The following is a 115,000-nucleotide window of genomic DNA, read 5'->3' on the forward strand; positions in this document are numbered from 1 at the left end:
GGCCCAGGAGCAGCGTCTATAGGCCCAGGAGCCGCGTCTATAGGCTGAAGGTGGGGAGGTGTTGCTTGAAGCCTCACGGTTCGAATCTCTGGTTGGGGAGGTGGGATCATGACCTTGGTCCTTGGGGCTTGGCGTGGAAGTCGAAGTCGTGGGTCCTCCCTTCGAGGACCTGGGGTTTCCTGGACCAAGGATCGAACTCGAACTGAGGCGAGCTTCTGTTGAAATATGGACGTCTGTGGCGGAGGACCAGCGCCATCTTCTCTACCTGAGGGAAGAGCAACGAATTAGTGACCTGTGGTGTATAAATGTTGCATATTTTGTGGATTGGTTTGATGAAAAAGGAGAGGATCCATATTTGCTGTGTATGAGGAAGGAGGGAAGGAGTTCGTGTGACTGGGAGGTGTACAAGAGAAAATGCCAAAGGTTCAGAGAAGTGGGCACTAAGGACAGGTATAAAATATTGCATATTTTGAGGATTGGTTTGATAAAAAAGGAAAGGGTTTATATTTGCTGTGTATGAGCCTTACCTGCAGGGAAGGAGTGTGTGTGACTGGGAGGTGTACAAGAGAAAATGCCAAAGTTTAAGAGAAGGAGGCACTAAGGACAGGTATAAATATTGCCTATTTTGAGGATTGGTTTGATGAAAAAGGAGAGGGTTTATACTGGCTGTGTATGAGGAAGGAGGGAAGGAGTTCGTGTGACTCGGAGGTGTACAAGAGAAAATGCCAAAGTTTAAGAGAAGGAGGCACTAAGGACAGGTATAAATATTGCCTATTTTGAGGATTGGTTTGATAAAAAAGGAAAGGGTTTATATTTGCTGTGTATGAGCCTTACCTGCAGGGAAGGAGTGCGTGTGACTGGGAAGTGTACAAGAGAAAATGCCAAAGGTTCAGAGCAGGGGGGCACTAAGGTAGTTTGGACCATCACTGTATGTGGAAACATATCAGGACAAGTGTTGTTTTTTTAAGACTACGAAGCAACTGGCCCTCACAACAGACCACAACCCCGTCTGTGAGGGAGGTAATGACTGGCCCTCACAACAGACCATAACCCTGTCTGTGTGGGAGGTAATTACTGGCCCTCACAACAGACCACAACCCCGTCTGTGTGGGAGGTAATGACTGGCCCTCACAACAGACCATAACCCTGTCTGTGTGGGAGGTAATGACTGGCCCTCACAGCAGACCACAACCCCTGTCTGTGTGGGAGGTAATGACTGGCCCTCACAACAGACCACAACCCTGTCTGTGTGGGAGGTAATGACTGGCCCTCCACAACAGACCATAACCCTGTCTGTGTGGGAGGTAATGACTGGCCCTCCACAACAGACCACAACCCTGTCTGTGTGGGAGGTAATGACTGGCCCTCACAACAGACCACAACCCTGTCTGTGTGGGAGGTAATTACAGGCCCTCACAACAGACCATAACCCTGTCTGTGTGGGAGGTAATTACTGGCCCTCACAACAGACCACAACCCTGTCTGTGTGGGATGTAATTACTGGCCCTCCACAACAGACCACAACCCCGTCTGTGTGGGAGGTAATGACTGGCTCTCACAACAGACCATAACCCTGTCTGTGTGGGAGGTAATTACTGGCCCTCACAACAGACCATAACCCTGTCTGTGTGGGAGGTAATGACTGGCCCTCACAACAGACCACAACCCCGTCTGTGTGGGAGGTAATGCCTGGCCCTCACAACAGACCACAACCCTGTCTGTGTGGGAGGTAATTACTGGCCCTCACAGCAGACCATAACCCTGTCTGTGTGGGAGGTAATTACTGGCCCTCACAACAGACCACAACCCCTGTCTGTGTGGGAGGTAATGACTGGCCCTCACAACAGACCACAACCCTGTCTGTGTGGGAGGTAATTACTGGCCCTCACAACAGACCACAACCCTGTCTGTGTGGGAGGTAATTACAGGCCCTCACAACAGACCACAACCCTGTCTGTGTGGGAGGTAATTACTGGCCCTCACAACAGACCACAACCCCTGTCTGTGTGGGAGGTAATGACTGGCCCTCACAACAGACCACAACCCTGTCTGTGTGGGAGGTAATTACAGGCCCTCACAACAGACCACAACCCTGTCTGTGTGGGAGGTAATTACTGGCCCTCACAACAGACCACAACCCTGTCTGTGTGGGAGGTAATTACTGGCCCTCCACAACAGACCACAACCTGTCTCTTGGGTGTTCCAGGGCCGGTCTGTCGAGTGTTCCAGGGCCGGTCTATCGAGTGTTCCAGGCCCGGTCTATCGAGTGTTCCAGGGCCGGTCTATTGAGTGTTCCAGGCCCGGTCTATCGAGTGTTCCAGGGCCGGTCTATCGAGTGTTCCAGGGCCGGTCTATCGAGTGTTCCAGGCCCGGTCTATCGAGTGTTCCAGGGCCGGTCTATCGAGTGTTCCAGGCCCGGTCTATCGAGTGTTCCAGGCCCGGTCTATCGAGTGTTCCAGGGCCGGTCTATCGAGTGTTCCAGGGCCGGTCTATCGAGTGTTCCAGGGCCGGTCTATCGAGTGTTCCAGGGCCGGTCTATCGAGTGTTCCAGGGCCGGTCTATCGAGTGTTCCAGGGCCGGTCTATCGAGTGTTCCAGGGCCGGTCTATCGAGTGTTCCAGGGCCGGTCTATCGAGTGTTCCAGGGCCGGTCTATCGAGTGTTCCAGGGCCGGTCTATCGAGTGTTCCAGGGCCGGTCTATCGAGTGTTCCAGGGCCGGTCTATCGAGTGTTCCAGGGCCGGTCTATCGAGTGTTCCAGGGCCGGTCTATCGAGTGTTCCAGGGCCGGTCTATCGAGTGTTCCAGGGCCGGTCTATCGAGTGTTCCAGGGCCGGTCTATCGAGTGTTCCAGGGCCGGTCTATCGAGTGTTCCAGGGCCGGTCTATCGAGTGTTCCAGGGCCGGTCTATCGAGTGTTCCAGGGCCGGTCTATCGAGTGTTCCAGGGCCGGTCTATCGAGTGTTCCAGGGCCGGTCTATCGAGTGTTCCAGGGCCGGTCTATCGAGTGTTCCAGGTCCAGTTTCCCAAAGCAAAAGAGGCCCTTAATATATCTATCTGGACCAGTGTGTTCCATTGTCTGTGTTGCAGCTGACCACATCAAGCCGCTGCTTAGCCTCTGACACCGTCCTACCAACACTTGACACAGTCCTGCCAACACTTGACACAGTCCTGCCAACACTTTACATAGTCTGGCCAACGTCTGACCACAATCCTGCTCACCTGACTACAGTCCTGCCACCACCCGACCCAACCTGGCCATGACCACAGCCCTGCCAACCCATGACCACAGCTCTGCCAACCCATGACCACAGCCCTGCCAACCCATGACCACAGCCCTGCCAACCCATGACCACAGCTCTGCCAACCCATGACCACAGCCCTGCCAACCCATGACCACAGCCCTGCCAACCCATGACCACAGCTCTGCCAACCCATGACCACAGCCCTGCCAACCCATGACCACAGCCCTGCCAACCCATGACCACAGCTCTGCCAACCCATGACCACAGCCCTGCCAACCCATGACCACAGCCCTGCCAACCCATGACCACAGCCCTGCCAACCCATGATCACAGCTCTGCCAACCCATGACCACAGCCCTGTCAACCCATGACCACAGCCCTGCCAAACCATGACCACAGCCCTGCCAACCCATGACCACAGCCCTGCCACCCCATGACCACAGCCCTGCCAACCCATGACCACAGCCCTGCCAATCCATGATCACAGCCCTGCCAACCCATGACCACAGCCCTGCCAACCCATGACCACAGCCCTGCCAACCCATGACCACAGCCCTGCCACCCCATGACCACAGCCCTGCCAACCCATGACCACAGCCCTGCCAATCTATGATCACAGCCCTGCCAACCCATGACCACAGCCCTGCCAACCCATGACCACAGCCCTGCCAACCCATGACCACAGCCTTGCCAACCCATGATCACAGCCCTGCCAACCCATGACCACTGCCCTGCCAACCCATGACTACAGCCCTGCCAACCCATGACCACAGCCCTGCCAACCCATGACCACAGCCCTACCAACTCTCACCACAGCCCTGCCAACACTGACTCACCACAGCCCTACCATCACTGACTACACCCATACCAACACTGACCACACCCGTACAAATACTGTCCACACCCCTACCAACACTAACCACACCCTTACCAACACTGACTCACCACAGCCCTACCAACATTGACAACACCCATACCAACACTGACCACACCTCTACCAACACTGACCACACCCGTACCAACATTGACTCACCACAGCTCTGCCAACATTGATCACAAGGCACAGATAACACTTGTTATCATGTCTGATAAAACAATTCCGAAGATAAAATGGAGAGTGACATCAGTAGGCCACGACATCCCTAAAATGGAGAGTGACATCAATAGGCCACGACATCCCTAAAATGGAGAGTGACATCAGTAGGCGACGACATCCCTAAAATGGAGAGTGACATCAGTAGGCCACGACATCCCTAAAATGGAGAGTGACATCAATAGGCCACGACATCCCTAAAATGGAAAGTGACATCAATAGGCCACGACATCCCTAAAATGGAGAGTGACATCAATAGGCCACGACATCCCTAAAATGGAGAGTGACATCAATAGGCCACGACATCCCTAAAATGGAAAGTGACATCAATAGGCCACGACATCCCTAAAATGGAGAGTGACATCAATAGGCCACGACATCCCTAAAATGGAGAGTGACATCAGTAGGCGACGACATCCCTAAAATGGAGAGTGACATCAATAGGCCACGACATCCCTAAAATGGAGAGTGACATCAATAGGCCACGACATCCCTAAAATGGAAAGTGACATCAATAGGCCACGACATCCCTAAAATGGAGAGTGACATCAATAGGCCACGACATCCCTAAAATGGAGAGTGACATCAATAGGCTAAGACATTCCTAAAATAGTCTACGATGTCCTTGAAATAGGCAATGGTGTCCATAGGATAGTCAACGACATCCCTTGAATAGTCACCGACATCCCTAAAATAGTCAACGACATCCCTAAAATGGGCAACGACATCCCTAAAATAAGCAACGACATCCCTAAAATAAGCAACGACATCCCTAAAATAGGCAATGACACGATGAAATACGCAGTGACGTCCCTAAAACAGGCAATAACGTCCCTAAAATAGGCAGTGACCCCTAAAATAGGCAATGACGTCCCCTAAAATAAGTAATGGTATCCTAAAATAGGCAATAACATCCCTAAAATATGCAATGAAGCCATAGGATGCTTAATTAGTCGTTTATCATGTCAAATGGGTCGTACTGTCGTGCATGAGGGTCGTACTGTCGTGCATGAGGGTCGTACTGTCGTGCATGAGGGTCGTACTGTCGTGCATGAGGGTCGTACTGTCGTGCATGAGGGTCGTACTATCGTGCATGAGGGTCGTACTATCGTGCATGAGGGTCGTACTGTCGTGCATGAGGGTCGTACTATCGTGCATGAGGGTCGTACTGTCGTGCATGAGGGTCGTACTATCGTGCATGAGGGTCGTACTGTCGTGCATGAGGGTCGTACTATCGTGCATGAGGGTCGTACTGTCGTGCATGAGGGTCGTACTATCGTGCATGAGGGTCGTACTGTCGTGCATGAGGGTCGTACTGTCGTGCATGAGGGTCGTATTGTCGTGCATGAGGGTCGTACTCTCGTGCATGAGGGTCGTACTGTCGTGCATGAGGGTCGTACTATCGTGCATGAGGGTCGTACTGTCGTGCATGAGGGTCGTACTATCGTGCATGAGGGTCGTACTGTCGTGCATGAGGGTCGTATTATCGTGCATGAGGGTCGTACTGTCGTGCATGAGGGTCGTACTGTCGTGCATGAGGGTCGTACTATCGTGCATGAGGGTCGTACTGTCGTGCATGAGGGTCGTACTGTCGTGCATGAGGGTCGTACTGTCGTGTATGAGGGTCGTACTCTCGTGCATGAGGGTCGTACTGTCGTGCATGAGGGTCGTACTGTCGTGCATGAGGGTCGTATTATCGTGCATGAGGGTCGTACTGTCGTGCATGAGGGTCGTACTCTCGTGCATGAGGGTCGTACTGTCGTGCATGAGGGTCGTACTGTCGTGTATGAGGGTCGTACTGTCGTGTATGAGGGTCGTACTGTCGTGCATTAGGGTCGTAATGTCGTGCATGAGGGTCGTAATGTCGTGCATGAGGGTCGTACTGCCGTGCTAAAGGGTCGTACCATCGAGCTAGAGGGTCGTTTATCATGTCAGAAGGGTCGTACTGTCGTGCTTGGGGTCGTACTCTCTTAGGAAAAAGGGTCGTTCTGTCGTGCCCACGGGCCGTTCTCTCATGGCCGAGGGGTCGTTCGGTCAAGGGTCGTACCATCGCGTGGAAAGCAGTCGTCCACAGTGTCTGGTCCGGGACCCCGTTTCTAAGAACAAACCCCCACCCCCCCCGGGGTTGTGTACACACGACCCTGCTCCTGTACGGAGAGCACAGGCGACACCACGCCACTTGGCCTTTGACCTCGAAGGGGGAGGAGGTCAGCCTCGGTGATGGGTCATGCTGACGTCATAAGGTCAGATGTCGAATTCGTGACCTAAATACCATGTGGAAATGTCTCTCTCTCTCTCTCTCTCTCTCTCTCTCTCTCTCTCTCTCTCTCTCTCTCTCTCTCTCTCTCTCTCTATGTCTCTCTCTCTCTCTCTCTCTCATTCTCTCTCTCTCTCATTCTCTCTCTCTCTCTCTCATCTCTCTCTCTCTCTCTCTCTCTCTCTCTCTCTCTCTCTCTCTCTCTCTCTCTCTCTCTCTCTCTCTCTCTCTCTCTCTCTCTCTCTCCTCTCTCTCTCTCTCTCTCTCTCTCTCTCTCTCTCTCTCTCTCTCTCTCTCTCTCTCTCTCTCTCTCTCTCTCTCTCTCTCTCTCTCTCTCTCTCTCTCTCTCTCTCTCTCTCTCTCTCTCTCTCTCTCTCTCTCTCTCTCTCTCTCTCTCTCTCTCTCATTCTCTATGTCTCTCTCTCTCTCTCTCTCTCTCTCTCTCTCTCTCTCTCTCTCTCTCTCTCTCTCTCTCTCTCTCTCTCTCTCTCTCTCTCTCTCTCTCTCTCTCTCTCTCTCTCTCTCTCTCTCTCTCTCTCTCTCTCTCTCTCTCTCTCATTCTCTATGTCTCTCTCTCTCTCTCTCTCATCTCTCTCTCTCTCTCTCTCTCTCTCTCTCTCTCTCTCTCTCTCTCTCTCTCTCTCTCTCTCTCTCTCTCTCTCTATGTCTCTCTCTCTCTCTCTCTCTCTCTCTCTCTCTCTCTCTCTCTCTCTCTCTCTCTCTCTCTCTCTCTCTCTCTCTCTCTCTCTCTCTCTCATTCTCTCTCTCTCTCTCTCTCTCTCTCTCTCTCTCTCTCTCTCTCTCTCTCTCTCTATGTCTCTCTCTCTCTCTCTCTCTCTCTCTCTCTCTCTCTCTCTCTCTCTCTCTCTCTCTCTCTCTCTCTCTCTCTCTCTCTCTCTCTCTCTCTCTCTCTCTCTCTCTCTCTCTCTCTCTCTCTCTCTCTCTCTCTCTCTCTCTCTCTCTCTCTCTCTCTCTCTCTATGTCTCTCTCTCTCTCTCTCTCTCTCTATGTCTCTCTCTCTCTCTCTCTGTCTCTCTCTCTCTCTCTCTCTCTCTCTCTCTCTCTCTCTCTCTCTCTCTCTCTCTCTCTCTCTCTCTCTCTCTCTCTCTCTCTCTCTCTCTCTCTCTCTCTCTCTCTCTCTCTCTCTCTCTCTCTCTCTCTCTCTCTCTCTCTCTCTCTCTCTCTCTCTCTCTCTCTCTCTCTCTCTCTCTCTCTCTCTCTCTCTCTCTCTCTCTCTCTCTCTCTCTCTCTCTCTCTCTCTCTCTCTCTCTCATTCTCTATGTCTCTCTCTCTCTCTCTCTCTCTCTCTCTCTCTCTCTCTCTCTCTCTCTCATTCTCTATGTCTCTCTCTCTCTCTCTCTCTCTCTCTCTCTCTCTCTCTCTCTCTCTCTCTATGTCTCTCTCTCTCTCTCTCTCTCTCTATGTCTCTCTCTCTCTCTGTCTCTGTCTCTCTCTCTCTCTCTCTCTCTCTCTCTCTCTCTCTCTCTCTCTCTCTCTCTCCCTGCGCCTGCGCCCTGGTGGTAAGGTTAACCTGCGCCAGCTTGGTAAGGTTAGCGAAGGAAAGCTTTGACAATGAACTCACCTGCGCCATGCACTGGCCCTAGCCCTAGACACAGGGCTGTGCATGAGAAGACCACTAGGGTCGCATGGTTCCTCATGGCTTCTCCTACGTGGCCTATGCGACAGGCCAGCCCTACACACACACACACACACAGACCTCACACTAGACTGCCTGGTCTTCCCTCACCGCCCCCTTATCTCTGGCTGATCCAGCTGATAAGCTGATAAAGACACGATGGTCTTCATTTCATGCAGTCAAAGCTTAATGCATGACGTGGTTATTACGTGGTTAGGGTCATTAGGGCCCCCCTGGTCATGTGGTTGTAATTGGCTGGTGCCAATGGTCGTTAAGGTAGCAATTCAACTATAGACCACCGTGGTCATCTTCCTGTTTTCTTTCTCTCTTATCTGATAAGCATTTGGTCATCATGGTCTCTGGTTGTGGTGGCCTGTGTGGTCCTCCAACGACGCAATACCTGTTGTAGGAGGACCACCCCCTTCCCCCCCCCTGTTGTGGCCAGTTTTAATGGGGTTGTTAGGGGTTCTAGATCCCCCCACAGGGGGGTCTGTCCCTCCCATACACAGACCCCACAGGGGGCCTGTGCCTCCCATACAGACGCCACAGGGGGCCTGTGCCTCCCATACAGACCCCACAGGTGGCCTGTGTCTCCCATACAGACCCCACAGGTGGCCTGTGTCTCCCATACAGACCCCACAGGGGGCCTATATCTCCCATACAGACCCCACAGGGGGGGCGAGTGGGTGGGTATCAGGGGGCACTGTGACCCCCGGAGTGAGCCCCGAGCGACCTACCCCGACGGATGTGGATCGTCCATGAGAGAGGAGAAGCGCGTCGCGCTCACCGCCGTCGGAGACGCCCTACACCCGCCTTCAGCCCCGTCGGGAGGCAAGACTCCTGCAGGAGGAGAGGTCCTACACCTGACCCCGTGTTGCCCCTTCACCTGACCTCGTGTTGCTCCTCTCCTTCACCTGACCCCGTGTTGCCCTCCTTCACATCATCCATGTCTTGAAAACATTTAATTTGATGTTGTTATTGAAGGAGACAGACAAACATCGCTTCTTAAGCCCAAGTCAAAACGTGAGCAATCGAACGCGCCTCCTGGAAATACCCAGCTGAACAAGTGACGTGATATTAGCATCAAATTACTCAGCGAGGCTGCGTAGTTTCGCCCTTATGAGTCCTGGCCACAAAGCAGGCGGCAGGCACGCTCAAACGACCAATTATAGGTTGTTAAGCACACGTCCGTACACGCCAGAATACCCATCGCGTCTTGAACGACCCTCAACTTACGTCTATAAATAAACTTAACGAGCAATTACGCACAGAGGAAAACACACTATAATGACCCTAATCATCATAGCAGTCTTGCTTAACGCAAGACTTCTACGCTTACGCATCCTTGCCGGGGTACATATTTGTTTACGCTTTTTGGTATGGTTGCCCGCTGGTGGGTGTGTGTGTGTGTGTGTGTGTCTGTGTGTGTGGGAGGGAGGGGGGGGGTTGTTACGGGCCGCAGGCACTGGTGAACGCCGCTTGCGGGACCGCTTGCGGAAATCCTTCCCCTCTCGTTTTTTTTTTTTTTTCATCATGTTCGAAAAGAAGGGAATAGAGAAGGGGGCCAAGTGAGGATATATTCCCCCTCAATGGCTCAGTCCTCTGTTCTTAACGCTGCCTCGCTAACGCGGGAAATGGCGAATAGTATGAAAAGAAGAAAAAAAGAAAAAAAAAAAAAATATATATATATATATATATATATATATATATATAGATAGATAGATAGATAGAGAGAGAGAGAGAGAGAGAGAGAGAGAGAGAGAGAGAGAGAGAGAGAGAGAGAGAGAGAAGTCCATTTTCTAAATTAGACACCAGCTTAGCTGGGTATTTTTAACCTTGAATGTATCCAGTAATATTTTTAGTTCTGACTTCTATTTTCTTTTTTTCTTTTTCTTTAAGATAATGTGGTCATAGAGAAATAATTTACGAATGGTTTCAACACGACCAAAAGTGTTCTGCCATGGTTAGCAAAGTTATTTCCCTAGTTAAGTATATAAAACTTATTTCCCCTCAATTATCTACTTTCAGTTATGATAAATGTGACTGTGGGTTAATGATTTAGTTAACTTTAGAACTTAGATGATAAAGAAAACATTAAAAGTAACGAAAATGAATAACTGAGCAACATTGCCAGTGTGTGTGTGTGTGTGTGTGTGTCTGCCAAAGCGTTGCTTGTTTGAATTTCATGAAGACATCATATTTTGATTTACGCTGGTCTAGTGAGTGTATTTCATCTGTCCTTGGACTTTGGACGCTGTTTTTGGTCTCCAGGTTTATTTACTGTACCTTCTTCACTTGTTTATCTACCATGGAAGACGTAGTTTGAGGTGGGTGTATGAATAGCATGTGTTTGGATCGTGTACGAGTGTATGATGTTGGATGGAATGGCTGTCGACCATTGTGGGGTCATACAACGAATCCTGGTTCATTATGATGCTTCGGTATGCCCTGACGTCACTAGTTTCATCAGTCCTCATTCTTTCAGAAAACTGAAGTTTATAGAACCTCTGTCTCACTTGTCTTCAGCTATAATGAATATTAAGATACTTCGTATATATTCCGTGGATTATATATCAAATATAAGAAATATATAGACGTCTGTGTTTGGATGTGGCAGAGAGCGATTATGCCAACACTGTTTCGTTAGATTGGTGATAAAAACGCTGCTAATATGTGAAGTTAAGACAACTAAATTTTTATAAAAACTTTAGAACATCTTTTCAATGATAGAAAAGTAACTTTTGTCTAAAAAACAATAGAAAAAATCTACCTTATGTGTGTCAGGCTTCAAAAAAAAAATGTGGTTCACTGTGTTCGACTCACTGAAGCGCTTCATTGGTTTGAGTCGATCGTGGAACTTTGTGTGTGTGTGTGTGTGTATGGGTCGGCTTCAGTTACCTGAAGGAGCCACGTCTGTGTTGGATGTGGCTACGTGCATAGGCTAAGTGGATAGGCGGCAACCACGACCACAACCATCAAAGAAAACTTGAAATGTCTTTTGTAGCGACTCCCATTGGTGGAGAGGAGAGGTAAAGTGACATAAACTGAGTTAATTATTACCTACACGACGCCATTGGAACTGGTTGAATCTATAAGTCTCGAGGCTTTTAAAAAGAATGGAAGGTTTTTTTTTGTCAATTTGTGTTGAAAATGGAGGGTTTTTTTTTATGTCAATTTGAGTTGTGATGAAACTGTCAATGTCTGTGTATATGTGATTTACGTATACAAGCCTGGAATTAATTTCAAAACCTCTTTTGATTTAATATATGATTCAATATAGTGCCACCATGAGTGTTAGGCTCAGGTATGAAGTAATGGTTGAAGACATTAATGATCATATGTGTTCAGGTTTAGGTTAGAAAAACGGAAAACCGTACACCATCTTTTAAACCAACGAATTCCTTTAATGACCAACGCATTCAGTGATGTTTTAATAAAACTTGACTGGTTTAAGTTAGCTTAATAACAAGGGCTGTTTTGTTAGCTGGTATACAAATTGTTGTGCTGATGACTTGAATAGTTGTACAGTTTATATACCAGAAACAACTCGTAACTACCCTATTAAGCAGTTCGTTCGCTCGCTGAGCAGAGTGGAATGGCTATCTCTGTGCCCAGACTTGCTCAATATATACACATCTCTTAATCATTCACAAAAACAGGAATAGCATTTCGTGAGAAAGATGTATTTTGAACGTAATTGGCCAATCTTGCGCGAATTCGTCACTTAAACAGACCTTTACGAAGTGAATGAAGATTTATATATTAGGTTTTAGCATGATTAGGATTGTACTATCGTTAGCTAGTCCATGGAATACATGACACGAATGTATATAGTGCAGAGCGAGTCTGTTCCAACATTATTATGAACTGCTCTAATTACCCAATTCATCGCCTAAGTAGGTAAACAAAGCAGGAGAGAATGGGCTGGGCATTCTGTAGGTCAAGGTGAACAACTGCTTGTTAGCGCTTGTTTGGACCCGGTTTTGACCTCGACGTACACCGTTAGGTTTGTATGTAAGGCATCTAACATTGACCGTTTTTGGGAATGGAAAATATGTATCACTTCTCATCAACCTTGATATGATTGTATTTTTGTGAACCAGTAGTTGACATGCACATTTTAGCTACTAATAGAAAGTATCTATAGATACTGAGTGATTGGTTCTACAAAGATAGTTTGATAATGAAACACGGTAAGTGTCCAAGTGCACTTTCATGTAATGATCACATCATATATATATATATATATATATATATATATATATATATATATGATATATAATGTGTGTGTGTGTGTGTGTGTGTGTGTGTGTGTGTGATGTGTTAGAAGCAGTGAAAAGTTTTTATCGAGGATGTAAGTCATGTGTACGTGTAGGAAGAGAGGAAAGTGATTGGTTCTCAGTGGATGTAGGTTTGCGGCAGGGGTGTGTGATGTCTCCATGGTTGTTTAATTTGTTTATGGATGGGGTTGTTAGGGAGGTGAATTCAAGAGTTTTGGAAAGAGGGGCAAGTATGCAGTCTGTTGTGGATGAGAGAGCTTGGGAAGTGAGTCAGTTGTTGTTCGCTGATGACACAGTGCTGGTGGCTGATTCGGGTGAGAAACTGCAGAAGCTGGTGACTGAGTTTGGTAAAGTGTGTGAAAGTGTGAAAGAAGAAAATTGAGAGTAAATGTGAATAAGAGCAAGGTTATTAGGTACAGTAGGGCTGAGGGACAAGTCAACTGGGAGGTAAGTTTGAATGGAGAAAAACTGGAGAAAGTGAAGTGTTTTAGATATCTGGGAGTGGATTTGGCAGCGGATGGAACCATGGAAGCGGAAGTGAATCACAGGGTGGGGTAGGGGTCGAAAGTTCTGGGAGCGTTGAAGAATGTGTGGAAGTCGAGAACGTTATCTTGGAAAGCAAAACTGGGTATGTTTGAAGGAATAGTGGTTCCAACAATGTTGTATGGTTGCGAAGCGTGGGCTATAGATAGGGTTGTGCGCAGGAGGGTGGATGTGTTGGAAATGAGATGTTTGAGGACAATATGTGGTGTGAGGTGGTTTGATCGAGTAAGTCATGAAAGGGTAAGAGAGATGTGTGGTAATAAAAAGTGTGGTTGAGAGAGCAGAAGAGGGTGTTTTGAAATGGTTTGGTCACATGGAGAGAATGAGTGAGGAAAGATTGACCAAGAGGATATATGTGTCAGAGGTGGAGGGAACGAGGAGAAGTGGGAGACCAAATTGGAGGTGGAAAGATGGAGTGAAAAAGATTTTGAGTGATCGGGGCCTGAACATGCAGGAGGGTGAAAGGCGTGCAAGGAATAGTGAATTGGAACGATGTGGTATACTGGGGTCGACGTGCTTTCAATGGATTGAACCAGGGCATGTGAAGCGTCTAGGGTAAACCATGGAAAGTTGTGTGGGGCTTGGATGTGAAAAGGGAGCAGTGGTTTCGGTGCATCATTACATGACAGCTAGAGACTGAGTGTGAACGAATGGGGCCTTTGTTGTCTTTTCCTAGCGCTACCTCGCACACATGAGCGGGGAGGGGGTTGTCATTCCATGTGTGGCGAGGTGGCGATGGGAATGAATAAAGGCAGAGAGTATGAATTATGTACATGTGTATATATGTATGTCTCTGTGTGTATATATATGTATACGTTGAGATGTATAGGTATGTATATTTGCGTGTGTGGACGTGTATGTATATACATGTGTATGTGGGTGGGTTGGGCCATTCTTTCGTCTGTTTCCTTGCGCTACCTCGCTGACGCGGGAGACAGCGACAAAGTATACTAGATAAAAATAAATATCATGTATTTATTTTGCAGAAATGGTATCCTTGTGCCAGGCTCCACGGAAGTTTCTAGAAGCACAGACCGGCGTTACAGTGAGGTAAGGCACTACATAACAGCCATGTATTCGTGGGTTGGAATCCCCCTTCCCCTGGCCTGTCCACTGTGGGGCATCTTGCCCAACTGCAGATGACGTTACCAAGTTCGTGTTGCCGGTCGGAAATTCAGGAATGGTAGAACTCGTCTATATTGGTGACTTGGAGAGTTTCATTAAGTTTTGATTTAGTTGCAAAAGGACTTATTAGCCTCTTGTGAGAATAAACATATTATTTGTAAATAAATTTTTGAAATTATCAAGTTAGAGGTAAGATGATGTGTCGCTTTCTTTTTACTTTTTTTCCCCCAACGTTTTTCCCGAAATCCGACTTTGGCGACGGTCAACCCGCCATCTTGGCGTCCCTCTTAAGATTTCGATCGAGAAAGCAGATGTCTTTAAGGAAAACTGAGATTATCGATGTGTGTATGTGACCTGCGGGTGGGAAAGATAATGTTATCGGGACATTTTTTCCTGGTTCGCAGGTGGTCAACGAGTACATGAAGAGGCAGAACCGGGTTGGGCCACAGAACAGCAATACGATCCAACCCTCACAGGTCCTCACCCACCAGGCTGACGAGGCAGGACTCACAGGCGCATCCTACGTCAGGTAGGATGCAGTAGCCTTCTCACAGGCGCATCCTACGTCAGGTAGGATGCAGTAGCCTTCGGGATGGTCCGAACTTGTGGGACCCGCTCGTTTCTTGGTGGCAAAACTGGCAATCTCTATTTCGGCTCCGCCATCCTATGTTAGGCATTATCCCATCTTGGGCTTGTCCCTTTGCTTGGCCCAACTTCCCCATCCCAACATTTGTGTTTGATAGAATATAATGCGCTTGTTTATCACCAAATTTCAAATTCTGTCAGAAATAAAAGTTGAAATGGGCCGCATTCACTTGTATATATATCTAATGTAGCATCATCCACACTGATGTTTAATAGGATATCAGAAGTAGTGTTTAAATGGGTAGAACAGATTCGCAAGTGACAAAGTTATCATAACTTGGTAAGTTCACCGAGATGTCGTAATGTCTTTAATAATAAGGAAATCGTAGCAATGTTTAATAAGGAATCGTAGCAATGTTTAATAGGTAAGTGTAGACGTATAGAAATGTGTATAATATAGAATGTTCTAAGTTGGGTCACGAACCCGTGTCGCGTTGCAGTTGGGATCACCCGGACACGCCATCTAGCCAGAGGGCGTGGAGTGCCCACGGCTCCGACAGGGAGGAGCCAAGCCCTCCCCAGCGGTCCCCTGGAACTCCCTCGGCAGGTAAGGAGAGCGAGGCCAGGGCTCAGCAGCTGCTGAACCCCGAGGGTCGGTCGGGGGTGGTTCGTGGCGGGTCTTCCTCCTCCACGGCCTCCTACAGGACGGGGAACGAGTCCTACGCCACAGCCAAGACGCACCACTCCCCCACCATGGAGACGTTTCACTCCCCCGCTTCACCCACGTCTCCCCCGTCCCCCAGGAGCAGGACTGTGCCCTCTCCCGCCTCGCCCAAGATGGGGGTTCGAGTGTGTAAGACCCCACCCCAGCCGCTGGCCAAGGGAACCACAGAGCGTAGGGCGTCTCCAACCCCGTCCCCCAGGTGTGAGAGGGAGGGCCCTCGGGCCCCGAAAGACGCGGGCCCTCTGGCTTCGGGGCCCGCGAACCCCTGCCATGGGGACACACAGGTGAGCTGTCAGCCATTTCAAGACGCGCTTCGGGTACAGCAATAGTTTGGGAGGTCTGTGTCATCCCCTCCTCCACCATCTCTCTGTATCCGTCTCTGTATTCTTCTTGTAATCTCTAACAACCTAGTTATCACCCCCTTCGTGCCCGTGGCCAATCAGCGTGTAGCGTGACGCGCCTATGTGTTCTGAAATGTCCATTTCAGTGTGTTTGTGGCAACGGCTTCAGAGAGGCATGGCTGAAGAATAAGTTTGTGGGCGAGAATGGGAGGCACAGACAATCCCTTTTAGCTCGTTAATTGGGTCATTAAAGACGTAACGAGGGGATGATAAAGACGGAAGTAATGAGGGAATAGAATATATAGTCATGTTTACCGGATTAACTTCATTATAACACTTGTACTTAGGTTGTAGATGACTGGCCATACAGAACCATATGTTTGATATTAGAAATGTATGATTAAATAACTTTTAAGATAATATATTCTGTGGACTACATTATCAACATTTAAAGTGGATTTAATGATTATTGTTAATTTAGATCTAACGTTTAATTGTATTTATGTATGCTTAATGTCAATTTTGTTGTGGTCAATAAACTATTTATCTATCTTTGAGGTCTTGCTATTTTATGTAAGTTGAATTAGAGGATATATGACCAAGAGTTGATCATAATAGACTGCATGGCTAATTAGATTAATTAGCTTCATTAAGCATGACGGTATGAGTGAGTCGTAAAGGCATTGATGACAGATGGGGTAATTAATCACCAGCAAGTCTGGATTACTCGAGAGGTTGTTAAGTAGCTGTAGTTAGAGAGGAAGACTTAATTAGCTTGGCGTCTGTCTGTCTGTCTGTGTGTGTAACGTGCCAGTCTGGGGCCTGGGATGTGTGGGTGAGTAGACACATGACTATATTACGAGTGAGGGAGGGTTAAAAACACACTTGGGTCATGGTTTCCATTATAGAGTTCAATTGCCATAGATTCTTGCTTGATATAGATTCGCCTCTCAGATATAGAAATGGCCCAGACCAAAGTAGTTTTCAAGGCCAGCAGCCATAGATGAAACTATAAAAAAAAGGGGGGAATATATGGAGAAATGAGGAAAGGAAGAGATGTCTGTCTCTGAGGAACTGGAAAAAGGAAAAGAAACCTTCCTTTTAACAAGCATTTAGGTGGTAGGTGCAGGGAGGGGTAGAAAAGGGGGTGGTGTTGAGCGAGTTCCAAAGCTTATCGGTGTAGGGAAAGAAGCAGACGTAGCAACAGCTTCTCCAGCAGTGAGCAAGGGCGCCACACACATCCCCCAAAGGATAGAAGTCCCAAATGGTAATTCATGTCACACATTTGATCGCATTCTTCCACAAAGCTTGCATCGCAAATGGAGCTGAGGGAGAAAGCTTTCTACCCCCCTTGAAGCTTTCTGGACAGCTTGAGCGTAATGGAGAGGCCCTTTTCTTCTCCTCAGAGCCCCGCCCTGGAGCAAGGTGCCCCTAGTGGCTCGGGCCGCGGAGGTAGGAGCCCTGTGGCGAAGCCCCCAGCCATCAATGTGATCTCCGTGGGTGGGTCGCCACGTCGCATCCTACGTGAGTACCAGACCTCCTGCAGGAGGTAACCAGGGGCGTCAGGTAATGGAATGGTTACCACAGTTACCACAGTTACCACGTTTTCTATGAGGGTCCTGGTGTTACCCCGGAACCTTCTTGAAACTTCTGCAGGTCCAAGGCTGCGTGCGCTACACTCAGTTGCAGGGAAATGTGGACTGCCCAAGAGTGAGACATTCCTGAACCAGATCGTGGTTGTTGTGTTACAGCCTCGCCAAAAGGTGTGACCTCATGCAGGGGGAGTCCGGTAACACCTGGGAAGACGGATGTATCCAGTGTTACCGGACTCTGCTCATGTGCATCAGGTGTTACCGGACTCCTCCTGCTTGTGGTTGACTGTAGTGTCGTCCATGTGGCATCTTGTCAAAGGACATCACTCCAAAGGAATCCACCCTTTTCCTGCGACTGATTGGTGCGCACTCTTAGAACTGCACTGTGTACTGTACAGGACCACTGTGTACTGTACAGTACATGGATGACGTCAGAAGAGCGTGTACGAAGTTGATGATCGACGTTAAAGTTCGTGTGTGAGGAAGTGGGTTGTATATAATGGTCAGACGAAGGGCTGGGTTGAGGGCAGAATGTATGTATAGCATGTAACGAGGTTCCTCATTCTCCTTCTTCAGGAGAACAGCCGGGGGAGGAGTTCACCTCTGCGCCTTCCTTGCCTTACAAGGGCAAGCCTCTGTCACCTACGGACCTCAGCCATTGGTGAGTCTTGCCTGCCTTGACCCACACACACCCACACACACACCTGAGAATCGCTGGTGCTCAAGTCTGGTTCACCCCAGATGTGTACTTCGATGTCCAGAAACATTTTGATATTGTTTGCATATGTTTTCATTATGGCCTGAATTAATTCCTATAAGCTTTCAGTAATATGTAAATATGATTGTCATAGGTTTGCAGTTGTATCTGTCTATAGTGACCCTCTTTGTCACAGTCGTATGTCCGGGTTAGTCATATGTTTACCCCTTAATGCTCTTGGCCCTACATGTGTGCACCAGCTCTTGGGATGTGTGTGTGGTGTGTGTGTGTGTATGTATGTGTGTGTGTGTGTGTGTAGTTCCTTTCCACTTGCCCCATATATTCGTAACACCTCCCTCAAGGCATCTCTGTCAACCCAGCCCCACACTTTCTTCAGATCCTTAAATGTCCCATACAATTCATCAGTTTTCTCCCAGTGTTTCCCTCACACAATTCCACTCAGCAGACACCTGATCCACACACTACTCCTCTCGAGTCTCATGTCCAGTGTTTACCATCACACACACCTCACCACTCGCACCATACCTATACATGACTGACTTCCGCAATTTGCTTTTTTACCCCTCCTTGTCTCTATATAAGAGCACTCTACATCTAATTTTCCAATCCACCGTCACCATCTTGGGTTTTACAATCGACAGATAACGTAACATAATCATCTAACAATAGTATCACTCCATATCTTTGAGAAACTCCTGGAATCCTATCCATTCTAGCTGCTTTGCCACGCTTCGCCTTACGTGAGGTTTTCACCATCTCATCTCTTTTCACGCAGCCATTCACCAGGACTTGCATGCCACTTCCTCCCAAACACATCCCTTACGCCATCTAACATTTTCGACAGCCTTTTAGATTAATGACAAAGACAGAAGTAAAGTTACAAGATCTGTACATCAATGATTTGACAACAACGGTGTTATAGAAACATGGGGCTTCAGAGAAAATTGGAAATGTAGACTGTGGGAATACGTTTAAAAGACTGGACTTTGGACAGAAAGTTTGGGAGCTGAAACCCCGTGAATGTGTAAGTTCATCCCTTGTGTAATTAGGTGATTATGAAAACAGACAGACACAATGACAGAACGACAAAGACAATGCAAAAGACACAGACAGACTGACCCAAATACAACCCCCCACCTCTGCGCCACCTCTTTGAACCTCACGGTATCATGTCGCCTCAGGCTCAGGACTGGGGTTGAGCCTCAAGATGATGGACGTGAGAGGAAGGGCAGCGGTGGCGCTGGGGAGCCCCTGGGAACCACGCCCTTGGGGCCGGCGAGTGCAGACCCCCAGGATCCCTACAAGACTCACCTGGTGCCCCAGGGCAGGACCAGGGATGGCCAGAAAGGGCAAGACGAACCCACGACACTGAAGACCATCACCCCAGGGGACCTGGGATCTGCTGACAGAAGGAGGTTGGTGCTGGGGTGACCTGATGGAGGGTCAGTTGATGGTATCTTACATTCTATATAGATGGAGACGGGAGTGGAGGAGGGAGGGGGACATTTTGGAGGGAAGGAGGGAGGGAATGGACGGGGACATTTAGAAGGAGGGAGGGAGGGAGTGAAGGGGAACATTGGAACATTTAGGAGGGAGGGAGTGTAGGGAAACATTTAGGAGGGAGGGAGGGAGTGGAGGGGGACATATAGAAGGAGGGAGGGAGGGAGTGAAGGGGAACATTGGAACATTTAGGAGGGAGGGAGTGTAGGGAAACATTTAGGAGGGAGGGACTGGAGGGGAACATTTAGGAGGGAGGGAGGGAGTGCAGGGGGACATTTTGGAGGAGGGAGGGAGTGGAGGGGGACATTTTGGAGGAGGGAGGGAGTGGAGGGGGACATTTTGGAGGGAGGGATGGAGTGGAGGGGAACATTTTAGAGGGAATGGAGGGCGACATTTTGGAGGGAGGGATGGAGTGGAGGGGAACATTTTAGAGGAAGTGGATGGCGACATTTTGGAGGGAGAGGAGGAGGAGCCTGCAAATATAGCACGAGGGTGGAGGGTCTGGTGGTCAGTAGGGAGGGCTGGTGTGTCCTGGGTTCGTGGTGCTTAGTCGTGTTTTGTGTACGTTTGTATGTTGTTAGTCAGGTGTGGGCAGGGCTACAGGTGTGGGTGGAAGGTGTGGGCAGGGCTACAGGTGTGGGTGGAAGGTGTGGGCAGGGCTACAGGTGTGGCTTACGAGTGAGTGTGGTTGATGAGGGAGTGTGGTAGACGGGCTGTTTGATTGTAAGTGTGGATGTTAGTGTGGTTGTAAGTGTCTGTTAAAGTGGATGTAAGTGTGGTTGTTAGTGTGGATGTAAGTGTGGTTGTAAGTGTGGCCCACAGAGTGTCATGCAGTTGTTTGGTCCACAGATATTCCGGTGTAACCAGCGTACACTGTACCCCGCTGGGTGAAGGTCAACCATGCAACCCACTCACCCTTAACTTTGAGAACGTGTCGGCACGTGGCTCTGAGGTCAGGTCAGTACAGGTCACGGTGAGGGTCAAGCTCTGAGGTCAGGTTAGTACAGGTCACGATGATGGTCAAGCTCTGAGGTCAGTAGAGGTCATCATGGTGAGGGTCAAGCTCTGAGGTCAGGTCAGTAGAGGTCATCATGGTGAGGGTCAAGCTCTGAGGTCAGGTCAGTAGAGGTCATCATGGGAGGGTCAAGCTCTGAGGTCAGTAGAGGTCATCATGGTGAGGGTCAAGCTCTGAGGTCAGGTCAGTAGAGGTGGTCAGGATGAGGGTCAAGCTCTGAGGTCAGGTCAGTAGAGGTCATCATGGTGAGGGTCAAGCTCTGAGGTCAGGTCAGTAGAGGTCATCATGGGAGGGTCAAGCTCTGAGGTCAGGTCAGTACAGGTCACGGTGAGGGTCAAGCTCTGAGGTCAGTAGAGGTCATCATGGTGAGGAGTCAAGCTCTGAGGTCAGGTCAGTAGAGGTCATCATGGTGAGGGTCAAGCTCTGAGGTCAGGTCAGTAGAGGTCATCATGGGAGGGTCAAGCTCTGAGGTCAGGTCAGTAGAGGTCATCATGGGAGGGTCAAGCTCTGAGGTCAGGTCAGTAGAGGTCACGGTAAGGGGCAAGCTCTGAGGTCAGGTCAGTACAGGTCACGGTGATGGTCAAGCTCTGAGGTCAGGTCAGTGGAGGTCACGGTGAGGGTCAAGCTCTGAGGTCAGGTCAGTAGAGGTCACGGTGATGGTCAAGCTCTGAGGTCAGGTCAGTAGAGGTCACGGTGAGGGTCAAGCTCTGAGGTCAGGTCAGTAGAGGTCACGGTGATGGTCAAGCTCTGAGGTCAGGTCAGTAGAGGTCACGGTGAGGGTCAAGCTCTGAGGTCAGGTCAGTAGAGGTCACGGTGAGGGTCAAGCTATGAGGTCAGGTCAGTACAGGTCACGGTGAGGGTCATGCTCTGAGGTCAGGTCAGTACAGGTCACGGTGAGGGTCAGGTCAGTAGAGGTCATGGTGATGGTCAAGCTCTGAGGTCAGGTCAGTAGAGGTCATCATGGTGAGGGTCAAGCTCTGAGGTCAGGTCAGTAGAGGTCATCATGGTGAGGGTCAAGCTCTGAGGTCAGGTCAGTAGAGGTCACGATGAGGGTCAAGCTCTGAGGTCAGGTCAGTAGAGGTCACGGTGAGGGTCAAGCTCTGAGGTCAGGTCAGTAGAGGTCACGGTGAGGGTCAAGCTCTGAGGTCAGGTCAGTAGAGGTGGTCAGGATGAGGGTCAAGCTCTGAGGTCAGGTCAGTAGAGGTCATGATGAGGGTCAAGCTCTGAGGTCAGGTCAGTAGAGGTCATCATGGGAGGGTCAAGCTCTGAGGTCAGGTCAGTAGAGGTCACGGTGAGGGTCAAGCTCTGAGGTCAGGTCAGTAGAGGTCATCATGGTGAGGGTCAGGCTCTGAGGTCAGGTCATGCCAGGTCATCAACAGATAATACAAGTACTGTTGGTCATAGAAAATGATTTTGATATTAGTGTAGTTGAAGAAGGAATATTACAATGATATAATGAGAGCCAGGCATGATGTATGATTAATGATAATCATTCTTCCTTCTCCCCAGGGATGATGTATGATTAATGATAATCATTCTTCCTTCTCCCCAGGGATGATGTATGATTAATGATAATCATTCTTCCTTCTCCCCAGGGATGATGTATGATTAATGATAATCATTCTTCCTTCTCCCCAGGCATGATGTATGATAAATGATAATCATTCTTCCTTCTCCCCAGGGATGATGTATGATTAATGATAATCATTCTTCCTTCTCCCCAGGGATGATGTATGATTAATGATAATCATTCTTCCCTCTCCCCAGGGGTGATGTATGATTAATGATAATCATTCTTCCTTCTCCCCAGGGATGATGTATGATTAATGATAATCATTCTTCCCTCTCCCCAGGGGTGATGTATGATTAATGATAATCATTCTTCCCTCTCCCCAGGGGTGATGTATGATTAATGATAATCATTCTTCCTTCTCCCCAGGGATGATGTATGATTAATGATAATCATTCTTCCTTCTCCCCAGGGATGATGTATGATTAATGATAATCATTCTTCCCTCTCCCCAGGGATGATGTATGATTAATGATAATCATTCTTCCTTCTCCCCAGGGATGATGTATGATTAATGATAATCATTCTTCCTTCTCCCCAGGCATGATGTATGATTAATGATAATCATTCTTCCCTCTCCCCAGGGGTGATGTATGATTAATGATAATCATTCTTCCTTCTCCCCAGGGATGATGTATGATTAATGATAATCATTCTTCCCTCTCCCCAGGGGTGATGTATGATTAATGATAATCATTCTTCCCTCTCCCCAGGGGTGATGTATGATTAATGATAATCATTCTTCCTCTCCCCAGGGATGATGTATGATTAATGATAATCATTCTTCCCTCTCCCCAGGCATGATGTATGATTAATGATAATCATTCTTCCCTTCTCCCCAGGGATGATGTATGATTAATGATAATCATTCTTCCTTCTCCCCAGGCATGATGTATGATTAATGATAATCATTCTTCCTTCTCCCCAGGCATGATGTATGATAATGATAATCATTCTTCCCTCTCCCAGGGATGATGTATGATTAATGATAATCATTCTTCCTTCTCCCCCAGGGGTGATGTATGATTAATGATAATCATTCTTCCCTCTCCCCAGGCATGATGTATGATTAATGATAATCATTCTTCCTCTCCCAGGCATGATGTATGATTAATGATAATCATCTTCCCTCTCCCAGGGGTGATGTATGATTAATGATAATCATTCTCCCTCTCCCCAGGGATGATGTATGATTAATGATAATCATTCTTCCCTCTCCCCAGGGATGATGTATGATTAATGATAATCATTCTTCCCTCTCCCCAGGCATGATGTATGATTAATGATAATCATTCTTCCCTCTCCCCAGGCATGATGTATGATTAATGATAATCATTCTTCCCTCTCCCCAGGGATGATGTATGATTAATGATAATCATTCTTCCTTCTCCCCAGGGCATGATGTATGATTAATGATAATCATTCTTCCCTCTCCCCAGGGATGATGTATGATTAATGATAATCATTCTTCCCTCTCCCCAGGGATGATGTATGATTAATGATAATCATTCTTCCTTCTCCCCAGGCATGATGTATGATTAATGATAATCATTCTTCCTTCTCCCCAGGCATGATGTATGATTAATGATAATCATTCTTCCCTCTCCCCAGGGGTGATGTATGATTAATGATAATCATTCTTCCTTCTCCCCAGGCATGATGTATGATTAATGATAATCATTCTTCCTTCTCCCCAGGCATGATGTATGATTAATGATAATCATTCTTCCCTCTCCCCAGGGATGATGTATGATTAATGATAATCATTCTTCCTTCTCCCCAGGGGTGATGTATGATTAATGATAATCATTCTTCCTTCTCCCCAGGGGTGATGTATGATTAATGGTAATCATTCTTCCCTCTCCCCAGGGGTGATGTATGGTTAATGATAATCATTCTTCCCTCTCCCCAGGGATGATGTATGATTAATGATAATCATTCTTTTCCCCAGGGATGATGTATGATTAATGATAATCATTCTTCCCTCTCCCCAGGGATGATGTATGATTAATGATAATCATTCTTCCCTCTCCCCAGGGGTGATGTATGGTTAATGATAATCATTCTTCCCTCTCCCCAGGGGTGATGTATGATTAATGGTAATCATTCTTCCCTCTCCCCAGGCATGATGTATGGTTAATGATAATCATTCTTCCCTCTCCCCAGGGGTGATGTATGATTAATGATAATTATTCTTTTCCCCAGGGATGATGTATGATTAATGATAATCATTCTTTCCTCTCCCCAAGGATGATGTATGATTAATGATAATCATTCTTCCCTCCCCAGGCATGATGTATGATTAATGATAATCATTCTTTCCTCTCCCCAGGGGTGATGTATGATTAATGATAATCATTCTTCCTTCTCCCCAGGCATGATGTATGATTAATAACACTGTATAACTTTTCATGGGGGCGTGGTGTTGCTGTGGGCGTGGTGGCGCTGCTGTGGGCGTGGTGGTGGTGGTGCTGTGGGCGTGGTGCTGATGCTGTGGGCGTGGTGATGGTGCTGGGGGCGTGGTGGTGGTGATGGTGCTGTGGGCGTGGTGCTGGTGCTGTGGGCGTGGTGATGGTGCTGGGGGCGTGGTGCTGTGGGCGTGGTGGTGGTGCTGTGGGCGTGGTGGTGGTGGTGCTGGGGGCGTGGTGGTGGTGCTGTGGGCGTGGTGGTGGTTGTGCTGTGGGCGTGGTGGTGGTGGTGCTGGGGGCGTGGTGCTGGGGTGTTGACCCCCAGTAGCCAGATATTTCGTGAGGCCCTGGGCAGTACAACCTACCCCCCAGATGAGACAGGCGCCACCCGTTACAAGCTAAACACCCCAACACTCTCCCCATCCCCAGGTATGCTCCCCAACCTTCCCCAGGTATGCTCCCCAACCTTCCCCAGGTATGCTCCCCAACCTTCCCCAGGTATGCTCCCCAACCTTCCCCAGGTATGCTCCCCAACCTTCCCCAGGTATGCTCCCCAGCCTTCCCCAGGTATGCTCCCCAACCTTCCCCAGGTATGCTCCCCAACCTTCCCCAGGTATGCTCCCCAACCTTCCCCAGGTATGCTCCCCAACCTTCCCCAGGTATGCTCCCCAACCTTCCCCAGGTATGCTCCCCAGCCTTCCCCAGGTATGCTCCCCAACCTTCCCCAGGTATGCTCCCCAACCTTCCCCAGGTATGCTCCCCAGCCTTCCCCAGGTATGCTCCCCAGCCTTCCCCAGGTATGCTCCCCAGCCTTCCCCAGGTATGCTCCCCAACCTTCCCCAGGTATGCTCCCCAGCCTTCCCCAGGTATGCTCCCCAGCCTTCCCCAGGTATGCTCCCCAGCCTTCCCCAGGTATGCTCCCCAACCTTCCCCAGGTATGCTCCCCAGCCTTCCCCAGGTATGCTCCCCAGCCTTCCCCAGGTATGCTCCCCAGCCTTCCCCAGGTATGCTCCCCAGCCTTCCCCAGGTATGCTCCCCAACCTTCCCCAGGTATGCTCCCAACCTTCCCCAGGTATGCTCCCCAGCCTTCCCCAGGTATGCTCCCCAACCTTCCCCAGGTATGCTCCCCAACCTTCCCCAGGTATGCTCCCCAGCCTTCCCCAGGTATGCTCCCCAGCCTTCCCCAGGTATGCTCCCCAGCCTTCCCCAGGTATGCTCCCCAACCTTCCCCAGGTATGCTCCCCAGCCTTCCCCAGGTATGCTCCCCAGCCTTCCCCAGGTATGCTCCCCAGCCTTCCCCAGGTATGCTCCCCAGCCTTCCCCAGGTATGCTCCCCAGCCTTCCCCAGGTATGCTCCCCAGCCTTCCCCAGGTATGCTCCCCAGCCTTCCCCAGGTATGCTCCCCAGCCTTCCCCAGGTATGCTCCCCAGCCTTCCCCAGGTATGCTCCCCAACCTTCCCCAGGTATGCTCCCAACCTTCCCCAGGTATGCTCCCCAACCTTCCCCAGGTATGCTCCCTACCTTCCCCAGGTATGCTCCCCAACCTTCCCCAGGTATGCTCCCAACCTTCCCCAGGTATGCTCCCCAGCCTTCCCCAGGTATGCTCCCCAACCTTCCCCAGGTATGGTCCTCAACCTTCCCCAGGTATGCTCCCCAGCCTTCCCCAGGTATGCTCCCCAACCTTCCCCAGGTATGCTCCCCAACCTTCCCCAGGTATGCTCCCCAGCCTTCCCCAGGTATGCTCCCCAGCCTTCCCCAGGTATGGTCCTCAACCTTCCCCAGGTATGCTCCCCAACCTTCCCCAGGTATGCTCCCCAACCTTCCCCAGGTATGCTCCCCAACCTTCCCCAGGTATGCTCCCCAACCTTCCCCAGGTATGCTCCCCAACCTTCCCCAGGTATGGTCCCCAACCTTCCCCAGGTATGCTCCCCAACCTTCCCCAGGTATGCTCCCCAACCTTCCCCAGGTATGCTCCCCAACCTTCCCCAGGTATGCTCCCCAACCTTCCCCAGGTATGCTCCCCAACCTTCCCCAGGTATGGTCCTCAACCTTCCCCAGGTATGCTCCCCAGCCTTCCCCAGGTATGCTCCCCAGCCTTCCCCAGGTATGCTCCCCAGCCTTCCCCAGGTATGGTCCTCAACCTTCCCCAGGTATGCTCCCCAGCCTTCCCCAGGTATGGTCCTCAACCTTCCCCAGGTATGCTCCCCAGCCTTCCCCAGGTATGCTCCCCAGCCTTCCCCAGGTATGGTCCTCAACCTTCCCCAGGTATGCTCCCCAGCCTTCCCCAGGTATGGTCCTCAACCTTCCCCAGGTATGCTCCCCAACCTTCCCCAGGTATGCTCCCCAGCCTTCCCCAGGTATGGTCCTCAACCTTCCCCAGGTATGCTCCCCAGCCTTCCCCAGGTATGCTCCCCAACCTTCCCCAGGTATGCTCCCCAACCTTCCCCAGGTATGCTCCCCAACCTTCCCCAGGTATGGTCCCCAACCTTCCCCAGGTATGCTCCCCAGCCTTCCCCAGGTATGCTCCCCAGCCTTCCCCAGGTATGCTCCCCAACCTTCCCCAGGTATGCTCCCCAGCCTTCCCCAGGTATGGTCCTCAACCTTCCCCAGGTATGCTCCCCAGCCTTCCCCAGGTATGCTCCCCAACCTTCCCCAGGTATGCTCCCCAGCCTTCCCCAGGTATGCTCCCCAGCCTTCCCCAGGTATGCTCCCCAGCCTTCCCCAGGTATGGTCCTCAACCTTCCCCAGGTATGCTCCCCAGCCTTCCCCAGGTATGGTCCTCAACCTTCCCCAGGTATGCTCCCCAACCTTCCCCAGGTATGGTCCTCAACCTTCCCCAGGTATGCTCCCCAGCCTTCCCCAGGTATGGTCCTCAACCTTCCCCAGGTATGCTCCCCAACCTTCCCCAGGTATGCTCCCCAGCCTTCCCCAGGTATGCTCCCCAGCCTTCCCCAGGTATGCTCCCCAGCCTTCCCCAGGTATGGTCCTCAACCTTCCCCAGGTATGCTCCCCAGCCTTCCCCAGGTATGGTCCTCAACCTTCCCCAGGTATGCTCCCCAGCCTTCCCCAGGTATGCTCCCCAACCTTCCCCAGGTATGCTCCCCAGCCTTCCCCAGGTATGGTCCTCAACCTTCCCCAGGTATGCTCCCCAGCCTTCCCCAGGTATGCTCCCCAACCTTCCCCAGGTATGCTCCCCAGCCTTCCCCAGGTATGGTCCTCAACCTTCCCCAGGTATGCTCCCCAGCCTTCCCCAGGTATGCTCCCCAACCTTCCCCAGGTATGCTCCCCAACCTTCCCCAGGTATGGTCCTCAACCTTCCCCAGGTATGCTCCCCAGCCTTCCCCAGGTATGCTCCCCAGCCTTCCCCAGGTATGCTCCCCAGCCTTCCCCAGGTATGGTCCTCAACCTTCCCCAGGTATGCTCCCCAGCCTTCCCCAGGTATGGTCCTCAACCTTCCCCAGGTATGCTCCCCAGCCTTCCCCAGGTATGGTCCTCAACCTTCCCCAGGTATGCTCCCCAGCCTTCCCCAGGTATGCTCCCCAACCTTCCCCAGGTATGCTCCCCAGCCTTCCCCAGGTATGGTCCTCAACCTTCCCCAGGTATGCTCCCCAGCCTTCCCCAGGTATGGTCCCCAACCTTCCCCAGGTATGCTCCCCAGCCTTCCCCAGGTATGCTCCCCAGCCTTCCCCAGGTATGCTCCCCAGCCTTCCCCAGGTATGGTCCTCAACCTTCCCCAGGTATGCTCCCCAGCCTTCCCCAGGTATGGTCCTCAACCTTCCCCAGGTATGCTCCCCAACCTTCTCTCTCTCTCTCTCTCTCTCTCTCTCTCTCTCTCTCTCTCTCTGGGGGGAGATCACTTTATCTTCACTATGCTGTAGTGAAGATACATCATAGTTAAGATCCAGCATAGTTAAGATACATTATAGTTAAGATACAACTTAGTTAAGATACAGCATAGTTAAGATACAGCATAGTTAAGATACAGCATAGTTGAAGATACAGCATAGTGAAGATACGTTGGACCTGACCCGTGACAGTGTATAGGTCATTCATGTGTTGACCAAATAGTTAAGATACTGTGTGTGTGTGTGTGTGTGTGTGTGTGTGGGGCAAGCCTTGGGATGTGTTTGGGACGGTGTGTGTGTGTGTGTGTGTGTGTGTGGGGCAAGCCTTGGGATGTGTTTGGGACGGTGTGTGTGTGTGTGTGTGTGTGTGTGTGACAAGCCTTGGGATGTGTTTGGGACGATGTGTGTGTGTGTGTGTGTGTGTGTGTGTGTGTGTGGGACAAGCCTTGGGATGTGTTTGGGACGGTGTGTGTGTGTGTGTGTGTGTGTGTGTGTGTGGGGCAAGCCTTGGGATGTGTTTGGGACTGTGTGTGTGTGTGTGTGTGTGTGTGTGTGTGTGTGTGTGTGTGTGACAAGCCTTGGGATGTGTTTGGGACGGTGTGTGTGTGTGTGTGTGTGTGTGTGTGTGACAAGCCTTGGGATGTGTTTGGGACGGTGTGTGTGTGTGTGTGTGTGTGTGTGTGTGTGGGGCAAGCCTTGGGATGTGTTTGGGACGGTGTGTGTGTGTGTGTGTGTGTGTGTGTGTGTGACAAGCCTTGGGATGTGTTTGGGACGGTGTGTGTGTGTGTGTGTGTGTGTGTGTGTGTGTGTGTGTGTGTGTGTGTGTGTGTGGGACAAGCCTTGGGATGTGTTTGGGACGGTGTGTGTGTGTGTGTGTGTGTGTGTGTGTGTGTGTGTGTGTGTGTGGGGCAAGCCTTGGGATGTGTTTGGGACGGTGTGTGTGTGTGTGTGTGTGTGTGTGTGTGTGTGACAAGCCTTGGGATGTGTTTGGGACGATGTGTGTGTGTGTGTGTGTGTGTGTGTGTGTGTGTGTGTGTGGGACAAGCCTTGGGATGTGTTTGGGACGGTGTGTGTGTGTGTGTGTGTGTGTGTGTGTGTGTGTGTGGGGCAAGCCTTGGGATGTGTTTGGGACGGTGTGTGTGTGTGTGTGTGTGTGTGTGTGTGTGTGTGACAAGCCTTGGGATGTGTTTGGGACGGTGTGTGTGTGTGTGTGTGTGTGTGTGTGTGTGTGTGTGTGTGTGTGTGTGTGTGACAAGCCTTGGGATGTGTTTGGGACGGTGTGTGTGTGTGTGTGTGTGTGTGTGTGTGTGTGTGTGTGTGTGTGTGTGTGACAAGCCTTGGGATGTGTTTGGGACGGTGTGTGTGTGTGTGTGTGTGTGTGTGGGACAAGCCTTGGGATGTGTTTGGGACGGTGTGTGTGTGTGTGTGTGGGGCAAGCCTTAGGATGAGGTTATACACCATGGTTGTAACCATAGATGTATGCCATGCAAAAACTCGTGGTTGTAGGTGCCAATGCTCGTGGTTGTAGGTGCGAATGCTCGTGGTTGTGGGTGCGAATGCTCGTGGTTGTAGGTGCCATTGCTCGTGGTTGTAGGTGCGAATGCTCGTGGTTGTAGGTGCCAATGCTCGTGGTTGTAAGTGCTAGTGCTCGTGGTTGAAAGTGCTAGTGCTCGTGGTTGTAAGTGCCAATGCTCGTGGTTGTAAGTGCCAATGCTCGTGGTTGTAAGTGCCAATGCTCGTGGTTGTAAGTGCTAGTGCTCGTGGTTGTAAGTGCCAATGCTCGTGGTTGTAAGTGCCAATGCTCGTGGTTGTAAGTGCCAATGCTCGTGGTTGTAGGTGCCAATGCTCGTGGTTGTAAGTGCCAATGCTCGTGGTTGTAGGTGCCAATGCTCGTGGTTGTAGGTGCCAATGCTCGTGGTTGTAAGTACCAATGCTCGTGGTTGTAAGTGCCAATGCTCGTGGTTGTAAGTGCCAATGCTCGTGGTTGTAGGTGCCAATGCTCGTGGTTGTAGGTGCCAATGCTCGTGGTTGTAGGTGCCACTGCTCGTGGTTGTAAGTGCCAATGCTCGTGGTTGTAAGTGCTAGTGCTCGTGGTTGTAAGTGCTAGTGCTCGTGGTTGTAAGTGCCAATGCTCGTGGTTGTAGGTGCCAATGCTCGTGGTTGTAAGTGCCAATGCTCGTGGTTGTAAGTGCCAGTGCTCGTGGTTGTAAGTGCCAATGCTCGTGGTTGTAGGTGCCAGTGCTCGTGGTTGTAGGTGCCAATGCTCGTGGTTGTAGGTGCCAGTGCTCGTGGTTGTAGGTGCCAATGCTCGTGGTTGTAAGTGCCAATGCTCGTGGTTGTAAGTGCCAATGCTCGTGGTTGTAAGTGCCAATGCTCGTGGTTGTAAGTGCTAGTGCTCGTGGTTGTAGGTACCAATGCTCGTGGTTGTAAGTGCTAGTGCTCATGGTTGTAAGTGCCAATGCTCGTGGTTGTAGGTGCCAGTGCTCGTGGTTGTAAGTGCCAATGCTCGTGGTTGTAAGTGCTAGTGCTCGTGGTTGTAGGTACCAATGCTCGTGGTTGTAAGTGCTAGTGCTCGTGGTTGTAAGTGCCAATGCTCGTGGTTGTAAGTGCTAGTGCTCGTGGTTGTAGGTACCAATGCTCATGGTTGTAAGTGCTAGTGCTCGTGGTTGTAAGTGCCAATGCTCGTGGTTGTAGGTGCCAGTGCTCGTGGTTGTAAGTGCCAATGCTCGTGGTTGTAAGTGCTAGTGCTCGTGGTTGTAGGTACCAATGCTCGTGGTTGTAAGTGCTAGTGCTCGTGGTTGTAAGTGCCAATGCTCGTGGTTGTAGGTGCCAGTGCTCGTGGTTGTAAGTGCCAATGCTCGTGGTTGTAAGTGCTAGTGCTCGTGGTTGTAGGTACCAATGCTCGTGGTTGTAAGTGCTAGTGCTCGTGGTTGTAGGTGCCAATGCTCGTGGTTGTAGGGGCCAGTGCTCGTGGTTGTAGGTGCCAATGCTCGTGGTTGTAAGTGCCAGTGCTCGTGGTTGTAGGTGCCAGTGCTCGTGGTTGTAGAGGCTTTGCCTTGCAGGTGGGGGGGGTGTGTCGTCCCCCCAGGTGTTCTGGGGTCGTAGGCCTACCGTCTCCGGCAGCAAGACGCTCTACGAAAAGTCGCTGGATAAGCAGGGACGCCTGGGATGGTGCCTGGTGGTGACTGGGGTCCTTCTCATCATCACCTCAGCCATCACCATACTGGTTGTTGAAGGTTCGTAACACTTGGCCAGTGTAGTAGAGTGTTGTGGGTGTAGTGTGTTGTGGGTGTAGAGTGTTGTGGGTGTAGTGTGTTGTGGGTGTAGTGTGTTGTGGGTGTAGTGTGTTGTGGGTGTAGAGTGTTGTGGGTGTAGAGTGTTGTGGGTGTAGTGTTGTGGGTGTAGAGTGTTGTGGGTGTAGTGTGTTGTGGGTGTAGTGTGTTGTGGGTGTAGTGTGTTGTGGGTGTAGTGTGTTGTGGGTGTAGAGTGTTGTGGGTGTAAAGTGTTGTGGGTGTAGTGTGTTGTGGGTGTAGTGTGTTGTGGGTGTAGTGTGTTGTGGGTGTAGTGTGTTGTGGGTGTAGTGTGTTGTGGGTGTAGAGTGTTGTGGGTGTAGTGTGTTGTGTTGTGGGTGTAGAGTGTTGTGGGTGTAGTGTGTTGTGGGTGTAGAGTGTTGTGGGTGTAGTGTGTTGTGGGTGTAGAGTGTTGTGGGTGTAGAGTGTTGTGGGTGTAGTGTTGTGGGTGTAGAGTGTTGTGGGTGTAGTGTGTTGTGGGTGTAGTGTGTTGTGGGTGTAGTGTGTTGTGGGTGTAGTGTGTTGTGGGTGTAGAGTGTTGTGGGTGTAAAGTGTTGTGGGTGTAGTGTTGTGGGTGTAGTGTGTTGTGGGTGTAGTGTGTTGTGGGTGTAGTGTGTTGTGGGTGTAGTGTGTTGTGGGTGTAGAGTGTTGTGGGTGTAGTGTGTTGTGTTGTGGGTGTAGAGTGTTGTGGGTGTAGTGTGTTGTGAGTGTAGAGTGTTGTGAGTGTAGAGTGTTGTGGGTGTAGTGTGTTGTGGGTGTAGAGTGTTGTGGGTGTAGTGTGTTGTGGGTGTAGTGTGTTGTGGGTGTAGAGTGTTGTGGGTGTAGTGTGTTGTGGGTGTAGTGTGTTGTGGGTGTAGTGTGTTGTGGGTGTAGAGTGTTGTGGGTGTAGTGTGTTGTGGGTGTAGTGTGTTGTGGGTGTAGTGTGTTGTGGGTGTAGAGTGTTGTGGGTGTAGTGTGTTGTGGGTGTAGTGTGTTGTGGGTGTAGAGTGTTGTGGGTGTAGAGTGTTGTGGGTGTAGTGTGTTGTGGGTGTAGTGTGTTGTGGGTGTAGAGTGTTGTGGGTGTAGTGTGTTGTGGGGGGTGTAGTGTTGTGGGTATGATTACGAATATCGAGTTGTATTGAGAATGAGTTGAGAATATTATGATGAGGGTTTATGAGAATATTATAATGAAGGCTTGAGAATATTACAATGAAGCCTTGTGAGAATATTTTGATTAAGGCTTGTGAGAATATTATAATGAAGGCTTGTGAGAATATTATAATGAAGGCTTGTGAGAATATTATAATGAAGGCTTGTGAGAATATTATAATGAAGGCTTGTGAGAATATTATAATGAAGGCTTGTGAGAATATTATAATGAAGGCTTGTGAGAATATTATAATGAAGGCTTGTGAGAATATTATAATGAAGGCTTGTGAGAATATTATAATGAAGGCTTGTGAGAATATTATAATGAAGGCTTGTGAGAATATCACAAATCTTGATGAGAATATCTTAAATCTTCATACGAATATCACAACTCTTGTTACGAATATGGCAAATCTAAGACGAGGTGTTTAGAGTGGAGATCCTCTCCTTAGAATACTGCTATACCAAGGACTTGACTGTTGCACGGACAGGGTCCTACCCTGGCGAAGGGCCTGTCGAAGGGCCTGACGAAGGGCCTGACTGTTGCAAGGACAGGGTCCTACCCTGGCGAAGGGCCTGGCGAAGGGCCTGGCGAAGGGCCTGTCGAAGGGCCTGACGAAGGGCCTGACGAAGGGCCTGTCGAAGGGCCTGGCGAAGGGCCTGACTTGCAAGGACAGGGTCCTACCCTGGCGAAGGGCCTGACTGTTGCAAGGACAGGGTCCTACCCTGGCGAAGGGCCTGGCGAAGGGCCTGTCGAAGGGCCTGGCGAAGGGCATGTCGAAGGGTCTGGCGAAGGGCCTGTCGAATCCAGGAGTAAAAAACCTTTTTCATTTTTTCCCTCCTGCAGTACCAGCACACAGGGGCGGCCTCTTGCTGGACGACCCCGTCAGCCAACCTCTCCAAGGGCTCTTCCAGGACGACCTTACAAGTATGTGAAACATTTCCTTTTTCCTTTTTCATAACTGGAGAAACAAAAATGTCGTTCATCTGCTTTTTAATCGTAAAACATTTCACATGCCATTCGCTTTAGATTTTGATCTTCGTTGTTCTATTATTGAAGAACAAGAACGGGTGGCTTTGGGAGAACATAATGTTGTTCTTTTACGTTTTCTTTCACGACCCACAGAATTTATTTTGATTCCCAGCGAAGCGCCAGACACGACAGCTGTGCCAGACACCCAGGGTTCGACCCTTAGTAGAAGCGACTTCGTCAGCAGTACTGATGGAGAAGTCCTCATATCCGAACCATCCCGCTTTGAAGCTGCTTCGGTTCCTGTTTCGGTGGCTTCGGACCTCGTCATGGGGGGTTCGGCTTCGAGTTCTGAAGATTTGACCACCACAGAATCGTCCATTCCACATCCAGAGGGTTCACCACTCACTGTCCACGAACCATCAGGGTTCGATGCCTCGCTCATAACCACGAAAGGTTCAGTCTCGAACCCCGAGTCTTCGCATGCTCCAAGGAGTTCGACTCGTGAACAGGAGGGTTCGACCCCTGAGCCTGGAATACGAGCTATTGGTGTGCATGACTCGATCACTGATGCCAAGAACAATCTATCCACAGAACTCGACGTTGTGGTCCCTCCCTCCGCGGGTTCGAACCCCGGCCCCGTGCCCTCGACTGAAGCCTCCATGGCTGGCTCCGAAGCCTCGTTCACCACCACTGAGGCTTCGAATGGCCATGTTGGTTTCGGTCAGATGTTACAAGCCATGATTTATGACATCATGAAGCCCAGTGAAGTCACCTCCAGTCCAAGGCCTTCGAATCCCGTTCCCTCGACGGTGACCCCCGGTATGGAGTCCGTGACCCCAGCGTCCGTGGACACCGCGAGTCCTACGACGCCCCTGGTGGAAGATGACCCCGAAGCTTCGACTCTTGTGGCTCCCGAAGCACCTGGTGACGTCGCCAGGGAAGGAGGGTTCACTGAAGAACTGCTTCGAAGCTTCGATCGCTTCAGTGATGCTTCGTCTCGAGTGCCACACACTGTTCCTCATGCGCCTCTCTTGATGGAGTCGTCTGCTGCCTCTCCGACGGATTCTGTTGCCTCTCCGACGGAGTCTGCTGCCTCTCAGAAGGGTTCTGTTGCCTCTCAGAAGGATTCTGTTGCCCTTGTGATAGATTCTGTTGCCTCCACGACGGATTCTGTTGCCTCCACGACGGATTCTGTTACCTCCACGACGGATTCTGCTGCTCTCCTTTCCACTGATTCTGCTGCCCCTGTGAGGGATTCTGCTGCCTCTCCGACCGATTCTGCTGCCCCTGTGACGGATTCAGGTCTTCCATCGGTCGAATCTGTTGCCCCAAGGGAACCTGACGGCCTCACAGGAGAGTCTGTTGCTCACGCCACGTCTCTTTCCTCAACAGAATTCTTTACCCGACCAATACCATCTGATTCTTCGCTCCTTCGGGATAAGCTTACGTCTGTGTCGCACCCCGGTGGCCACACTGCTGACCTGTCTGTGTCGCACCCCGGTGGCCACACTGCTGACCTTACGTCTGTGTCGCACCCCGGTGGCCACACTGCTGACCTGACGTCTGTGTCGCACCCCGATGGCCACATTGCTGACCTTACGTCTGTGTCGCACCCCGGTGGCCACACTGCTGACCTCACGTCTGTGTCGCACCCCGGTGGCCACACTGCCTCTCCTGCTGGCCTTACGTCTGTGTCGCACCCCGGTGGCCACACTGCTGACCTGACGTCTGTGTCGCACCCCGGTGGCCACACTGCTGACCTCACGTCTGTGTCGCACCCCGGTGGCCACACTGCTGACCTTACGTCTGCACGTAAGGTCAAGTATGGTGACCTACTCGCGGCTTTCATGAACATGACGAGTGTTGACACAACGACGACACACGACCCACCACCTCCACCTGCTGCTGGATCACTGGGTCAGTCGTCACCTGGTGAGGACCCAGGGTCGTCCTCGTCTTCCTCGTCAGATAACAAGGACCCAGGGTCGTCCTCGTCAGCACACACGTCAGATAACAAGGACCCAGGGTCTTCCTCGTCAGATAACAAGGCCCCAGGGTCGTCCTCGTCAGCACACACGTCAGATAACAAGGACCCAGGGTCTTCCTCGTCAGATAACAAGGCCCCAGGGTCGTCCTCGTCAGCACACACGTCAGATAACAAGGACCCAGGGTCTTCGTCGTCATCAGCACACACGTCAGATAACAAGGACCCAGGGTCTTCGTCGTCGTCACCATCCACGTCAGATAACAAGGAACCAGGGTCGTCCTCGTCGTCCTCGTCAGATAACAAGGACCCAGGGTCTTCGTCGTCGTCAGCACCACACACGTCAGATAACAAGGACCCAGGGTCTTCGTCGTCGTCAGCACCACACACGTCAGATAACAAGGACCCAGGGTCTTCGTCGTCGTCAGCACCACACACGTCAGATAACAAGGACCCAGGGTCTTCGTCGTCGTCAGCACACACGTCAGATAACAAGGACCCAGGGTCTTCCTCGTCAGCACCCACGTCAGATAACAAGGACCCAGGGTCTTCGTCGTCGTCAGCACCACACACGTCAGATAACAAGGCCCCAGGGTCTTCGTCGTCGTCAGCACCACACACGTCAGAGAAACACATAGAGATGATGCTCTCTCGTCCCGACTATCTTAAACCAAGACGAAGGTAGAGTGAATAATGAAAGGACATTATTCACCTGAGTGAAGGAATAATAAACATTTATTACCTTTACACTTTAATCTACTTTAGATATAACTCACTTAGAAAGTAGGGAGATGCGGTAGATATTCACTTAATGTTTACTTAGATTAATGTTAGCTTCATAAGCAAAACATTAATGTTAATTTGTGGTTAGAGAAAACACGTTCGTGGGGTATAAGGCCTTTTACTGGCCATGGACATTTAATGCCTTTTATTTTATCCATTTTTGATTGTAAATAGATAATGTAAATGATATGGTGTTGTTTAATGCATATAATAATCTTTTTTTAAGTAATTAAAGATGACTGTAAGAGTAATTAAGTAATTAAAGATGACTGTAAGAGTAATTAAGTAATTAAAGATGACTGTAAGAGTAATTAAGTAATTAAAGATGACTGTAAGAGTAATTAAGTAATTAAAGATGACTGTAAGAGTAATTAAGTAATTAAAGATGACTGTAAGAGTTGGTATCTATGTAATATAAACTTTCTCAGATCAAAGAATTATTTAATTTTTTTTTTGTCTGTAGCCTTCATCAGGAGCCCAGCTGCACGTGGCAGTATAGACCAGCTGCACGTGGCAGTAGACCCCCTCAGGTGCACGTGGCAGTAGACCCCCCCAGCTGCACGTGGCAGTAGATCCCCCCAGATGCACGTGGCAGTAGACCCCCCAGCTGCACGTAGCAGTAGATCCCCCAGCTGCACGTGGCAGTAGACCCCCCAGCTGCACGTGGCAGTAGACCCGCCAGCTGCACGTGGCAGTAGATCCCCCAGCTGCACGTGGCAGTAGACCCGCCAGCTGCACGTGGCAGTAGATCCCCCAGCTGCACGTGGCAGTAGATCCCCCAGATGCACGTGGCAGTAGACCCCCCCAGCTGCACGTGGCAGTATAGACCAGCTGCACGTGGCAGTAGACCCCCCCAGCTACACGTGGCAGTATAGACCAGCTGCACGTGGCAGTAGACCCCCCCAGCTTGCAATATACAGAACCATCTGTCGTAGCTGTGTGTGTGTGTGTGTGTGTGTGGCCTTATGAATTCTACATCAAAGTCCTACCAAGTGTGAAGGTCAGCTGACTTTGCACTCGATTACTTTGAAGAAAAAAGTAATTTTCAAGAAAAAGTAATTCTCAAGTTTCCAGTCGATTACTTTAGACAAAAGTAATTGTTTCAAATTTCAGAAGCAAATTCTCCAAAATCAAATCCTCAAATGTGGAAACTTAGTGACATTTTAAACATGGCAAAATGACATAGTCGGTTAATAATGGATAAAGTGTCATAATTTGGAGTCGATATACATTGTATATATATATATATATATATATATATATATATATATATATATATATATATATATATATATTGCTATGAGTCCACGGGGAAAATGAAACACGATAAGTTGCCAAGTGCACTTTCGTGTCATAATCACATCATCAGGGGAGACACAAGAGAGAAATATAACAGTCAGTTGATATACAACGAAGAGACGAAGCTACAACGCCATTTGGTATATATATATATATATATATATATATATATATATATATATGGAGTTTTCTTCCTTAACAGCAGACGAAGAACAAAATGTTCTTCAAAAATGTTCTTACAATGAACATGAGGGTCAACACAAGACTTTATAACTTCATAATGCATCTAAGATTAGGTTATGATAATGACCTCGCTTATTACGCCCACAACCACCCACTACCCCGCCCACAAACGCCCACGCCCACTCCGAAAATAGAAGAGTTTTGAGCAATTTGATCCTAAAAAGAGAGAGACTTTTGAGTTCGCTTCCATGGGAACATGGCGGCGGCGGTGACGTCACTGCAGGAGGCTGGTGACGCAGCGGTGACGTCACTACCGGGTGCTGGAGGCCGTGACGTCATGGCAGGTTGCTATGGCAACGGCGGTGTGACGTCAGAGAACCCCATCGATGACGTCAGCGCTCCGGTACGTGGAGTGTTTCTGGCCCAAGTCTAGACCTCCCCCAGGGCTGAGGGGAGAGTAGATAAGAGTAGATGTAGATGGTAGATAAGGAGACAGAAGTAGTATATATACAACACTCTACCAGCACTACCCATGTATGTAGGGGGGGCGAAACGCCCCCCCCCCCACAGCGAACCATGACTTCAGTGGCTGTCGAGTTCCACTCCATGGGACAACAGGGTTCTCACCCGCACTTGAGGTAGCAGCACGCCCCCAGCAGGATGAGGAGGACGCCCCCCAGTAGGCCAATACACACGCCCAGGGACACCACCAGCAGGAGTCGACCCCACTGGCTCCCGTGGATCTGTCGGCAAAATAACACCCTCAGTAGAACCTACGTACAACCTTAACAGAACGTCTAGTATATATATATATATATATATATATATATATATATATATATATATATATATATATATATATATATATATACACACTAGCCTGAGCCAGGTACCCATTTCATCGACCAACCCACTTTGGTGTGGATGAACAGCTGGATTGACTGTGGGCCTGACTGCCTCAACTAGGATTCGAACCCATGCGCTCGACCCTGCGCAGTGGTGGTCGGCGAATGCGTCACGGTCAACAACACTTAACCAGGTCAATAAATGATTAAATTTACGTCCCAGTTATGTCAGTGATGTGTGTCTCTAAATTGATATCTAAATTTCTAAGTCAATTTAGATGGAAAATTCATCATAATAGAAAGTTGCAATGCCAGGTTGGAGTACCTGATAAATATAATGGTTAAATAAACACGAAATAAATGAATTTAATAAATTTAAAGTTAGTATAATACATGAGATCATGTTTATGTAAACAAAAATATACAAACATGTCTTTCTAAAGATAAATTTATCAGTAAAATGAAATTATCATGACATGAAGGACCTTCCCAGATAATTTATCTAATACGTAATAAGATTATCAGAGACGCCATAAGACCAATTATCAATTTATAAAGAAATAAACGATAAAGAAATAACTTATTTACTAGAATTTCGAAATAATTTGCCTCAAAATACCCATTAAAGTGAAGATAAACCCTCATAACGAAACTCACAATAGGTCTATTTATTCATGTCTAATTATCAAATATAATTTTTATATAATCGTAACTACTTAACGAGTAATTCAGTCATTTGTGTTGCTTACCACAAACATGTCCTTCATGTGGAGTGCTGTTGCCTGGTCGCCATGACCAGCTGCTGGTCTACCGCCCTCCGGGGGCGTCTCCCTCTTCATCCTCTCCAACACGCTCCTCTCCCTCACCAACACCTTCTCCACCACCACCAACACCACCTCCAGCAGTGGTGCTTCCTCCACCTCCTCCTCCAGCAGTGGTGCTTCCATCTCCTCCTCCTCCAGCAGTGGTGCTTCCTCCACCTCCTCCTCCAGCAGTGGTGCTTCCATCTCCTCCTCCTCCAGCAGTGGTGCTTCCTCCACCTCCTCCTCCAGCAGTGGTGCTTCCATCTCCTCCTCCTCCAGCAGTGGTGCTTCCTCCACCTCCTCCTCCAGCAGTGGTCCTTCCTCCACCTCCTCCTCCAGCAGTGGTCCTTCCTCCACCTCCTCCTCCAGCAGTGCTCCTTCCTCCACCTCGTCCTCCAGCAGTGCTCCTTCCTCCACCTCCTCCTCCAGCAGTGGTGCTTCCTCCACCTCCTCCTCCTTCGTCAGCGCCTTCGTCAGGAGGCCCAAAGTGGACGTGGTGTGAGGAGGCGCCGCCAGGTGGGTGTAGTGTGGCGGGGCGCCTGTGAGACCAGACTCAACTCAGTCCCTGGCGTCATTTTGAGGTGAAATATATATATATATATATAATATATATATATATATATATATATATATATATATATATATATATATATATATATATATATATATATATATATTCCTATGAGTCCACTGGGAAAATGAAACACGAAAAGTTCCCAAGTGCACTTTCGTGTCATAATCACATCATCAGGGGAGACACAAGAGAGAAATATAACAGTCAGTTGATATACATCGAAGAGACGATGTATATCAACTGACACCTCTCTGACACCTCTATGACACCTTATGACACCTCTATGACACCTCTATGACACCTCTATGACACCTCTCTGACACGACGTGGCAACGACACAGCTTACCTGCGTCTGCGACGCCCAGCATCATGAACACGACGACGGAGGTCGTCCACCCAACCCACAACACCTGCGGCAGATGCATCCTCCTCTTCCTCACATGTCGTGTTAGGTCCTGTCGTGCAGCCGCCCACCAACACGACATATGCTGGGATGTGTCGTCGTCGTCGTGGTCAACACCACCAGGACGACGACCAGTGTCTATCACACACTTGGGCGTTTGATAAGACGACCTTCCTTATCTTGGCTAAGATAAACATGGCCATGGCGATCCCACTGATCACGAAGGGCGAGGAGGGAGGAACTGGTTATCTATGTGATAACTTCATGTGTTATCTATGTGATACCTTCATGTGTTATCTATGTGATACCTTCATGTGTTATCTATGTGATGCCTTCATGTGTTATCTATGTGATACCTTCATGTGTTATCTATGTGATGCCTTCATGTGTTATCTATGTGATGCCTTCATGTGTTATCTATGTGATGCCTTCATGTGTTATCTATGTGATACCTTCATGTGTTATCTATGTGATACCCTCATGTGTTATCTGTGTGATGCCTTCATGTGTTATCTATGTGATGCCTTCATGTGTTATCTATGTGATACCATCATGTGTTATCTATGTGATACCATCATGTGTTATCTATGTGATGCCTTCATGTGTTATCTATGTGATAGCTTCATGTGTTATCTATGTGATGCCTTCATGTGTTATCTATGTGATGCCTTCATGTGTTATCTATGTGATAGCTTCATGTGTTATCTATGTGATGCCTTCATGTGTTATCTATGTGATACCTTCATGTGTTATCTATGTGATGCCTTCATGTGTTATCTATGTGATGCCTTCATGTGTTATCTATGTGATACCATCATGTGTTATCTATGTGATACCATCATGTGTTATCTATGTGATGCCTTCATGTGTTATCTATGTGATACCATCATGTGTTATCTATGTGATGCCTTCATGTGTTATCTATGTGATGCCTTCATGTGTTATCTATGTGATACCATCATGTGTTATCTATGTGATACCATCATGTGTTATCTATGTGATACCATCATGTGTTATCACACCGTATGTCATCACCATAGAGAGAAAGACAATCATGGATCTTGTAGCAATAATTACTATAGTATTAATAATGTTATTGTATATTTATATCTTCTGATAGATTTATTTTGTTGTATGGCCTGGGTGTTGGTGTATGGCCTGGGTGTTGGTGTATGGCCCAGGTGTTGGTGTATGGCCTGGGTGTTGGTGTATGGCCCGGGTGTTGGTGTATGGCCTGGGTGTTGGTGTATGACCTGGGTGTTGGTGTATGGCCTGGGTGTTGGTGTATGGCCTGGGTGTTGGTGTATGGCCTGGGTGTTGGTGTATGGCCCAGGTGTTGGTGTATGGCCTGGGTGTTGGTGTATGGCCTGGGTGTTGGTGTATGGCCTGGGTGTTGGTGTATGGCCTGGGTGTTGGTGTATGGCCTGGGTGTTGGTGTATGGCCCGGGTGTTGGTGTATGGCCTGGGTGTTGGTGTATGGCCTGGGTGTTGGTGTATGGCCTGGGTGTTGGTGTATGGCCTGGGTGTTGGTGTATGGCCTGGGTGTTGGTGTATGGCCTGGGTGTTGTGGTATGGCCTGGGTGTTGGTGTATGGCCTGGGTGTTGGTGTATGGCCTGGGTGTTGGTGTATGGCCTGGGTGTTGGTGTATGGCCTGGGTGTTGGTGTATGGCCTGGGTGTTGGTGTATGGCCTGGGTGTTGGTGTATGGCCTGGGTGTTGGTGTATGGCCTGGGTGTTGGTGTATGGCCTGGGTGTTGGTGTATGGCCAGGGTGTTGGTGTATGGCCTGGGTGTTGGTGTATGGCCTGGGTGTTGGTGTATGGCCTGGGTGTTGGTGTATGGCCTGGGTGTTGGTGTATGGCCTGGGTGTTGGTGTATGGCCTGGGTGTTGGTGTATGGCCTGGGTGTTGGTGTATGGCCTGGGTGTTGGTGTATGGCCTGGGTGTTGGTGTATGGCCTGGGTGTTGGTGTATGGCCTGGGTGTTGGTGTATGGCCTGGGTGTTGGTGTATGGCCTGGGTGTTGGTGTATGGCCTGGGTGTTGGTGTATGGCCTGGGTGTTGGTGTATGGCCTGGGTGTTGGTGTATGGCCTGGGTGTTGGTGTATGGCCTGGGTGTCGGTGTATGGCCTGAGTGTTGGTGTATGACCTGGGTGTTGGTGTATGGCCTGGGTGTTGGTGTATGGCCTGGGTGTTGGTGTATGGCCTGGGTGTTGGTGTATGGCCTGGGTGTTGGTGTATGGCCTGGGTGTTGGTGTATGGCCTGGGTGTTGGTGTATGGCCCGGGTGTTGGTGTATGGCCTGGGTGTTGGTGTATGGCCTGGGTGTTGGTGTATGGCCCAGGGTGTTGGTGTATGGCCTGGGTGTTGGTGTATGGCCTGGGTGTTGGTGTATGGCCAGGGTGTTGGTGTATGGCCTGGGTGTTGGTGTATGGCCTGGGTGTTGGTGTATGGTCTGGGTGTTGGTGTATGGCCTGGGTGTTGGTGTATGGCCTGGGTGTTGGTGTATGGCCTGGGTGTTGGTGTATGGCCTGGGTGTTGGTGTATGGCCTGGGTGTTGGTGTATGGCCTGGGTGTTGGTGTATGGCCTGGGTGTTGGTGTATGGCCTGGGTGTTGGTGTATGGCCTGGGTGTTGGTGTATGGCCTGGGTGTTGGTGTATGGCCCTGGTGTTGGTGTATGGCCTGGGTGTTGGTGTATGGCCTGGGTGTTGGTGTATGGCCTGGGTGTTGGTGTATGGCCTGGGTGTTGGTGTATGGCCTGGGTGTTGGTGTATGGCCTGGGTGTTTTCCAGTTTCTCGTAATAAGGACGTACAAATAATAATAATAATAATAATAATAATAATAATAATAATAATAATAATAATAATGATAATAATAATAATAATAATAATAATAATAATAATAATGATAATAATAATAATAATAATAATAATAATAATAATAATAATAATAATAATAATAATAATGATAATAATAATAATAATGATAATAATAATAATAATAATAATAATAATGATATCATGATAATAATATACGTTTTGTAAAGACGCCTAAATAGCTGCAGTCACCCATTTATTCGAAGGATCAGGTACCGTTTTCTATACTTAAAAGTCACCTTGATCAAATCAAAAGAACAAAAATAGATTCTTTTCTTTTATTTTTCGTATTTGAGAAGTTTGGACAAAAGTGTTTGATTAAATGTTCAAATTCAGATGCAGAGAAGGTAATGTTCTTGAAGTAAATTATTTATATTTATATTCTTAGTTGACCAAGTCTTGGAAGTGAGGGCTTCATTGCTTCAGGAGTCGTTTACCGCTTCGATCTCTTGTGAACACGTCCATGATGGGCTATAACGAAGCTCTCGCTTCAAAACTGTGAACCCACGAAGCCAACTGAATTGAAGCAACATATATTCGTAGCCAATGTCTCTCCATAAAAGTCGTAACTGAAGTGCATAATTAGAAATTCATTAAATCACTAAGTTCGGACTCATTGAAACCCTAGATTCGTTTTAATTAACACAACTTGCATTTAGTGAAGCACTGGATTCGAAGTAATTGAAGCACTAGATTCGTAATGAGTGACACACTTGGTTGCCCTTCATTGAAACATTTGATTTGTAACAACTGAATAAAGTCGATTCAGTTGCCTTAAACGATAAGTTTGATTATGTCTGAATAAAGATCATGAATAATAAAAGCATACGTATATCCTATTTATTACCTGACTATAAATATTTAACTAATATATCTAGCAAGAGGGAAAGAAGGCGATGAGTTACTGAACAAAAGACAAACTATCAATGAAGCAGTGAACCAATACGAATACAGTTTGGTTCTGAGGGACGCAATGAGTCGTTAAGCAAACAGAAACACTGACATTGAACTAGAATTCCATTTCCAAAGAAACAGGAACACTTCTTTGCTTTTATCGAATTTCCTAAATCATCTATTAATTGCATTTTCTATTGGCTTTCGACAATTTCCCAGAATAAGATTCAATTGGAAGGAGTGAAACAGGGTTCGAGGCAAGTGAACCCAGCTTCGACCCGTAGGTTGGGACAGACAGGCCGCCATAGCAGGGTACCGGTAGCTCTGTCCTGTGAATGTGGATTTGAAGTTGGACTCTTGGTCCTTGGAGATTTTTGGAGTCAGGATGAAAATCTTGGTGTGGGTTGCCCTGACGTCCCTCGTTTTCTATACTGCCGTCCTGGTAGCAAGCGGAGCGCCTGTCTTTCAAGGTGGGTCATGGAAAAACTCATGCCATCTTCATGGCTAAGAGGAAGTACAACTTGTGAACTCTTAAAACACATTCTCAACGAGCCTTTTACAACCCAGTGTTATTCAGTGTGATTATCAGACGTAAATTATCACAGGATTATCACTAAGGTTGTAAGACTTTACCATAAGAATTTATTATCAAGTTGGTGGAAATGTACATGGGACCCATCCTCAAACCTGTGTGTGTGTTTACACCCCAGTCTTTTCATGTAGGTTGGGTGGGCTACAGAGTTTCTTTAGAAGTTTATGTAGATAATCCTCACATTTGGAAGTTTAGAGATGAAAAAATGGCTCACACAATGCCTCAACTCGAGGTCTGAAAGGTTTAGGAGGTGTTACAACACAAGATCCTCACACTGACCAAGACAGGCAAAATTTTCACAGCTGAATTGTGTGACTTGTTGATCCTTATGGTGTAAACATATGCTTGTCAAGTTATTATGATAAAATGGTTGGTTTTTTCATGAACAAGAATAGGATGGTTTTAAATGTTTCCACATAACTCTGGACAGATAGTAGTAGAGGGTGAAGCTAGTTAGAACACAGGTGGAGGGTGAGGCTAGTTAGAACACGGGTGGAGGGCGAGGCTAGTTAGAACACGGGTGGAGGGTGAGGCTAGTTAGAACACGGGTGGCGGGTGAGGCTAGTTAGAACATGGGTGGAGGGTGAGGCTAGTTAGAACACGGGTGGAGGGTGAGGCTAGTTAGAACATGGGTGGCGGGTGAGGCTAGTTAGAACACGGGTGGCGGGTGAGGCTAGTTAGAACACGGGTGGCAGGTGAGGCTAGTTAGAACACGGGTGGCGGGTGAGGCTAGTTAGAACAAGGGTGGCGGGTGAGGCTAGTTAGAACACAGGTGGCGGGTGAGGCTAGTTAGAACACGGGTGGCGGGTGAGGCTAGTTAGAACACGGGTGGCGGGTGAGGCTAGTTAGAACATGGGTGGAGGGTGAGGCTAGTTAGAACACAGGTGGAGGGTGAGGCTAGTTAGAACACGGGTGGAGGGTGAGGCTACTTAGAACATGGGTGGCGGGTGAGGCTAGTTAGAACACGGGTGGAGGGTGAGGCTAGTTAGAACACGGGTGGCGGGTGAGGCTAGTTAGAATACAGGTGGCGGGTGAGGCTAGTTAGAAAACGGTTAGTTAAAAAATTGCAGTTGTCAGAGTTACCATGGATATTATCTGTATTTGTAACGCTATCTATCATTTAATGATAACACTACCATTCCATCGTATTCAATGTAAAAGGATAGGTTTATCTCAGAGATATGTTTTCTTTCTTATCAGTAAATATTTCTCTCCCCGTTGACATGTTCTTGCACCCAGACCAATGCCTTTATGTGTTACATATCTATGAAGCACTGTCTTGTGTCTAAAAAGACATAAGACACATGGCCCTTGGGGGTTAGTTGAAACATGCACCAGCTTCCTCAATATCTTGCTTAATATTCCCCTGTAGATCATGCTAGGGTCATTTGACTCCACCCCATAACCCTTGATGAAGAGCCATCAGATTTTAAGAACACCTTTTAATCAGCTTCTTGCTCCATCAGAAGTCGCTGAAGGAGTCTTTGTACTTACCCAGTTCACTGGCAGGAAATCAGTACAGTATTACAGCTGAGGATGGTGACATTACATCCAAATTTCAGAGACGTCTTCAGCCTTGTTAAGCTAAAGGCCAGTGATGTTTGAACTTACCCCCACTCCTTCAAACTAACCCCCAACTTATTCTACTTTCTCTTGATTATACAGTAATGGCTAGTAGAACTAGTGTAATTATGCCCTCAGATTATTGGAAGGATCACTTAAGTCTGAAGTTATTAAACAAATGTATTCTGCAATGGACTACCCCATAGTAACCAACATTGGGTATTAAGAACTGAAGGAATGGACATCCAGATACTGAGATGGACCAGTTGTGGATTAATAGATGGGGTTAGTTGATAACATGACAGTAGTAGATATCTCTCATGTGTTCTTTATATATTATGTGAAAAGTAGTAGGATACAAGGTTATGAGATTTAAGAATAAAAAGTTCATTCATGGAGGACAGAAGAGATTAGAAATGCTGTGGAAAGAAGAAAAAGGCCTATGGTAGATTGCTTGATAGGAATATACCTGTGGAAGTTCTGCAAAGGAGGAGGGAAGAATATAAGATATGCAAGTAGAATGATAAGAAACTGATAGAGGAAAGCAAAGAAAGAGTAGATGAAGATTTTGGAAGGAAGTTCAATGAAAATTTTTGGTATAATAAGAAAGTATACTAGAAGGAGGTGGAAAAGGACAGAGGTGGATGTGAGGGTGGAAATGTTATGTGAGAAGTAAGGAAGGAGAATTGCTGAATCAAAGGTAGGAAGTGAAAGAAAGATGAAAAGTGTTGTTAAGAACTGATGAATGTGGGAGAAGGGGAGGCAGCACTTGTTACATGCATGTGTATGGAGGAGGGAAGGAAGAGGATGCAAGCACTGGGGTTTATAGTAAAGAGAGAGGTAAGAAGGGCAATAATGATGAAGGTAGGAAAGGCACCTGGAGTGGATAGGATTATGGCTAAAATGCTGAAGTATGGAGGAGAAAGTATGATAGAGTGGATGCATCTTGTATGTAATTTAGCGTGTTCAGGCCCTAGTCGCTCAAAATCCTTTTCTCTCCTTCTTTCCATCTCCGATTTGGTTTCCCCATTCTCCTTGTTCCGACGCATCTCTAATGGAAAACAAAATATCATGTACATCAGAATGTACTGAGGTTAATCACAATAGCTTTAACTGGTCCATGTCCAGTGGTTGCATATATCATTGCTGTGGATGTCTCATTGTACATACTTTTGAGCCAGTTTTGTTGAAAAGCCACCAAAAAAAATATCTAGCATTCATTGTTTGTGATATTTAAGGTAATAATGACTAAGCTGATAATGGTGTGAGTGGAATACCACCTGTGACATGGGCAAATATTGTGGAGGAATACTGGAGGGAGAGAAACAGAGGAAGAATGCATGGAATGGTGTATGCGAGGGAGGCATGTAAGGACAGGGGTAAGTGGAGACTCTTTTGCCATGGACACCCCTTTGATGGGACTTCTTGGAGGGAACTGGAATCAAAGATATAGCTATAGATAGAAATGACAAAGAATTGATATATTCATTGATTGTAGCTTTCTTCTGATTATTGCTTTTGGACACAATTTTGCCTGCAGATGAGGGACAGAGGTCACAGATTGATGAATTTCCATCAAATGGTCCAGATTCTCATCCTGGTAGGGTCAGTTTAAATTACTCGAAGGCACCACCTAAGATGCACCTACTATCCACATTGCAAGAGCTTGTACGTTCCAGGGACTCCACTGCCCGTTTGAGTCAGCAAGAGAGGTGAGCTGTTGATATACAAAAGAATTTGTCAGAATTTGATAGCTTAAAGAGTCAAGATTTTTCTGATTTAAAAAAATGGAGACTGGGTTAATACTTTAAGTTATGTTTAGAGAAGGGTTAATCGCACAGCTAAACTGAAAGAATATTTCCAAAGTCAGAGGAAATTAATATCCTTTCTTAACAGATTGTTTTTGGTGATGTCATTACAGCAGATTAGTATGGTATTGTTTTTACGCAGTCATAACCTTACAGTTTTGCTGTGAAGCTTGTATACATATAGTTGTGTGGGTGCATGTGAGCTCATACCTTATGCTCCATTTGTTTTGTATATAATTCATCATATATTTGTAAATAATTGATCTAGCCCACATTCTTGCATATGAACTCTTAAAACCTAATGTAACATAGCCAGAGAAAGTATGAAGACCTTGTAGGTACACTCACCTTCTCAAACATTCATATGAAATTTTTTTTGTGCCTTGCAAACATAATTTGGTCTACAAATTGAAAGGAACTGCTTGTTTGGAAGATAAAACATTTGCGAAAAGTCTAGCCAGTATTTTGCATTAGATGTCTGTGTACTTTCAATTACGGTCACTTTATGATCATCATCTCCATAGATGTGCATTGATTGACTTATTGTTTAGGAGACAAGGTGTCGCAGTTTTTGTGAAATTTTTGTGTTGATAGGGACATGGAAAAGGAATTTTAACTTAGAAAAAATGACAAAGCCCAGTAAGTACCTATGAGAGCTCCCACTTTGTTTTGTTGCACTGGTTATGTATAGATTATAATGTGACTGTAACTTTGAAACACTCTCTATAAATATTTCATGATTGTGGGTGTAAATCAAATGTACATTTTGATTAGTTGGTGACTTTATTGCCCCAGCTACTGCAAAACACTCTTTGGGAGGAAATTGTGTAATTTACATGTGATTTTATTTACTGAGATATTGATGAACACCTTACTGAACATCCACACAAAATTTACTGACCAGTTTATTTAAGTTTAAAGTACTTTCATGTCACAAGTGTATAATGATAAACTTGTAGGGATTGCATTATCTGTCATTTTCATTGTTTGTCCATCCATCCATCCTTTGTCCTTTATTTAGAGTTTCACTTAACCTTCAACACAACCCTGGTTATAAATTTAAAAGTCAAAAATCAGATACTGCATTATATACAGTTGTTTTCTAGAATCTAAAGAATTGAGTAGCCTAATACTAATAATGGTAGTTTGCAATTTGCTTATGTTAGGCCCACGTGAATAGGTTTAACCTGGAACATAACATGGCTAATACCTTGAAAAAACTCCAGAATTCAGCCATGAAACTGAAATAGATTGTTTTTTTATATTTTCAAAACTACTTTTGCACTCAGTCTTATGTTACTCTCAACAATGAAGTAGCACTGCTGGTGAAACAATTGTGTCATGAAATGCCTTTTACTTCTTTCCTGCATCATCTGTGAGCAAGCACACCTCAGATTCCATATTTAACTGGCCTGGATCGTAGAATTATCTGCTTCATTATATATCTTTGTTTCACACCAGTAAGTTAGGTTTGCATGATTATATTGTCCTTCAGCCATTTTTTCATATCCATGGTCATGCATAATTATATTGTCCTTCAGTCATTTTTTCATATCCTTGGTCATAATATTCCGTTTAATAAATTCTCCCAAGTATCTAGTCACTTTCTTACACTACATTAATCTTTTTATCCTTTCTTTTTGCCAAATTCTTAGATTTGTTAGTATTTTCCAACAGTTCAGTGCCCATTGTAACCTTGCACTTCACTTATTATTTTTGTTGTGATATTGCAGTTTGTACCACTGCATTCTCCCCTCATTTAAAGTCACTGCCACCATCTTATTGCTACTTACCACCTGTAATTTCTCTTTTGGCAAACTTTGTAAACTTACAGGTAAAGTGGTCATAATACCATCCATTTTCTTTTATTTTACCATCTACTATTTACTATTTCGACTTTTTCTGAACTCTAGAAATTTGATATCTTCCATAATTAATTCCAGTCTTTTGTACCATATACCTTTTCTGGATCTATGAATGTTTCATAAAACTCTCCTGGTTTCTTATCATCTTCACGGAAAATTTGATCCATATGATTAGCATCTCTGTGCTTTACACATGGTTAGCACTGTAGGCTTCACCAGATCAGCATAGATTTGTCATCCACCTTACATTGTATGCTAAATTAGCTGATTCCTTTGCTCTATTACTTTCATTTATGTTAACCATACCTTAAAACAAATTTACCTGTTCTCTTGCAATCCAGTGACTTTGCACCTTATGCTTCTTCATAAATACACACACATTGGATGCATCCATTGTATTACCGTGTCAGCTCCTCTTGCCTGTCATTTCTCCAGCAGTGAACTGAAAATAAAGTTAGAACCTTGCTCTGAGTCATAACCAGTGGATGGTTTAGATAAGCACTTCTCTAGTTTTACATCTATGGCTGCTGTACCCAAACAGTTACCTAACTTAGGCTCTTTCCAGAGGGTTAAGTACACTCTGCTGCAGAATTAGCTCGAGCAGTACTACATTCTAGGTGCCTCGAGCAAATGACTACCATCTGCTTTTGTGTAAGTGCTATAGCTGACTCACTCATCATTGAGCCTCCCCAACATCAAGGAGGGTTTTCTGTTAATGTTTATAGCTGACTTGCCCATCAGTGAAATTAAACTCGAATGGAAGAGAGCTGGAATATATAGCATTACAGGAGGTAGTTGGAAACTGCTGCTATTGCTATAATGCATCATTTATATTTCATTAGTTCAGACTATACTCTGAATATCATTTATGGTGATTAGTGCCATCATTTTTATGCATATAAACATAAAAGTCTTCCTGCATGGGGTTACACCACAAGTGAAGAGCCATCTTGTGTGAGGATGTATCACCATCATTGAGGAAGTAATCACCCCAGAAGAGACCACCTTTTACTGTTACTGGTTGTAGTCATCCTTGAATCTGTGGGAGTTCTGAAAAGGGTTCTTAGGGTTGCATGATAAAAAGAAATGTAAAAAAAGAGTATAGATATAATTTCACCTCATTGGTATTTCAGTACATCTGTAGGACCATCTGATCCACTGTTGGTCTTAGAATTACTAATACTGGAATATTCTGTTTTTGTGTTGCATTTTTAAGAAGTTTTGAAACCTGGTTACCAGTTTAAGGGAATGCTTAACTATTTTATTTAACTTTTGGAAATGTATTTGCATAGATTATGTGTGTATGTGTTCAATGCCATAGATGATAATATATTTGGATTATTAACATTTGGTCCCTTGGTTATAGCTGAAATTCAGCTACTGTATTCATATCTGAATTTTCATTGTAAATTTTAATTGTTCACAGACGTAGTTCTGTCTCATGTTATCAATATATCCACAGTAACAAGCTGGGTAAGAACCAAGAATTGCAGAACCACTTGGTGACTGGTCTCTCTCATGCCTCTAGTCATACTCAAGACAGCAAAATAAGACTTATTGTAAGTTTGCTTTTCAGTACTGCACTAGCCTTTTGAAAACTTTTGACGTGTCTGTGGTCTTTTCTTTAAGCCAGTGAGGAGGAGATGGGGTGAATGTTTTGAAGAACTGTTGAATGTATTTGATGATAATTTGGTAGATGTAGGGTGTTCGGGTCAGGGTGGTATGCAAGGTGAGAGAGTCATAGAGAGTGGCTTGGTGAAGAGGGAAGATGTGGTAAAAGCCTTACCTAAGGTGAAATGTGGCATGATGGTAGGAGTGGATGGTATTGCAGTTGAATTTTCGGATAAATGGGATAATTGTGTTGTTCATTGGTTGAGAAGGATCATCAGTGTATATTTGGATCATAGTGAGCTGTCATAGGGTTGGTAGAATGCATGTATAATGCCTTTGTATTAGTGATGGAGGATAAAGGTGAGTGTTCAAACTACTGAGGTAAAAGTTTGTTGAGTGTACTTTGCAAGTTGTATGGGGGGGTAGTGATTGAGATGTTGAGGGCATATACAGAGCATCAGATAGGGAAGGAACAGTACGATTTCAGAAATGGTAGAGGAAGTGTGGATTAGATGTTTGCTGTAAATAATGTATTTGAGAAATACTTAGAAATACAGAAGGATATATAAGTGGCATTAATGTATCTGGAGAAAGCATAGGATAGTGCTGATAGAGATGGCTTATGGAAGGTCTTAAGGATGCATGGCATAGGAGTAAAATTGCAAAAAGCAGTGAAAAAAGCTTTATCAAGGGTGTAAGTCATGTGTATGAGTAGGACGAGAAGAGAATGAATTGTTCCAAGAGAAGGTTGGTCTCTGGCAGCATGAGGTCAAGGGGAAGGTCCAGGAACCATTAAAGAGTAGAAATGAGAGTTTCAGTGAACAAATATAAAAGAATTCTAGTAGTAAGAAAATGTTTTGGAAGGTTGATAGTATGTGGAAAACAAGAGAACAGCTGGGAACATCAGTTAAACTGGCAAATGAGGAAGTGGTAACAGGTAGAGATGATTTGTATTACAAGTTACAAAACACTAAAGATTGTTTATGAAACAAATTATTTCATATTGATGTGAAACAGAGAAATTTTGTGATAAAATGAAGTGCTTTTTATATGTGATCTTTATAAGGGAAAATGGTACAAAAACAAAGAAATGATACATAAGCAACCATAACCATGTCTTGGTTGTAGATGATACCCAAACTAGATATGATGATGGATTTTGATATTTCACTTATAGTAAAGTAATAAAGGTAATTTACATGTAATTAGTATTGTTGTTCCTGGGTACTCACTAGACTGCACCACCTGGCTGGGGTTAGTCAGGCAACTGTTACCTCCAAGCCACTCGATGGGGTAAGGCCTTTGTCAATAGCGTTGGAGGACTAGGAAACAGACCACATGAACCTGAATGTGACATCCTTTTCCTTGGAACAGGCAGACAGAGTGAGGCATGTTCAGGAAGCCCACACAGCAAAAACAACTGCTACAGAAGACCCTCCAGATACATCACTACTTGATGTCACCTCCCACGAGAAAAAGTTATATCCATTCAAGTTTTTTGAACAACTGGATTCTTTGAGAAAGAAGGTTTATGAATTAGCTGATAAAATAGAGGAACTGAAGACCTCGGGTGATGATTTGAGAACCTCATTACTGGAACTACAAACTGATTCACATTCCTCTGTCCCATTACACAACCTTTCAGAAGATAGCTCAGAAACTGTTATGCAGGAATTGAATAAGAATGATTCAAAGAATTTGGGATTTTATTTCATTGGATGGAATGTAACAAACCCTGATCCTCTGCTGCCACTAATTGATGAAGTATCTCCACATCACTCTGCTGCTACTGATGACTTTAATTCATTTTTCAGAATGGTCAGTTATTTAAGAAACAAGCAGACTGAAAGGAAAAATGGCCATCAAGCAGGTGGAGTGCTGACCACTACATCACCTGTAGACAACAAGGATCATTTTACTAATAACCCAGATAAGAGGTCACGGGTGATACATAAGATTCCAAGTGCCATTGATCCAAATCTTAAACCAGTAGATAAATTAAAAGAATTTTTAGCCAAGATGGCATATGAAGATAAATATGAGGATGTTCCTATTAAATACTATGATGATCAAGACATCAACCAAGACCCAAAACAATTCTTGAAACTTTCTGAGGAGCTTAGAAGATGGCAGAAACATGTGACCAGGAATGAGGCCAGCTTGAGAGGTATGTTTATAATGATGGGTTGAAGTGGCCCATGTGTAGTTCTTTGCATGTCAGCTCTAGATCTCTTTTCTTTTACTGTCTTTTCTTGTAGGAGAAGAAGCACATCCCAGTCATGATCAGCAAATTTCTACTACTTTTACATTAAATTTTCTTCAATTTGATGAATTTTTTAAAGACAGATAGGTAAATGTTTGTAATGCTGTCACAGAAAAGGCCAACCAGCTTTCGCAAAACAATTAGTAGAGTTTATCACGTACACTGTATTTCTTTTTCATATACAACTGTTTTTCCTTCGTTAGTGTGGTAGTGTTTGAATCAAACTCTTTAACTGTGATGTATAATATGAAACCCAAGTCCACCAACTACATTTAGGCCCCACACATTGTTTCATGGTTTACTTTGTTTACCTTGACCTCTTCATATGTCTGGTTCAACCCATTAACAGCATTTGACCTCCATATACCACATTGAACTAGTTCGTTCTGTTTCATGCATGCCACATAACATACTGAATGTTCAAGCCCCAGTACTGCAAATGCCTTTTTACTCCATTTTACCCTCTCATTAATTTTCCTTTCCCCTTCTTCCCACAACTTGGATCCTCTAAATCTTATCTTACAAATATTTTCCATATGGCTGGACCATGTCAGTGCACCCTGATCAGCTTTCTCAGTCAGACCTCTGTCCTACACCATCATTTCCTTCATGATCACAGCTCATATTGTCTTCTGGTATTTCAGTTTCATCATGTCCACTCTCCTTTATTAGTCATTTAAAGCCCAAGACTGGCATCCATACGACATTCAAGACTACTATACTTTCAGGCATTTTAATGTTTGTCTTTAAAGATGGTGGCCTATCCCTCCACTTTTTCCATAATGAGCCTGGAACCTTGGTCCCCTTTCCTACCCTGTTACTCAGTTTATCCCCCATGAGTCTACCTGCCATGACATCACTCCTGGGGACCTAAATCATTCTCACTTCTTCCAGTTTTTCTCCTTTCAGACTCGGATCATCCTGTCTCATCTTACTGCTACACCTCAGTACCAAATTTTAGTTTATATTTATCTAGGGCTTTGATCTTCATACACACACACACACACACACTCCCCAGCTTTAACGCCAGCTTTTGGGGCTTTTCTTTGGAGTCCACCACCAGAGCTGTCATCTGCAAACAGCAATTAATTCATCTCTCTTTCCACTTTAACCCAGCGTACCATGCACTTACCCCTTGCTTTAAGACCCTTGCCTTCACATCCATCACCAGCACACTTGTAAATGAAATAAACATTTGCCATCTTTGATGCCATTTGGCTTTTAGTATTTTTACTCTCCAAAATTATACATTTATGTTTCATATATTTAATCTCCAGCTATGTTAAACTCTTTGGGTTATTGACTTTCGGCAGTAAGGCATTACTTTCTTCACATCTTTACACTGAAATCCTCTATGCTGGGGATTTCACAGAATACCACAAAGATTAGCTTGGTTCTACTCAGGATGCTGTCGATGAAGCCCCCTTTTTTCCTTGCTTAACATTCTGAAACAACTATAACAAATTCGCAACATGAGTTTCTATTTCCCATGAACACTTGCTGTTTTTCTTTTGAAACCCTCCACTTACCTTCCTTTGATCACTATCCATTTGCTTGTCTGTATTAGATTGTCCTGCAATCCTTGAGAGAATGCCTTGATTCCTGATGGATTAGAGACCTGGTACCCCCCTGCCAATTGGCAAGGTCAAGGCTAATCATCTCTCAGTGACCACTTATTTGCTGCTAGTTGCCTCCTGGCTTGACCCCTACCTGCCAGGTGACCAATCAGCAATCAGGTACATCTCTTCACCACTAAAGAAAATGCCTCGTTGCCAAAATATATCTCTCCATTGTTCAACAGAGGAGAATTATCATCAAGTGCCCTGATTATGGAATGGAACTTTTAGAACCAGATTTCTTTCCTTCCATCAATATATCCTGAAGATTTTTTTTACTCCTGTAGCATGGAAGTGGGAGAAAGAACCTTGGTGCTGTTTAGAGTTCTTCACTAGCTTCTTTCATACTAAGATAAAGGCTTGTAATAGTTTTATCTCTTACAAGAATGCCCAACAAGAACTGATCTTTATGGGTTTTGGCATAAACCTATGTGGACCTACTAAAGATAGGCTTTGTTGACGTGATGAGTAGCCTCCCCAATGCATCCTAACTGGGAATTGTAAAAACCCCTTGACATGTTACTATTGAAAGAGTTTTTTTTCTTGAGATATAGCACCCCATCATCTCATCATGAAAAGTTCTTGATTGTCCTTGGTGCTGGGAGAAAAGTTAATAAGATGCATACAATGACCAGACTGTGTGTAAGAATCTAATCACTTTAAATGAAGTTGCCCTATGTAAAGATCAAATCCAAACTTCAGGTTTTTGACAGAAGATGAAATAAGTGATTTAGAAATAGACTTTTGATTAATTCTTAGAGCTTCATCAAGAGAACATTGATCTTCATTCTCTTAGAGAATTTGAGAGATCAATGGAGACTTAAGGGGTACATCTCTGTGTTTGTTCAGGAAACTTAAAACTTTTCAGGAAAGACTGTTTTATCCTAGAGTAAGAGACTTGTCTTGTTAGCTCACCTTGGCTAGTATGTTAGAGCCAGTGATTCTTAAAAAGGTAGCCCCCCCACCTTGGCCTTTCTGAGGAATTTTCCTTAGAGATCAATAATAGAGCTTTTTGGCATTTCTCTAACATTTGTTAGACAGTACTTTACCTGAGGTTTGAGGACCTTGTGTGGCACCTGGGTGTCATCTAAAGGGCAGGTGAACCCATGTTTGCTGGAAGATAACTTTAAACATCTTTTCGTAGAGGTTCTCTGTAACCCTCTCTTCAGTATTGGTATGCTCCTAAGTCTTGTGGGTAATGCGATCTTGGAGAGAAATATGAGCTTTGAAGAGAGAAACTGTTTCCCTGGGGCAGTGTCTTCCAAATAGTTTTTCTAAGTTTCATACCTATTTTCCATTTTCCTTTGAATATTCTTGATTACAACTGTAGTGACCACCAGTGGGTTGATGTCCATAATCCGAGAATTATAAGGCAGGTAGGTAGGTACCAGTTAGATGACTTTGTTGCTGTTTGAAATTTGCTGATTGTTCATCACGCAGATCTATGCTGAGCTAGCTTTCCACTAGTACCAATAGGTGGTCAGCAGTTGTTGAGGGGCTTTTATAGTACCTCACCAGGAGGCTGGAAGTTAGAGGTTTCTAACCCAGAGCGATGCTAGAGATTCTGTCAAAGGTCATAGGACATTACACTGGGAAGAGTTTTTGATTTTTCAAGACTTATATTTTTGGCATTTCTTGGCACATCCACCATCTAGGCCCCTCGAAATACCAATGTTTGCAATTTTAGAGGACTCATTAGTCTTCCTTGAGCAGCTTATATATGATAATCTACAGGACTATTACTGCTTTGCCTGGTGGAATGCATCCAGCTTTACTGACCATATAGCAGAAGTATACTTGGCTGAAATGAGGTCCTATTTCCTTTCTGCCAAATTTTATCTCCTCAGTTGTAGTTTGATCATTTTAGATATGATGCTTGCCACATCAGGGACAGAGCAGATGAGGCCTTAAAACATATCCCCTCTGAAACTCATTCTGATTTCATCTCTGCCTTCATCTCCACTTGAAGTCATTGCAAAGCTGTTTTACTTAGACTCTAGCACATTTCAATGAAAGGATTTGACTCTAGCTGATAGATCTTTTTGGTCTTTAATCCAAAGCATATTATCAACTATGATATGGCCTTTCCTTCTCTTCTCTAACCTGACAAGTTTTATTTTCTATCTGAGCTACCCACTTGTTTTTGGTGCCTAATTATTTGCTAATTCCACTCTGGATTATTCCACTTGTCCCCCCTCTTCGCCTCCTGCTTAAACTATCCTTCCCCTATATTTTCTTCATTCAAGGTCTTTTGAATTTTCTCACTGTTACTTGTGAACAGGGCATATAGACCATATGGCATACCTCCTCAGATTTTAAAGGAATGTATCTCAGCTAGTTCTGGTTCTTGCCCACATATTTTGTTTAAAAACCCAAACTTTCTCATCTTAGAAATATTCCTTAGTACAGCCATCCCTAAGAAAGGGGACCGTTCTAATACCTTTAACTATTTACCAATTGCCTCAAACACAAAGAATCCAATATCCTTTTTGTGGATCACCAATATGGCTTTCACTTTGTATGCTCCAATAGGGATGTTCTCACCTGTGTGACTTCTCTGTGTTCTTGCTCTTTCAGGGATATTAGTGAATCCTTTGTCTTATCCCTTGACATCTCAAAAACATTTGTTAGGAGGTGACAGAAGTCTTTGCTTTGTTCCTTGAACTTTCATCAAAAACATTTGTTAGGGAGTGACACAAGTCCTTGCTTTGCTTCATGAACTTCAATCTTTTAGCATTTCTACTAATCTGTCCTCTTTTTCATAGTTTTCTCTTTTGTTGTCTGCTTGTAGGAGTTAATGATGGAGCAACATCTCCTTTTTTTCCTATAACTTTCTGTGTTTCTTTTGTCTAAAAATGGATTCTCTTATACCTTCAACCTTATTCATTCACATATAGATAATTCCACCCTGTGTATTTTGACTCTCTTTCCCTTCCCTCTTCACCCTGATACTTGTTCTCTTGTTTTATTGAACACATTTCCTCTCTTAGTTTTGAACTGTATAACATCATAGAATGGGAAATCGGTAACTAGATTAAATTTGTCGATGTAAAAATGCAATTTTTTACTTACACCTTTCCCCAAATCTCTCATTCAATTTAGTTTCAGAACATAATTCAACACTAAGAATATAAACATGATGAACATAACCATATTCCCCATACATTAGAATCTCAAGATGTTTAAAATGAAATCTATTCCTTGAAAGGTGGGAGTTTGTGTATTGGCTGCATTTTTTTTTCTTTTTCTGAAAATCTGGTACATCTCTACAGAGACCTCATGTACCATAGTACAGAGCACTGTTCACATATATGGGATGGCTCTTTGTCCACTCTTATTGTTAGGACATTCCCTGTGCTGTTTCAGTGCCACTGTCACTGTTTTATAATCTCCGTGAGTCTGTTATTTTCCTGAATGTATTATGAAAGAGCTGTAAATCTTCTGTAAGGGTAAGACCTTTTTTTAGGTTGTGAGCTGTAGATTAACTTGAATGACAGCACAAGATGTGATCATTATAACGAACAGGTGAATGTATCTTGGCCCCTGGCATCTTACCACACATTTAAAAGCACCAGGTTTAAAATGATGGAAAGTATGTCCCACATGGAAGTAACTAACCTTCAAAAGCCTTGTTCCATACTGAATAGCTTAAACAGGGGTTGTCTTGCCTTTTGAATCATCGTCATTGTGCCTTTTATCATTTTCAGTAAAAAATTTGATTTGGTTCATTTGCTATCTTTAGAGGTACTTTATCCTAATATTGATATTTCTCCATTTTGAATTCTCTGAAGGGGTCATTTCCCACCTTTGTTTTTGGACATGTATTTTTGTGTTGTGATTTTTTTTTTTTTACAATAAAGATAATATAATATATGGAAGCCATAACATAATGTACTAACACCTCCATGTTCTGACAGAAATGCCTGATTCTGGAAGCAGTGTTTCTCCCAGTGTAGTGCTTGACTCTGCCAAGACTACCTCTGCTTTGCCTGCTGATGTGGAATCTGTTAGTTTGGGTCCTGTCCAAGAGCCTGCAGCTACAGGTCTTGCCCACAGTCATCCTTCCAGCACAGAGCTTTATGATATGAATCCTACAGAAAAAGTTGTCGTTGATGGTGTAAAGACTTCAACTGGTAAACATGAAACAGACCCCCATTCTTTGCCTACTGACAAAGAGCCCATTGATACAAGCCCAAGTATCATATCCGTCACTGTAGAGCCAACTGATGCAGGGCCTTTTGATGTTGAAAATGATGATGGAGAACCTATATACGTGGACCGTCCCGATATAGAGACTGTAAATGTTGAGTCAACAACTTCAGATCCCATGAATTTGACTTCTGTCATCACTGAGCATGCAATTACGAGTGCTTCCACAGGGCCCATTCTTTTGCACCCTGTTGTCACTGAGTCTGCTCTGGAGCCTGCTCCAACAGAGACTGTAAATATGATGTATGATGCAGAGTTTAATGTAGAGCCAACTTCCACAGAACCCATTACTATGGAGCCTTCTACCACAGAGCTCAGCAGTATTGAACCTGAGCCTTCTACCACAGAGCCCAGCAGTATTGAACCTGAGCCTTCTACCACAGAGCCCAGCAGTATTGAACCTGAGCCTTCTACCACAGAGCCCAGCAGTATTGAACCTGAGCCTTCTACCACAGAGCTCAGCAGTATTGAACCTGAGCCTTCTACCACAGAGCCCAGCAGTATTGAACCTGAGCCTTCTACCACAGAGCCCAGCAGTATTGAACCTGAGCCTTCTACCACAGAGCCCAGCAGTACTAAGGAAACATATGTAATGTTTGACATATCAGGACCTGTTAGTATGGAGCCTACCATCAGGGAACCAATTGATCAAGAAACTACTGCCATTGCATCTGTTAGTGTAAATTATTTTCCTCCAGATAGCACAAGTATGGGACATGTAACCATGGAACCTCCAGTCACACAGAGCAGTAACCCTGGAATGACACCAAAGGTGGTCATTACAATTCCATTGACACATGCATCCTCAGAGCCTGGTGCTGCTGTGCAGGAAACAACACTGGCCACTACACATGATGAGCAGACGGCCAGCAAGATTGCCCAAGAAGGGGTAGAGAAGACATCAGTGCAATATCATGGTGAGTTAGTCGTTGGTGTGCGTGCCACTCAGTACTTAAGTATGATTATCATATGTCTTCTTGTAAAAAGTAAGACATAGATATATGATTATGTATGTATTTGTATGCTTATAGTGTGCCCCCAGAGTCTCTCTTTAAATCTTTATAGTTTTCAATCTGACACATGTATGGATTTGAGCCATGGCTTGAACCAGTTTCTTACTATATATATATAGGGAGCAAGATTACGTGTCATGAAGACCTCATATTTTTAGGCATTTTATTTTTTCACAAAAGTAACACAAGGTATGACTTTGAGTGTAATGTAATATGAACTGTATTTTTCTTAGAATTATGTCTGCCTGAGGGCTGTCTCAATATTAGGTCTAGATGAAAGAAGATTTTGTCAGAAAGGTAGAATACTTAGTGAATTTAGATAAGTATTAATGGTAGTAAATGTGAAATATCTTAAAGCAAATAGAGTAAACCCAATCATTTATGAAATGTTGTGGGAGAGGCTCAGGTGTTATACAAATGATTTCCTATAATTGACCCATATACATATGATTAGAATAGTATGCAAAAGGACTGATTAGAAGCAGTAACTGTGTCGTGCAGATGTGGAGGTGCTAATAATGGAAGTAAGTCGTGTGGGAGATGAGTTCCTTTAGTTTAGGAAATGAGGTGTATAGTTACTCTCACCTCCTTCCCACCCATAACTTTTCCTCTTTCTCTTGAACCTCTACAAACTTTCACCCATACCTCCACCAAGAAGTGATCAGATTTTCAACCAGCTGTCTTCGTCAAAACATTTACTTCCCAAAGTCATTCTTTAGCACATCAGTCCAACACTGCATAATCCAGTAAAGCCCACCTCCATCAGCTCCACTCACCCCCATATACATACGCATGTTCCTCTTTTCAAACCAGGTATTCCCAGTCACTACTCCTTTTTTCAGCTCAACTCCACAAGCTATTCACCATTTTTGTTCACAGTACTAGGTACACTGTGCCCAGCCTCAACTGCCATATCACCCTCCCTTTCTTGCTTCAGAGTTGCTGATGCACTCATGCATCTTCTAAAACACTCTCCTTTCTCCTCTCCAAGGTTCAGAAGCACTAACAGTCATCCACCTCTCATATCACTAGCAGACTTCCTCCTCTTGTAATCCCTTTTCATTTTCATCCACAGTAATCTTGGGCTCTCTGTCTCAAAACCCCCTGATTTAACCCCTAGTACATACCTATTCCCGTTGAGCTTAGTTTCACTTAAAGCCAGAACATCCAGGTCCTCCTGTCCAGACTAGGGAGGAACAGTTTGACATCAGGAGTGGTAGACAATGTGTAGATCAGGTGACTGCTTTGAAGTGTCTGTCAGAAATACATAGAGAAACAGACAGATATGTATGTAGCATTTATGGATCTGGAGAAAGCATATGATAGGATTTGATGATAGAAATGCTTTGTGAAATGTGGTACAGATATTTGGCATGGGAGGAAGGTTACTTAAAGTGGCAAAGAGATACCGTTTTTCATTGCCTTAGTAGTTAGATTAATCAAAAGTGCTCTTATGAGAGCATTAGGTTGAAGTAGTAAGTTGAATATTAGGTAGGAGCCTTTGGAAATACTGCACTAGAGTTGTCCTCTGCCTGTGGCTTGTTAAGGTTGTGAGTCACAGAAGGCTAAGAAATGGCACTGTAGTTCATCAGTCATGGAGGCTTTTGCCATGGCCACCACCTTCAGGGAGTTTACAAAGGGAACAGATGTAAGAGATGTAGATAGATAGATAGATAGATTGATAGATAGATAGATATTTTTCAGTTTAGAACAAAATTCATATTAATTAGGGTGTTATGTTGTGCAATGAATTTGATTACATATGAATGACCTCCTATTCATTAATGCGTATGTACATTTTTTTGGGCAAGCTGAGAAGAGATTGCTTGATAGTTATTCACACTTCTTTAATCATTATCGTAAAATTCTCAATGTTACAATTGTAGTTTTTAATGATCAGTGGATTGAATGGATATAGCAGAGGTTTAAGGAGAGAGTACTCTTAAGTTTATAATTCTTATTGGGCTCTTTTGTGATGATCATTTTTTTTTTTTTAACAAATAGTGTCATGTAAGTGCCATATGTTATTCCTTTCTCCAGATCACACAGTGTTGCTGGTTGGTCTGCTGGTGACAGGGGTCTCCTTTGTGATGGTCTTTATTGGGGCCAGCATCTTGTGTCGTGTCCATCAGAAAAAGAGAGAACTCCAGGAGAGGGCAGACACTGAGTACCTCAAGCCTCGCTATACTCGCCACAACCCTTTGGCCAGGTAGGATCGACATGCTACTGCCATTTATATCCTTAAGTCTTTTACTTGTGTCTGTAAGTTCTCAGATATCCACACATCTTTTGCTCTTTGGAATGATGCATTTGTTCAAGTTATCTTGTCATTACATACAAAGTGGTTATATTGTGTTGTGATGTGGAGGTTTGATGCTTCAAATCTAGACACTGCAGAGATGAGAGTATTAATTAATAAGTGGCATAGAAATTTTTGAAAGTTTAAGGTGAATTAACTATGGTTTTCATGTAGAAAGCTTTTTTGTGTGGAGGGAAAAGCTACCATTTCTGTAATTGGTAAGGAAAACTTGGTTTGAGCATGGTTTGAGCTCTAATTATTTTTCTTGAGGGTCAGTTTGTCTGACTATCCATGAGACATCTCATTCCTCAGGTGGTTAAAAACCTCTTAACCTTTTCTCTTGCTGATGAGGTAAATGCCTCTCACCTTTCATTAACCACCTGCTTAATAGTAAAGGTGTTACTTTGGGTGGCTCTTCTCTTTGACCAGTCAAAAATCTCGACTCAGCAATGAAGTCATTGTCCCCAGGTTCTCAGTAAAGATGTGCCATGTTACAATCTATATATTTCACAAACCCAGACATACACTTGTCCTAGACATATTCCCAGCTTGTGCATCTTCCACATCAAGCTGAAATACATAGCACAAGATTTTTTGGGTGTCTGAATTTCTAGGACTTAGTGCAAGGGATATGGAATGAATGGCCTCATAAGGTACTGAATGTATCTGACTAAGATTGCTTGGGGAAGTTGAGACTTCCTGAAGGTCAGGATAACAAAGGTTATAGTTGCAATAACATCATGACAATGGAACTTTTGGCATATTTCAGCTTAATCAGAAAGTCAAGTGTTTTACTACCTCAACTGCCCCAGCTTAACCACCAATAACATTTTGAAAAATAAAGGGATTGGAGGAGTTAGGTAGTCAATTCTTTCCAGTGCAATAAAATTAAATGAGTATTTTTGGGTTTTATGTCAGTCAGTTGCCATTTGTCATCACTGCTGTTACCACAGGGAGCATTGAATTTTTTGTGGGGAATAAACCCCCTAGTGGCATGTGTAGAAAACCATGAAATCTTCTTTGCTTCCTTTTGTTACTTGGATGTTATTGTCTGTCTTAAAGCAAATCGAATGAAGACTTTAGGGTCGGATGCTCCAAGGTCGCATCTGTCTGTCAATTCCCTCAGTGAAAAAATCTTACTCGCTAGACTTTAAACCATTCATGTAAGTTACTGTGGATTTAAAGATAGCCTTCTATGTGTGTGGAGGGATTTTGAGATGTCAAATACTATATTTTTATTATTTTGACCTTGATAATGGGTTGATTACTATGAGTAGAAAACTGTAAAGTTTTGGTAGCTTTCCTGGCCTTCTTGGAAACACAGCAAACTTTTGTGCATGATGGGAATCTCCTGTAAGCACTGTCAGACGTGTACTTCTGAGTTTTGCTTTCCACATTTTTTTTTATCATTGAATACACTAACATATTTGTGTTCTTTAGTGTTTGCATTAGCACAAAACACTCTGTCAGAATTTTTGTATTTTTATTAATACCTACTGTTGATACTTATTCAAACCATGCAGAGATCTTCCTGGGAGAGGTATTTCAGACCACCATTTTTGTTTTATCCCCTTGACTTATAAGTCTAAATTGTTTGTTTGATATCATGTTATATGAATAGAATAATTACAAAGAGAAAAAGTGTACTTGCCAGGAAAAATAAAAGAAAAGGCTATAAGTGTTTTAGGACAACTGAACCCTGCAGTCGACACAAGTTGTTTAAGTTGTTGCAACAGCATTATCCCACAGTTATGGGTTAAAAGGACAAACTTAAGGTGTGTGGGTGACAGCCACTGACACTGAACAGAGCTCCTGATCACTAAAGTTACTTGAAAGAGAAAGATCTTGGGTCTTAGTTCATAGCTACTATACACTGTACCACCAAGAAGGGTACAGGATATGCTAAGGATAAACCTTATGTGTTCCATAGCCACCTTGAGAGTAAATCATACAAAAAAATGAGGTACAGCAAGGAAACCCTTATTCACTAAGTATGTACATTAGATATTGTGTAAATGATGTGTAGGTATATGAATAATATGCATATACAGGTACACCACTGATTTTCTGGCACTCTTGGTTCCAAAGCCTTGCCGGATTAACCATTTTGCCTGACCAACCATGGTCATGTAATAATAATTCATCAGCACACCTCTAACTCACTAATTATACATATCCCATCTGTTTAAAGTATACCATGGACTGCTAGAGATTTAAATAAAAGAAATATTAAATGTTTGAGCACCTTAAGATGGTAAGTCTGTCCTTAGATTATTTGAATCCTGTGGGGTCTTCTTTGTCTTCAGTTGTTAGTGTTTATCTAGGTGTGCATCACCAGAATAATGCAGTTTCGTCTGCATTATACACCTGTTCAGGACTGAGGTGCTCGTCAGCTTCGAGTTTTGCAAATTTGTCCACATACTCAGCGGCTCCTTCGTGGTTTGCAGACCGCTTTTCTCCACACACTTTATTCATGGAAATTCCATGACGCTTCTTGAATCTTTGAAGCCTTCCTTCACTATAGTCATGCTCATGTTGTAATCTAAGTTCTTTATGGGACAACTTAGCCTGGTCCATTATCATGCTACCTGAAAAGTCCACTCCGGCGCTGTTAAAACCATTCCATCATCACTCAATCGTGCTCAGTACTCTTCCCATCTTTCATAGTTTTTAATTGTCATTTGCTTCCTGGAATCGCTGTCTGCATAGAATTTCAATATTTTCTTCCTTTGCTTCTTTATATCATCAACAGTTGATGAACCAATACTGTAGATGTCACACAGCTGATGCACCGAAACACCATGGTCCATTTTTTTCAACAGTTCTACTTTATCTTGGATCGGTATGGACTGGTCTTTACGTTTGACACCATGGCTGACACTCTCATATGACTTAGAAGCCATAGCTAGGGTTAAATTTAAGTAAAATAAGCTAAGAATCTCACAGAATTGCGGTATCACCACCAACAAGTGCAATGTAAAGAATGTGAATGAGTGCGCCCCTTGCACTACGCCATCTGTGGCCGCCCAGTAAACTAGTCTGGTGGCTGCAGTAATTTCAAGTTCCCTCAAGTAATTTTGTCTGGACTAAAGGAGGTGCCAAACCATCAATTGGTGGAAATTCGGTGGTGTACTTGTATAAGAAATGTATATGCACAAAGCATCAGACTGGGGAAGAGCAGTGTGGTTTCAGAAGTGGTAGAGGATGTGTGCATCAGGTGTTTGCTTTGAAGAATGTATGTAAGAAATACTTAGAAAAACAGATGGATTTGTATGTAGCATTTATGGATCTGGAGAAGGCAGATGATGGAGTTGATAGAGATGCTTTGTGGAGGTATTAAGAGTATATGGTGTGGGAGGTAAATTGCTAGAAGCAGTGAAAGTTTGTATCAAGGATATAAGGTATGTGTACAATCAGGAAGAGAGGAAAGTGATTGGTTCCCAATGAATGTCGGTTTGCGGTAGGGGTGCATAATGTCTCCATGGCTGTTTGATTTGTTTATGGATGGGGTTGTTAAGTAGGTGAATGCAAGTATTTTGGAGAGAGAGGCAAGTATGCAGTCCATTGTGGATGAGAGGGCTTGGGAAGTGAGTCGGTTGTTGTTCGCTGATGATACAGCACTGGTAGCTGATTTGTGTAAGAAACTGCAGAAGCTGGTGACTGAGTTTGGTAAAGTGTGTGAAAGAAGAAAGCTAAGAGTAAATGTGAATAAGAGTAAGATTATTAGGTTCAGTTGGGTTGAGGGACAAGTTGATTGGGAGGTAAGTTTGAACGGAGAAAAACTGAAGGAAGTGAAGTGTTTTAGATATCTGGGAGTGGATTTAGCAGTGGATGGAAATGGAACTGTGAAAACGGAAGTGAGTCACAGAGTTGAGGAAGGTTGAAGGTTGTGGGAAAATTGAAGAATGTGTGGAAGGCAAGAACGTTATCTCGGAGAGCAAAAATAGGTATGTTTGAAGGAATAGTGGTTCCAACAATATTATATGGTTGCGAGGCATGGGCTATAGATAGGTTTGCGCAGAGGAGGGTGGATGTGTTGGAAATGAAATGTTTGAGGACAATATGTGGTGTGAGGTGGTTTGATTGAGTAAGTAATAAAAGAGTAAGAGAGATGTGTGGTAATGGAAAGCGTATGGTGGTGAGAGCAGAAGCGGCTGTATTGAAATGGTTTGGTCACATGGAGAGAATGAGTGAGGAAAGATTGACAAAGTGGATATATGTGTCAGAGGTGGAGGGAATGAGGAGAAGTGGGAGACCAAATAGGAGGTGGAAGGATGGAGTGAAAAAAATTTTGAGCAATCAGGACCTGAACACACAGGAGGGTGAAAGGCATGCAAGGAATAGAGTGAATTGGAACGATGTGGTATACCGGGGTCGACGTGCTGTCATTGGATTGAACCAGGGCATGTGAAGCGTCTGGGGTAAACCATGGAAAGTTTCGTGGGGCCTAGATGTGGAAAGGGAGCTGTGGTTTCGGTGCATTACAAATGACAGCCAGAAACTGAGTGTGAATAAATGTGGCCTTTGATGTCTTTTCCTAGTGCTACCTTGTCCATGTGGTGGGGGGGCATTTTATGTGTGGTGGGGTAGCGAAGGGAATGGATGAAGGCAGCAAGTGTGGATGTGTAGATGTGTATATATGTATGAGGCTGTGTATGTATATGTTGAAATGTATAGGTACGTATACGTATGTGTTTGGGCGTTTATGTATATACAGGTGTATGTGGGTAGGTTGGGCCATTCTTTCGTCTGTTTCCTTGTGCTACCTCGCTAACGTGGGAGACAGTGACTAAGTATGATAATAAAGAAAAAGAAATGTGAAAAAAATGTATGTATGATACACATGGGATATGTAAAATCATGATTAAGTGTAAAGTATGTAGAAAAAATTATATAAAGAAAAACCCATAATCATCTTTTACAGTACTTGAATAAGAAGCACCCATCTTAGCCAAGACCCTCCCCTGTCAACTCATTACCCTTCCACACCGATATAGAGAAAAGTATACTACTCTTTGGATAGTTTCTTCAATGACATAATAGAGAGATTCTGACTTTTTTTCCCCAGTGGGTGAGCATCATTCCAAACATGTCACAGTTTAGGGGTTAAATTCTGGAGCTGTCTTCTAAATAATGTAGGTATAGAAGGGCATTTTTCTTTTATTTTTCCAGAAAAGCCTCATGTCTTTGACACTATATACTTATATACTTATTACTGTGTATAGCTTCCTTAATTTACAATTTCCTTTTTTAAGTTTTTCACTAACCTCCTCCCTCCATGTTGATATGCTTTGTATATCTCACAGGAAAAGCCAATCATAGAGTGGAGTGTATGTTTTGAAGTATGGGATGCTCTCTATGGGGTGATGTCCTGGTTTTGTTTCATGCTCTTCCTTCCCCATTCTTTGAATTTCTTTTTTCTAGCATGTGACTGCTGTTGCATTGAAATGTGTTCCAAGAAGAATGAAGTTTGTCTTTACTAATGACTTTTTTTTTTTTTACAAAAAAGCACTGAATAGCCATGAGGTTTTAGTGCTCTATAAATTCCACAACATCAAATCACTCCAATGATAACTGTGAACAATAATGTCATTACTGAGTGGAGGTTGTTGATTGGCCAGAGGGCAGAACCAGGCTAAGTTACACTGTTCTTTTCTATCAGATATATAATGAAGGGTGAGAGGCATTAAGCACTCCAGTAAGAAGAGGCTCACAGGATGCTAGTTTAGATATTAAGAGTTTTTCATAAAGCATATATTTCATGAAAGTTTTTACTTTCCGTTAGAGAAGGCATAAAGTAATTGCTATAGTGAAACAGGCAATGTTGTACTTATCTGAATTTATGGAACTCTTAGATTTAGTTTTATTTAGAAACATATTAAACTTTGAGGAATATGTTTGATCAGAAATCCAAAGAATGAATTTTTTTTAAGATCAAAATCAGAATTGCAATAGATATCCAAAGATTTGACTGAATCAACAGCTGCAATTCCCAAAGGTGTTTTACAGAATTGAGAGAAAGGTGTAAGTAATTGCTTGTTCACTAATATTTGAGAATTTGGTCCCTCATTTACCTTTGGCTTTCAGTTTATTTAAGAGAAACATTTATTTTACTGATGTATGTAATCTGGTGTGCCCTTTTCATGTAGATTTAACTCAGTCTGATAACATAAACTAAGGTAATGTCATAGAGGACACTTGATTATATGTGTTATTGTAAGGAAAATCTTTGTGATGAATACAGTGATTTATCCTATGCAGAGGTCTTTTATTGCATCTTATTATTGATTGCATCTAAGTCTATGCAGAATGTAATTACATAGCAAGTATAACTGATTAGTGAGCATATTGATAGAATACAAATTTCAGCTTTTTGCATAGGCATTTCTGGAACTTGTTGGAGTTTAGATAATTATATTTGTGAGAGATCCTTGTTCTAACAACAAAAAAGTGAACGCTAGTTTCATTTGGATCACATCGACAGTTGTATGTGCTGATAATTTTAATGATGTATACTTTAATTCTCATTATGTTGAAAAGTGTATTGCTTATTCTTAAAGAGAGCTGGGATTATGAAAAATTTTATTGCCCTATAATCATAATGTATCCCTTTTAGATAATGTAATCAAAATGATAAGTTTAAGCCTCAGATATTACTATATAATAGTGATGTATATGATAATACAGTAGCAGCTGATGTTTAGGGCATTCACTGTTTGTGTAGTGGTACATCACTGACAGTCACACTCATTTTCTTAAATTCACTTAACAGGTATATAACAGGTGAAAAAGAGGGCAAATGAGAGTTGGGGTGAGAGAGTATCATTAAATCTTAGGGAGAATAAAAAGATGTTTTGGAAGGAGGTAAATAAAGTGCGTAAGACAAGGGAACAAATTTATTTTTTATTTATTTTGCTTTGTCGCTGTCTCCCATGTTAATGCAAGGAAACAGACGAAAGAATGGCCCAACCCACCCACATACACATGTATATACATACACGTCCACACACGCAAATATACATACATATACATCTCAACGTATACATATATGTATATACACAGTCATATACATATATACACATGTACATAATTCATACTGTCTGCCTTTATTCATTCCCATTGCCACCCTGCCACACATGAAATAACAACCCCCTCCCCCTTCATGTGTGTGGGTAGCGCTAGGAAAGGACAACAAAGGCCACATTCGTTCACACTCGGTCTCTAGCTGTCACTTAGTCTCTAGCTGTCATGTAATAATGCACGGAAACCACAGCTCCCCTCCCATATATATATGGGGGGCTGGAAATCCTCCCCTCTTGGTTTTTTTTAATTTTCCAAAAGAAGGAACAGAGAAGGGGGCCAGGTGAGGATATTCCCTCAAAGGCCCAGTCCTCTGTTCTTAATGCTACCTCGCTAACGTGGGTAATGGCGAATAGTTTGAAAAATATATATATATATATATGAAAAGGGGAGCAAGCAAAGTACACTCTTTATTTCTGTTGAGGTTAAAGCATCTCTTTATAAATGATTATGATTACTGATGAATTGAATTCACTCTCAAGATTGCTGTAAGATTCTGATTAGGTCAAAAGTTGATTAATGCTAGTGCAAATGTATTTACATTGAGCTCTTACTTAAATTCTGTTGTATTGTATCTCTGTAATTTTTTTTAGTGATTATTGTATTTTCAGTGGATCACAGACATAGTAATTTCAAAGTACTTTGTATGATAATTTTTTTTATATATAATCATTCCTTTTATACTGTAAAAATTTGATTCTACTTTGAACATTGGTTAGAATACACTTGCTTAAGCACTTTACTTATGGCAGTAGGACAGCTTTCTCTGGATGGACAGAGCCCCATGACCATCTTCATGAGCATATGCTTGTTAGGAATGAAAACACCAGTTTACCCCCAAAATGTAGTGTATCCATTAACATTCACCTTCTTTGACTATTGTAAAACATATGAGGCTGGCAGATGCTCATTCATGACTCTGCTTTCATATAACAACCTGTCCAGGTCTACCCCATTATGGTGCCAGGTTTATTTACATTAGTGCACTGTTTGGATATGCAAACATTTGTTTGATGTTGGCTTCATATGTCTTTCCTTAAATTTCTCTTCTTTTGGAGGTAAATGTTTTGTTGAATTTAGGGAATGATAGAAACTGCAGACAACACAGTAAGGATGGCAGTCATAGACTGATATGATATCCATCTCAACTGCTGAGTTTTGCATTTTTCTTTGTATTTTAGAATGGTTTAAATCTTGGTTTTTTCAGTGAGGTAGTGCTGGGAAAACAGACAAAAAAGACCACATTCATTCACACTCAGTCTCTATCTGTCGTGTGTAATGCACTGAGACTACAGCTCTCTATCCACATCCAGTCCCCAAAGACCTTTCCATAGTTTATCCCAGACGTTTCACATGCCCTGGTTCAGTCCATGGACAGCACTTCAACCCCAGTATACCACATAGTTCCAATTCACTCTATTTCTTGCATGCCACTCACTCTCCTGTATGTTCATAATCTTTTTCACTCCATCCTTCCATCTCCAATTTGGCCTCCCACTTCTTGTTCTCTCCACCTCTGACACATATATCCTCTTTGTCAATCTTTCCTCACTCATTCTCTCCATATATCCTCTTTGTCAATCTTTCCTCACTCATTCTTTCCATATATCCTCTTTGTCAATCTTTCCTCACTCATTCTCTCCATATGTCCAAACCATTTCAACACACCTTCTTATGCTCTCTAAACCACTTTTTTTATTATCACAAATCTGTCTTGCCTTTTCATTACAAACTTGATCAAACCACCTCACACCACATATTGTCTTTAAACAATTTATTTCCAACACATCCTCCCTTGTTTGCACACCCCCTATCTATAGCCTATGCCTTGCAATTATATGATAGTGTTGGAAATACTATTCCTTCAAACTTAACCATTTTTGCTCTATGAGATAACATTCTGTTTTTCCATACAGTCTTCATTGCTCCTAGAACCTTCGCCCCCTCTCCCACCCTGCGACTCACTTCCGCTTTCATGGTTCCATTCACTGCCAAGTCCACTCCCAGGTATCTAAAACACTTTACCTGCTTCAGTTTTCCTCCATTCAAACTTACATCCCAGCTAGTTTGTCCCTCAACCCTGCAGAACCTAATAACCTTGCTTTTATTTAAATTCACTCTCCACTTTCTCGTTTCACACATTTTTCTAAACTTAGTCACCAACTTCTGCAGTTTCTCACTCAAATCAGCAACCAACATACTGCATACTCTCCCCTCTCTCCAAAAGTCTTGTGTTTACCTCCCTAACCACCCCATTCATGAACAGATTAAACAACCAACCATGATGACATCATACACCTGCTGCAGACCAACCTCCATTGGGAACCAATCACTCCTCTCTTCCTACTCATACACATGTCTTACAACCTCGATAAAAACTAATCACTGCTTCTAACAGCTTACTTCCCACACCATATTTTCTTAAAATCTTCCACAAAGCATTTCTTACCAACCCAATCATATGCCTTCCTGATCCATAAATGCCACATACAAATCCATTGGTTTTTCTAAGTATTTCTCACATACTTTCTTCAAATCAAACACTTGATCCGCACATCCTCTGCCACTTCTGAAACAACACTTATCCTCCCTAGTCTCATGCTCTGTTCATGCCTTCACCCTCTCAATCAATTCTCTCCCATGCAATTTTCCAGGTATACTCAACAAACTTATGCCTCTGCAGTTTGAACACTCGCCTTTATCCCCGTTGCCTTTGTACTGTAGCTTTATACATGCATTCCACCAATCCTCAGGCACTTCACCATGATCCATACATACATTGAATATCCTTACCAACCAATCAACAACACAGTCACCTCCTTTCTTCATAAATTCAATTGCAATACCATCCACTCCAGGTTTTACTACATCTCATTAAGATGTATTCTGGAATGATAACATGTACATTGTCATTGTTGCTGTCTTAAATATTACAAATTGCATCTTCTTAAAGCCTTAACAAACAAATTCTATTCATGTCAGTTACAGAGACAAGTTATACAAACTTTGGACGAATTATGTGTGTGTCAATAAGGGCGAAAGCGAGAAGATTCATCACACAGGATAGATGCCATTGTTGTTAAGGAATTGCATCTCCTTCTTGCCTTCCCAAGGAATTTGTGTCTTGGTCGTTATCAGTGAGGATTTGGCAAGCAATTATTCTGTAAAAGGATTACCAGCATTCTTGCCAGGGTCCATCTTCACCTTATTAACATGGTTGAAATTGACAACCATCAGCCATCATGAACAGCAGCACCAATTGCCATAGCAGAGGGTGTGTTAATGAAAACCTTGGGCTAGATGGGCAGCAGGAAGGGGGTTGCTCCTGAGGGCACCAAGATGTCCTGGAGCTGCAAGAACTCCCAAGCACAACTAGATGGTTATGATCTTGGCCTTGAGGCCATAGAAGGAAGTCATTAAGATTGAATAGATGTAGATCTATCTATCTATCTATATCTCTCATGCCTGTTCCCTTCTAGAACTCACTCAGAGGGGTGTCCACAGCAATAGAGTCTCCATAGTTAGTGATCTCCAGTGTCACTTGTTAGCCTTTAGTGCCTTACCCTTAACAGGCCACTGGTGGAGGGACAACTCTAGTGCAGTGTTTGTAGAGGTTTCTACCTAAATGTTCCTACTGACTGCTCTAGATGTAGGGGTTATTCTGGCATATGTGCATATGATTATAGCATCCCTCGTGCAACATGGTGACTTGGACAGTGGAGATGTAGATGTCATTTTCATTGATCATATCATCCCAGGTTTGTCTGTCAAGAGCAATGTGAAGATCATTAAAATTTGCTTGTTCGAAATCAGGTAATTTTTCATGACTGTTATGTTGACCAACATTGAGCGCAGTGTTGAAAACAACCTGAAAAGTTATTTGTCAGTGGTAACTTGTACCACTTTTTCTCGAAGTTTGTTTCTAGTCAGAGCTAAATCTCACATATTCTTGTCACGAGTAGGTTATTCATAAGGAACTTCTCATTGGGTGGGAATGGCTATAGGTGTCTTTGGGAGCCCATTTTTGGATAAGACTTCTGCTTTGACCTAGTTGACTTTCATTGTGTGGCTTCGTGTATGCTGCCTTTGGATGAGGGGTCATTCATCAGTAAGGATTAGGTTTTTTCTTTAGTTTATTTTAGACTTTTCTTAATATCTTTCCTCCTCCATGTATGTTCTTAGGTACGTACTGGGTTTGAAGGATTAAAAACCCTCTCTATACAACAGGCAGAGCCGTATGAGCATCACTTAAATTTCCTTTACCTGTCTTTCCCTCTTTTCTTTTCTAAAAGCCATTTCTTGGTTCCAGACAGTAACAGACCAGAGGCAGTCACCAGTGGTCAGCAAATAAATGTGGGTGAGATGTTACTAGGTGTCATCTCGCCTCTACACTGGACGGGTCGCTATATAGTTGCTGAGTTCCTGTGAATGAGGATCTGCTGGCTGCACCTGTTTTTGATGGTCAAAGGGGGTGAAGCCACGTGGATACATATTCTGGGTAAAACTGCGTTTTAACACTCCACTAACCAAGTGCTCTCTCAGATGCTAATTGGGCTCTTCAAACCTTGGAGAAATGGATTTTCAGTTTTCTGAACTTGCATTTATTATTTAAAGTATTTTCGATAGTACAGCTGTGGATGGTATATTGGTGCTATTATGCAAATAGTTCAGGAGTGTTATTATTATTCTTCATTAGTATAAAACTAAAATTGTTTCATTTTCTGCATCGGAATCAATAAGAGATGATTTCCGAATAACTAGTTTTTGATTTTTCTCTGCCATAAATTCATAGTAGTACTCATTTTTAGTTTGTTTTCTAAGATAGAACCAGCAAGTATTGGAGGCAGAACTGCTGCACAGTGTTTTGCCTAAGACCATATTACTTTATTTCACTGACTTTAATTTCACCATTGAAAAGATTGTGAAAATCTCCACTTCAATGGTGTCTTAGGCTAGGGAGGGGCCGGTTTTTATTAGGTTGCCAGAAATTTCAGGAATGTATTTTGTGTTTGTGTGTGTGTGCAGAGTAGCAGGTAGGAGTACATGAAGATGATAGTAATTTTAAGGTTGAGAAAAAATAAACCAATTTTATGTCATTTCATTTTCTCTTTCATATGTAAATTTTTTATAAATATACCTATGTAAAAGTATTTTCTTAACCTTAGTTTACTCTAGTCAGTAGTAACAGTGAAGATTGTAAAGATTAAAGTGTTGAAAATTAATACTGTATTCTTTATTATAAATGTTTGTGAAAGATTACTGCAACAAAGTAATTTTAACTTATGTAACAGGATATAATAGATAATGCACTGAACTGCCATCATCTTAAATATAGTGATAGGAACTGGGCACCAAGCTGTCGATGGTCTGAGTATGATAAAAGATAATGGGAACCAACTGTCATGAATAAGAGGATAAGAACAGAGTTGGAATGATACAAATTCATATGATTACCTACTATAGTAAGTTGTTTAGTGTTTATACTTTATATAATATATACTTTAATACAGTATATCTGTAAAGTTAAAGTTATATTCTTAGAGGAAAACTTCCCCTCAAAGTATTTTCACCTCATGTATATGAAGAATTTGAAAGTTTCAGCATTTTGGTATAATGTGAGGAAATTTTTAAAAAAATGAAAGATTTGGTTACTTTTCTGTTAAGTTTATAATTTATCCCTGGGGATAGGGGAGAAAGAATACTTCCCACGTGTTCCCTGCGTGTCGTAGAAGGCGACTAAAAGAGGAGGGAGCGGGTGGCTGGAAATCCTCCCCTCTCGTTTTTTTTTTTTTTTTTTTTTTTTAATTTTCCAAAGGAAGGAACAGAGAAGGGGGCCTGGTGAGGATATTCCCTCAAAGGCCCAGTCCTCTGTTCTTAACACTACCTCGCTAATGCGGGAAATGGCGAATAGTATGAAAGAAAAAAAGATCTGTAAAGTCATTTTGATAGCTTCAAATAGGACCCAGCTTTCTTAAATACATTTGTGCTATTTTCATTTGATTCTCTCAATAATTTTCTTGTATTCACATTAGTATATTGTTATTTAATGTATGTATGACTCATGTTGAGGTACCTGAGTGAAATATAAAATGTTGAGGGATTTGGATGTGGTTGTTGATAAAATGACTGGATTTATTTACTGTGAACAGATTAAAGGACACCATAGAAAAGCATAGAAACTAGAAAGAAACAGTAAGAGCGCAGTGCTTCATTATCTCTGAAAAAAATAAGAAGTGTTAAACTGAAAGAAAAACTTTCCTATGTTTCGAGAGAATTAGGACCTTCTCTGTCTACAGTGGGAAGAATAGTTACATGACAAAAGCCAGTGCTCAGGCTTGGACACCATTAAGTGCAGTGAGGGTGATGTTACCTGAAATAGTAACTGAAAAATTAGAGTCAAGGATGCCATGGTTATTATCAGTTTATATGGACAGTAGATAGCATTAATGTCAAGAAAATAGATGAGTAATGATAATACAGTTTTCAATGATATAGTCACAAAAGCAGTTCTGAAGGTAAGAAACTGATAAGCATAAAAAGAATTGTAATATTAAAGAAAATTTGACTTATTAATGCTGTGTACTGGACAGTGGTTATTGTAATAGGCAACAGCAGAGGTTGAGGAGGAAATGGTAAAAATTATGTGGTGGCATTGCAAAGTAGCAGCAGTGTAACTTTCAAGAAGCTTCAAATTTGTGCTTAAATATGCTGTATAAAAATTCTTATGGTTATCAGTTGCCACAATTGGCATTTGAATTAGGGAATAAGGGAAATTTGGGATACAAGAGTTTTCCAGTCAGATAAATGCCAGATGACGATGCTTTTCCTATATCATTAACTTTGTCTACTGAAGTTTATGCAATGAATTTCTTTCCACAGCTCCCAGTATCCTGGGGCAGTTGTTCCCACTAAAGCATAAAAATTAATCATATTGACATAATTAACCATGAATCATGAATATCTTTATTCACAAGAAAAAGAATACAATAATGAATTTTGACTGAAAAACAAGTAATTTTAATGGACAGTTCACTTCAGTCTCACATTATGAACAATACTCTTCATAGAAAAAATATATATATCTTTTAAATATAAATATCTAAAGTAATCCCATTCATGTATAAACAAAAGATAGAGAGGCTGAAATACAGAAGTACACACACATTCTTCGTGCAACAAAACATTGTTACTTTGTCAACACAGTAATTTTTTTAATATCCCAACGCACTTACCTTCCTGGAGCAGCAAGGTAAGGTTAGTTACTTTATATAATTTCAGAAAATTAATAAAAATCTTGTGTACCAATTTTCATAACCTGAACTGACCAGTAACATTTTAATAATTGTATGGGATTACTCATTTCATTCATACATATTCAGTAACACCCATGAAGGGAAATAATTTTTTTTAATCATGAATACACTTTATAAACAATACATAAAACTCAGAAACTTAACCACAATTTGAGTACTGAGTTTGATTCGAGTGTTACATTTGAAGATGACGTCAAATATATGATAATTTTAGAGATCAAATCATACCAGTTTCAATTTTTAAGATTAATCATTCATCCTTGGTAAAGAAAGTACATTACACTCTGGAGAAAACTGTCATGTTTACCAGCAAATTCTTTAACCATAATGGTTTATATTCTGCAGTACATAAAAAATCGCATATAAAAAAAAATTATAAAATATTTCCTGATCACAGAGCTCCCTGGGAGATAAAGTCAATATTTTGTGCATAAATCCTAATGCATATAAACTCAGTCCTCAAAATACCAGGTTACTTCAAGGAAAACATAGACCACATTAGGAGTTTTCTTAACGTTCTTTAGTTGCCCCATTTCAAGACTTTATTCTCAATCCACTAGAATGACATTTAACTATATTCATATATTAGGATAAAGGATATTGTGGGAAAGAGTACCTACCTATGAATACCTATAAAAGGATTTGCCAGAACGGCAAGGCTAGCATTAAGAGAGTGAGGAAGGAGTATCCCTTAGTATCCTCTACATGCAATACATTTGCTACACCCTACACATCAAATGCCTGGTCATCCACCCTTTTAAAAATAACAATAATAAAACTACAAACTAAACAAAACACGTTCACTCATAACAATCTCCATCATCTTCACAACCAAAGACATTTAACTACACAATGAAAACAAAATCCTTCCAATACAATCCCACCTTAACATGCTTGGCACCCAATTCTTGCAACATACCACTTCATAAGCAACCTCCATGCACACACCCCTGCCTCTTCACTTCAGCACTTGGTGTTCACAAATACTCCTTCTGCCAACCAACACAATAATGACAAGATACATTCGTAGTGTAATGGCTCAACAAACACTGAACAAGCTGCTCCCCAAACTCCATTCCACTAGCCATTTGACAATCTCAAACTACACTAGCTGATCATAACATATTCATAGGCTGCCCAGGGTAGAGCGCATAGGTTTGAGTCCTAGTTGTCATTGCTGTTCATCTTCCCCAAGGGGATTAAATGGGTACTTGGCTTAGGGTAAGGTACATACATACATGGCGGTGGCATGGCTTCAGTTTGGGCAATCAGCTGCTTACATAAAAATAATTAGACACATCACAGAACTCATGCCTACAATGAAACTCTCACTTGAAGCCAATAAAAACCTACTCTTAAAGTGCCTTGAATTCAACATATGAACTTGGATCATATATCACTGCACTTAATCTATGATTTCAAAAAATAAGTACTGTGGAAACCCCTAAAACTCAAACACACAATATCATTGCACTTGATCTATACTTTCATGTACTGAGTACAGTGGAAATCACCAAAGAAGGGGGTCCAGAGGTACGGAGGTGAGGTGAAGTGAATATAATAGAATGGTGGAAAGAGAAGAGGCTGAGAGATGAAGTGTAGCAAAACAGCTGGAGTGAATGAAAATAAGAATTTTCATTTAGTGGGTGAAACTGTTGCCGACTGATGACTTTATGGCCTTAGTGATCTGCCCGGAGGACTGGCAAAATGTATAGAGAGTGTTTTTATATAAATAAAAGGCTTAACAATGACTGCTTAAATTGCAGAAGTTAAGTCTGCTGAGTATATACAGATAAGTGTATGAGAGAGAGCTGACCGAGAATGTGGTGGCATGCAGAGAACATCTGCATTGGAAGTATCAGTGTAGCTTCAGGAGAGATAGAAGATATGTGGAGCAGATGTCTTCTTTGAAGAATGTGTGTGAAATACATGAAAAACTAAAGTACGTGGCATTTGGATTTCAAGAAAGTTTTGGATTGGGTTGACAGAAAGGCTCTTTGAATATGTACTGTAAATGGAAAGTTAATGAATGTAGTGACCAGGAGAGTTGAGCATGTATGTAAGAAGGAAGGTAGGAAGGCAAAAAGTTCTTGGTGAAGGTGTGTCTGCATTAAGGATGTGTTATGTCACCATGATTGTTGAATAAGTTTTTGAACAGGGTGGTGAGATAGGTAAGGCTAAGGTCTTACAGTAAGCAGCCGGGGTACATTATGCTGAGTGTGGATGGGCAAGGAAGGTGAATAAATAACTAAATACAGATGACACAATTCCGATAGTAGACTTGACAGGTGGTAAAGTTTGAGATATGGGACACACAAAGTCCAGAATGTATATGAACAAAAGTAAGGAAATGAGGTGCAGAAGGGTTATGAAACATGATGGTTTTACACTGTCTGAATTAGGAGGATCTTGGGAAGTTGAGTGCTGTAAGTTTTGGCCTAAAAGTGTATGAAAGTATGGGACCTGAAGTCATCGGTGGGAAAGTGGGCTTAATTCCGGGGTAAATTGAGTGTTTGAGAGGAAATGTCAGTGTCTATCTGTCAGGGCAAAGATGGGAATGTTTGTATGGATGTAAGTCTTGGGCTTTGAATGCAAAAGAATGGAAAAAAAAAAAGGGGGGGGGGTGGACATGTTGGATATGCAAGGCCAAAGGACACAAAAGGACAATATAAGGTGTGATGGCTGATCATGTAAAGTTTTATAATGTAAGAGAAGTGTGTACTAAGCACAGTGTAACTAAAAGAGATGACAAGGATATGCTAAGAATGGTTTGGGCATATGGACAGGATAGGTGAAGAGATCTATATATCAGAAGTGCGGGAAGAAAGACAGAAGGGGAGATTAAGGATGAGATGAAAGGATGGAGTGCAAGAGGCTGTGGGGTATCAAAACCTAAACTCAAGAGGATGTGAGACTAGCATAAGAAGTGTATTTCAGAAGGGTGGAAGTGTCCAAGGGTGGTGTTTAAAACCCAATTAAGGCAGTTATTTAGTGCTTGTCAGGTGATTATGGTGTGTATATGTTATGTCACTGTCACGTTTGTTCTAAGAAAGGGGGATCTGTTAGTGTAGGTTTCTGAAGTGTGAGGCAGGGGTCAATTTTTTTATCTCTAACTGGGGGTTGGTGGTTGGTTATAAAGTGGTTTGGATAAGAAGGGTCAAGGACTGCCATAAAAAGCCAAGTGCAGAGTTTATCGAGGTGAGATTGCATTGGAAGTAGTTTTGCTTCACTAAGTAGGTGTTGAATGTTTGTGGTTGCTCAGTAGCAGGTGAGTGTTCTAAGTGCTGTGTTCTGTATGAACTGCAACTCTGTCATATTTGTTTTTAACAGGATACGTGATTAGAAAGGTGGAGAATAGTTTAGGGTGGAACAAATGTACTGATTTTAGAGGATACACTATATATATATCTCATGGGGCAGGAAGTGAGTATATATATATTGCATGTTTTTACTGGACTCCACCTGCTTGTGGTTACACCGCAAGTGAAGCGTCACCTTTGGTGAGGTTGTATCATCGTCAGCGGACGGAAAAGAGTACAATCTCATTTGAGGAACTTCTCACTCCGAAGGAGTCCATAATTTCTTTGCCAGTTACATTAGCACAACTATGACAACTTCGAAACTGTAGGAGCCCCATAAGAAAGGGTCCTGGGAGTATATCATACATTATAATTATTTAACATTGGAATTGAAATGAGTATTTATAGAGGAAGAATATATCAAGTCCTAGCTGGGTGGAGTAGGTTAATAAAAGTAGCAACCAACAGGTCACAGACCCAACTGGTGCAAGTTGAGGCAGAAGAATACAGGAGTAAAATCACCAAAGTGACGAACTAATCTGCTCAGAGGAACCCACAATGTCTGCTGTGTTGGTAGACAATAAAGTTTGAATTAACAAGTTATTTCCAAGTCACATGACTACTACTTTTACAGCAGGATTCTATATCCTCGTAGATTTTGGGCCACAGAACCCAAGCTATATCAGGGACTGATAATAAATCCATGCCTAATATTCTGAGGAATAGGATTACAGCATCTTAACCCCTGCACTGAAAAAGTTAAGAATAAATTTACAGGAACAATTATAGCCTACACTTTGTCTAGCAATTATCACAAAATTAATTTCTACAGAGGGAGATATCTACATAGACCCATAAAGATCTAAGTCTAAATCATCATCAGAGTCAAGGTCATCATCCAAATCTCCACTCCAGAAGGCAACTTCTTGAGAAAAATCTCCGAGGCTTCTCTCCGATACCATTCTGAAGCAACTGCCAACCCTGAGAACAAACACATACATGAGTGAAAAAGTGATAGTGGGGTACTACTTTGATTTCACATTTAAATAAAACATAAAAACCCACTTTGACATAAAGGGAAACACTTTCTGGTCACTCATCTAGTACTGGATGCATCCCAAAGAAAATAGAAAAATCAAAAGTTTTGAAATTCTTCCTCAGATAGTTGAAGTAACAAAACACATAGAACAACCTACCCTTAGGACCCGTTCCTTTGCTGAACTGATCCCAATTCCTACCCTTTAGCTTGCCCTGGCATTTACAAACCTGATTTCATGATGCTCTGTAAGAGGCAAGCAGGACACGCACAAGAAATGTACTACTGAATATGAGTCTTTTCTGGAGAAACCTCATTTATATTGTGAGTGGCTTTCCTTCTGATAAAAAGTAACATCTCTGATTCATATTCACTGGCAAAGGACAATGGAGAGGAAGCAAACTTTTTATATATATAAATCCATAGATAAATTCTACACAAAAAAATAAAGAATAGGTAAAACATGCTCTGCAGAGATCATTTGCCCTGTAAATGACTAGTGAAACAATGAGAAGCATTACCATATGTTAGCCAGATTACTAAGACCCAAGAAATTAGGCTTCCCAAGGGATGGCACAAAAACAGTGAGTCTCGATACATCTTGGTTAATGAATCATGAGAGAAAGGTAAAAAATTTCATTAGCATTTAGCAAGGCAGCTCACATTAAATTCAACTAGCAAAATGTATGCTGTGGACTGAGGATGTCTGAGTGAACTGAAAACTAAATACACTTACTCCAACCCTTACATATATGAACAGTGTAAAGATAATAGGAAAATAAACAGACTTTTATGTGCTTAGACAAAAGTAAAGAATGCAAAATTTCCTGAATTTCACCTTTATAATGCATAAATTCCTACTCAGACAATTTTGAAATGTCAAACATACTGGCTCTTGTAAATAAAAAAAAAAAAAAAAAATGCTATTTTATCTATAACTACCCAACTAATACTGCTATCTAATCTATGCTAACCTTACATATGACTTTTTACTTTAGGTTCTGTATCTGTCACCTAATACCCACCATAACCTAGCAAAGTGTATTATTAGAATTCCAATAAATTATAATGAACCCATAAAATGAGGACATAATATATAAAGTCCGCTGCAATGTGAAAAAAAATAAATGATAGCATACAAAAGTAATAAAATTATACTGAAAGCTGTATAAATACCTTTGCATTTATACTCTGAGTGAAGAGTGAAAATAGGTATACATGAAATTTCAAACAACACCGAATAAAAAGTGAGAAAAGGGAGACCATGTGTCATTTTTCTCATTAAAAGTTTTCACATGGGATTCATACAGGCACTGCACTGATGTTGAATAATACCAATACAATTAAAAATATGCTTCTCAGGCCACTAACAGTTAGTTTAAAGGCTATCTTCACTACACTTATCCTTATTACACACTTATAGGTCAGGACACTGCTCCCAGGACACCACTGGCCTATAACCCAACCGACAGGTTCAGGTTAATAGTCACCTCTGCTATATTCTAATTTTCACTACATCTTAATTTTACTTCACCCTTATGGGTCAGATCAAAGACCATCGTCTCTGCACCTTAAGAGATTTGATATTTTTCTCTTAAAACTGCAGACTCTGAAGAAATCAGAAATTTTCAAAATACTGTACTAAATATTTTGACAACATATGAAAATTTAATCACATTAAACTGAGAATCAATGACTACAAATAACAGTACGAAATTAAAAAAATTTAATTGCAATGACGGCAAGTTTTTTTCAGCTGTGGAGCTGTAAACATTTGAATCAATTACAGCCAGATATTATATGTGAAGACTATCAACGCCTTTGAATCAAAACTAGAAAAATACTTCATAATTAATATCAGTAAATATACTTGTTTTAAGAAGGAAAAACAGATATTCAAATTGGTAGTTTTGAATTTCAACTTCTTTTCCATTTCATAATGATCCTCCCTTCTATGGAACTGAACTGCAGAGAAGGCAACTTGTCCTATTCACAGTATCCTATAAGATTTCCATGGCAGTACACTCAACCCATACTACACAGGGTTTCTTAGCTCTTTTCCAGATGGTTCTGAGCCAGAGGGAGAGGTGGGAGGGGTAAATGCCTTCAGCTTTACTATCCTGTCTCTACCACCAATAAGGTTCTTATCTGAATGAGCTACTGCCACCTTCCAGCAGACAACCTAGTCATGGACCAGTTATCTGTTCTTCCCATATATTGACTTACGGCAGATAACCTTGTCACTGACCATCAGGTCTCCTGTTACCTGAACTGCCCTTGCAATGATCTTCACTTCTCCCTTATCTTTAATGTAGCGGAGTTTGATCTGCCCCCCTTACAAGTCAGGTCGAAGGTAATCTTCACTACACCCTAATCTTCAAGACACCGTCAGTACCACTGGCAATTCATCTAACAAATAACAGTCACGTAAAATGTCTTAATATAATGATGACACAACTGACCTGACACAACACTGGGGTTTGGCCCAAACCAGCCTTTGCCCTGTTTACTTTAGTCAGAGGCCATCTTCAATACACCCCAACACCACATGCCTTTCAATCAATCCTTCACTATGTTTCAAGTTTGAAGTACTGACTGCTAGAAAAAAGAAAGGAATAAAAGAGCCAAGTAAAAAACAGTATGTTTCTCTCCTTCCAAGAGACATGTAATAAAAAAACAACAAAATCCATCATTCATTTCTCTGTCTTGAAACTGTACTTTAACTACCTTGATCAATAATAAGTGTATCTTACAAGTGCTTAAAGTCAAGGGTAGATGAAAAGATAGTTAATTTGTAACAAAGTCTGCCCTAAATTTATAATACTGTATGATGTATTAGCCCATTTTATTGTGATCATAAAATTCTAATATGACTTCAAAACGCACATGTACATTTTGTGGAATGAACTGTGTGTATGTGCATGTATGTGGAAGAGTACTGAAGGTGAAGATTATTATAGCAACTTCTGGAAATCATGAAGTAACTATAGTGGGTTTCTCCCATTAAAAGTTGTCTGCACCAGGAATGTCTGTCTGATGTTATATTTTTTTTTTTTTTTTTTTATACTTTGTCGCTGTCTCCCGCGTTTGCGAGGTAGCGCAAGGAAACAGACGAAAGAAATGGCCCAACCCCCCCCATACACATGTACATACACACGTCCACACACGCAAATATACATACCTACACAGCTTTCCATGGTTTACCCCGGACGCTTCACATGCCTTGATTCAATCCACTGACAGCACGTCAACCCCTGTATACCACATCGCTCCAATTCACTCTATTCCTTGCCCTCCTTTCACCCTCCTGCATGTTCAGGCCCCGATCACACAAAATCCTTTTCACTCCATCTTTCCACCTCCAATTTGGTCTCCCTCTTCTCCTCGTTCCCTCCACCTCCGACACATATATCCTCTTGGTCAATCTTTCCTCACTCATTCTCTCCATGTGCCCAAACCATTTCAAAACACCCTCTTCTGCTCTCTCAACCACGCTCTTTTTATTTCCACACATCTCTCTTACCCTTACGTTACTTACTCGATCAAACCACCTCACACCACACATTGTCCTCAAACATCTCATTTCCAGCACATCCATCCTCCTGCGCACAACTCTATCCATAGCCCACGCCTCGCAACCATACAACATTGTTGGAACTACTATTCCTTCAAACATACCCATTTTTGCTTTCCGGGATAATGTTCTCGACTTCCACACATTTTTCAAGGCTCCCAAAATTTTCACCCCCTCCCCCACCCTATGATCCACTTCCGCTTCCATGGTTCCATCCGCTGACAGATCCACTCCCAGATATCTAAAACACTTCACTTCCTCCAGTTTTTCTCCATTCAAACTCACCTCCCAATTGACTTGACCCTCAACCCTACTGTACCTAATAACCTTGCTCTTATTCACATTTACTCTTAACTTTCTTCTTCCACACACTTTACCAAACTCAGTCACCAGCTTCTGCAGTTTCTCACATGAATCCGCCACCAGCGCGGTATCATCAGCGAACAACAACTGACTCACTTCCCAAGCTCTCTCATCCCCAACAGACTTCATACTTGCCCCTCTTTCCAAGACTCTTGCATTTACCTCCCTAACAACCCCATCCATAAACAAATTAAACAACCATGGAGACATCACACACCCCTGCCGCAAACCTACATTCACTGAGAACCAATCACTTTCCTCTCTTCCTACACGTACACATGCCTTACATCCTCGATAAAAACTTTTCACTGCTTCTAACAACTTGCCTCCCACACCATATATTCTTAATACCTTCCACAGAGCATCTCTATCAACTCTATCATATGCCTTCTCCAGATCCATAAATGCTACATACAAATCCATTTGCTTTTCTAAGTATTTCTCACATACATTCTTCAAAGCAAACACCTGATCCACACATCCTCTACCACTTCTGAAACCACACTGCTCTTCCCCAATCTGATGCTCTGTACATGCCTTCACCCTCTCAATCAATACCCTCCCATATAATTTACCAGGAATACTCAACAAACTTATACCTCTGTAATTTGAGCACTCACTCTTATCCCCTTTGCCTTTGTACAATGGCACTATGCACGCATTCCGCCAATCCTCAGGCACCTCACCATGAGTCATACATACATTATATCTATCTATCTATTTATATCTCTGATGCCCATTCCCTCCAGAAACTCCCTCAAGGGGTGGCCATGGCAAAAGAGTCTCCGTGAATAGTGAATTCCAGTGCAGTGTTTTGAAAGACTCCTACCCAACGTTCTGACTGACTACTTCTACCTAATGTGTCTATCTAATTTTCATCCATATTTGTCATTTCCCGTGTTAGCGAGGTAGTGTTAAGAACAGAGGACCGAGCCTTACAGGGAATATCCTCACTTGGCCCCTTCTCTGTTCCCCCTTTTGGAAAATAAAAAATAAAAGGGGAGGATTTCCAGCCCCCAGCTCCCTCCCCTTTTAGTCGCCTTCTACGACATGCAGGGACTACATGGGAAGAATTCTTTCTCCCCTATCCCCAGGGATATTGTCTACCTAATGTTCCTGCTTAATATTACTTCCACCAAATGCTCCTGCCCAGTGTTCCTACCTATTACTTATATCTACTGCAACCACTTTGCCAAAAGGCAGGGCTAGTGCATAATGCTCACCACAAGAAAATCTAGAGTTACAAAGAATGAGTTATGTGAGTTAAGTGCTGTCAAGTGTTAAGTATGACATGGAGAGATTATATGTTTTCAGACAGAATGCCAACAGGCCATGTGTGGATGAGGCAGAAAGAAAGGACAGCTATCTGGGTCAGAGGAATGCAGCTTGACAACCACTATAGCGCTGGCTCACTATGCAACCCTCCCAAGCAGGTAGTACTGGTAATATTGCTCCCTGGTTGGTGGATGCCTACCAACACTTATATTTCTAGAAAACTGATTTACGTTAATTATTTTTCCCTTACATATTTAAATGTGAATCATACTATTGAGTCATATTATCAAGTTATCCATTGACTATGTGGGGAATGTTTTCCTGAATTTTTGTTCCATATCATAATGGAGTAAGATTCCCATGAGAACAGCTCCTCAAGGTTCTTCCTTTAAAATGCATGCTCTTACTCTTTATAATTCATTCAGCCAATTATTTATAATTATTTGTCTCAAAATTATATTAGTATATGCAAAACGTATGACTAAAATTCTCGGTTAATCAGAAGCCCCAAGCAAATGTATCTATTCTGATAAAGTACTACACATTTTATACAAACAAGCCACTTTAGACCCTATAAGCTATGAAATACTTATTTATCAATTAAAAAAGTAGGCTATTCTATTCTCACAAATATTTCAACTGAAAACAGCAACACTCTACATGAGAACTATTTCTAATACAGCAAAAATTACAACAGTCTGCAGAAAGTGTTATAAATCAATCTACAATTAGACACTAACATACAACAATTATACTTACTATGAATCAATGATCAACACAACTGAAATAAAGCCATGGTTTAAATCTACATACGAAATAAGTATACTAAAACTTCGACATGAAGGAAGGGATGTTATGAACTTTGGTACACAGCGAATGATTTTATAAACCAACTCGGATAATTCTTGTTTAGTAACTGCAAAAATTCTCTTTTGCATCAAAAAATTTCTATAATTTTACATGCTAGCTAATGTAAAAATTCCTGCCATTGCATAATAGCCACACACCAGCCATTTTCTGGGGCTTCCCTCACCGTGGATACAGTTAAACACCGCAGTCTCCAAAATTAATTGAGAAAAACTGGAATGCTTTTCAAAAGAAAAAACTGTCAGCACCTTTGAACAACTTCTTATATGAACTTCTATGATGTAGCAGTTAGCATTTATGACCGTGATGCCCAGGGTTGAATGCATAAGTTCGAATCCTGGTTGTGGCAGTTGGTCCACAATCGACCCAGTTATTCCCCGCCCCTAGAGGTTGGTCAATAAAATGGGTAAATGGCTCAAATTGTATGGGAGGGTATTGATTGAGAGGGTGAAGGAATGTACAGAGCATCAGTGTGGTTTTAGAAGTGGTAGAGGGTGTAAGGATCAAGTGTCAGCTTTAAAGAATGTGAGAAATACTTAGAAAAACAGATGAATTTGTATGTGGCATTCATGGATCTGGAGATGGCATATGATAGGGTTGATAGAGATGTTTTGTGGAAGGTCTTAGGAGTATATGGTGTGGGAGATAATTGGAAAGAAGTAGTGAAAAGTTTTTATCAGGGATGTAAGACATGGGTACAAGTAGGAAGAGAGGAGAGTGACTGGTTCCCAGTGAAGGTTGGTTTGTGGCAGAGGTGTGTAATGTCTCCATGGTTGTTTAATTTGTTTATGGAAGGGGTGGTTAGGGAGGTAAATGCAAGAGTTTTGGAGAGAGGGGCAAGTATGCAGTCTGCTAGGGATGAGAGGGCTTGGGAAGTGAGTCAGTTGCTGTTCACTGATGATACAGCACTTGTGGCTGATTTAAGTGAGAAACTGGAGAAGTTGGTGACTGAGTTTGAAAAAGTGTGAGAAAGGAGAAAGGTTATTAGGTTCAGCGGGGTGGAGAGACAAGTTAATTGGCACGTACGTTTGAATGGAGAAAAACTGGAAGTGAAGTGTTTTAGCTATCTGGGAGTGAACTTGGCAGTGAATGACCCCAAGGAAGCAGAAGTGAGTCACAGGGTGGGGAAGGGGGTGAAGGTTCTGGGAGAGATGAAGAATGTGTGGAAGGAGAGAACATTATCTCAAGAGAGCAAAAATGGGTATGTTTGAAGGAATAGTAGTTCCAACAATATTATATGGTTGTGAGGCATGGGCTATAGATAGGGTTGTACGGAGTAAGATGGATGTGTTGCAAATGAAATGTTTAACGACAATGTGTGGTGTAAGGTGGTTCGATCGAATAAGTAATGAAAGGGTAAGAGAAATGTGAGGTGATAAAAAGAGTGTAGTTGAGAAAGCAGAAGAGGGCGTGTTGAAATGGTTTGGACATATGGAGAGAATGAGTGAGGAAAGGCTGACAAAGAGGATTTATGTGTCAGAGGTGGACGGAACAAGGAGAAGTGGGAGACCAAATTGGAGGTGGAAGGATGGAATGAAAAATATTTTGAGCAACTGGGGCCTGAACATACAGGAAGGTGAGAAGCGTGCGAGGAACAGAGTGAACTGGAATGATGTGGCAAACCGGGGACGTCAATGGACTGAACCAGGGCATGTAAAATGTCTGGAGTAAATCATGTCTGGAGTAAATCATGGAAAGGTCTGTGGGGCCTGGATGTGGATAGGGAGGTGTGGTTTCAGTGCATTACACATGACAGCTAGAGACTGAGTGTGAACGAACGTGGCTTTTTTTTGTCTGTTTATCTAGTGCTACCTCATTGAAGCAAGGGGCAGCGATGCTGTTTTCCTGTGGGGTGGGGTGGTGCTGGGAACGGATGAAGGCAAGCAAGTGTGAAAATGCACATGTGTATATATGTATATGTCTGTGTATGTATATGTATATGTATATGTATGTATACGTGCATGTATGGGCATTTACGTAAATATATATGTGTATATGAGTGGATGAGCTGTTTTCATCTGTTTCCTGGCGCTACCTCGCTGACATGGGAAATGGCTATCGAGTATCATAAATAAATAAACATGTATTCCATCTACAGTGTTCAACATGACAATGTTGAAAGGCTTATTGTTCATGCCAATGACACTGATGTTATAGGTCCCTTCATCTATTATGCATCTACCGTGTTGAAGAATGTACCATAAATATGGATAAAAACTGACAAAGCAACTAATCTACCTGTTCACTGCATTGCTGCTGTGCTATGCCTATCTCGATGTCAATCATCATTGTTTATTCACAGTGTACAGTCTAAGTGGCAGGGAAACAACTAGTTACTTTTATTTTATCAGCAAGAAGGTGTGGTTTTCTGGAAGAATGACCCTTAATCTTCCTACCCTGGAGGAATTCACCAAAAATCCAACACAGTATGAAATTAGTGCCCCTGTCATTGATCAGGCAAGGCAACATTTGATCTTTGTGTACTCCAAAAGCATAGATACAGAACAGAGTCTTGCTATGGTTAGAGCTCACAAGTTGCTCACCAACAAATCAACATTACTGAAACTTTTGCCTCCAACTGAAGGTACATTTGTTCTCCATTTGCAATGTGCAGCACTGGTAACCATAACTGATAAGTCTGCACATATTGCAAAGCCACATTTACCTTCATTTGAGGAATATGGCTGGATTTCTGAAAATGAAACCTTTGTTCCCGAGGTAAATACTGAGCCAGCATGGCCACAAGAAATGGCATGATCCATTGCTTGTAACTGTACCAAAGACTGTAATAACAAATGTTCGAGTGTAAAGAAAGGGATAGCATGGTAAACCAGAGAAATGCGGTCAGGCATGTTGTTTGGCAGAGATACGTGATCCTAGCAGTGATGAAAGTGACAGTAGTGATGAGGATTAGTGCTGGATTCATGGGCGTATTATGTAAAGACATTTCACAGAAACACTGACTTCCACAGATTTTTAGGTTTTATCTGGATATTTAACTATTTTTGATTTGGTAATCTGACAAAAATCAACATTCAAGATCACTGAATTCAGACTTGACTTAAACTGTTTAAATGGAAAATGCTACATGACTGTTACTTTACCAAGCAAAGTTGAAACAAACTGAAAAATTTTATCATTTTGTTTTTTGCATATGATACCAGTTATAAACCGCTGATGATCGGTACTTTATGAATATAAGCAAGATATCACTTCTTGTATAATAATGTTGTATTACTATGATATTTGACGTATATCAGGCCATTAATCATGAATATAATGTACACAAACTCAGTATTTCTTTTATAAGAGATAAAGCAAACCATGTATCATTTATGCTTCTTTGTCACTCATGTTCAAGCATGTCATTTCTATGAAATACATGGATAAATGTGAATGCTTCCAAGCACTAACCATGTATTTTACAATGGCCGATAAAATATCATCAGTAACTTGCGGCAAAGGTTGTTCACCTGGAAAGTCATGTTGAATGGTTACTGAAACCATTGATACCACACAATCTTTTACAGCATCCCATGTCAGGTGGACCCGCTTGGCTACTTGGCTATGAACAGTTGCTCTGTTTATACGAGGGATTGATTCATCCTTGTATGGAATTCTGCTCTCACATTTGGGGCGTGTCTAGCTCTGTATGCTTACTTGACAGAGTTGAGGTGAAAGAGATCTGACATATAAACTCTCCCAGGTTAACTTCCAAACTTGACCCTCTTGCCCTACGCTGCAATAGTGGTCCACTTTTCCTCTTCTATAGGTAATGCTTTGGTTTGTGCTCCTGAGACCTGGCGGCTTGTGTGCCCCCACCACTAGCTACACCATGCAATACTCAGCAAGCTGCTAGGTCACATGATTATTGTGTGGCCATTTTGATACCTGCTTCTTTCCCTACACGTTGAGGCTGAGGAACTTTCCACCTTCTGATGTTTTTCCCCAATAACTATGACCTGGCACAATTCAAATGACAGGTCTTTCACTTCCTCCAAATTTCATAAATACCTTCTCTTGTCTTTCTTTTATCGGTTTCATTCTCTCCGTATTTCAATCAAGGCCCAGCCTTGATGTGAACTTTTGTCCATGAATGGAGCCTTAAGAAAAAAAAAAATCTTAATATTACACAGAATTACCTTGGACTACCACATTCCCTAGCTAGAAGAGACCTATCTGGTACGGTGGTAACTTTTTCCTGTTTAAGTTCCTAGCGACCTTACTAGATGGTGATAACTTTCCTTGAAGTACTGCATTCTTTTTTTTTTATCCCCAGTAAGGAGTAACTGATACTGGAAGTATTATAATCAACCACGATGCTCCACTTAACTGAGAAATAAATTAGCTCACAAACTTAACATTACATTGCATTAATCTTACTGACAGTAAGAGGGCTTAGTCGAAAAACATCAAAGCTAATGTACCTTAAAACATTAGGGTCAATCATTCTCTTTTTTTTTTCAGCTTTCCTTTTCCACTTTCATGAGGTATCATCAGGAACATATAAATGAGCCTTTAAGGAAAGCCCTTGCTTCACTTATAATGCCATTTTAAGAAAGTGTTAAGTAAGGGGGAGACTCCCAAACCCTTCTGTTGACTTTTACCTGCACAAGTTAAATTGCATTAAATCTATAGTTTCAGACAAGGTGTGAATTTTAACTTTATTGTTACCTTCTGTTTTTGCAGAGAAAATCCTGTAATCAGGTTCCTCAATTTAATTTGCCAGAAGCAACATTCTTTTACTTGGAAGAAAGACTCTTTTATTAATGACAACTAAGATTTTACTGTTTTGCTGCTGTAGCTGTCTGGGGATCTTAATAAACCCATAATAAATTTTTCAGTTGAGTGCTAAAGCCAGTCTAATAAGATTCATTTTACTGAGGGTTTAGTGTACTGCAGTGAAAGACATATTCTCTATAATCTGCAAATGTGAAAATCTGTAGTTGTTTCCAATTGAATTTTCTTTTATTTTTTTTTACAAAGCCAGCCATATTTTGAATATCCTCAGCTTTATATTCTTTATGCCCAGGTGGACACCTTGGCCATTTATTTTTTCTGCTTTGTATGTACAACCACACTGACTTATGCTGTTGTAATATTTTCACTTATGCCAATTTTACACATAAGATGAATAATATCAAGAGGTAAGTAAAGGTGTATTAGCAGAACACTTAAACAACACACCAGAAAAAGACATAATATGCATGCACTGCAAATGTTATTACTAGTAACTGAGTAATACAAATGCATACCCTGCACAAATTGCTGGCAATTAAAACTAAAATTAAATGAGAAGGTTAAGGGAAGTACTGTATTGAATCGAGGCACTGGACACACGCAAGACATGATTTTATATCGTTTTAAATTTTCGTTTGTTTATTTTGGGGGGAATATATCTCAGCAACCACCCCTCTTTCCCCAAAATTTTTACCTGGAGATAGTGGAGAAGAGCCAACTTCTCCAGCTGGTCTCCGCACAAGGCTTGCCCTGACCACCTACTCACCATCACTATCATTACCACTGTCAGCTTCCTCATCATCATCATCATCATCATCATCACCACTAGGAAAAAAGATATTACCAAACGCTGTCAATCTTTTTACCCTTTAGTTAGCTTTGTATAACTTTATCATCTATAAATGATTTATGGTACTGAAGACGTAGGAATCTAAGAAAATCTGTGTGTAACATAGAAACATTTCTAACAAGGAGAACCATCTGTTAAATCTGACTCCATAAGCACTTTTAATTTATATGGAGGTGTTTCTTTCCAAGTATATATACTGCAATGCATCTATAGAGATGAGTACTTACTTTTATTCCTCTGCTAAAAGAGACACCTGTCTCAGTACACATGAAGAAATATTCAAGAATAATAACTAGCACCTGACAAATCCAGAAAATGAGAGTAGTAATAACAATTACTCCAAATTATTTTGTATGAAACTTAACACTGTACATATGCTCTCAGGAAAGACAGCCAAGTACAATATCATAGATATGCAGGTAAGAAAGAAGAAATAAGATTTACATAATGGAAAACCAAATATCTGTTTCTTAAGAAAGATTTCCACTTGTAATACAATACGAATAAAAATTAAATGAAGACAGCATTTGAAGCACTGTAACTCCTTTAGTAGACTTAAAGCAACACTAGAAAAATGCCATACCTGTCAGAGTCAAGAGTCAGCTGCGAGCTCAAAACTTCTGGTGTGGATATGAGATATGAGAGAGCAAGACAGAATCCTTCACCTGATTCAAGTAACTGTTTCGTGCTGAGGTGATTATTCTGAAAAAAATAGTACATTAATTATATTCTTACTTATGCAAGGGATGAAAAAAAGAAGGATGTTTAATCAAGGAGACATTCACTTCATGACATGTTTGCAGCTAGATCAAGTATATCAACATTTTTTGGAGAAGATGGTCTGGATAATAACCTTTACTGGGTGCATTCTCAAGTTGCAGTGTCAAAACATGCACTTCATCTGAGGCAATGTTCCAAATTATTAACTTAAGGAAGGTTATGTTTAAAAATCAATGGCAGGTCCTAAAAAACAACAGAACCGACCAGAAAATGTTTTATTAGTTGTACCTAAACAGATATAGGAACATATGTCATAATGACAAGAGATATCTAGGAAGATAAAATAGATGGACAGTAAGTGTTAAAGATGAACACCTGAGAAGCTGGAAAGCTAGGTTAAGGAAATCTAACTGGGATGATGGACAGATAAACACATAATGTAATAAACATGGATAAACAGGGATAAATAAATCAACTTAGTCATGTGTAATGCACAGAAACTACAGCTCCCTATCCACATCCAGGTCCCACAGACCTTTCCATGGTTTACCCTAGACATTTCACATTCCCTGGTTCAGTCCACTGACAGCACACTGACCCCAGTATACCAAATCGTTCCAATTCACTCTATTCCTTGCACGCCACTCACACTCCTGTATGTTCAGGCCCCAATTGCTCAAAATCTTTTTCACTCCATTCTTCCACCTCTAATTTGGTCTCTCACTCCTCCTTGTTCCCACCACCTCTGACACATATATCCTCTCTGTCAACTTTTCCTCACTCATTCTCTCTATATGTCCAAACCATTCCAATACACTCTCTTCTGCTCTCTCAACCATACTCTTTTTTATTACCAAACATCTCTCTTACACTTTCATAATTTACTTAATCAAACCCTCTCACACCACATATTGTCCTCAAACATTTCATTTCCAACATATCCATCCTCCTCCATACAACCCTATTTATAGCCCATGGCTCACAACCCTCTCACAACCTTTGCCCCCTCCCCTACAGGCCAAACACATAAGTTTTATCTTCCCCACAATACACATCTCTTTCTATGCAGCAGTCAAAGCATGGGTAGTGAACAGAGTATTTGGTATGGTTTGTTTACCAACTGGAAGAGATCCTAACACAAAGAGACTAGTTACCAGCAATCTTTGAAGAGATGTGGAGTTTGAGAAAGTGGGTTAAGTACAGAACTACATAAGGTCAGAAAGTAAAATCTGTTGCTTTCTCAAGGTAAGGCTTAAACAGGTAACTGAATTAAAATGATCTATTATGTAATGTATTCTGATTAAAGAGAAACTAACTCTACAGCCACTATTAGTTATTAAAAGTTCCAAATAGTTTGGTTTTAGACATATTTCCCTATTTTTACATGCTAAACAGCATCCATTATGTTTGGAGATTTCTTACTATCATCTGTATATTTACTAAGGGCCCTAAAGGAGGCACTGGAAATAAATCTAAGGGGAAGATAAAAACTTTTTGTTTCATAAGTCTTGTGTTAATTCCTACATGAACATATTTCAACAAATATAGAAAGAAACAGGATTATTTCATTAAAAAAAATCCTTTAATATAAAAAATGAGGCTACTTACTTTGTATGGTCCCTGATCACAGCCACAAGTAGATGCCTCCATTGTATAAGACATGGGAATGTCAAACTGTCTCCACACTGCTACACGTGCTGTGGCCTCCCTTGCTCGTTCTATCAAGAAGTGGCAGTCACGCAGGGAAAATGTACCCATACAGTTCTGAGCAAGTCGTGGCAGAAGCTGAAAAACATGTCAATACAGTTAGGTTCACATGAACACCTGAAAAATGAGAACTGTAGAAAAAGAAAAATATCTTTATATACATTTCCATGTTATTATATTCTTAATTTACACAGTACAGCCTTAATATACAATACACAAATACTACTTTCCCTAAACCCTTAATTCAACATTCTGAACAGTAGAAAGAGAAAGATATCTTTGTATACACTTGTATGTGTTTATCGAGTAAGCAATAATAGGGTAAGAGAGATGTGTGGTAATGAAAAGTGTGTGGTTGAGAGAGCAGAAGAGGGTACTTTGAAATGATTTGGTCACATGGAGAGAATGTCTGATGAAAGACTGACAAAGAGGATATATGTGTCAGAGGTGGAGGGAACGAGGAGAAGTGGGAGACCAAATTGGAGGTGGAAAGATGGAGTGAAAAAGATTTTGAGTGATTGGGGCCTGAACATGCAGGAGGGTGAAAGGCGTGCAAGGAATAGAGTGAATTGGAACAATGTGGTATACTGGGGTCGACATGCTGTCAATGGATTGAACCAGGGCATGTGAAGCGTCTGGGGTAAACCATGGAAAGTTCTGTGGGGCCTGGATGTGGAAAGGGAGCTGTGGTTTCAGTGCATTATTACATGACAGCTAGAGACTGAGTGTGAACAAATGGGGCCTTTGTTGTCATTTCCTAGTGCTACCTCGCACACATGAGGGGGGAGGGGGTTGTTATTTCATGTGTGGCGAGGTGGCGATGGGAATGAATAAAGGCAGACAGTATGAATTATGTACATGTGTATATATGTATATGTCTGTGTGTGTATATATATGTATACGTTGAGATGTATAGGTATGTATATTTGCGTGTGTGGACGTGTATGTATATACATGTGTATGTGGGTGGGTTGGGCCATCCTTTTGTCTGTTTCCTTGTGCTACCTCGCTAACGCAGGAGACAGTGACAAAGCAAAATAATAATAAAAAAAATATTCTTAATTCAGACAATACAGTACACAAATACTACTTTCCCCAAACACTTTATTCAACATCTGCCTCATTATTTCATTGCTAAGAATCCATGGAAAAATTGACTCATGAACATAGTCTTAGAAGTAACTGTCTTGCATATATGTGCATGATGGTAGAGGGTAAATTCAACGAGAGACAAACTAAACTCCCAGAGTGTATGTATTTTCTCTTATGTGGCCAATCATGTCATATAATAGACAGGAAGCATCAGCTTTAACTGCATGACAACTATCTAACCACATAGGCAGATAGCTGCTGCCTCCTATTCATCATTGGACAAGAGAAAAACTATTAGAACCCATGGAGTTTATTCTGTTTTTCAATGAATTTGCACTTTCATTTGGGCACTGAGCCAGACTGGACCTCAGGTGATATAAATATCTAATAATTATGTGATAACTATGCTTCCAAACATAAAAAAAAAAATCATGTAACAACAGGTGGCATAAGTTCTGTACAGTTGCAATGGACTAGTTTAATGATGAGGTCCTTGACCCATTTGGCTTGTAATCAACAGGCAACTGAGGTATAGGGATTTTCCACAAGCTAATCAGACTTGCAGGTGACATATGGCATCTATTCATCCCTGTACTGAGTATGTAAACTACTGGTCCTTTCATGTGATAACAGAAAAGTTATGAATGTCAGGTGAATTTAGTCTATCTGTGGTTGTAATTCCACAGTGTGCAAAGATAGCACTGATGGAGTTAAGTTACTGAGAACTCATGGGGTGGTAAACTTAAAATGGAAACCTGGACCTGGCAGAGGGAGTGAGAGAGAGAGAGAGAGAGAGAGAGAGAGAGAGAGAGAGAGAGAGAGAGAGAGAGAGAGAGAGAGAGAGAGAGAGAGAGAGAGAGAGTGTGTGTATGTGTGTGTGTGTGTGTGTGTGTGTGTGTGTGTGTATGTGTGTGTGTGTGTGTGTGTGTATGTGTGTGTGTGTGTGTGTGTGTGTGTGTGTGTGTGTGTGTGTGTGTGTGTGTGCATGTGTGTGTATGCATGTGTGTGTGTGTGTGTGTGTGTGTGTGTGTGCATGTGTGCATGTGTGTGTGTGTGTGTGTGTGTGTGTGTGTGTGTGTGTGTGTGTGTGTGTGTGTGTGTTCAATATCTTACAGGATCCTCAGATCCAAAATGCATGTTCACAATGATGACATAAAACACTTACTTCCTATATGGCAACTTCCATTCTGTTTCTCCGCAATAATATATTGCACTAATATCACCTCCCCTTGTTCTCATCTTACATAACTGCTCTTGTCCATAAAAACGTTCAATAATTGTGGTGATATCAAAAGACCTTGACGCACTTCCACTTATCAGGTCACTCACTCTTACCAACACTCACTTTCACAATCCTATTTCTGTTATAAAAACTATTAACAGCATTCAAAAGGTTGTCCATGCACATTATATACTTAAAACTTCCAAGAGAGGTTTACTATTTATTGTATGCTTTTTCTAAATCCCTTAACTTTCTTTGTTTTCACTAGAATTTCCTTAATTCATTTCAGTGTAAAAATCTGAACCACTGCAACAAGATATGTACGAGAATGATACTGAAAATAAATAAAAGTAAGACTAGTTTCTGAAAAGGATGAAAGATCACTGTGTAATATCAGTCTGCGCTGTGAAGAACTTAATATGGATGAGTTTAGATACCTGTGAGTTAGGTAAAGTACAGGCTTTGATTTGGATTGGGAATATTTCACATGCAGATTCTACAAGAATGACTGAAACTTGATGCAATGAAAGCATAGAGGTAGCATGAATAGAGATTTTGGCTGAACTCAAAAAACCTAATGTGCAAGCAAAAAAGTAAGCACTTTTATGAATATGAAATTCCTAATCAACATACTGAACCCAGACTGAAAATGTTTAAGTATGCTTTAAGAGGCTGTATGTGCTTAATCTACATCATGGTATGAGGAAAGTGGGTAACGATGACCGACAAAAAAAATTAGACTATGCTTACCATGAAATCAGGACTATCAGGTACATCCTTGTCCCCTGGCCACCAAGACTGCATACGAGAACATCCATACATGAACACATTCTTCTGTCGTGAGTGCCCATGAAAATCACAGAACACCCGGACCTTCAGCTTTCCAATTGTTATTAAGTATTCCAACAGTGACTGTGGGTTAAGCAAAATGATTATACAGTTTAAAAGCACTACAGCTGGTTGTTCATATAGTACATTATCAACATTCACATTAAACAATTATGAAGAGGAGAAAAAGTTAATATCTAAGATCACAATTTCAGCATAATCAGAGCTGATGTCATTCAAGTTCTGCTGGTATGTAAATAAAAAATCTGTAAAAATCTGATCTTTCATCATTTTTTTTTTTTTTTTTTTTTTTTTTTTTTTTATACTTTGTCGCTGTCTCCCGCGTTTGCGAGGTAGCGCGAGGAAACAGACGAAAGAAATGGCCCAACCCCCATACACACGTACATACACACGTCCACACACGCAAATATACATACCTACACAGCTTTCCATGGTTTACCCCAGACGCTTCACATGCCTTGATTCAATCCACTGACAGCACGTCAACCCCTGTATACCACATCGCTCCAATTCACTCTATTCCTTGCCCTCCTTTCACCCTCCTGCATGTTCAGGCCCCGATCACACAAAATCTTTTTCACTCCATCTTTCCACCTCCAATTTGGTCTCCCTCTTCTCCTCGTTCCCTCCACCTCCGACACATATATCCTCTTGGTCAATCTTTCCTCACTCATTCTCTCCATGTGCCCAAACCATTTCAAAACACCCTCTTCTGCTCTCTCAACCACGCTCTTTTTATTTCCACACATCTCTCTTACCCTTACGTTACTTACTCGATCAAACCACCTCACACCACACATTGTCCTCAAACATCTCATTTCCAGCACATCCATCCTCCTGCGCACAACTCTATCCATAGCCCACGCCTCGCAACCATACAACATTGTTGGAACCACTATTCCTTCAAACATACCCATTTTTGCTTTCCGAGATAATGTTCTCGACTTCCACACATTTTTCAAGGCTCCCAAAATTTTCGCCCCCTCCCCCACCCTATGATCCACTTCCGCTTCCATGGTTCCATCCGCTGACAGATCCACTCCCAGATATCTAAAACACTTCACTTCCTCCAGTTTTTCTCCATTCAAACTCACCTCCCAATTGACTTGACCCTCAACCCTACTGTACCTAATAACCTTGCTCTTATTCACATTTACTCTTAACTTTCTTCTTCCACACACTTTACCAAACTCAGTCACCAGCTTCTGCAGTTTCTCACATGAATCAGCCACCAGCGCTGTATCATCAGCGAACAACAACTGACTCACTTCCCAAGCTCTCTCATCCCCAACAGACTTCATACTTGCCCCTCTTTCCAGGACTCTTGCATTTACCTCCCTAACAACCCCATCCATAAACAAATTAAACAACCATGGAGACATCACACACCCCTGCCGCAAACCTACATTCACTGAGAACCAATCACTTTCCTCTCTTCCTACACGTACACATGCCTTACATCCTCGATAAAAACTTTTCACTGCTTCTAACAACTTGCCTCCCACACCATATATTCTTAATACCTTCCACAGAGCATCTCTATCAACTCTATCATATGCCTTCTCCAGATCCATAAATGCTACATACAAATCCATTTGCTTTTCTAAGTATTTCTCACATACATTCTTCAAAGCAAACACCTGATCCACACATCCTCTACCACTTCTGAAACCGCACTGCTCTTCCCCAATCTGATGCTCTGTACATGCCTTCACCCTCTCAATCAATACCCTCCCATATAGTTTACCAGGAATACTCAACAAACTTATACCTCTGTAATTTGAGCACTCACTCTTATCCCCTTTGCCTTTGTACAATGGCACTATGCACGCATTCCGCCAATCCTCAGGCACCTCACCATGAGTCATACATACATTAAATAACCTTACCAACCAGTCAACAATACAGTCACCCCCTTTTTTAATAAATTCCACTGCAATACCATCCAAACCTGCTGCCTTGCCGGCTTTCATCTTCCGCAAAGCTTTTACTACCTCTTCTCTGTTTACCAAATCATTTTCCCTAACCCTCTCACTTTGCACACCACCACGACCAAAACACCCTATATCTGCCACTCTGTCATCAGACACATTCAACAAACCTTCAAAATACTCATTCCATCTCCTTCTCACATCACCACTACTTGTTATCACCTCCCCATTTACGCCCTTCACTGAAGTTCCCATTTGCTCCCTTGTCTTACGCACCCTATTTACCTCCTTTCCAGAAAAAATAATTCTTTTAACTGATACAAAGTCCTGCCTGCTCCGCCTCCCTAAACATTTTCAAAGGCGATGTTATTACTTTGAAATCTTTCCTTTGGCCTCGATTAGCACCTGCAGATATCTGTATACACAACTGGCTAGGTTTTTGAAGTATTCTAGGTCTTCGTGTTTTAATCTCCTGAATGAGATGAGGCACTGATGTGGTGTTGCAGGAAGCAGCCACCTGACTGTGCATTTCAAATGCCCAATGTGCCTTGAGATCTTGAGTGTAGCCTCATTTTCTCACTTCCCATGAGAATTCAGGCTTTTTCCTCCTTAGAAAAGTAATAGCCAACCATCTTGAAGCACTTCCCAAAATGAAGTAGGAGCCTGAGGCATACTATATATGTTGATTTCACCCAGAATGCATCACTTGCTTAAGCCCAGAATGAACCTTAGGCATGCATCGCCTTTGACAGTATATGGGGGGTCAAGAAAAGGCTTTTTGTGGACCTAGTGGGGTCTGCAGTGCAAATGATAATCATCTGCACTATATAAAATACTTAACAACCAATGTATCATAATTCTATTCTCAATATGACTTCAGATGACAAATGGTGGAGTCATTTCTACTCCATGTTCGTTTCTGTTCCTTTGTTTCCCCTACCACCAGTTCATCCATGCAAATATCTATACTCTTACATGGGAAAAAGAACTGCTTACCTTAGCATGATAAATGGTAGGATGTAGTGTGGGTTCAGGTGCCCGCCATCTACGGTTGAGATCTTCATCTGTCAAGCCACATCGCTGACTGCAGAGGAAAAGAAGTCATGTTAACATCATGTTGCAATTATATCCAACGGTGGGTATACCATGAGGAAATCTAAATAATCAAAACTGAAGATACTGGAAGGTTAAGAACCAATTACTGTGATTCAGTCTCGACCCACAATCAGTTGACCCAATTACTATGCACCATAGCAGATGTCTTATTTCCATAAAAAACAGTAAAAAAAACAATGATCTTGCTCCAGTAAATCTTAATAATCAAATTAAGTTAATTTTCAAAGCTGATCTATTTGGATTTAGCCACAGTGTAAAGTTTATCAAAGAACATATCTGCCCCACATAGCTGCATTTTTAGTTAACTTGATATTAGCAAAATTCTTTGTAGGCTAAAGTATTATATCCTCTTCAATAAATCTATCATGAAATGAAAATTATCATATAATAAGAATTCTAACTTACAAAACATAATAGACAAAATCTCCATATCCTTTGGCACTATATTTTCTGACTTTGGGAATATGTGGAAGAGATCTAAATAAATCACTGTAATCCATTACCTACAAAGGGTAATTCACATATGAACACAAGCCTTTATTCAAAGCTTAACAGCTTTTAAGCGATTTACAATGTGAAAGACTGCATTAATTATTGAAACTGTGGTAATGGAGAACACAAGTAATTAAGAGGTGTCCATTTTGCAAGATTATTGGAATGAACAGGTCACCTTCCTCAGCCCAACCTATCGTTTAGACACGTACAGTAATTAGCCTTATACACCAAGCTGTTAACCAGACTACAACCAGCACTTCAGCCATTGTTGAATTATGACTGGAAAACATATGGGAATCAGGAAGCCTTACATACAATCATTCATGCTCTCTGGCACACTCATCAGTCCTTAGTCAGGTCAAAGGTCAGGATATATATATATATATATATATATATATATATATATATATATATATATATAGATGCTCTGTGGAAGGTATTAAGAATATATGGTGTGGGAGGAAAGTTGTTAGAAGCAGTGAAAAGTTTTTATCGAGGATGTAAGGCATGTGTACGTATAGGAAGAGAGGAAAGTGATTGGTTCTCAGTGAATGTAGGTTTGCGGCAGGGGTGTGTGATGTCTCCATGGTTGTTTAATTTGTTTATGGATGGGGTTGTTAGGGAGGTAAATGCAAGACTTTTGGAAAGAGGGGCAAGTATGAAGTCTGTTGGGGATGAGAGAGCTTGGGAAGTGAGTCAGTTGTTGTTCGCTGATGATACAGCGCTGGTGGCTGATTCATGTGAGAAACTGCAGAAGCTGGTGACTGAGTTTGGTAAAGTGTATGGAAGAAGAAAGTTAAGAGTAAATGTGAATAAGAGCAAGGTTATTAGGTACAGTAGGGTTGAGGGTCAAGTCAATTGGGAGGTGAGTTTGAATGGAGAAAAACTGGAGGAAGTGAAGTGTTTTAGATATCTGGGAGTGGATCTGGCAGCGGATGGAACCATGGAAGCGGAAGTGGATCATAGGGTGGGGGAGGGGGCGAAAATTCTGGGGGCCTTGAAGAATGTGTGGAAGTCGAGAACATTATCTTGGAAAGCAAAAATGGGTATGTTTGAAGGAATAGTGGTTCCAACAATGTTGTATGGTTGCGAGGCGTGGGCTATGGAAAGAGTTGTGCGCAGGAGGATGGATGTGCTGGAAATGAGATGTTTGAGGACAATGTGTGGTGTGAGGTGGTTTGATCGAGTGAGTAACGTAAGGGTAAGAGAGATGTGTGGAAATAAAAAGAGCGTGGTTGAGAGAGCAGAAGAGGGTGTTTTGAAGTGGTTTGGGCACATGGAGAGGATGAGTGAGGAAAGATTGACCAAGAGGATATATGTGTCGGAGGTGGAGGGAGCAAGAAGAAGAGAGAGACCAAATTGGAGGTGGAAAGATGGAGTGAAAAAGATTTTGTGTGATCGGGGCCTGAACATGCAGGAGGGTGAAAGGAGGGCAAGGAATAGAGTGAATTGGAGCGATGTGGTATACCGGGGTTGACGTGCTGTCAGTGGATTGAATCAAGGCATGTGAAGCGTCTGGGGTAAACCATGGAAAGCTGTGTAGGTATGTATATTTGCGTGTGTGGACGTGTGTATATACATGTGTATGGGGGGGGGGTTGGGCCATTTCTTTCGTCTGTTTCCTTGCGCTACCTCGCAAACGTGGGAGACAGCGACAAAGTATAAAAAAAAAAAAAATATATATATATATATATATATATATATATATATATATATATATATATATATATATATATATATATATTATTATTTTTTTTATTATTTTGCTTTGTCGCTGTCTCCCGCGTTTGCGAGGTATCGCAAGGAAACAGATGAAAGAAATGGCCCAACCCACCCCCATACACAATGTACACACACACACACACACGCAAATATACATACCTATACATCTCAATGTACACATATATATACACACACAGACACATACATATATACCCATGCACACAATTCACACTGTCTGCCCCTATTCATTCTCATCGCCACCTCGCCACACATGGAATACCATCCCCCTCCCCCCTCCTGTGTGCGAGGTAGCACTAGGAAAAGACAACAAAGGCCCCATTCATTCACACTCAGTCTCCAGCTGTCACGCAATAATGCCCGAAACCACAGCTCCCTTTCCACATCCAGGCCCCACACAACTTTCCATGGTTTACCCCAGACGCTTCACATGCCCTGATTCAATCCATTGACAGCATGTCGACCCCGGTATACCACATCGATCCAATTCACTCTATTCCTTGCCCGCCTTTCACCATCCTGCATGTTCAGGCCCCAGTCACACAAAATCTTTTTCACTCCATCTTTCCACCTCCAATTTGGTCTCCCACTTCTTCTCGTTCCCTCCACCTCCGACACATATATCCTCTTGGTCAATCTTTCCTCACTCATTCTCTCCATGTGCCCAAACCATTTCAAAACACCCTCTTCTGCTCTCTCAACCACGCTCTTTTTATTTCCACACATCTCTCTTACCCTTACATTACTTACTCGATCAAACCACCTCACACCACACATTGTCCTCAAACATCTCATTTCCAGCACATCCACCCTCTTCCACACAACTCTATCCATAGCCCACGCCTCACAACCATACAACATTGTTGGAACCACTATTCCTTCAAACATACCCATTTTTGCTTTCCGAGATAATGTTCTAGACTTCCACACATTCTTCAAGGCTCCCAGGATTTTCGCCCCCTCCCCCACCCTATGATTCACTTCCGCTTCCATGGTTCCATCTGCCGCCAGATCCACTCCCAGATATCTAAAACACTTTACTTCCTCCACTTTTTCTCCATTCAAACTTACCTCCCAATTGACTTGACCCCTAACCCTACTGTACCTAATAACCTTGCTCTTATTCACATTTACTCTTAACTTTCTTCTTTCACACACTTTACCAAACTCAGTCACCAGCTTCTGCAGTTTCTCACATGAATCAGCCACCAGCGCTGTATCATCAGCGAACAACAACTGACTCACTTCCCAAGCTCTCTCATCCCCAACAGACTTCATACTTGCCCCTCTTTCCAAAACTCTTGCATTCACCTCCCTAACAACCCCATCCATAAACAAATTAAACAACCATGGAGACATCACACACCCCTGCCGCAAACCTACATTCACTGAGAACCAATCACTTTCCTCTCTTCCTACACGTACACATGCCTTACATCCTCGATAAAAACTTTTCACTGCTTCTAACAACTTGCCTCCCACACCATATATTCTTAATACCTTCCACAGAGCATCTCTATCAACTCTATCATATGCCTTCTCCAGATCCATAAATGCTACATACAAATCCATTTGCTTTTCTAAGTATTTCTCACTTACATTCTTCAAAGCAAACACCTGATCCACACATCCTCTACCACTTCTGAAACCACACTGCTCTTCCCCAATCTGATGCTCTTTACATGCCTTCACCCTCTCAATCAATACCCTCCCATATAATTTACCAGGAATACTCAACAAACTTATACCTCTGTAATTTGAGCACTCACTCTTATCCCCTTTGCCTTTGTACAATGGCACTATGCACGCATTCCGCCAATCCTCAGGCACCTCACCATGAGTCATACATACATTAAATAACCTTACCAACCAGTCAACAATACAGTAACCCCCTTTTTTAATGAATTCCACTGCAATACCATCCAAACCTGCTGCCTTGCCGGCTTTCATCTTCCACAAAGCTTTTACTACCTCTTCTCTGTTTACCAAATCATTTTCCCTAACCCTCTCACTTTGCACACCACCTCGACCAAGACACCCTATATCTGCCACTCTATCATCAAACACATTCAACAAACCTTCAAAATATTCACTTCATCTCCTCACATCACCACTACTTGTTATCACCTCCCCATTTGCGCCCTTCACTGAAGTTCCCATTTGCTCCCTTGTCTTACGCACTTTATTTACCTCCTTCCAGAACATCTTTTTTTTCTCCCTAAAATTTAATGATACTCTCTCACCCCAACTCTCATTTGCCCTCTTTTTCACCTCTTGCACCTTTCTCTTGACCTCCTGTCTCTTTCTTTTATATATCTCCCACTCAATTGCATTTTTTCCCTGAAAAAATCGTCCAAATGCCTCTCTCTTCTCTTTCACCAATAATCTTACTTCTTCATCCCACCACTCACTACCCTTTCTAATCAACCCACCTCCCACGCTTCTCATGCCACAAGCATCTTTTGCGCAATCCATCACTGATTCCCTAAATACAATCCATTCCTCCCCCACTCCCCTTACTTCCATTGTTCTCACCTTTTTCCATTCTGTACTCAGTCTCTCCTGGTACTTCCTCACACAAGTCTCCTTCCCAAGCTCACTTACTCTCACCACCACTCAAAGGTCTTGTAAAATTCAGCTAATGGACAGGAAGTCATACTCCCCTTATTGTTACAGACTCAAAATATTACTTTCAGACTGTTCCCCAATTTTGGGGCTTCACTTACTGAGAGACACACACACACACATGCACACAAAAAACTTTAATCAAGTAAATATTTCCTCTGTCATCCACGACCAAAAGGGGGAAAAAATGTTATGTGCGCAATACACAAGCTGACCCGAACATGGTGTTTCCCTGATTTTCTGTAATGAATATAATGTAGGTCACAGTGACCTAATTATACTGTGACATCTTACCATTTTATAATATATATATATATATATATATATATATATATATATATATATATATATATATATATATGGAACCACAAAGTATAAAAAAAAAAAAAAAATATATATATATATATATATATATATATATATATATATACACATATATATATATATATATATATATATATATATATATATATATATATATATTTTTTATTTTTTCTTATTATACTTTGTCGCTGTCTCCCGCGTTTGCGAGGTAGCGCAAGGAAACAGACGAAAGAAATGGCCCAACCCCCCCCCTACACATGTATATACATATGTCCACACACGTAAATATACATACCTACACAGCTTTCCATGGTTTACCCCAGACACTTCACATGCCTTGATTCAATCCACTGACAGCACGTCAACCCCGGTATACCACATCGCTCCAATTCACTCTATTCCTTGCCCTCCTTTCACCCTCCTGCATGTTCAGGCCCCGATCACACAAAATCTTTTTCACTCCATCTTTCCACCTCCAATTTGGTCTCCCTCTTCTCCTCGTTCCCTCCACCTCCGACACATATATCCTCTTGGTCAATCTTTCCTCACTCATTCTCTCCATGTGCCCAAACCACTTCAAAACACCCTCTTATGCTCTCTCAACCACGCTCTTTTTATTTCCACACATCTCTCTTACCCTTACGTTACTCACTCGATCAAACCACCTCACACCACACATTGTCCTCAAACATCTCATTTCCAGCACATCCACCCTCTTCCACACAACTCTATCCATAGCCCACACCTCGCAACCATACAACATTGCTGGAACCACTATTCCTTCAAACATACCCATTTTTGCTTTCCAAGATAATGTTCTCGACTTCCAAACATTCTTCAAGGCTCCCAGAATTTTCGCCCCCTCCCCACCCTATGATTCACTTCCGCTTCCATGGTTCCATCCGCCGCCAGATCCACTCCCAGATATCTAAAACACTTTACTTCCTCCACTTTTTCTCCATTCAAACTTACCTCCCAATTGACTTGACCCCCAACCCTACTGTACCTAATAACCTTGCTCTTATTCACATTTACTCTTAACTTTCTTCTTTCACACACTTTACCAGTCACCAGCTTCTGCAGTTTCTCACATGAATCAGCCACCAGCGCTGTATCATCAGCGAACAACAACTGACTCACTTCCCAAGCTCTCTCATCCACAACAGACTTCATACTTGCCCCTCTTTCCAAAACTCTTGCATTCACCTCCCTAACAACCCCATCCATAAACAAATTAAACAACCATGGAGACATCACACACCCCTGCCGCAAACCTACATTCACTGAGAACCAATCACTTTCCTCTCTTCCTACACGTACACATGCCTTACATCCTCGATAAAAACTTTTCACTGCTTCTAACAACTTGCCTCCCACACCATATATTCTTAATACCTTCCACAGAGCACCTCTATCAACTCTATCATATGCCTTCTCCAGATCCAGCCATTCACGCACTCATCCACTCTAGAGACACGTACTTGTCATAGAAGACAACAAACTTAGAAGTCCAATGATTATGTGATAAAGTCTGTGCCTAAACTGAGATGGAAGAACAGGAAAAACAAAGGCAAGCTCTTTGGTCAAACGGCTCCGGCATTACAGTAATAATAACTGCTGTCTGCTGGGTCACCTGGAGGGTTGGGACAGTCATTCCTGCCCCGACCAAGGTCATGTAGCCAGACATGACCCAACAAGGTTGTCTGGTACATAATTATACACGTCCTGAGGAGCAACGGTGATGTGTAACCTACATATTATGGTTGATATGTGTAAAGTCTTGTGGCATAAGAAATAGCAACAATATATCCGGTAACTTACGCATCATGATAATATTGACAACATAAGAAACGCTCAGATGATGGTCTTTATTCAAAATGACATAAGTAGTCTAGGATAAATATGGACTACACGGAATAACAAATAACGAGAGGAATATCGTACAATAAAATGAATTACAGAAGCAGATGGTTCACTGCGTTGGTTCCAGCTGACATATATGGCGCCCACTGAGCCACACCTGCCTCACCTCACCACTGCTGACCAGCAGAAAACTAATCCCACCTAATCCTCATTTGCTGGGCCTTTTATGGGGTCATGGACAAACTCCGTATTTCCTATCTTATTTTTTCTGTTAATGTAACCAACCAGCTTGGATTTCTCGGTGACGTTTTCCACGAAAAATACAATACTGGTATGACAACATTCTACCGCCATCTTTGACCCATAATTTGAAAACCTTTATGGCCATCTGAGACCCAGAGTTTGTAAGACCATGACGTGCATGTTAATCATCATCATCATCTTGCCAGCCGGAGTACTAAACAACCAATTCATCTGGGGGCCTTCAAGGTTTAACCTAAGCTTCAGTCTATACACCTGACCCACATGACCCCTTGTTACATTTCCCAATGTCTTTCTGGGACGATGTGGGCAGAGGAGGGTCATCTTCCCCCGGCTCCTGCAGGAGGGTTGTGAAGCCAAGCCGGACCTGCAGGAGATGCTGGGAAGAGAGAGAGAGAGGGAGGGAGTTGGCCATGATAATATTGCCTCAGGTTCCGGGAAAACCCGCCAGACAGCCTTTGCGCGGGTCACACACACAAGTTCTGGGAAACCCGGCACCAAAGGCAGCCGCCCAAAGGGGTCTTCCGCAGCCTTCCCCCAGGAGGAAATGGGCCACAGGAACCCAAGCAAGGTGTCCACACACCCCAGGAATGTATCCAGAACCGAGGAAATGATAACCTTACACACCAGATGGTGAGGAACTGCCTCAAGTTATCTATTTCAAATTCTAAGGTGTAAAATGAGCAAGAATGACTAGTTACACATCTTCCACTGGAAACTAACTTAATTAAGGGCTTATATTATCTTAAAAACTGACCTCAAATCACCTGAAACATGACCTACGAACGATAGACGGCGAATAATCAAGAATTCTACAAAAATCAACGTCCACTAAGGACAATACAGCAAGGGACACTAAATTTTATTCACGACACCAAACAGGTCATGTAGTTTCGTGTAGCAACAAGCACCTCCCAGACATTTCCTCCTCCTACTTCATCTGACAACAGTGTGCGAGCTGCTGCTGCTAGCAAGGTGACTTTCAAGATCCCCCCCAGCCCCGTTGCTAGCAGTTCAAATAACAACTCTCCTCCCACACTTGCAACAATTGCCCACTTGGCATCTCTGCTCGCCTGCCCACCACCACCATATAACAGGAACCAAAGCTAAAATAGGACTATACACACTACAGAGCCGTCTTATACATGTCAGAGTATTGTTGTTTCTATATCCTTTAATCACCCTAAGAATGATTCTTTAATATTTCTATCCGTCTTTATTTTCCTAACACCCAATCGTAACAAAGTCACAACCTTATGACATAAGCAACAGTTGTGATCAACAACCACACACCTCACCATTACCCAGGTCTGACTTCCTTAAAAATAAATTCATAATAACTTAATTTGACTCAAGTAACATTGCTGCTCATGCTATATTGTGTAGTCATTTATTACATTATCACTGATCCATCTGTTGCTCTACTTCACCTTCCACGTAAAATCTCAATTTATCATAGAAAAAAATTAATATTCTTATTTAAGACAAGTTTCTCTACATTTTTCTTTAAGACTGGAACTTGTAATATTAATACGAGACACCATGTGAACAGCTCTGGCGTACCACTGTGGTATGTATATATGTACCATTCACTGGTCTTAACCCTAAGGTAGGCAAGAATCTCCCATTCTCCACCCCTTCCCTATCCGCCCATTCCTCCCCTCCAGGCAGGTCTTCATAAGCCAGGCTGGTGGACCGTCCCACCCTCACCCGCCCAGCCACCAGCACCCGCCCAGCCACCATCACCTCCTGCCACCAGGGATCCCTCGTACCCACAGCCACAGTCAGCCCACACCAAGCTCGCACAGACAACTCCCGAGTCTATCAAACAGCCTTATATATATAACAGCTGGCCTATAATTATTAATGGAGGCCATAAATATACGGCCATGAGGGATACGTAGTATAGGGGCCCAGCGAACGAAGACGCCAGCGAAGAACTTCCGCCGGAGAACAACCATCCACCAGGCCAGTCCCTACCAGTGACCCTAGCTCTTGTGATGATGGGTTCACCTGGAGGGCCAAGGACGCGATCCACATGCCCATCACACCTAGGGGTCCTGGAGACAAGATTCCAACCCTGGAACACCAAGGAATTGGGCGCCCAACCAAGGTGAACACCAAGGACTACAACCCTGAACACCAAGGAATACCCAAGGACTACAACCCTGAACATCAAGGGATCCCGTAGAACGTCTCACAACCCTGAACACAGAAGAAGCCTCTGGAACGCCCTACAACCCTCAATTCTGAGGGATTCAGAGGGAGGGACTGGTTGTAGAAGAGATAGGAAGTGAGTCCCAATGACGGGAGGAGGAGGAGGAGGAGGAGGAGGAGGAGGAAGAAGAGGAGGAGGAGGATGAGGAGGATCACCAATGCAGTCAACGTGCACGTGTGGTATACGATCGTAATCCTCCACTGCCTCTAGACAGGTGTGGTACCAGGCCCAGTGGTGTTGGCTGGGACATAGACATCCCTTCCTCTCATGTTTGGGACACATGTGGGGATATTACGACACTGAAAGATGTGGGATGATGTGTCCAAGGATTACATTGAAGTGATGCGTAAGCTCGGCTAGTGAATAGGAAGTGAAGAACCTTTTGATTTCCAATATGACTGCTACATGTCACACATTCGAGGACATAATGTGTTGTTCGTGACGATTCCATATTACCCTAAGCCATCTGCCACCTATGGCCTCTCTAGCCTCTATCCCACATTCCTCATCCCAGCACAGGGATAGGATGGTCTGGGGGACCTCTGCTCTGGCTTGTCCACAGTGACAACATGGACATAAGATGGGTGAGGTGGATGATGAAAAGGAGAAGTCTCCACATTACATCCACCTCACCTTCAGCTCTGACGGGCCCAACATGGTCGTCTGCCACACGAAGATGGGTGGGATGACCTCGGGCCTCATCCATACACCACAGGACTGCTTGTTAACTGCTTGTTATCCGTCTTCAATGATGGTTTTTAGTAAAGGGTCATCACCAGTGTTGACAGTGGCCCTATAGGGGTCACTGCTGACGAAGGCCCAGTAGAGGGGTCATTACTAACAGTGACCCAGGAGAGGGTCATTACTAACAGTGACCTAGTAGAGGGTCATTACTGACAGTGACCCAGTAGGGGTCAATACTTAAACTATTACCTCACGGCTGACGTAAAAACAGAAGCAACAGAGACCAATGTCTCGACAACAGAAGGGAAAAAAAAATATGGAGGAAACTACGTAGGCAAAGTAGGAAAGAGACATGCCATCTCTGCTGGCACAAACATGAGCCATCACACGTCGTCCATCAAACGTCCACCAAAAACAGTGGAAGACTGTGAAGGTATCCACCATAAGTTGCCTCCCACTTCCTCAATAATGTTCCTGTACCTTTCAGAACAGGTTGGTGGGGGCCTGGCTTCCTCAAAGGCCCCCATATAAGGCCACAGGAGAAGGCAGACATGTAACAGTAAGCCAAGACCATGAAGCGGACCTACCTTACCTGACCCAGACCATCCACCCACACACCGCAAAACTCCCCGCTGACTCCACCCATCTGCCCTGGTCAATAACCTCCTCCTAAATGCTTCGAACATGCTCACTTAACCTTCGTCCGTCTTCACTCCTGGCAACCTGACGCATGATCAATACTTGTCTTCATCTGACAGCAAAATCCGAGGCGTTCATGCAGTCTGGATTTCGTGGCCAAGACGGATGTGGAAGACGGATGTGGAAGACGGGCCGGCTCTGCAACCAGAACACTCGCACAACACGTCCATCCTAACACAGCCAACACTTCCCCATCCTTCTTATATCATTTATCTAACGATACAAAGTATATAAAGACTGTAAACAACTAATGTTTACATCAGCGATAGGGTAAAAAGACAGCAATCAAGCGAGATGCTTCGTATGTAAACAAGAGGTAAAATATGGGTGACATGAAAGTTTATGGATTGAAAGTGAACAGGTTTTAATTTAATTGTCACAAATACGAATCCTTTTCAGCAAAGATATAAACATCAACCTCAATATAACCATGTACGTTCCACTATCCTGCTGCAGGTGTGTGTGTGTCTGATGTCTCCATGGTTGTTTAATCTGTCTATGGATGGGGTGGTTAGGGAGGTGAATGCAAGAGTTTTGGAGAGAGGGGCGAGTATGCAGTCTGTTGGGATGAGAGAGCTTGGGAAGTGAGTCAGTTGTTGTTCGCTGATGATACAGCGCTGGTGGCTGATTCATGTGAGAAACTGCAGAAGCTGGTGACTGAGTTTGGTAAAGTGTGTGAGAGAAGAAAGCTGAGAGTAAATGTGAATAAGAGCAAGGTTATTAGGTACAGTAGGGTTGAGGGACAAGTCAATTGGGAGGTAAGTTTGAATGGAGAAAAACTGGAGGAAGTGAAGTGTTTTAGATATCTGGGAGTGGATTTAGCAGCGGATGGAACTATGGAAGCGGAAGCGAGTCACAGGGTTGGGGAGAGGTCGAAGGTTGTGGGAGCATTGAAGAATGTGTGGAAGGCGAGAACGTTATCTCGGAAAGCTTTTAAAAATGGGTATGTTTGAAGGAATAGTGGTTCTAACAATGTTATATGGTTGCGAGGCATGGGCTATAGATAGGGTTGTGCAAAGGAGGGTGGATGTGCTGGAAATGTTTTCGATGCATGGAGAAAATAAGTTAGGAAAGGTTGACAAAGAAGATATATGTGTCGGAGGTGAAGGGAACAAGGAGTAGCGGGAGACCAAACTGAAGGTGGAAGGATGGAGTGAAAAAGATTTTGAGTGATCGGGGCCTGAACATACAGGTGGGTGAAAGGCGTGCAAGGAATAGGATGAATTGGAAAGATGTGGTATACCGGGGTCGACGTGCTGTCAATGGATTGAACCAGGGCATGTGAAACGTCTGAGGTAAACCATGGAAAGTTCTGTGGGGCCTGGATGTGGTTAGGGAGCTGTGGTTTCGGTGCATTACACATGACAGCTAGAGACTGAGTGTGAACGAATGTGGCCTTTGTTGTCTTTTCCTGGCGCTACCTCGCTGAAGGAGGGGGCGACGATCAGGTGTGTATCTGTGGCGAGAGAGAGAGAGAGAGAGAGAGAGAGAGAGAGAGAGAGAGAGAGAGAGAGAGAGAGAGAGAGAGAGAGAGAGAGAGAGAATGTTTGTTACCCCATTTCCTTGGTCATGCATTCGCGCTATTTCCTGTGGGGCGGGGTGGCGTCGTAAATGGATGAAGGTGAGCAAGTTTGAATATGTACAGGTATGTACCTATGTACGTGTATGTAAGTATATCTAAATGTGTCTGTGAGTGTATATGTCCTTCTTCGT

The 115,000-nt window shown here is 43.2% G+C and overlaps 5 protein-coding genes across 8 annotated transcripts in view; 2 read left to right on the forward strand and 3 right to left on the reverse strand.

Moving 5' to 3' along the window:
* Positions 1–8,327, reverse strand: part of LOC139763656 (uncharacterized) — an 18,781-nt gene extending 10,454 nt beyond the window's left edge. For both annotated transcript variants that reach the window (XM_071689946.1, XM_071689945.1), the window contains exons 1-2: positions 8,173–8,327; positions 1–265 (exon numbers count right to left, since the gene is read on the reverse strand). The exon at positions 1–265 is cut by the window's left edge and continues 2,178 nt beyond it. In XM_071689946.1, the coding sequence (XP_071546047.1) occupies positions 1–265; positions 8,173–8,248 (341 nt within the window). In that variant the 5' untranslated portion in view covers positions 8,249–8,327. The remainder of the gene's footprint in view (positions 266–8,172) is intronic.
* A 2,788-nt stretch (positions 8,328–11,115) lies between these two features.
* LOC139763715 (uncharacterized) lies at positions 11,116–36,532 on the forward strand. The gene is made up of 12 exons (XM_071690038.1): positions 11,116–11,255; positions 14,036–14,099; positions 14,579–14,703; positions 15,260–15,767; positions 17,231–17,348; positions 17,993–18,077; positions 19,316–19,549; positions 20,484–20,591; positions 24,956–25,056; positions 31,535–31,708; positions 33,738–33,818; positions 34,017–36,532. The coding sequence occupies exons 1-12, from the start codon at positions 11,218–11,220 to the stop codon at positions 36,530–36,532; spliced, it is 4,152 nt and encodes a 1,383-aa protein (XP_071546139.1). The 5' UTR covers positions 11,116–11,217.
* A 1,429-nt stretch (positions 36,533–37,961) lies between these two features.
* LOC139763657 (uncharacterized) lies at positions 37,962–40,880 on the reverse strand. Its single transcript, XM_071689947.1, has 4 exons — positions 40,681–40,880; positions 39,707–40,299; positions 38,740–38,855; positions 37,962–38,558 (listed from the first exon to the last, which is right to left on the reverse strand). Exons 1-4 carry the CDS (start codon positions 40,817–40,819, stop codon positions 38,483–38,485), a joined length of 924 nt encoding a protein of 307 aa, XP_071546048.1. The 5' UTR covers positions 40,820–40,880; the 3' UTR covers positions 37,962–38,482.
* A 3,870-nt stretch (positions 40,881–44,750) lies between these two features.
* On the forward strand, positions 44,751–77,230 carry LOC139763659 (uncharacterized). Its single transcript, XM_071689954.1, has 7 exons — positions 44,751–44,975; positions 48,201–48,372; positions 51,796–51,892; positions 53,319–54,111; positions 59,741–60,949; positions 63,086–63,254; positions 74,734–77,230. The coding sequence occupies exons 1-7, from the start codon at positions 44,891–44,893 to the stop codon at positions 74,738–74,740; spliced, it is 2,532 nt and encodes an 843-aa protein (XP_071546055.1). The 5' UTR covers positions 44,751–44,890; the 3' UTR covers positions 74,741–77,230.
* A 143-nt stretch (positions 77,231–77,373) lies between these two features.
* On the reverse strand, positions 77,374–109,607 carry LOC139763662 (cytosolic carboxypeptidase 1-like). 3 transcript variants are annotated; one of them, XM_071689958.1, is made up of 7 exons: positions 109,507–109,607; positions 102,259–102,346; positions 99,233–99,394; positions 96,070–96,246; positions 94,325–94,443; positions 93,658–93,716; positions 77,374–82,017 (listed from the first exon to the last, which is right to left on the reverse strand). In XM_071689958.1, the coding sequence occupies exons 3-7, from the start codon at positions 99,302–99,304 to the stop codon at positions 81,905–81,907; spliced, it is 540 nt and encodes a 179-aa protein (XP_071546059.1). In that variant the 5' UTR covers positions 99,305–99,394; positions 102,259–102,346; positions 109,507–109,607; the 3' UTR covers positions 77,374–81,904. The 3 variants fall into 3 exon arrangements, 2 of the variants coding, with proteins under 2 accessions (XP_071546059.1, XP_071546060.1); XR_011716201.1 differs by having other exon boundaries at positions 81,832–82,017; positions 93,586–93,716; positions 109,507–109,604; XM_071689959.1 differs by lacking the exon at positions 93,658–93,716 and having other exon boundaries at positions 109,507–109,593.
* Positions 109,608–115,000: the final 5,393 nt, after the last annotated feature.

This window comes from Panulirus ornatus, chromosome 47 (genome assembly GCF_036320965.1).
Source record: "Panulirus ornatus isolate Po-2019 chromosome 47, ASM3632096v1, whole genome shotgun sequence".
Lineage (NCBI taxonomy): Eukaryota > Metazoa > Arthropoda > Malacostraca > Decapoda > Palinuridae > Panulirus > Panulirus ornatus.

Bases quoted from the DNA above. Each gene is read 5' to 3' on its own strand.
- LOC139763659 (XM_071689954.1), top strand. From the start codon at position 44,891: ATGAAAATCTTGGTGTGGGTTGCCCTGACGTCCCTCGTTTTCTATACT. The intron at 44,976-48,200 runs GTGGGTCATGGA...TTTTGCCTGCAG, and splicing joins CGGAGCGCCTGTCTTTCAAG to ATGAGGGACAGAGGTCACAG. The intron at 54,112-59,740 runs GTATGTTTATAA...ATGTTCTGACAG, and splicing joins GAATGAGGCCAGCTTGAGAG to AAATGCCTGATTCTGGAAGC.
- LOC139763715 (XM_071690038.1), top strand. From the start codon at position 11,218: ATGTCTTTTGTAGCGACTCCCATTGGTGGAGAGGAGAG. The intron at 11,256-14,035 runs GTAAAGTGACAT...TTTATTTTGCAG, and splicing joins CCCATTGGTGGAGAGGAGAG to AAATGGTATCCTTGTGCCAG. The intron at 14,100-14,578 runs GTAAGGCACTAC...CCTGGTTCGCAG, and splicing joins CAGACCGGCGTTACAGTGAG to GTGGTCAACGAGTACATGAA.
- LOC139763662 (XM_071689958.1), bottom strand. From the start codon at position 99,304: ATGTATGGATGTTCTCGTATGCAGTCTTGGTGGCCAGGGGACAAGGAT. The intron at 96,247-99,232 runs GTAAGCATAGTC...CATGTTTTTCAG, and splicing joins CTGATAGTCCTGATTTCATG to CTTCTGCCACGACTTGCTCA. The intron at 93,717-94,324 runs GTATGGCATTTT...CTTTTTTCCTAG, and splicing joins CTGACTCTTGACTCTGACAG to TGGTGATGATGATGATGATG.
- LOC139763657 (XM_071689947.1), bottom strand. From the start codon at position 40,819: ATGTCGTGTTGGTGGGCGGCTGCACGACAGGACCTAACACGACATGTG. The intron at 40,300-40,680 runs GTAAGCTGTGTC...CTGGTCTCACAG, and splicing joins GCTGGGCGTCGCAGACGCAG to GCGCCCCGCCACACTACACC. The intron at 38,856-39,706 runs GTAAGCAACACA...TTTTGCCGACAG, and splicing joins ACATGAAGGACATGTTTGTG to ATCCACGGGAGCCAGTGGGG.